General features: G+C 46.0%; 6 protein-coding genes across 6 annotated transcripts; 5 read left to right on the top strand and 1 right to left on the bottom strand.

Moving 5' to 3' along the window:
* The first annotated feature begins 6,531 nt into the window (after positions 1 to 6,531).
* LOC119393273 (acetylcholinesterase) lies at positions 6,532 to 13,999 on the top strand. Its single transcript, XM_037660206.2, has 3 exons — positions 6,532 to 8,185; positions 10,865 to 11,014; positions 13,686 to 13,999. The coding sequence occupies exons 1-3, from the start codon at positions 6,588 to 6,590 to the stop codon at positions 13,843 to 13,845; spliced, it is 1,908 nt and encodes a 635-aa protein (XP_037516134.1). The 5' UTR covers positions 6,532 to 6,587; the 3' UTR covers positions 13,846 to 13,999.
* A 6,425-nt stretch (positions 14,000 to 20,424) lies between these two features.
* On the top strand, positions 20,425 to 43,666 carry LOC119393344 (uncharacterized). Its single transcript, XM_049415869.1, has 6 exons — positions 20,425 to 22,166; positions 30,270 to 30,419; positions 33,191 to 33,355; positions 40,266 to 41,936; positions 42,331 to 42,480; positions 43,528 to 43,666. The coding sequence occupies exons 1-6, from the start codon at positions 20,542 to 20,544 to the stop codon at positions 43,553 to 43,555; spliced, it is 3,789 nt and encodes a 1,262-aa protein (XP_049271826.1). The 5' UTR covers positions 20,425 to 20,541; the 3' UTR covers positions 43,556 to 43,666.
* A 39,428-nt stretch (positions 43,667 to 83,094) lies between these two features.
* LOC119393272 (acetylcholinesterase-1) lies at positions 83,095 to 89,509 on the top strand. Its single transcript, XM_037660205.2, has 3 exons — positions 83,095 to 84,832; positions 87,922 to 88,071; positions 88,777 to 89,509. The coding sequence occupies exons 1-3, from the start codon at positions 83,208 to 83,210 to the stop codon at positions 88,973 to 88,975; spliced, it is 1,974 nt and encodes a 657-aa protein (XP_037516133.1). The 5' UTR covers positions 83,095 to 83,207; the 3' UTR covers positions 88,976 to 89,509.
* A 6,681-nt stretch (positions 89,510 to 96,190) lies between these two features.
* LOC119393342 (acetylcholinesterase-1) lies at positions 96,191 to 98,453 on the top strand. The gene is made up of 2 exons (XM_049415868.1): positions 96,191 to 97,740; positions 98,306 to 98,453. The coding sequence occupies exons 1-2, from the start codon at positions 96,191 to 96,193 to the stop codon at positions 98,451 to 98,453; spliced, it is 1,698 nt and encodes a 565-aa protein (XP_049271825.1).
* A 14,533-nt stretch (positions 98,454 to 112,986) lies between these two features.
* Positions 112,987 to 117,634, top strand: LOC125756146 (acetylcholinesterase-like). Its single transcript, XM_037660315.2, has 2 exons — positions 112,987 to 114,716; positions 116,204 to 117,634. Exons 1-2 carry the CDS (start codon positions 113,143 to 113,145, stop codon positions 116,349 to 116,351), a joined length of 1,722 nt encoding a protein of 573 aa, XP_037516243.2. The 5' UTR covers positions 112,987 to 113,142; the 3' UTR covers positions 116,352 to 117,634.
* A 9-nt stretch (positions 117,635 to 117,643) lies between these two features.
* Positions 117,644 to 121,779, bottom strand: LOC119393271 (acetylcholinesterase-1). Its single transcript, XM_037660204.2, has 2 exons — positions 120,032 to 121,779; positions 117,644 to 117,793 (listed from the first exon to the last, which is right to left on the bottom strand). The coding sequence occupies exons 1-2, from the start codon at positions 121,744 to 121,746 to the stop codon at positions 117,646 to 117,648; spliced, it is 1,863 nt and encodes a 620-aa protein (XP_037516132.1). The 5' UTR covers positions 121,747 to 121,779; the 3' UTR covers positions 117,644 to 117,645.
* Between the last annotated feature and the right edge of the window lie 16,569 nt (positions 121,780 to 138,348).

The following is a 138,348-nucleotide window of genomic DNA, read 5'->3' as shown; positions in this document are numbered from 1 at the left end:
CTCATTGGATCGGTAAGCAGAACTGTAATGCGAAAAGCGCTTGTTAGTATTGAAGTCTTTTTCCTCGCTGTTTTCATTCGCTCTGTTGTACATTGCTGCTAACACGGGTACCTGTTCCGGGAAAGTCAGCAGTAAAGACAACACGCATGTGTCCATGCCTGAAGTTCCCTCTCAGGGATTACTCTTTCAACTGCGTGAAGTGGCGTTGCTGTAACAAAGGCAGTGTGTCATCGGCTGATATTCCCGATGAAATTACCTATGCTGATCAGGAAAGCAGCGTACACTAAAGAACTTGTTGAACGGGTGTCTTTTCACCTCACTAACAGGGTTGCCAATGGTGGCTACTTTTCGCCAAATTGGCGAATTTGAGAGGCCCGTGGCGACCTAAAATTATGAATGGCGACATGGCGAATTTTTGGCGATTTTCGGGTCAGGTCTCCACTGAGTTATGCATCCTAAGCTCAGTGTCTTCACAACGAATGAGCGGCACTATTCTCTGTATTTTTCTGGGTTTTGAGGTGTCGTTCGGTATGTCCGTCCTGTAACTCGTGTGTATCTCTTCAATTGATCTAGATGCTTCTATGTCCTCAATTCATCTAAACTCATCTAGATGCTTCAGAGCTTCTCTAAAGTTTCGCTTCTGAAGGGGATAGATGACGGGTTGGTCGTGTGTTTCGGCCATTTGTTCCGCCAAAGCTCCAACTGTTCTGAGTAGCTTGGCGACTTATTGACTGCTACAGTATTCCCTAAATGAGCTCGTATAGCGAAGATTGGCGGATACGCGCGTGTTTGTGCAATAAAAAAGTATTTATTCAGGCATTTTCCACTGTTCTCGGTGAGCGTGTGCAATGAAAACAAATGCTATATAACTTTTTACACTGTCTACCCATTCAATTATAACGCATCGGATTGACGCGGGTAGATATAAGTGACTATAGGAAAGGGACAGTGGCGTCCGGTATCATATTAGTTCACACTGAGAGGTATAAGACTCACTAATGAACGGTACCTGTAAGACTTCTGTCTTACTACTTTCAATAAACCTGCTAATTCTTTTTTTTTTTCATATAAGGGGATGTAAAGTTGTCTACAAACAACGCCTTCACGGTTTTCGCCGAAGGTTTACCACACTTTTCTCTCTGAAACGAGCGGACAGGGATGGAAGGATATAACGAGCGTTTTATCCATTCATACTTGCCCCACCGCGCACATCTTGCGGCTAGTCGGAGAACCAGGTGCACCAAGCACACCCATGGTGAAGCGGGCGATGCGACTGGCCTTGAGAAATGTCAATACACTTTAAGGGCTTTGAATGGCACTGTATGCTACGGGGCTATACATAAGCGGAAATTCTTATTCCTAGGATATGCCGCAAATATCTAGAATGGTGACTTTTTTGGCGAAATCTGTAAAAAAATGGCGACTTTTGGCGACTTTGTGTTCGTCGTTTGGCGACATTTACTCGAAAGACAGTGGCAACCCTGCTCACTAAAACAGTCCTGACATCTTGCATGCCTCTCGATTGCATTATCGCCGCGCGCCCGGCACTTCCAGGTCACGAATGGCATGCACGTTATCAGCGTGAGACAGCATTCTTGATAGGAAAGTGGCGAGCGCCGAGAATTCAATGAAGGAAACGCAAGCCAGCAGCAAAGCAGCCGGTGGAAGATCTCCCCGTCGTTGCCATGGCAACGGCGCGCGGCCGCGCTTTGTCGCGTTTCCGCGTCTGCTTGCCTACCGTTTCGCCGTCTGTTCCGCGCACACCAGTCCCCGCCGCCGTCGCCGCCGGCCTGCGCCAGTCGGCGAAGGGCGAGGGGGGGGGGGGGGGGCAGTTGCTGAAGGCCTTGAGTGTCTCATAAAAATACCTATTCTCATTATTCTTGTCAGTAAAACACCCCCTCCGTCAATCTTTTGGGAGTGGAGGTGGGCCCCTGGGGCATACCGCCTAGCTACGGGCCTGGGCTCTGGACTCCTTGGTGGCCCCGGTCGGTCTATGAAACTTCTGCCGAAGTACCACGGCCCGTACCGTGTGTTCTAGCAAGCGTCGTACTTGATATACGTTGTCAAGTCGCTTGAGACTTATTGTAATCAAATAATTAGGCATGAGATTGTGCATATGGACCTGATAAAGCCTCACTGTCACTGTGCAGCTGTCCCTAATTAGCCAGGATGGCTCTTTTTCGGAGGTGTAGTAAACGTGATGCAAAAGAGCGGCACTACTTTCAGAAGCAGAGAACGCTACTCCCTTAGAAAAAAGGCGACGATTCGACAATACAAGCTTTGCGTTGGTTCTACTATTCCTGGTTACGTTTCTGCGTCTGTCTCTAATAGTAGAGTACTTCTTCAAAACGCATCATTATATTGTAAATGGCTGCCCTCATGCTTGCCTTGGTTTCGTTGCGTATTGCCTTATTATGACTGAGGCTAGCTAAAATCTGGGTTCCTTTTCATCGTTATCAAATAATGGGTTGTGTGGTAATAAATAATAAAACATGAGAAGTTTACTTGCTCCATTTACAGAAGCGAAACCGAAACTGCAGCAAATATCTTGGGTGAAATGGTCCAGCGAGAAAGCAAGCAACTAAATCTTCAGAAGCGTTTCACTTGTAATAATATTTGCTGGAGTTCTACGTGCCAAAACCATAATATGTTTATGAGGCGTGCCGTAGAGGAGGGCTGCGAAAATTTCGACCACTTCAGGTTCGTAACGTGCATCTAAAGCCAAGTACACGAGCCTCTAGCATTTTCGCCTCGTTCGAAAATGCTGGAGCCGCCGTCAAACCTGTGCCCTTTGGGTCAGCAGCCGAGCGCCGTAACCGCTGTACCACCGCGGCAAACTTAAGCAGTTCTGAGAGAGACAAAAAAGAGAACAAGAAAAAAACCGCATAGGGATTCGAACCCGCGCCCCAGCTATTACGCGCGAACAGCCAGCACGGACGATCAATCCATTCAGCCACAGCGTGCGGAGGCTGGCCCGTGATACGACAGCTATTATAAAGATCTTACGGTCAAACGCTCAATGCAAAGCTCCTTGCTAGTGTCCCTACCTTCCAAAGAGCAGGAACGGAATGCAAAGTGAAAACGGCTGCTTTCTGTTTGCAGAAATGCGCTGTAGAGCATAAGTCGATGTTTCACAGCTAAGGAGCGATGACGATATTGGAAAACACACACAGCGCTGAACTTACAACTGGCTATATTTTGACGCTTACAGCAATATCTATATATACGCTTTTCACCAGGAAAGAAAAAAGAATACAGCAAGTGAAGCATGCTAAAAATTCCAGAAATATCGTAGAAGACCAAGAAATTTTGAAACATGATAAAAAGTACATGAGTGCAGCTTCGCTTGCTCTTTCGAGCAACGAAAGTGAATTTCTCGTGATCGTAAAATATATGTGACATCGATGATGGGTTGTTGTTTCCTGTGGCTACAATTTTTTGTACACCAGGCCTGCAATTGTCGCGTGACTAAAATCGCGTAACATGGCACAACATCTCCTTACGTGACTACAATCACGTAACAACACGTAACAACTAGTCACGTGACTGAAAATCAAGTAAGATCACGTAATTAGTCAAGCGACTAAAATCACACAACGTCAGGTAACTATTGATGTGACGTGTTTCCGCCAAAAACTTCGGAACAACCGGGTGGCGTGGGGCAACCTCAGCGTCTGCACTGGACTCTAATAAACTTGTACTTTCTCTCTCACGTGACTAAAATCCCATCACGTGACTACTAGTGACGCGACATTTCTCCTTCAGAACCACGTAACAAGTGCGTAGTGTGGGGAACCGACCGAAACCTGAGGAGAATAGAATATCCAAGCCTAACGATATCCTAATACTACAAGCAAAAACGTTGTACCTCTAGCAAAAGCTTGGTATTACTAGCAAAACCTTAGAAGAAGCTACAGCGAACACTAGCTCCGTTGTCGGTTCCAGCGTTACGCAACTAGTACAAGCTGCGCACATTTTTGTTTATAGATGTTTAAAATGGCATCTTACTGCGGTACGTGGAGGTCGGCTGCGAGTGCGTGAGAAAAGAGGCTGAATCACAGGATTTTCGCTTTGTAACTGGCAGCTCCAGTCCCTGGACTTCCACAAAGATTTGATCCACACGGACCTATCCGATGCAGCGCACAGTGCTTTAAGGTGTTAAAGGAGAAGGCATGCTGGTCTTTTTTCTGTTGACGTACGACGATAGATATGCCAAGAGGTGAATAAAAATCCCAGTTTCATCGCAAGCGCGATGCAAAGAGTGCGATAGCAACAAATGAAGTAAGGCTGGCAGCTAACTCTTCTAGATCTAGTCTCGCGTAACTCTACAAAATGGCGCTTTAAGAGAACACAGCCACTCCAGGTAGTAAAGGAGATTTCGCACAGTCCCTTTGCGTTGAGAGCGCAGCATGTAGGAGGGTATACGAGCCGTCCGCTGATGCTTATCCTGCACCGCCACGGTGGTCTAGTGGTTATGGCGCTCGACTGCTGACCCGAAGGTCGCGGGATCCAATCCCGGCCGCGGCGGCTGCATTTTCGATGGAGGCGAAAATGTTTGAGGCCCGTGTACTTAGATATAGGTGCACGTTAAAGAACCCCGGGTGGTCGAAATTTCCGGAGCCCTCCACTACGGCGTCTCTCATAATCATATCGTGGTTTTGGGACGTTAAGCCCCAGATAATATTGATGCCATCAAATAATGTTTCCTATTCTATGCTTGGTTTAATTATCTGTTCGTTTCATTACTTGTGTCTAACAAGGAAAATAATCCCTCGAACAATTCCCTTTCTTTCGTTAAGATTACGACAGACACTTGCGTTGGCCCTAAAGTAAAAAGCAACTGCAAAAACGTCTAACTTTGTCATTTCATTACTATGCCTCGCTTTTCTAAGCTTACTTCGTTTGCTTTAGGTTGCTGAATTGTAGGTACCTGAGAAGATCGTTACGAAATCATGAGAACGGAGAAATGCGTTTCCACCACAATACGCGTACGAAAGTTCGAAAGAGCTTTGTTCACCATAACTTGATCGGGCGTTCTATTCCTTAGGACGTTTATAAAAGGATAAAGTAAGAATTACAAATGTACATCTGAACGATATGGTACGCGTAGAGTGTTTAAACATACACTAAAAAAGTCATAAAATAAAGAGAAAAAGGAATGGCAGCTCAAGATTCCAGTCAAAAACCGAAACCGAAACGAAAGCTTGTTTTGTTCCGGCGGCGACATCTTGAGGGAAGCTGTGGAACTAAGTCACGGGCTTAAAAAAAAATGGCTGATTCGACGCCAAGAATCGAACCTATGACGGCGCTGTGATGCCGCGTTCCGAACGTGAGCGATAAGCTCACTCGGCCACAGAAGACGGCTGGCCGCCGAAGGTAAACAAGGGTTTATCATTTTACAAGAAGCACTTGAAGGACCGCGTTTCAAAAAACGCGTTAGGGAACAATCTTATGCCAATTGCGGCAAGTTGAGAATGGCTTCCAACGAAAGTGGAGTGCCAGGACTACATGTGATTTCATGACCATTAACGTAACTTGCTTAGCTTTACCACAGTGATCGTTTCTGTCTCGAAAAACAGGCCACATTTTCCGCCGTTTCCATAGACTCCCATTGTACAATCTTTAACTGCTCTGGGAACAAAATTGAAGCTTACTGCAACATGATCGCTGCAGTCTTCTCGTGCATTAAGGTTCCCAGAAGCGCTCTGTGATCTTCATTTTTCAACATTCACCCTCTACGCTTAATATTTCGGGGAAAACTTGCTTGTTCCATTGAAAATGCGCTAGTTTCGCGCGGCGGCCGCCAGGGGCGCTGGCTGGTATGTGTCCACAAAAGCTGGATATGGTTGCGTGTGGCCCTGCCGTAAGGCATACCGCTCCAGGATTGATTACAGAGCCCCATTTTCTCTTTCTCTCCTCCCCTCTTCCACACTCTCTGAATAACCCTGCGGACCCCACACAATTTTTTTTCCATGCTGCAGGCCTCGCGATCTTGGTATAGACGCCCTAATGTAAGACATTAATGATGTCATTGGCTACCGGCCACTTATCCTGTGTACATACCGTGTTTCAGCTTACGACGCAGCAGTGTCGTCTGACGTTTGATATTGTTTGAAAGAAATGTTCGAAAGTCTGGATGGTGAGGAGAAAACATTGCGACATTGTGTCGTTTTGCAAGATCATGTATACAGGTGACGAAAAACGGAATAACATTGCTCCTCCTAATTACTCCGGTGGTCCTGAACGCTTACCCGTTACGCTTTACGGTTGCAGCCTGGTTGCACGAACGCTAAACGGTCTCGGCATTCATAACATTGTGCCGAAGGACAATCCGCAAGTGCTGCCCAGAGCGCCGATCGAAGATAACACGAGTAATAGAGGATAATGGTGGCCTTTTCGTCGTTGTAAATAGTGCTCCTTCCGCCTGAACTTCCACGAAGGCCATTAACTTTGACTTCACTCGATGATGTAGGAAGTGAGGCTACATATGGCCACGTGCCGGAGCAATAGTGGTTTTTCGCTAGAGTGCCTTAACATATATGCAAGACTATATTCAGTGAGCTGCGCCGCTCGCCGGTAGGAGCAGAATGACCGTTTCGGAAGGGTGCCTTCTGGCCGCAGTGCTGGTCGCAGCAGCTTCTCTCGTCGATGCTGAATACTTTCCCAGAGTGGGAATCGACTCCGGATTTGTGGTGGGCACGAGAGTACAAGCCGATGGAACCGAGGTGGACGCTTTCCTCGGAATACCGTACGCGGAGCCTCCAATGGGCGAGCTTCGTTTCAGGAGACCTCGGCCCGTTGCTCCGTGGGAAGGCACGTACAACGCGACAACAAAGCCACGCGCCTGCCGGCAGGTGCCATTCGACTTGCTCGGTCCTCTGGCGCTCGACTATTCAGGTGCGTCAGAGGACTGCCTGTACGCAAACGTGTGGCGGCCAGCCAGGCGCCAGAAGTGCGCAGCTGCGCGGGAAAGCAGCGCTTGCAGCAATGTGTTGCTTCCCACGGTTGTTTTCATCCACGGCGGCGCATTCCAGTGGGGTGACTCGGCGCTGTTTCTTTACGACCCGGCAAACTTTGTCGCCCTCACGGGTGACGTCGTATTTGTGACGTTCAATTATAGGGTCAGCATGTTTGGCTTCTTGGACACCGGCGATCCTAAGCGAGCGTCTGGAGGCAACTTAGGCTTATGGGACCAAAATCTCTTGCTCAAGTGGGTGCAGAGTAATATCGCCTACTTTGGAGGTGATCCCAAGAGAGTAACCTTGTGGGGGCAGAGTGCTGGCGCCATGTCAGTAGCACTGCATGCGCAATCTCCTCACAGCGCAGGTCTTTTTCAGAAGGTCATAATGCAGAGCGGCGCCCCTTTCTCCCTGGTTCTGAACAGAGTATTCAACACGCGGGAAAACTTTAAGAGCATAGTGTCGATGTTGCGCTGCTACGATGCTACTAAAGAAGGTGCAGGCGACACGCTACGCGATGTCATGTACTGTCTCCGAAGAGCTGAAGCCTCAAGCGTGTTCGATAGAATAGAGTCAACCCCGATTCTTCAAAGGTGGTTCGTTCCTATCGAAAACGACACTTTCTTTCCTGAACCATTTATGTCCCCAAGTTCGTGGAAACCATTCGGAGTTCGGGATGTTCTTATTGGCACAACGGCGAACGAGGGCACCATGTTCTACAACATGGTACTCAGTGCATTTCCAAGACTTTCAGACGCTCAACCTGATGAGTACAGAATGCTAGCAACCGTCGCACTGTCAAACATGTTTGGGATGCCGTTATCACAAGCGAGGTCGCTCGCGGACTTCTATTTCGGCAAGGACGATGCCGGTCGTACCTACGAGCAAGCCAGGGACACTACAGCTGAACTCGTAGGGGACGCATTCATCGACTGCCCCACCGAATCGTTCTCTCAGTCAGCTGCGGCGAATGGTGTTCGCGTCTACAGGTACTTATTCGCTCACGAGGCTTCCCACAGTTTCGTGCCAGCGTGGATGGGCGTGGCGCACGCTGCAGATCTGTTGTACACGTTGGGATCGCTGCCATTTATGAAGGACGAAGGTCGCTACACGGAACCCTTAGGCAAAGTAGGAAAGAGGTTTCTGCAGACGCAAGACTACACGAAGGAAGAAGAAAAGCTGATGAAAGAGATGGTCCAAGCCTTCGCCCACTTTATACGGAAGGAGTAAGTAATATACAAAATGATCTTATTACATTTAAAATACACCGTTGTTACCTAGAAATAACTCCCTATCGTATACAATACAACTACAGAAGAGAGCGCGAAACCATAATTGTGCTGAAGTTTGTCTCACTCTGCGTTAACTTTAATTTTGTTGTTTTACATGGTGATTCTTACAATGATGCCAATTTTGTATGTAAAAAATTTTCAGTAGAGCGACGAATTGGGCTAGTTGGTGGTCGTTCATGGTTTCTTTGTTGCGCTGCAGATGACGAGACGAGAGCGATAGGACGATACAGGGACACAGGACAGGTGGTGCGCACCACCTGTCCTGTGTCCCTGTATCGTCCTATCGCTCTCGTCTCGTCATCTGCAACGCAACAAAGAAAGCATGAAAAAATTTTCGCCCCTTTTTCTTGGCACGGTGCTTAATTTGTCATGACACCTTAACTAAAGGAGCTGGGAATACAGAACAGTTAAAGAATCGCTGCGATATTGTAGCATTCTGAAATACGTCTGCTAACAATACCTTCATCAAAATGGAACCTTCTGATAAAATAGTAAACAAGCAACGCATCAACTTGTAGGTGCACTTACGTTCAACTCGTTTTTTCTATAATATACGGGTGTCAATTTAATGTGCACTCTGTCTTTTTATTTCTGCTTTTCTAACACAAATGAGTAATCGTTTTTTTTTAATGCTTGCCAAGATTACACGAGTGTTTTCAGATTCAACATCGTTGGTACAGGATGTGGCCGCAGCCCATTCCATCTGCACAAATACTGGCACGCTGAACCTTCTTCCAGAGAAAACAGCTGTGCGTGTATGATTGCGTTCAGACTAACGTAGGACTCTGCAGACAACGCTGTCCCTGATTACGAAACACCGAAAAAGAGAAACTGGATCACCTCATCAGCATCAACCTTGGGTCATTGCTGAGTAACGTTTCCCCACTAACGTCTTAATCAAGCGCCACTGCAGCTTCGAATCAGGAGTGCCCTTTTTTTCTCGTAAGAAACACATATAATGAAGGCTACATAAACGTGGAGTAGAAAAGCGGCAGTGAGTGCCAACACGGCTTCTATGCCAAGAAATGAGGCAGGCGCTAATGAAGGACTATGCGTGAATACGCATACTAAGCAAGTTAAAATTACGGGTTCGGTTTTTCGGTCTCAGTGACCCCTCCGAACAAAAATATCTATTGAAGGATCTTTTTTTTTTTTAATTTTCTAATGGCAATGATCCTACTTTTGCATAATGTATATTTGAGTGTCCGAACGACTTTATAATTTGTGCAATTTGTAAGCAAAGTAAACGCACAAGAAGCTAGGCAAATAGAGTGGTCACCACGCTCCGTTAGATGTGGCCGCTTTATCTGTGCTGCCTTTAGAGGTAGATTTTATTCCGTCCTCTTTACACACTTGCGGATAAACTGCTATATGAGAATCTGCCTTAGCGACCTGCATACCTTTTATTTTGCAGTTGTCCGATAAGGATTTGAATGCATGAACTACGTTCAAGGATATCCGGGTTGAGAAGTAAAGCCCCTTACATGATATTTACCGCCGTGTAAGCGCTGAAATAGTTGATGCGCTGTTATGCAGGCTAGCTTGACATGGTTACGCTCCTTGTATACAGATCGTATACGAATAAGAGACGAAGGATGAAAACATAGTACTCGGATTAATTTGCACCATGGCTTCGATATTTGTTCAGGAGTTATTAGTGCAGGCTCCAGAAATTCATAACTATAAAAAAAGTCACAGTTTCGCCGCAAGGCCGAAGCAATGAATGCGATAGCAAGAAACTAATGCTATATGAAGTGAGGCTCGCCAATGGATACTCTCAGTTTCAACAGCGCTCCTGCTGCAAAGGCGGCCGAAGCAGCGAAGGAAACTAGCGTGCTTCAAGTGTCGAGCTGTGATACTTGATAGTTCGCGCTCATCTTCTGTTTGTTCCTTTAGCGGCGTCCCTTGAGCTCGAGTGGCTTTCGTACGCTCCGTAACATGAGCGCGGACATCACGGTGAAAGCGTGAAAGATCCCTCTTCCCCTCAGCACAAGAAAACCGCGCGAGCAGACAGCGGAAGGGCAAGGTTCTCCCTGCGCAAGTATATATATAAGAAGAAGCGAGCGAGCTCGCCGACGACTTTTAAATGCGCCTGTCGCGCTCCTAACGCCATCTCGCTGGTAATGAACAAACGCTTATAAGCGCAGCCGTCTCTGAGTCCGTCCAGCGGTAATGGGTGTGTATATAACGCTCGCCGTTACCTACGTGGAGGATCTGCGTTTCGTGGCCTAGTGGCTAGCGCCACTCGCTGCGGAGGAAGAGGTCCCTGGTTCGATTCCGCGCTTCGGAAACATTTTTCTGAATTATTTTTCTTTGGGGCTTTTATATATATATACATACTTATACATATACGGTGCATGACGGCGGCGACGGCGACGGCAAAATCCAACCGAGACTGTCCATATAATTGCTATCGCAATAATATAGTTAAATTAATGCTTCGTCCATCATTCAATGGGAATTAATAAACCAGGGCTTGTCGTGGGCACCGTATGTTGTCTGCCACATGAAAGATATAGCCAAGCACGCATCGTTTAGTCATGACCGCTGGTTTTTGTTACTGCAGCACTCCATCTGGCTACCCCATAACAAATTTCTGTGTTATCATTTCAGCAAACCAGAGCTTGCGGCAGCAGGGCTGGAGTGGCCGGCATACACGGCGGAAGATCGTCGGCTCATCGCTGTTAAGTCGCACAATTATTCCATCATTCAAATGTCGAAGACGGATGTTTGCGATTTGTGGAAGAGGGCTGTCGTAAAAAGGTAATCCGACCTATTAAAGTAGTGTTACGGGTAAAAGCAAACATCGGTGCTTTACGCAACCTCGGCGATGGCGCAACGCGGACATAGCGACAGGGCAAGGTCGACCGTGGCTCTGGCGAAAACAGTGTAGAGATAAAAGTGCTCGCTGCCAGCAAGTAAACTTCTTCATGTCCGCCTGTTTCTTGTTTATTCAAATTTTGACACGTGAAATTCACGTACCACGCGATACTAACTATTGAAATCTTGTGAATACCAGAAAGCTGTTTTCCACAGCCATTTAGGAATGCCTTTCACAGTGGAGCCGTTAAAGCCGAGTTTGAACGTAGTCGATGTTCGAAGGATATCGCAGCGGTTAACGGGCTAAAAAAATTGGGCAAGCCCCACTACTCACCTCCGGTCCACTAAACGTGAACAAGCTGTCTATAACTAGCCTAGCGGGAATGTGCCAAGCAGCTCCTAGCATAGCACAGGCATGTATAGTAGAATATGACAAGGGGATGTGAAAGGGAAGTGAGAGTGATGAGAAGAGATGTGAGGGTGAGGAGAGGGAAAGGACGAGGGGAGAGGGTAAACCATAGCACAGGCAAGCTCCGCTGTACATTGTTCGTTACGACGTTGAGTCAATTAAAACCACGCATGGTTTTTTTTATCTCTGTAAGGTCTCTTTTTCAGTCGAAACACAAGTTACTGCTCCACGTTTTGTTGCTAACCGCTAAACAGCCTAAACATAACACTACACTTCACCAAAGTTGTGAAAATTCGAGTGGCATGTTGCTCTTGCTGCAGTCATTTCAAATCACTTAGTCAATATCCGGAGCACTGCTATATATTAATCACTGTTTTTACCTGCCCTGAGCCTGGTTGACACCGACAGTTAATTACTCAGCTTTTCTCAATGTGTTATATTACACTCTGGCAAGAACGCTGCGAGTTTTCTTTATGCTGCAAGCACATTTCATAGCGTTAACAATCCACCACATCGGGTCTGTTTTTCTCTAGCCCAGTTACCAGCCTCCTAACAGGAAATATACGTCACATACGAGTAACACCCATGAGAAACAGCAATGGCTGCTGAAAAGCCGCGTGGTTTATTGAGGGAGTTCTTTATATACGAACAAAACGGATTTTATGTCGATGTGGCCATCTAGCCGTCATTAGAGCATCATTAATCATAATTATTAAAAAAACAATAAAACATTACACTGCATACCAACGTTTAATTACCCTTATAGACAGCGTTCGAGGCAACATCAAGACAACTTCTTATACAGCGTGGATTGTCCGAAAGTGAATCACATTTTTCAACGTCCTACGCAAAAAGATGTCTGCGGCGATGATGTGCATCACTGCAGTGAATTTTAAACGATCGCCACAAGTAAATCAGAAGACATGCCAAGCGGCCATCACGCTAGAACCGAATGCAAATTGTTCAAATAATATTAGTAGTACGGCTGAATTTGTGGTAAGCCCTTAAGACCAGCAATTAATTATAAAGTTCAGATAAATAATGACAGGAGGAGCCGTAGGGCCTGTTGCTACTGTCAGGTAACAAGACGTATAAAGGGTAAACTACGTAGTAAGCTGGCACGTGTTATTTTAATACGGATTATGATACTTGACGCTTGTGACATCATTACAATGTCCGCAATTTACGTATTACAAACTTATGATGAACCATTCTAAAAAGAATAGAATCTGTAGAATTTGGTACGATTCAATTTTTTTTTTAATTTTCGGCAATATCTGCGTTAACATTACTAAACTTGAGCAAGTGTTGTTAAGTTTTTAGGACCAGCGATCCCCAAAATTATAGGGCTCTTTATGTTTATTGGTGACCTTTAAATGTTTGCTTGCCTTTGACACTGGTAAAGCATTATCTCACAGACCCCGTGGACGTTTTTTGTGATGGCAATTAGAGGGGACGCACCAGGTAAATGTTTTTATTTATTGCATGCATGCATCTTATTTTGGTTCGAAACGCCTTTTAGGCACAGTACAAAAGGGTGTCAGAAATCCATGAGCATATTTGGTTCGTGCGTGTCGAGATGATGACACCTGAGTTGTTCCCAGCTGGTCCTGTTATCTTAGTTACAGGAAGATGACACCGTATGTACGTACTCAGGCTATCCTAACGGAAATAATGTTCTATTAGCGGAAATAATGATGCATAAATTCTGATAAAAGTACGCAGCGCACTTTTAAAAAAAATTAAAAGCCATCACAAGTTTAAACACGCATTCTCGTTACCCGTATTAACGAGTAGCAGGCAAGGTATTTCAGAAACTTTCAATGCCGTACGCGTGAGAATATGATGGCAAATGCATGTGAAGCATTGACGTCTTCAGACATAATGGCGTTCGAGCTGAACTGTCACAAGAGCGGTGAAGAAGGGCTATGTGGAGTATTGATGCAGTTCAATTTAATCCCATTTTATTTTTCAGGAGAGATATGAATGCGAGGAGTGCCAGAACGAAACTCTGTCGCTGTCGCCTACACATTCTCCATGATTACACGCAAATTTAGAAACGAAGTCCAGCCACGCGTTTGAGCTCAAAATGAGCAATTCATTTTTTTTACTGTACATGAAAATTTTGTCAAATGCTTTTAAAGGGTGTGCCCGTGATTTGAACATAGAGCGCCCAGCAAGAATTATTTTATGCATTTTGTGCAGTGATGGAAGCAAGAAAAGACCCGCTGTAGCACCAACAGAGCCAGAGAATTCCCTGCCTTCGAAGAAAAGGCGATCAGGAGTGACTTCTTCCGCATCAGGATCGTCTATTACAATGCCATGGGAGCTGTTCACTGTTCTCATCGCATTTTGTTTAATTTAGGCCATAAATTTCTAAGGCGTTACGCCAAAGAGTGTGCTCAATTTGTTCTGTGAATGAAACGGGAGCCATTTGTTTCAGGTAACCTTAAGTGCCTCATCAAACGCTGACCTACGGAGACACACGTGACCGCTCAAGCGTCACCTTACAAAACAAGATTTGAGCTGGAATAGAACCCAGGCCTTCTGCATGTCAGTAATCAGTGTACCGCTGAGCTACGCCAGCGCTTGAAACTATTTTTGGAAAAAGACCGTATACATTCGAACCAGGAGTCTCATTTAACAGACGTAATACTGCATGACAGAAGCGTAAAATAGCCCCAGATGTCCCACCATGTGAACTGCACTGGTGTGAAACTTATCACCCATTACTAAGGGCGCCGCCATCACTCGTCATCATCAGCCGCAGCATCACCAAAGTGTGCAGCTACGTAGGAGCACGTATTGCCCTACATGCGCGTAGTGGCTACTTCGCTAACGTCTGCAGACTGCGCGCCTTTGAAAAATACATGCAAAAACAAAAGGGCTCGCATGATGTGTTCAAAGGTTCGATGTCATGCAAAACACATGTGCTTGCTCGCTTCGGCTCACTTGTCTTACATGATGGCAGCCAGGCGTTCACCTTCTTCTATTACCCCGAATATTTTTAGCCATTTCCAGAACTTCAGCCGGTGAGTAGAGACTTCGACGTGGATCTTGGCGAAGAGTGAACCGGCCCAGACTAAGGCCCTTGTAATAAAATACAGGAGTGCCTTGTGACGTTTTAATGCGCGTAATTATTTAGCATTATTGTCTCGTAGCCCTACCTGCAATGAGGAGGCCGTTGCTCCGCGCAACAAGGTCGTTCTATCTTGGAAGCAATCTGCGGTGGTTTCGAAGGTTCATTCAGTCGAGACAGCTGATCGCTTCGTATGCGCGGTTTCTTCAGACATACCGGGATCTTAGTCCCCCTCCATCTTTTACCGCGCACGTCGTAGTTCACCGCCACGTTGACAGAAGCGAGGTCATGGCTACTGAAGCACCTGGCCACGCAACGTGCCCATGTGGTGCGCATGGCAATGAGATCACCGACAAGCTAGCGGCAAGTGCACATCTACTGCCTCCCGCCGACGTACTACCTCTGAGCGACGAAGACATGTGTCTTACTATCCCACGGCACCTACAACATCAGCACCCTGAGCCACGTGTCGCACGCGGGGAGAGGGTTGTCGCGGTCCAAGCGCGCTGCATACGACACCAACAAATGGCGGGACTGGTGCGGTTGCGTGTCGAGTGCGTGTGCACACAAGCGCAGGCTACGCCTCGGACTCGCCTCTACAGAAACTCGCCAACACTTTGGTGAACCGGAGACCCTCGAAGATTTGCTGCTTAGGTGCGCTTGCGAAGCACTGCGGGAGGAACTATTGAGCTGCTATATACCGCGTTCACGGACTGCCATCTGACAGCACCGAGACCCTGCTTTGGCCTTGCGGCCCCTCCCTCGTGCAGGACGCTGCTCATAGAACACTATGCGACTTCTTCGAGCAGTCCGGCCTCGGCTGCCGGCTGCTGCCCGTGACATAACAGAGCCGGTGTGCGGGGCCAGCTGACAAACTCCTCCGAGAAAGTCACATCACGAGCGAACTATGAGTCATTATGTCCTTCGGTGTGCATATTTAAATAACCATTGCATATTTAAATAACCATTGCACCAATCTGTGCACATATGTAAATGTTCCCCTATATCCTCTCCCTGTCCTTTACTTCTTCCTTATATACTGATAACTACCGTTCAAGTGTCAGCCAGTCGAGCTAGACAGTTACAGTCATAGGTCGGCAAACTCACTCATGAGTCAACACACTCCCACTCACTCACACTCAGATCGAGCTGTGAGTCTGAGTCTGCGTGAGTCCGGGTGAGTAATATTTTGGTGAGTCTGAGCCCTAGTGAGTCCGCTTGAAGAAAATTTGCGTGAGTCTGAGTCTGAGTGAGTCCGGTTGAGGAAAATATTACTGTGAGTCCGAGTGAACCCTAAGCGCAAAATATATTACATGAGTGAGTCTGAGTGGGTTCCATTTTAAATTGCCGACCTATGATCCTATCCCCTCATATATCGGCATTACTATCAGCCTTACATCGGCTTACGTTTATACTCAGATCTATTCCTACACACTTCAACGCACTAGTGTTCATGCACCATCTCAATGTTTATTGATCAGAGGCGTGAGTAAAGGGGGGGGGGGAGGTGCTATGACCTCCCAACTATTTCACGGGACTTTCTCAATAGAAATATGTCGTGTGAGTCGCTATTTCATAAAAACGTCCTTACTAGATTGAAACCCTTGAAATCTAGTATTTGAAGGTAAAAGACCCAAAGGCGTATCGTAGAACACCCATTATTTGAGATATTGGCATTCAAGAGCATTTACACCATGATCGGAATAGCTCACTTGATGCCAGCGGACTCATGAGTCGACTCACTCAGGCTCACTCAGGCTCAGGTCAAGCCGTGAGTCTGAGTGTGAGTGAGTCCGGTTGAGCAAAATGTTGGTGAGTTTGAGTCCGAGTGAGTCCGGTTGAGAAAAAGTTTAGTGAGTCTGAGTCCGAGTGAGTTCGGTTGAGGAAAATTTCGGTGAATCTGAGTCCGAGTGAGCTCTCAAAGGAAAATATATTTCTTGAGTGAGTCTGAGTGAATTCCAAAATTTTTGCCGACGTATGGTTACAGTGCGTCTACCAGTAAACATTTTCGTTTTCCTTCCTTCTTCGTTCCTTTTGTGTATATTGCCATAAATGAAGAGCCATTAACTACTACCACTAATATATACCAGCTCGCCTGACCTCGATGAATCGAGAGGTAAGGCGATGCATTTGCTAACTTGTGTTTGCTCTGCTCATCACGCAGCGCAGTGAAAGGCAGTGTGCGCACTCATCGAGTGAGAGGTGTTTGTGCCCTCCTGTGTACGAAGACACCATAGCAGTCAGTTTAATCAGCACGTAATCAATTGTCTATTGGAACATACAGAACCAGTTAAGATGACAACCTACGTACAGCTGTTTAATAGACCGCTGTCACTATCAGCGCTTCGCATTTCAGGCGAAACAGTGACTTTTCATTTTTTTGGTTTAGAAAATACAGATAGCCGCAATGCGAAATCAGTGTTTGGTCTGGCACTGTAGAGTATGGCTAACATGACTGTCGAAGACAACCGCGACAAAGGGGTTGGTTTATGCGGATTAACGTCCCGAAGAGACCCATGCAGGCTATGAGAGACGCCCTAGCGGAATGCTGCATATTACTTTGACCACCTGGTGCTCCTTTTTCTTTTTTCAGTTGTGTGTGAAAAAAATGGAAATATTTACTATAATGTAAATAATAACACGAAACACAAGATGTTCTACTAGAAATCTGCTGTTCCAATAAATTTTTGTGCGTATTGAGATAACAGAGTCCGGTTTGAAGACAAGCAAAATTTTCCGTGGAGAGACCGAGTGCCAAACATAGGATATAATTACAAAATAGCGTGCACCGCCTACCACCTTTATACTTAGTGACCCACAGCAGTCGTCTGCCTAAACAAAACATGTCGATAGTGAGCGAGTAAAAACTTTATTGAACATGTCCGGCGGTTTTGAGCGAGGTGGGTCTATAAGCCCCCCGGCCCTTGGTGACGGCCTCGAGCCCTTAGATACGGGCGGCTTCCTGGGCGTGTCGGACGGCCCACAGTTAATTGGCGAGGTCGTGGCTGAATAAAGCCGCCTCCCATCGCGCCTCGCGGTTCGAGACTGCTATGTGTACCCGGTTCGTATTGGTCTGCTGCTCGCTACCGGTGCACTCCTACAGCATGCGCTACAGCGTCGCTCTGGCTCCGCACGCTTTACACTCGTTGGATTTATAAATGTCCGGGTGGCAGAAGCGAAGGATCGCTGGATTCGGATACGTGTGTGTCTATAGTTGTCTCCAGGCAACCTCCTGGATCTTGTTTAGTTTGGCGTGGGGTGGTGGATACTTGCATCTGTTCAATCTGCAGTGTCGCGTGGTGTCTCTGAAAGTGGTCATGCGATCCACCCACGTCCACTCCAGCATCGCTGTCGAGGTATTCTAGACATCGGGAACACGCCGGCAGGCGTCGCAGCTCGCGGTGTAATGCGTCTAGTCCCCTAGCCGCGGCGTGGGCAGTCTCGTTGCCCGCGAGAGGAGGGTCCGTGTGGGCGGGGGTCCATGAGGAAACTGTCATTTTTGCGGCAAATGTTGCCTTCGTGAATTTGGAGGATGCGGGCCACTTCGCGGAAGATTCGACCACTGGCGTAGTTGCGTATCGCCGCCTGAGAGTCGCCTATCATCACCTAGGTGTCCGTGGTAGCTATCGCGAGGGCTGTCGCCGCTTCTTCGGCCGCCTCCGCCTCTTGCGTGCGTACCGTCGCGCTCGCGACGCAAGTTGCTCCGTGATCGCGACCGCGAAACCGCGTTGGCACACGTAACGGGCTGTCTACGTAAACCGCTTCTTTACTGTTGCCGAATTGCTTTTCGAGGTCTTGCTCGTACCTGCTGCGTCGACCGATGTGATGTGTCGGGTGCATGTTCTTGGGCAACAGCAGAACCACGATGCACTCGCGAATACGTCTGAGTTGATGCCCAGCGTCTCGAGGATGTGTCGACCGGTTCTGGCCTTCGCCAGACGTTCGCACTGGGCGATGTTGAGCATGCGCTTCGATTATCTCGTCTAGGGTATTGTGTACCCCAGCTTGAGAAATTTTTCCGTGCTAGTATTGATCGGTAATTCGATTGCGCATTTGTTCGCCTTGCGGATGAGAAGGTCTAGTTTAGTTCGTTCAGTCGCCTGCCACTTGAGGTAGGAGGCGACGTACGTCGTGTAGTTCATAACGAAAGCATGTACCAGGAGGATGGTATTGCTTTCCTTCATTCCGCTATGTCGATTCGTTATGCGTTTCAGCAAGCGGATCGTTTCAATTACCGTGCCTTCTTTTCTGTCTATGGTTTCGCCGTTGTGGCCATTGCCCGACATATAAATAAAGAAAAAAAAGCTGCACTCTACATGTCCTCCGAAGAAAACTTTCCCATGTCTCGGTGACAAAAAGTAAAAAAAAAATGTACGCGTTAGAATGCGACGTCAGGACACGTTTTATGTGTGTTTTTCAGCAAATCAGTCACTTCTGCATTAAGAACTTGACACATTTGAGAAATTAAAAAGCTCAATATTTTTCACGATACCATTGTTGCACAACGGAGAGCGTAAATATGCTTCTTTGGGCATTTAAGTGCAACACATAATGAGTAATGTAAAACGGATCGAGGAGACTGAGTAGATCTAAAATGGACAAGCAACTCACACGATCTGACACTCTTATGCTTTGTCGCATGAAGTACCCCCCCCCCCCCCCCTCTGTAGTGAGTGTTACATTGATCAAACCGGTAAGCGCATGAGACGTTGGCAGGACACCTTAGCCAATTTCAAGCTGCCTATGCCAGAGTGGGGACACGTTGCAAAGCGTCGTGAAATACGTATGTCCATGTACGCCGAAGATTTGATGTAGGCGTGTACTGGGTGCATTAAAAAATGAAAAGTGCTGATCGCCGTATAGAAAATAAATTTTGCACAGATTAGGCACGTAACTGCATTCGCACAACTTCGATATATATATGAAAGGAAAAATATTAATATTTGAACGACAGAATGTATTTGCCGGATTTCTGAACAAAGTTGCTACCACCACCACCACCAGAATGTATGGTACACGTGCATAATTCGTGAAATTCAGTTGCGAATGTCGCTTTTACGCATGTAATCATTTGTACAGAAAAGGCAGGAGTTGTCCGTAAAAGGAGTTCAGATACAGCTTTCGATAATAGAGATATCCTCAGAACCCAGTATTTTCCGGTTCACATAGATTTGGCAAATGTGTTGATGACGATTGTCTAACTGTTTTAGGAAGAGACTGGCCAGTCGATCTTAACGAAAGATCGCTCCTGTATATAAAAACCGTCATCGTAGGCAGCCCATAAGAGCAAACATTTGCTTGGCTTGCCTGTCTGCACCTACTTGGTTTCTTAAGCTAGGAATCATCAAACCGGAAAGTTGAGCTGGGCGTGACTCCAGGAAAATGTTTAGAAAGGTGTGAAAAGGAGCATTTCTCGACTGCTTCTTCCCCTGAAGCTGGATGAAAAGCACCAAAAGTCGCCTTTTGACAAATCTTGACACACGCAACTGCCTGCCACGAGATGTGGTGTCACAAAGAAGTGGTCATAAAGCGTGCTATTCAACGACCCCGTACTTTCCTTCAGTCCCATAATAGCGCGAAAACGGTACGAGTTCCCTCGAGGCGTTGTTGAATAGGTGCAAAGAAAGGGAAACCATTTATTTACACTTGCCGGAGTGACGTCATAGATTGCCTCTTATGTTGTGTCATCAAAGAGCCGGAAAGACGACATAACTTGCGAGTTTCCGCCATCAACTAGTATAACGTTGCCGAAAGACGCGCTTCTCTCTATCGACCTCGAAGTCACCGACGCCCTTGACGCAAAAACCACGACTTCCTTGTTTTGGCAAATTGTCAGCACTATGGGAGACTCACAAGAAACATTTTCGTTCCCAACGGGGCAATATACCGGGGCTTGTCACAACCGCGCAAGAAGCCCTCGGTTGGAGATTACGTTCGTCGCAACCAGTGTACGATCGATCGCGTGCAGCTGTAGCTGTCATCATGCGAACGACTGGCGTTGCGCCGTCCTTACAACGAATCCATACTCGCAGCGTGCTACACATGGCGTTCTCCGAAGTGTTGTTAATCATCTGTTTGTTCAACCTGTGCACAACGGAAACTGAAACACCACTGGCTATCACCGACAGTGGAAACGTAGTTGGGAAGCGTGTCGAAATAGACGGCCGGAAAATTGATGCGTTTCTCGGAATACCCTACGCCGAACCGCCGGTTGGGGAACTGAGATTTGAGAAACCACGTCCCGCAAAAGCATGGAACGGGACCTACCAGGCGACCCAGAAGCCAACGCCTTGCAAACAGCTACTTCTACCCATATTTGCTGGTATAACGCTGAACTACTCAAGCGCCTCGGAAGACTGCCTGTACCTCAATGTGTGGCGACCAGCGTCAGCTTGCGAGACGCCAGAATCCTGCGAAGGAAATCTGCCGGTTGTAGTGTTTGTTGATGGCAACGTGTTTCAGTGGGCCGACTCCTCGCTCTTCGTAAACGACCCTGCAAATTTTGTGGCTCTGACAGACGTGGTGTTCGTGACATTCAACTACAGAGTGAGCATATTTGGTTTCCTTTCCTTAGAAGACTCGGACATCCCTGGTAACATGGGTCTGTGGGACCAGAACCTCGTTCTCAAGTGGGTGCAGGCGAACATCAGAAACTTCGGAGGTGACCCAGGCAAAGTAACGCTGAGTGGGCAGAGTGCAGGTGCAGCGTCCGTTGGACTACATGCTATTTCATCCCATAGCAAAAATTTGTTGAAGAGGATCGTCATGCAAAGCGGAAGCCCATTGTCCCTCGTGATAGGCCTGTTCTTCAAGGGGGTCGGAAAGTTTACCACCATAACCGGAGCTCTCGGTTGTTACGACTTGAGCAAGACGTTGGACAAACAGAAGAAAGATATTCTGAGTTGTCTTCAGAAAAAAGAAGCGTCGCGTATCATTGACGATGTGCAGAGGGTCGATTTCATCAAACAAATGTTCGCTCCCATCGACGGAGATGACTTTTTGCCGACGAGGATCTTGTCCGTAGACGCCTACAACAACCTTGGCACGACCGAGATATTGTTGGGCACCGTCAAAAATGAAGGGCCTGTGTTTCTCAGCCACCTCAAGGCTGCCTTCCCGCGATTCGGGGACTTGATCTTATCCGAATATAGGTTGGTAGCCATTTTGGTCATGTCACAGATGCTGGACATTCCTGTGTGGCAAAGTCGAATAATTGCGACAGCATACTTCGGCGGTCCTGACGAAAAACGCAAGGCGCCCGAAGAAGTAGAGACAATTTTTGCCGAAATGTTTGGTGACGCCATATTCTACTGCCCTTCTCAGATCATGGCGGACATCTTAACCCAGCAGCAAGGTGTCAATGTTTATCGATACGTGTTCGTTCATCGTCCTTCGTACAGCCTTTGGCCCGAATCATTTGGCGTCGCTCACAGTGACGACCTTCCCTTCACCATGGGATCTCTACTATTTGTAAACGACACAACTCGGATCACGGCTCCATTCGGACTGAAAGGTAAAGAGGCCCTTTCTTCTGCACGCTACACTGCCGACGAAAAGAGCTTCATGGAGGAGCTCGTCACTGCCTGGGGAACCTTCTACTCGGACGGGTGAGCACATCTGACAAAAGCGTGGCCACCGTTCAGAGGGCGCTTATATACAGGATGTCCCAAATATCACGAAGCACGATTTAAGAAAAGAGGAGCGTCGTTACGCGAAGCACACCTAGTGCATATTGTTCCTGGTGAACTGTGGTAGCCACTACTAATTTTCTTGTTAATGAGGTTTAGTTAATTAGTCCAAATTATGTTTCGAACTCGACAAGTGCTCACCTAATCATTAAAATGTCAATGAGGCTTATCTAGGCATGCTCAAACGACGAGTGCGCTACTTTCAGCAACGTACTAGTGACGTGCTCTTTTTTTTTCTGGCTGATAAAAAAGGCACGCGAAATCTGAAAAATGACACGTGGCTACGCTCTCACCCGCAAACGGTGGGAGCGTACTCTTGACTTGCTACTTCACAGTGATCCTGTTTGAGGGCGCTGCTTCCTGATGCGCGCTGCAGTCTAGCCACGTGTCATTTTTTTCAGATTTCGCGGGCTTTCTTTATCAGCCGGCAAAAAATGAGCACGTAGTTAGTAAGTTGCCGAACGTAGTGCAGTTAGATGTCATTTGAGCATATGCTTCATTGACATTTTAATGATTACGTGAGTACTTGTCGAATTCGAAACATAATTGGGAATAATCAACTAAACCTCATTAACGAAAAAATTAGTAGTGGCTACCACAGTGTACTGGGAACAATATGCACTAGGCGTGCTTCGCGTAACTTCGTTCCTCCTTTTTAAAATCGTGCTGCGTGATAGCTGGGACGACCTGTACACCAGCACGGATGCCGTCACATGTGTTTTGTTTCTGCTGAGACTCGCCATTTTCAATGTCCTTCAATCAATTCTGAGGTTTAACGTCTTACATAGACTTATACGATCATTAAAAAAAACTGATGACAGCTTCGCACTGGTGGGGCCAAGCCTGAAGGGACAGCGGAGCTGGACGGCCTTCTTTGTTTATATTTATTGTTCTCTTTCTTTCGCTCGCTGGTGATTCCACGAAAGATGGAACATGCATGTAGGGTCGATATTTTTGTTTTGTCTGGGTTTTTTATATAATATGTGGGCACATTCAAAGTGCACTGAACCGCAAATTTTATTTCCTACAATCGCTCCCAGCGTGCCAAAAATATATTTGAAGGTGGCGGTCCGGCCGTTCTGTTTTTGCTCGCCGCAATGTTTTCGGATTTCACGGTCGAATTGAAAGCGAACTATAACAGTTCTGTTGAAAAATTTTCTGCTGTTTTCAGTTCGCATTACTCTGAATGACATCCATGCTTTCTTCATGCAGTCCTCGAAAGGAAAAAAAATGTAAAAAAATGCTACAAACACACCAAACTAAAAACGTTTCCTAAGTTTAGTGCACCTTGGCGCGTTTTCTATTAAATACAGAAACTTCAAAACCGTGTCAATTATAGAAAATAGCATTTGCAACATTTCTGCAGAAGATAATTTTCGTTCGAGCAGCGCAAAAGAAGAAAAATTACACCATCTCCAGCTAAAGGGGACCATGAGGCGATGCGAAGCCGGAACACTTGCACGATCGCTTTCCGTTGGCGTTCGCTGGGCATGCTACCGAGCGTCGTGGAACGCGAAGAGGAACACTACGCGCCTCGTGTCTTCCCTCTAGCCTGGCCGTTAATTCTCACAGGGCGTGCGGGGAACACGGTCGACAGGCGCGCGAGAGAGAGGCAGCGTAGGAGAGGAGAGAGAGGGGGAGGGGACGAACATGCGCTGGCCCTCATCGCGGCGCTGCGCAGGAGAGAATTTCGGCATGTCGAGCCCGCATTTCAGAGGAGCCAATCGAAGCAAGCGCTGGACTGAACGCGCGCATCGCTCTACCACCTGAAGGAGATGAGACTAGAGGAGGAGAGTAGCGTATGCGCCCTGAGAGCAGAAGCGAGAACGCAGGAGAAGCGCAAGCAGGTGCTGGTAGAGAAGTGGAGAGAGTAACGCGCAGCTATTGGAGAGAGGGAAGTAGGAGAGTCGCGCATGTGTAGTGTGAGTGCGGACTACTACGCCGCGTGCGGATTACCACGCCGCGTTACATACTCCCGAGCAAGAGATACTTCGCATCTAAAAAATAGTTAAAGAAGCGAGTTTTTTCAAGAAAGTTCATCTTCAAGAAATAAAATTAAAAAAAAAACACCAGTTTCAATATTGACGACAATTTTTTATCGAAGAGCGCTTATGTCAGTGAAAACACGGTTTTAATATCATATGTCCTCATTTGCTTTGTTCACGAGATATAACGGGCCAAAATGACCCTTGTTGTGTGTGCTCACTTCAATGTAATTGATGGTTGTTATCAGCTTGCATTGTGCGTTAATCTACAGTTTTAATTATTTTGCTGCAGCAAAACCTTGCTCTACTGGCTTGACGTCAAAAAACATGTATTCTCAGATTTTATTTGTGTCTAGCGTGTGCGGGGGTGGGATGCCTTGCCCAATTCCTGTGGCAAACACACGACCGAAATTTTGCGGACGCCACCAGACTTACCTCGAGCTTTAAACAGCTCCGCTACTAAAAATGTTGACATAGAAGGCCCGTGACACCACTAATTTTCATTCAGCCTCATAATTCCTGTTTCTGTTTTGTCAAACGAGATATCAGCTCGAAACACTGTAAACAAAGTATTTCCACGCGTAGTAGAACCTGTCGTTTTCAACTGCGCGTTTTTTCACCCACGCAGGGCGCACAGAAGGTGAAAGAAAAGTAGACAATAATACCACAAATAACGCCATAAGGGAAGGTTTCGCTTACCCATGTCGAAGCTGGCATGACTCCGTGCTCAAGATAATCAGAATAGTAACTTCATTAAACATTTCATGCTTTCAAATTAAATGTAGCTATATTTGCCACAGAGCCTACAAGGTATCAAGGCCAGATGATGTCGCAAACATCTTGAGAAAGTACGGAGACCCGTACAGCCGGCAGTAGTTTTAGCTTGAAATTAAACGGAGGCCATTTAGAAGATCAAATGGCAAGATAAAACGTGAGAAGCCTCATAAAACCACAGGTTGAGTTCCTGCACACATGCAATAAATCGTAGCCGTTCAGAGGCAACATATATTTATATATGCCGGTCGCATGCAAGAAAAAGACACAAGTGTAGATTCCTTAATAAATGAGGACACGTGTTTGCGTCCCTGGACACCGTAATGTCATTTTGCAAGTATGGCGTAGTACTAACATACTTAGGCGTCCTAAGCACGGAAATTGAACGTACGCACACTTATAAGAACAAGATACCAGTCGTTGGAAAGCAGGACCTACTGCCCGGAATAAAATCAAGTCTAAAACGTAGCCGTACGTACGCCCACACCTTCCCAGACAGGATATAAGGCCCGGTTGATACAAACAAAATGTTGCAAGGTAATGGACATTCTAGTCAACGCTTTAACAACTATCCTATTAGCTTGTCAAGGTGTTTTGTCTGCGTAAACATCTCCGCCTTCAGTGTCGTTAAGACGCTGCCAGGGATGCCGTGTAATACTGGCCTTCAATACAAGGCAGTATTGCTGAAGGAATACTTTTTTTTCTGACTTACCTGAACAGTGGCCCAAGTAACATACAAAGCTAAGGTACATTTTCACCTATTTACATTCATGCTGGCATTAAAGCATCAGCACACTCTCACAGAAATACAACTGATGCTTCACTAGAAAAACGCGAGGTCTGCGCGGAAAGCGCAGCACAGTCACAGCGAAAGCTCGAAGAGCGGCATTTCTAGTGCCCGTTATAAACTCTCTTGTGTATAATAATAATATCTGGGGTTTAACGTCCCAAAACCACTATATGATTATGAGAGGCGCCGTAGTGGAGGACTCCGGAAATTTCGACCACCTGGGGTTCTTTAACGTGCACCTAAATCTAAGTACACGGGCCTCAAACATTTTCGCCTCCATCGAAAATGCAGCCGCCGCGGCCGGGATTCGATCCCGCGACCTTCGGGTCAGCAGTCGAGCGCCATAACCACTAGACCACCGTGGCGGGGTAAACTCTCTTGTGGCTACTAATACAAGTACACTAGTACCGTACCCACCACGCCACAAATCACAATTTTTGTGAAGTTGGGAAGCACCCACCACGACATTACTCGTCATTCTGCGGAGAAGCGAGGTACCATCTGTAAGGCATTATGCGCACATTCTTTATGCGACGGCTGATGACGATGAAGAATTATGACTGAACCTTTTGTAATGGGCTGGAAGCTTTAAAAGACCCACTAGTTAAGTAATTCGCATTGTGTGACGTCCGGTCGTTATTTCACTCTCCCACCACGCTTTATAACATACGCTAACGTGAGAAAGAGATAGAGAGAGGGAATTAACTTTATCGAGAGCCTGAAGAAATGGATCATGGGAGCCTTATGGGCTTCCTTGCCAACCAATAGAAGTGCACTTGCCAGGAACCCACTACGCTATAAATCATCATAATTTTTGTGAAGTAGGGAAGCAGCCACTATGCAATTTTTCGTCATTCTGCAGAGAACCGTGGTAACTGCTAAACACCTGTAAGGCATTATGTGCACTTTGTTGATGCTGTGGCTGATGACGATGAAGAATTATGGCAGAGCCTTCTGTAATGGGTTGGAAGCATTCAACAAGCCACTCGTTGCACAATTCGCATTGTGTGACTCCTGGTTACAGAATTCGCGTTGTGTGAAGCTTGGTTGTTATTTAACTCTTCTACCACGCTACATTACATATGTTAATGTGGTTCCTTCTCGACATGAAGCCTGTATAGGATCTTCTTGCAAAGCAGTTTCAAGTACCGGCATGGCTCTGAGGTAGAATACTGGGCTCGCACTAAGAGGGCCCAGGTTCGAACCTCGTTCCATCCTAAAATTTCTTTCTTATTTCGTTTTTTTTTCTTATTTCGAGCGATAGTGGTTACGGACACCGGCGACGGCGGCGGCGGCAAAACTACGGCGCCAAAAACGGCCCTTGTTGTGATCTCATAACAGCTTTCGCTGTAAAATAACGAGACGTTTGATGTATGGTTATAAAGGCATCAAGGGCCAAGAAGTGTCGTGTTTTGTAGGAGAACATAGTATGATTATTTTTCCTCATTGGGTTTTCACGATCGGAAGCTAATGCCTGGATACAAATATTTAGTGAAACACGTGACGTCTTAATAAAACGGTAAGAGTCAAATTTAACGCACCAATTAACAATTATTAATAATCACTCAATGAACACATCTGTATATCTAGCGATCGATATATCAATAGATATTATCGTTGATAGATAGATAGATAGATAGATAGATAGATAGATAGATAGATAGATAGATAGATAGATAGATAGATAGATAGATAGATAGATAGATAGATAGATAGATAGATAGATAGATAGATAGATAGATAGATAGATAGATAGATAGATAGATCAAAATACGTGCGAGTGAAGAATATAAAACTGCGGGTAACGTAACTGCCTTGCATTGTGCAATGGCAGTAAATGAAAGCAGAGAGAGGGAGAGGCAAAACTGCTAGCCGGCCTAGTGAGAACGAATTCATCTTTTAGCCACTTGCGCAAAACAAGCAAGGACGAAGAAAAGAGCACACGCGTAAAAGCGCAATCCGTGTAAGCTTGTGCGTGTGCGCTCTTTTCTTCGTCCTTGTTTGTTTCGCGCAAGTGGCTAACAGAGAGAGAGAGAAGGTTGTGAAGGAAAAAATGAGGCATAAAAGAAGCAAGGAGAAGACAGGAGGGAGACAGAGTTCACTGCGGGTCCAATAGCCCCGCTGGTGGAAGACATAGCACGTGGTCAGATCGGTCAAGCCCCATAGGACGCGAGCCGCTGGGCAACCCCAACGATGGCATTGGGATAAGCCCTGAGGCTTCCGTGCGCGTCAGCCAAAAATTCGCTGAAAGTGGTCAGGACGACTTTCCGCGTGCATCTGATAAGGTGAAATCGGGAGCTTGCCCTTCACCTCATTCGGCTACGTGCAGCTTTACATGCGGCCTAACAACGAACGCCATAGAACAGGGTGAACGACACAGACCGTGATAAGGAACAGCTGATCTAAGATACACGTAGAGATGAAAAGTGCCAAGCACCGAAACTGGACAGACTGGGAGCAAGGGCGCACGACGAGGCACGTAGGCACACTCCAGCTTGCTCTACGGTGGTCTACGTCCCCATACAGTTTCACTGCTATATCGCTAGGATCAAAATGTGACCCTGTGATTGTGGAGATACTAGAAGGACGATGCGAGGTCCGTCGTGCACATAAGATGTTTCTGTAGCTTGTTTATTGCGCTGTGTTAGATATTGCTGACTCAAATTTCGAAGCAATTATACATTGCTAAACTCTGCTACATGCACAAACACTGCGAATTATGGAGCACACAATTTTGTGAATTATTGTGAACTTTAAAGCAATCCAGAACAGCGCAACAACATATTCAGTTTCTAAAGCAATATGTAGTTGTCCATGATAATTCTTCCACGAAGCCCCGTTTGAGGCCGTGGAAACAAGATTTACACTATCGTACTGGTATAGCGCAGCTCAGTTTGAGCATGAAGAAAAGAGGCTACAACGAAGAGGGAAGCACAGGAAAAGGTTTACACGTTTTTGTGAAGACGCTGACATTTGCTCGTGCATCGTGCATAGTGCTCGTGTGCGCCGAAAATTAGGGAATGCGTCAAACCGATCAACTTTGAAGTCATCAAATGCGAAATTATATATATTTTTTTCTTAAATTTCATTTTTATCCAAACTACCACTTGAAAATTGTCCGCCGTCGTCAAGAAATGACGATAATTCCTTCATTTATGTTAATTTCAACAAAAAACTATGGCAGCTCCGCCCTAGTGGCGCCAAGCCTGAAGGAAGAGCTCATCTGGGTGGCCTTCATTGTCTCCCATTATTTTTTCTTCTCCTTCTTTCTCTTTCTCTCTGCTTCTTGTATATCTTCTTTTGTATCTGTTTCTTTCTATTTCTTTCTTTCTTTCCCTCTCTATACCTATGTCTTTCTTTTTCTCGCTCTTTCTATGTTTATTTCACTTCCTTCCATTTCTTTCTATCTCTCTCTGCTTCTTTCTCTCTCTTTCTTTGTTTTGCTTTATTTACCTCTTTCTTTCTCTCTTGCTCTCTGTTCTTGCTATCTCTTTGTCGTGTCTTTTTCCATCTCTTTCTCTCCATGTTTTTCTCTGTCTCTCAATCTTTTTATGTATTTATTTCCTTTTATCTTCCTTTTTCTCTCTGTCCCTCTCTCTCTCTTTCTCTTTCTTTCTCTCTGCCTTTTTCACGCGTTCGTTCTCGTTCGCCACACGCCCCTGCTGTGCACGGTAGTGGTGCTTGCCCAATTCCTGTGGCGCATACCCACTTGAGTTTTCTGGTGACCCAGCACAAACTACGGCGAGCTACATTAGCTTCGTTGTTAAAACAAAAGTTTACGCAAGTTCGTGCACTGTACACCCGTCGTTCTCATGCTTGGGCCACAATGCATGCAGCTTCTGTACACCGGCGCCTGGATTTCCTCTAGTAACTTCTGTAGCAAACGCCACGGTTGCGCCACGAGACGAAGTTGGTTAAAGGCGTGACTTGAGGTGCATCAAGTAGTGTACGGTTGCATACGAGGTAAAGTACCTTATTTATTATCAAAAACATAAATAGAATGAGGCGCTTGGGCGGCCACACATACATCGAGCACACAGTACATGGGCGCCGTGAAGAGCCAGCACTGTTGATATCACGACTAAATATAACTAAGCATCGCACCGGGCTGCCCAATTAAAGATATTGATGCTTACTCCTATGAAACTACAGACGTCGCTTAAATGTACTCGTAATAGCCCTATCCCACTGAGCGGACTGAACTCCATTATGGTTTCAGCCCTGAAATGGTGCTACGAGTCTCGTGGGCGCACAAGTGGCGCAATAGGGGAAACCTTGGGCGTTTAATTGGTGTTCAGTGCGCCTAATGAAATGTCGATGTTACACGACGACATTGCGTCATCCCTACAGCTGCGACGGTGCTGTTGCAACACAACGCGAAGGAGTGTTTCGTGCAGCGCATATTTGTTCAGTACCCGAGAGAGAACGCAATGCGGCCTCGTTCGCTCTTCAAGTATTCTACCGTTTTCGCAGGAAACCTAAGGTGCCCTTGACAGGCGGAAAATGGCCACGGTACACGTTTGACGAGCCTTGGGTAATCTACCTCGAGCCGAACAACTACACGACTATTGTGGAGCCGAAGAGGAAGATATGCGAAGTGTGGAAACCAGTGCTTCTGAGGGAGTAAGTAAATGTGAAACTAACACGAAAGTAGGCAGCGATGACGTTCCATGTGCCGTCGTTTATTGCCGCAGTTTATGAGAAATGATCGGTCAACGAAATGTCACAGATATCGCTAGTATTTCGCGTCGTAAATTTGAATTAGTGATGAAGCAAGTTCAAGCACAGTACTCGTCAAGTCGCCATGTCTAACTTCTTTATTTTCCTCCCTGAGCTGATGAAGACGACGACTGAATCCATGCCAAGGGGATCGGGGGGAGACTAAGGAAAATATCGAAGGAGTTATAAATGGCGACATGACGAGTACTGTGTCTCTGCATTATGTGCGGTCTTGTTACAAGCGATATGACGTCAATGTTTATTTTTCGTTTGCGCACCACTTAGCTCATGCATTAAACAGAAAAACGGCAGAACGGGAGAATGCTGTGCCGGCAATCGGCTACTAAACAACTCTAAGCTGTCATCATGGCGTCCACATTATATCAGCGGAAATGTTCGGTCTTCGTTTCTAAGCAGAGTTACTTTCAGCATAAAAAAAAACAGAGAGATTGAATTGGAGCTCTTGAAAAAAATGGGTGGGTTTCAGCCAACTGATTGTACGGTTAGTTGGTTGGTTGGTGGGTTTAACCTTCCAAAGTGGTTGAGGCTATTAGAGACACCATAGTGGAGGGCTCCGCGTAATTTCGACCACGTGGGGTTCTTGAACGCGCACTGAAATCGAACAACACACGGGACTCTAGTATTTCGTCTCCATCGAAATGCCACCGCCGCGACCGGGATCGAGCCAACGCCTTTCGGGTCAGCAGCCTACCGCCGTAACCACTGGGCCACCGCGACAGGTACTGATAACACGCTAGTGATGAAACCTCATAAAGGTAAAATTAGCTGTCCACTTATATAAACAAAGAGCAGAGGTGGTCAGTGAGGATATTCGGTTGCGTATGGGTATTTTGAACTCCTTTAGGGAATGCCGAAGACAAAAACAGTCGTTTCGTCTGTCAAACCAAAGAACAGTTTATATGCTGACGTCACGCGAGAACAGTTGTTTCTCTGCGTGCCTTCACGGTACCAAACTAATGGCACGAGTATGTCTCTATTCCGATAACAGAGATTACCATGCTTGTAGAGGGCACCGCAAAATAAATTGTGACCGTTGCCCAGAAATATTTATGACTTTGTCACGACAGCAGCCGGGAAAAATTCACGAAAGGATACGGACAGAGTGTTTTCCTGCCATAAATAGCGCTTGCAGGAAAGTGCTTCATGGCTAAGGTTTTCTATATCCATTTTTCACTTTGCCCATAACCGTAATGCGCACTAACGATCCGCACACTTTCGTCGTCAAACCCACATACGTGCTCCGGACAGATTCTTTTCTTCACGGACACCAACCTCATGTTTCTTACATGCTGGAAACAGAAAGTTGCTTCACTATTGCACTTGCTTGCCTGGGAAGCCCTTCTCAAGAGTTAATGGCTTTTCAGCGAGTTCTTCACATGAACATTCTTCGAGTAGCGCCGTTTGCACTGTAACAGATGCTTATTTGATTTAATATATGTAAGGAGATATTGTTGCCTATGTGCGGCGCCGGCGTCTCCTCTTCCCTTACACAATAGTTGTAAGTAAAGTAGTGGACAATTTAAAAAAAAAAACTACTCAAATAGGCTTATGGACGAGCACTCACGCACCCATGATGGCCAGCGCAAACAAGACACAGGACTAGAAGAATGCACACGAAATAAGCGCTTGCATAGTGCAGTATATTCTTCTATGCCTATGTCTTGTTTCCACTGGTCATCATGAGTATATTACAACTCGCAAAATTCTAACCATATCACACTTAGAACCAGTACTTAGAACCAGTACAGTAGGTTACCAATTTCTGTGCGCTATTTTTAAATGTCATGTCAGGATCTACGAGACTGCAAAGCTGTGTACCCTTAGAATGCTCTTCTGCTCAAACTTTTGTCTTGCAAAGAGCATTGAACTGCGTTATATGTAAGCCTCACAGTAAACCACCTTTGCCCTAAGTTTGTATTGGTTCTTGCCTTGCTCGTCGTGGAACGGACCATAACAGTTATTTATCGCACGCTCAGGTGACGAAAATCTAGCTGCTCGAACACCATTTTGTGTTTTCGTGTGCTTCTGTAGCACGTCTCTCAAGAGTACTTAAGCGACGCAAGTACTGGTTATTGATGAGATACCCCCCCCCCTTAATCTCACTACTATTCTGAAGAACAAAATGCATATATAAATATATATATATATATTTTTAATGTCATGGCACTGCACAGCGTCTCTGAGCATGGCATAGTAGCTTGAGTTGTCTTTCCATACAGTGTACTCGGACACAATAGAAACTGTGCAGAGATGCACCATTTAATTCAGTGAACCTCACATTGGAAACCAAAACACAATTCTACAAGTAGTTAGGAATAATTATCCGGTGGCAGTAAATCGCGTCACTGCATGACATGACTCTAAGAAGGGCGTACTGCGCGAAGAAGGGCGTACTAGGCGTACTATTTCACGTCCGGTATGGTTCGTGTACGTTCATTAACCGTCAGGCATTCTGTCTATTACTCCACGCATCGTCGGATACAGCTGAAAGAGCGTGGCAGACCTCTCCAGCACTCATGAAAGAAACTGCCCTATACATCCGGTATATGCAGTGTGTTCTGCAGCGTCTTAACCGAAGCTCGCATGATTTATTACAGTACCGTTGCTCTCCTTCACCTTGCCGTACCATAAGAACAACCGTTGTTTAAATGCAGGTCGAAGCCGGAAGACCGTTCCTTCATTCAAGAAGAAGAATCGACCAAAGAAGAAACGAAAACTAACGAAGTCGACAACACGGGTCAAATTGCAACGAGTCCATCCACGTTCCTCTGCTCAGCTCTCATATTATTCATTTCTTTTGCCGGCCTTACGCTGTGCTAGCTTTTCAGTTCGTGTATTTGTTTTTTCTCTGTGTATGTCTGGTTGTTTGCTTCATTTCGTCCACAGGCAACAGGAACGTTCAATGCATGCAGTATCAGTGTACCGAACAATAGCATGCATTGACGAATTGCATTTTTTTAAAATAAAGGTGTGGTGCGTTGATGTTTAAGTAGTGCCGCAGAGGCCGCCGACATAGTCGGCAAAGTTGCAGTGATTTAGGCTCCAGAACGCTGCGCAGCAAATTGACTATTGAGGCAGTGCAAAACCACATTAGGCCCAGAAAGCCTCCGAAGGGTGACGGGGCAGGATCAATACATCGACCGAGAAGAAAAAGAAGATGGCTTTCGCCTTCCAGTCGTCTTAAGCGAATGCATAGGAGACCCTGCGACTATTTCCCTCATCATACTCAAATGGACTCTTCTCTAGGGCAGATAAATTATGGTAAAAATATAAAACAGCGCTTAACACACGGAACAAAGAAAGAAGTGACACACAGGATCACTTCTTCTTTTGAACAGTGATTTAAGCGCCGTCTTGTATTTTCATCATGGAAACTCACCAACTCGCCAAACCTGCCTGTCTTCTTCAGAGAATTTAACCCATATCATCAATGTTAGCTCCTGCGCCCATCCCATTTCGGTTGGTTGGTAACAACTTTATTGATAGTCCTGCAGAGCTTTCGCCGACCGAGCCTTAGGTCTCCCACGTGGGGACGACGAGGCCTTGCCTCACCGCCGCTTCGCGGACCTGCTGGACAGCCCAAAGTTGGTCGCCGAGGCTGAGGCTGGGCAAGGCAGCGGCCCACCACGGCCCATACCTCAATTCTTTTATCTCTCTCTCTCTCTCTCTGTTATAAGCGTACAAACAAATAAAACGGAAAATTTTATTTATTTATTACTTATTTGATGTGCATTTGGCGGTGCCTTCTTGGCTAAATAATCGCGTGGTGTAGGACTTAACACATTTAAAGAAAGTAAGGTCCGGTACTTATTGTACTAAGCAGAACCATTTAAATGAACATTCCATCAGAATGCGGCCGCCACGGCAGAGATTCGACCCTGCGACCTAGTGTCTAGAGAATAACAGCGGGTCATCGAAATTAGACATAAACGGTAACTACATAACATGCATAAACGTTAGCATCGAAAACAGAATTTAAAAAATAAAGTTTCGTCTGTTGTTATTTTGGTAAACATAGTACTGCAGTGGTGTTGTTACAAGGCAGCACAAGACAATATATCTGCACCACAGTAAAGCGCTCGCACTCGGCGTGGAAGGGCAGTGCACCAGATGGTACGCCGCTGATTCCTGCCGAGCGCATGGCTAGGAATTGGGGACATTGCATTGAAGTAGTTGAGGAAGCTGCCACCAGATGCCACTACAGAAGCTAAAATTGCGCGTGCTGCACGCACCAGTGGTGAGGCGGACTCATTGAGGCATTGAAGCACCCTCTTCGTCTCGCTCTCCCGCACACGCTCCTGAGCATTGTATTCAAAACTTTGTGAGCACCGCGAGCTGTTCCGACCCACCCTGATACAATGTAGGAGCAGAATTGGGCTTTAAGAACAACAATAATAAGGCCGACAAAAACAACCGAGGAAGTTACATGGCTTTAGCTAGACAATAAAGTAGTAGCATATCAATTGAAGAAGCACTTCTCAGCTATTCTGAAACCGAGAGTCATTTCTGAAACCTCTTCTCAGAACTTTGCAATGAAAGTTGAAAGATGCCAAAATGGGTCTAAATTGAGGCAGCTCTCATAGGCTGTGTGGTAAAATCTTCAAATGGCCTGGGAAGGTAGGCGTTTTGTGGCCCGTTATTAGAATTACTCCTAAAATGTCCTAGTCGTTCCCTAGTATCTGAAACCGAGAGTCGTTTTCAATATCACATTTTGTTCATGAGATTTTATTTTTTTTTTTTGGGGGGGGGGAGGGGCTTCCCTTTTAGTTCCCATTCAGAGATGGCGCGACATCTACAGTATGGTCCACTGTTAAAGGGAACACTCTAATGAACCCTCTAGCAGCTAGTGTTAGGGAAACATTGTTCATACACTGCACTAGTCTGTCAAAATAACTCATAACTGTCAACCACCAGTTATCTTACGGAAATCTAAGCCACTATGCTTTTGCAATAGAGCGAAGTCCAAACATGCCATGCCCGCAAATGTTCCCTTTAACAGTGGACCCGTCTGTACATGTCTCGAAATCCTGGGGACGAACAGCGCCTATATTTTGCTCTTCGCCAGTGTCTCTGTATGAACTCTAGTCCCCTCACAACCACAGTCGACACAAATGTTCCTGATCTAGCATCGCTATCATCGATCAATTACTTTCACATTGGCATCGCTTTCAGCTCACAAACGCGGATCATCCAAAAGGAAGTGATCCAGGAACCCGTGCGATACAAAGTGAGCTCGTCATGGTCACTATACAACGCCAATGCATTCTTAAGGCGGGAGCAAGAGTTTCACGAGTACCCGAGTGAAGTTCGCTGTCTTAACATTCGCCCCGTTTGATCTCACATCCCTGATCAATGATTATCGCAGCGTCGGCTGCGTTTTATTGTGTTCCTGCCTAATTGTTGCCGAATGACGCAGTATGGCGTAAAGATGTGCACGTGAAATAGCGTGACAGAGAAAGAAAGCGAGCCGAGGAAACGAACTGTGATCAACCAGACAAGCGTCTAGTTTTCTACCCCAATTTGGTGGCAAGGAAATATAAAGATGAAGTAGGTAGCGAGAGCGGTGCGCATACGCAGCAAGCCCCATAACGTTCGCCGAGAGCCACGGGCAGAAGCCAAGGCGACGCCTCGCAACTCGTTAGAAAACCAGCTATAACCAAGTCAAAGGCTCGGAATTTTTAATCGCGCTTTTCAGATTTGTCTCCTGTCAGATTCCACACTATCCAAACCGTATTTCAGTTGGCCATCTTCTACAAGCAGTTTTTTACAAGAGGTCTACAAGAACGAAAGCTGAGCAAGTTTGTTGGTGCAAGATTGAATATGGAAGACTTTTTCGCACTCTATAGTAAGTACTCGCAAATTTCTTAATTTGTTCACTGTTTCAAGCTAGAAAACTATATCGTTCAAAAGTGACCGCGATGTGTTGTCTTTTACGACTACGCTTCACCTCGCGTCACTGACGCTTCTGACTGGCACAAATTAAGGTAGTGAGTGCTGCAGAAAATTTCGCATGTTTTAAAGGCGGAGCGGTTTAAGGTCGAAGTTAATCGCTGCGGAGTGTAACGCAACTCCTAGCTGGTATGTGGCACAGAAATTGGGCAAGCCCAACCATTCACCTCCGGTACACTAAATGTATATTGAAATAAGAACATGATGCCATCAGCTCCGCCGTTTAACCAGTCTTCGCAACGTTACGGCAGTGGCGCTGATTCAATTTTTTTGCTAACCACCGATGTAAGGATTAGTCCTTGTCTGTTGTGGCCTATTCCTGGTCGGCACCTTATTCTGAGCGTCAACTTCCTTAATCCTAATTTTTGTCTCAAACATCGTAGCCGTAGCAACATTGATGGCGAAAAAATATAGCGATGCACATTATTACATAATTCATGTTTACATAATCGTGTCATCATTATATACACCACTAAAGCTATGAAGCGGCGCAGCCACCAAGGCAACTCTTACACGCGGATAAGCTGTAGCGTGCACACGACCGCTCGCGTCTCCTGCTAGAAATGATCTTGGTTGCTTCCTTGATGGCGCATAAATTGCGGAAAAAAGGGGGATACCCTGCTAACGCTGCCTGCCGAGCCGAAACATTGATGAAAAAGACGCTGCGGAGGAAGATCTTAGAGAAAAATCGAGGAAAGGACGAATAAAATAACAAGGCACGTTGAATCGAACTGACCCAGGAGTGTGATGAGCACCGAACTACAATAAACGCTCTATTCCGCTAAATTGGCTATAGATGAGTATTATACACCAGCGGTGCATTTTTGGCCAAGCAACAGGCCCAGTAGTTGCATACACTTCTTATCAATAGCCTCTCTACATCACCCCAGAAAACGATCTGTGCTCCTGGACGTGAGCCCTAGCACGTGCCCTTCTAGATTTTTCTCAGCGCGCAGCTGGCCGCCGCAGGCGCCGCATAATATTTGGAGGCCACGTCGTCGAGGCACGTGGGTTGTGTTTGAGTGTCTATGGCGGCGTTTTATTTATTTGTGTTTTTCACTTTTGACATCTACCACGGGCCATTATGACACTACCGCTCCTATTTCGATGAAAGGGATAAGTGACAACCGCCCGTTTGTAGCACGAAGCCGCAAGGAAATCTATACGAATTTCTCAGAAAGGAAAGCTTCTAGTTGAAGAAAAATTCGTCCCATATTTCTAACGTGAACATTTGCGCGGTTGCTATGTCTACATCATCGTCAGCTAGGGTTTGTCAGTGGCCGAAAATATTGTCATGGTTATGACAGCAGCAAGGGCCAAGAGTGGCTGACAGGCGCCACGACTATGGTTTTCATGCGAAGCTTGTTACGACTCACCCATTTGGAGGCGGTGTCGTACGCAAAAAATCCGGCGGCGGCGAGCGTACAGAAATGCGGACCTCGAAGGTACGCCGGTCACATGCGTATTTCTCTGCGCAGTTTTCCAATAACTGATGCTCTCTCGGTCGTGGGCTTGTCGGCGATCAGCCGTTTCTGATATGGCAATCTGATCTTTTATCGAGATATTGTCGTTTCGCATTGCCACAAATAATTTTCGCCTGTATTTGAACACATGAACGTAATTGTTGCCTGTAGCAATTGAAGGGTTTGTCTGCTAAGCATGTGGATGAAAGACCGATTCCCAGCACGGAGGAAGGAAACAGGAGGAATAGTTGCGCATGCGATGGAAAGAAAGAAAGAAAGAAAGAAAGAAAGAAAGAAAGAAAGAAAGAAAGAAAGAAAGAAAGAAAGAAAGAAAGAAAGAAAGAAAGAAAGAAAGAAAGAAAGAAAGAAAGAAAGAAAGAAAGAAAGAAAGAAAAGCAGTACGTCGTGCACGCAGACACAAAGCTTCGCTTGCCCCCATTTTCCCAATAGGGCAAGGGCTCCTGACGTTTTAAGTTAGCGACGGCTATAGTGATGCACAACAAAAAACCTAACATGGCTGTACAAAGGCCTGAAGTGATCGCAAAAAAATTGCGCGAAATACACAGAGAGATTAAAGGTATGGCAATCACAACTGGAGAGAACCGTGAAAAACCTAACATGGCTATATAGAGGCCTGTATAGGAAGATGTCGCTACAAATGTTCTCTAACGGAGTGGAACGGAAAGTATGTGCGGGCAAGCACACGAAAACGAAAAGAGAGAGCGAGAGAATTTTCTTTCTGGGATAACAGTATTGATTCAGTATAGATATCAACATTGATTTCTTTGTGGCTCTGTGATACGGGTGTCTGGCAATTTTTCCTTCCACATGAGAACTAAATTACCATTTCAGTGTGATTTATATTGCCTTTGCTACGAGCTCAGTTCATGTGTTAATGTGCTTCATACGAGCGGCTCCGCGAGTTATTTTTCTGCACGATGTATTTACGTTCCAGTGCTTTTTATGTCATATCTCTGGCACCTGACTTAGCCTTTTCTTACATATGTGCACGCGCGCGGCGTGCGTGTGCTTGCGTGTGTATGTAATAAACATAACGTGAATGCAAACATATACTTAGTTTACCTTTGTCGCATAAAGGTCCGAACACAACAAAACTGAAGCATGGCGAAATTGTTTTAAGTGTGAAGCAAAACGAAAAAAAAAATCAGGCTTTATACCAGAATATTATGCGTAATCATTTCATATATGCCTATGTCGCACTGGCATCGGCGAATACCTTCCGTTTGAAAAAAATAAATAGATAAGGACATCACCGATATTAGCACGACCCTTTCCTGCGGGCGACATGTAAAATGCAAATACTACTGCCACTTACTGCCGTGAATATCTGAAAGAGGAATTTTGAAATCAAGAAAAATAATATTTACGGCAGGAGGTCGACAAGCAAACGTGCGGCGCCTTAGGCCTCCTCTCATGCGTACGTGATCCCCACTTCACGCGCAACAGCTCATGAGGACACGAACTGCTTGGATTGCATAATCCTGCGTGAGACAAACAAATGCGACTACGATAGCGTTGCCCTAAAAGGACTTCTTTCTCAACTGTTTCTTTTTTGTTCATTAAGCTATGCTCCTCTACTTGCGACACGTTCTTTATGGACTTCGTTTGCGGGATGTCTCCATGGTGCATTGGTCACTGCTTACGGAGGAGCATGAAATTCCTAACAGGTTCTGCTCTAGGAAACGTCCCGGAGAAGCTGGACACGCGTCATTTGTGACAAAAAGGTACTTCACGGAACCACTGCCATTTCCGTCGTTAATATCTGGGTATTGAAATCGAAAAGTACGGCAAATGTGCGCCAAACTAATGTCCTACGTGACTGCTAGTTTCAGCATCGTCATGAATTATTCATGCCAAACTTCAGAGATACAGCCAGTCTTCGCTTTTACTTTGCCGATATACCTCCCTCACTTTCTTTAGCGTAGGCTACTTGCGACAAACCTACCCGCCTCTCCTCCCAGCATAGCAGCCAGACGAAAGGGTGGGACTGCAGAAAAATACAAACCGTGTTATTTATACGTGCGGTCACGGTCGTACACCAGCAACTCTGGGACACGTGCCACCTGGTGGGGCCACCATGCAAAACTCTCTACACGTGACTGCTTCTCATTTTATGAATGCTGCCTTCCCCCACTCCTGGCTGAACAAGAGAGAGGGAGCGTTTGATCGCAAGCACTCTCCTCAGGTCTTTATGTTCTCTTTCCGTCTGCTTGTCGCAACCTTGCCACGTGAGAATAAAAAGGATGGCTCCGTTTTCGGTCCCGCATAGCAGTTTCGCGTGAGTCTACGCTCACAGCCGACGGGTGGTGGCAATTTGGACCGGCTTCCTGTTGGCAGCAATCATTATGAAACTCGCCTTGTCCCTCTCTGTCGATCTTGGCAGGCGCTCATTACTGCAGTTGCTCTGCGCGGCGTTCGTCCTGGCATGCATCTCAAGCCGGCAGTCGCTCGCCCAGGGAGCCTGCAATGCAGTGGTTCGCACGGAAAAGGGTTTGTTACGGGGCAAGTGTCTGAGCGTCAGCGGCAACAACGTCGAAGCGTACTTAGGCATACCGTATGCTGTGCCTCCGATGGGCCCCCTGCGCTTCAGGAGGCCGGAACCGGAAATTCGATGGAGGGGAATTCTAGACGCCACGCAGATGCCAAAGCCATGCTGGCAACTACCACTGAGGTTCCTTCCGAACTTGACCATCGACTACACCCACATATCGTCCGAGGACTGCCTCTACTTGAATGTGTGGAAGCCCGCCTCACCCTGTTCGCAAAGCGGCGCGGCGTGCCCTAGCAAACGTCCGGTCGTGGTGTTCATACACGGCGGCGCATTCCAGTGGGGCGACTCTTCTTTGTATTTGTACAACCCGTCAAACTTCGTGGCTCTCGCAGATGTCGTCTTCGTCTCCTTCAATTACCGCCTCGGCATCTTCGGGTTCCTCGATTCTAAGGTGGCCGGCATCCGAGGAAACATGGGCCTGTGGGATCAGAACCTTGTGCTCAAGTGGGTCAGAAGGAATATTGACCGCTTCGGCGGTGACCCTGACGAGGTCACTCTGTTAGGCCAGAGCGCCGGAGGCATCTCGGCTGCCTTACACGCATTGTCCCCTTATAGTCGCGGCCTTTTCAAGAGACTGGTACTGCAAAGCGGCACCCCGCTATCCATGATACTGGGCATAGGTTTCGGAGGCAAAGCAAAAATCATTCTCGCCGCTTTGGCAATGAACTGCTATGACAAGCATAAAAAGCTTGAAGACCAGGCCAAGTCTATCGCAACCTGCCTGCGTAAAGTGGAGGCACCGCAGCTGTTCGAGAAACTCGATTCGCTCGACATGATACAGCAGATGTTCCCACCGTCCGAAGAGGACGACTTCATTCCGGGTAAGGTCCTTTCAGCGGATACGTGGAAGCACTTGGCAGCCAAGCAAATTCTACTCGGGTCCGTGGCCGACGAAGGAACTGTGTTTTACCGTCTGCTCAAGGATTCGGTTCCCATTTTCGGCAAGCTACTCTTCAGTGATCATCGCACTCTTATCTCTATTGTGCTGTCGGAGATGTTGCACATCGAAATTGAAGACGGCCAGGAGCTCGTGAAAGGCTACTTCGGCGACACGGATGACAAACCTTCCGAGGAACAAGTGGCTTCCACCATATGCACTATGATCGGTGACGCAGTGTTTTCTTGCCCAACAGTCTTCTTCGGTGAAATCGCTGCCGAACAGGGCATCAGCACCTACCGATACCTGTTCAACTACCGGCCGACCCATAGCCTCTGGCCCAAATGGATGGGAGTAGCTCATGCGGACGACATTGCTTACACCTTAGGATCACTGCCCTTCTTCAAAGACGGAAAGCTGCTTGCACAGCATCTGGGACCGAAAGCTGCCAAATTCGCCGAACGTCTCACTTACACACCAGAGGAAGATGTCTTCATGAAGCACATCGTAAAGATCTGGTCGTCGTTCGTGAAAACAGGGTAGGTGCTCATTGGGAACTCGAGGATGAAACGCGGCTGTCATTACAAACTCTTGTGAGAGTGATTGGCTTGGTTAGAATGCTGTGTCACTTCTCGAAACAAGAGTGAGAGCTCGTTTTTAAGCTATATTAGGAGACTGCGGCATAGGCTTATACTAATGAGAATATTATTAGACAATTTTACGACATCGCAGTAATGTATGCTCAGCAGTCTTGTTGTAGTTGCGCATAAGAGCTCCACCGCGTGGTTCATAAATAAAGCTTAAAAACAGCTCCCGAGGTCTGAGTGTTACAATGTTGCTTTGACCACAAACACAGCCCCTTTTGGTTGCATATTAGGAGGCTAACTTTACGCTATGTTAATAATTCTGCCTTAAACGGCATGTTTATTACAGGAAACCTGTGCTTCCACCACCTGATGTCGAATGGCCCAAGTACACCGTCCAGAATCCCAACGTAATCCATATAGAATTGAACAAATTCACCAAGAAACGAGATAATCTTCGAAAGAGATGCGAACTGTGGAAGCCTTTCTTGCTGGGAAGGTAAGTACTCTTGCGTTGGCAGTAATTATGAATAGGTGTGTAGTATTTCACATTGTACATTTACCTGCACAAAGAAAAGTCCCCAAGGATACTAACCTCTTGTTTCTCTTGTTTCATACGAGACCCCGAGGTTTATTCGAAAATATATTTGGGGGACTGAAGACAGCTCACATTTCAGTCAATGTAGTATGCTTAAATGCGTAATCTGTATCTTAGATAGAAAAAAGCAAGGAAAAAAAACATACTTCAGCGTTGAGCTGTGCTGTAGAAATTGTGTGCAATATTCTTAGAAAACGTTCTAAAGACTGCTCTGACTTTCTTGTGAGTGACAACATTAGTCTCGATAAACGGCAGAATACAAAGTAACGGTGATGCGAAAGTTATTCTCCAGAATCATAAAAAGTAAGCTATTAGAAATCAATTCACGATTTTTCATCTGGATGAAATTATGACTTAATGTGTCAAAGTTTACATGCAGTTGCTAATATAAATAGCGCCTATGAGATTAAGTATGTGTGAGTCTGGTTTATCTGCTGAGTCACGCTTCTGACGTCAAAGGCTGCACTTATGGTCACTCTCTCAATAAAAAAGACACGTGCTTTTTTTCTATGATGACATGTAGGCTGGGTCGTCCTTTGTCTAACGACGCTAATGTTGCGTAATTTTGAGCCTGGTTATTTTAGTGTTCCACTAGACACCTATCAAAAGGTTATGTTTATAATGATATTTCACAAATGCGCTTTCGTATGATTCGTGTTTTGGTGGAAAAAAAATAAAAATGCAATTCTTAATGATGACAAAGACAGAAATTGTTGAATGCATGAATACTCGTTGGCATTATTGCTATAGTTCCACAAACAATGTCTGGCATGATCGTCATTTGTATTGGTAGAGACATTTTCCACAAATGAAACCGAACAAAAGAACAGAGACAGCAGGTCTGATGTTTGCAGTTTGAATTATCAACACCCAACTAGCCGAAGCTTTCCTCTTGTTTTCTGCATTATAAACAGCGTCTGTCGTTTTTTTTTTTTTTTCATTTTCCAGGAATGCGACGTTACCTGACGCCGCGTAAGCGGGAATCCGGTCATGAACACTGCACAATTCTCTACTCAGTCAACTCTAGTCAACGTGTGTGTCTTTATGTTGTACATATTGTGAAATAAATACATGCTTTCGTGCTCCACGACTGTGTTTTGTCTTGCAATGCTCAATATTACCGCCCACGAAGCCTTACAAATTATACGTTAACACATGGTGCGCGAGGGATTTATGGGGCTGTTAAGAAATACACAAAAGAAAGCATGCGAGCCCGCATAAACACGTCGTCTGCACTCATAAAAGTGGTAGTGGAATCAACTCTTATTTCTATTGATCTTTTTCTTCTCACATGGAAAACTTTCTGCAACACAAGCACACGAACCACAAGTTCGTGGCATGCGGTCGGCAAGTTAAGAAGTTTACGGTCGCTCTCTGGCTGCAGCGGCGTTCTGTAGAAACTCTACAGAAAGATAAAGTCACAATATAGAAAGTTTCGCAATGTCTAGGTTTTATGCATTTGCAGTGTGTTGCAGAATTTTGAAGGACTAATTAAACCATATGGATTGATTAGCACGCTTCGCTGGGCTAAATTACGACATTAGCGTCAAAAATAATATAACAAAAGTTCATTGATAGTTTCACCCACCTGGGATTCTGTAGCGAGCACTGAGATCACACACTACACGGGCCATTTCGCCTCCATCGAAGCGAGACAGCCGTGGTCAGGATCGAACCCACGTCTTTCGAGACAGCAGGCGAACACCGTAACCCCTGGGCCGCCACAGCCACGGTGTTAGAAGTATTATAGGTGGACCGACGGCGCCTCCGGAAGCGGCGAACTTTTGTCCGCGGTTTGTGGCGTCTTGTTCACAGGGCCCTAGATGGCGCTACACTACTGGTGGCTCAAGAGCGGTATCAGGCGTGGTCGCTTCGGAGCCGCGACCGCCCCTCGAAATGAATAAAAAAACTGTGCGTTCGCGCTATAACGAGCGCAAAAATAAATAAATAAATAATTGCTTCGAATAAATCGAAATTTGGACGATACAGCCGCTACCTGTTGAATATGTTGAATTTGCCACCGCGAAGGTTGGCGGTGGCAAATTCAACATATGCTTTCCTCATTCGGACAATTAAAGATATGACAGTGACGTCACGCTGAAATATGACAAAAATTAGTTCTATTTGTAGAAGTATAGTTTAGATAGTTAGAAAAAATACCGCATTAGCCGTAGTATTACAACAGAAAATGCACAGTGTCTTTGCTGTCGCGAACATTCGAAGTAATTTGCGGTCGTTGATCGCGGATAAAAAAATGTGTCACGAATACGACTGTTTAGCTGGTCGTGCATAAAATACTGAATTTTAGCGAATGCCAGCAGCTAAGTTTGAGGCACCGACGAAGGATATGAAAAAGCATCCTGGTTTGGCACTGCGAGAAGGGGAGACATTATGAATGGTGGATATATGTTTCCGATTCTTCTCTGTTGCCAACTGAGGAATATATTTCACTGTTTATGTCTCGCATAGTCACCCGAAGACAGCGTTACTACTTCGACTTTCAAGGAGCACGTCGATCGCGGTGTGCGGAGTCTTTACGAGCGTAGCCAGTCAACCGCGATGGTACACCGGTTACGGTACTCGGCTGCTGACCGAAGTTCCCTAGTTCGATCCCAGCCGCGGCTGTCGCATTTTGATGGAGGCGGCGTGCTAGAGACCCGTGTACTCTACGATGTCAGTGCATGTTAAATAACACCACATTGCCGAAATTTGTGGAGCTCTGCTACGGCGTCCCTCATAATCATAACGTGGTTTCAGCACGTAAAACCCCATATATTCTCATTGTTAACAAGCGTAGCTTTCGCACAGAGAGAGAAAGACTGCAAACGCACGTAGGTGTTAAAAAAAAACGGGCCAACTCACGGCGTGGATGAACTCAAGACGATGAACTCAAAACGAACTCAATACTTCGTCGGCACGGCGTCATTAGCCAGAGCCGCCTTTCGTGATGTGCTCAAAAGAACGTGCCCTTTGTACACTGCTTCCCACGTCTTCGTTATGTACCTCGGCTCGAAGTGCTTCTCGCACACGTAATCAGTCGACTGCAGCACGCGGTCCTTGCGCGGAATCGCATGGCGCCAAACATTCAGGCGTTCCGCATCTCAGGGTGCAGAAAAATCGACTTTTCAGTGCAGGTCTTGTACACAGAGTTGCACCGCGGCACAAAACACTTTTTGCCCATTTCACGGCTTTCTCACTCGAATAGCATGACCTGCCATCGCACAAAAAGAATTAAATGAGGAAGCAATGTGGCGACAACTGCTTCGTCACCGTGGCTTGGTCGGAAGAGAGGCCGGCGCGCGCCGCTGTGAGCCTCTTGACTGCTCCTGCCATCTCGCGGCGTGACGGCGCGGAGGAACCGAAGTTCGACGCAGCGAGCGCACGGCGCCGGTGCTGCGTCGTTCCACCTGTACTTCTAACACCGTGGCCACAGCTGTAAAGTAAAAGGGTAACGCTTCACACTTAAAAACTAAAGCATTTGGAAGTTGTCATGAAACATTTCTACTTTATGTAGTGGTGTTATTGGAAACGGAGTGCCTTCTATACGATGGGAACAACACACACACAGCACCGCCTGCTGATATCTTGCAAAGTCAACCATGAACGATCTAAAATGATCAAGCGCCTCCGACTACTGCTTTCGGCGAAGCTTCGACGTAAACTACGCACATTACGGAAGTAATTTTTATTGAGCCTCGACTCATCGCAGGTTAACCGCGGTTAATATTTGTTCCAAACTGGGGCCGCAACTGTAAGCCGGAGCTCGTCCGTGCATTCGCGTCTCCTGTTTTCGTCTAAGTTGTGCTGCATTCCTCCGCAGAACAGAGCGGTTTTATTAAAGTTTCTTGCCGAGAGCCTTGGCGCGGAAAAATGCTTCAACTAAGAGCCGCTTATGAAGGCTGGCTTGCATCATTGCAGTGGTCTCCGTTAGCGCGCAACCGCATGCGGAAGCTCTGTCAAGGTTTCATTCTCTTAGCTTTTACTCTACAAACATTTACATTGTAAAAGAAAAAAAGAACAACTCGACGCTTTCTTACTATGCGTCGCGAGCCTAATCTCGCACAATTATGCATCCGGTCATGCAAATTAGGCTTAACAGTCGTCGCTTAGAAGGTAACAGAGAAGGTAAGTGGCTCGAGTGTAACAACTTACACTTGTGGCGTATATATAGCGCACTTACTTATCAAGAAGCGAGTGCCGCTATATTCATGATAGAAGAGACTCGCTTGAGCGACGACCTAAGTGTTCAGGAGGGCAGTGTTATCGCTGTCTTTCCGGCAATACGCGTTTGCTTGAAAGTTTCTTAAACGCGACAGTTTTCTTGAAGACTTCTTTACCGCCTTGGCTTCACGTTTTGGCAAAGACGAAGCGAACGAAGAGACGAAGTGAGCGTACCGCACGCGCGCCTTGAGCCACAATTATATTACTTTTTTTTCTGCCGTTGGTGTTGACGCCAGCTAGGCCGGATTTTTCGACTCGTGAGACATAAGGCTTTCACTTTAATAATGCTTCTGACAGCGTTAGCGCGGGCTTTCTCTTTTCCCATGCGGTAAGCATGCTTCTCGTAGCTTCTTTTCTCTGGTTTATCTTGCAGTGGCTGCCCTGGTCTTACCATCACTAAGAGCAAGCACACAATGATGTTGAGTAGTGAGCATGTAACAACAGTTGGGAGAACACGAAGACGCGAGACCGTCCTTTCAATTTCAGCGCACGTTATGGGGAAGAAAGGAGGCAAGCGCGGATTACAGAAGCCTCGTGAGACATTTTTCCTGGTCCGGTCACCTTATTGTAATTTATAACAAGCTGACATGCAATACGCAACCCTTACGAAATCGATACCTGCTCTAAGCAGCTCCTTTGCCCAGGGAGGTATTGATTTAATCAGGGTTGCTAACTGAGTCTCTATCTTTAAAGTCTGAAGACAGCTCCACCACCTTTTTTTTTCTACTTCGCAATGTGAACGCAGTGCCCTTCTCTCGATTTTCCGATGTGGAAACGTTTGTGTGCAGAAGCATGTGGTATAGCTAGGAGACGGTTCATGGTGCTGGAGAGGAAGTTTTTAAGAGTTCGTTGAGTCGCCATTTCCCCGAGGCATGGCACTCACAATATGCCATTCCTTCCTCGTTGGAAGGCCGGCCTCGCTTACAAGCTCGCCACGGCACACTGCTTTATGCCGGTACGCGGATAGGAGTGTTCGATTACACTCTAAGAAAAGATCGAGTAAAAAGGGCGTCTTTTTGTCCCACAACAATAATCGTCATTTATTTTGCCTTCCTTTCCTTGCACTATCGCCGCGCGCCCGGCACTTTCCGGTCACGAACGACATGCGCGCTATCAGCGTGACATAGCATTCTTGGCAGGAAAGTGGCCAGCGCCGAGTTTTCAAGAAAGGAAACGCAAGCAAGCCAGATGACGATTATTGTTGTGGGACAAAAAGACGCCCTTTTTACTCGATCTTTTCTTAGAGTGTATACCAAAGTCGGAAAGGTGCTCTTTAAGGTCACGCGTGTTATGAAAGAAAAATGGGCAGTTTCGCCGAAGGACAAAGCATTGGCAACTATAGAAAAGGCTTAGTACCGCGCATGCGCTCCTCGGACGATGTTCTCACTCTACGCGAGTGAGGCATGTTGGCTGGAGACAGCATGCGAGCGGGAGACTTGTTTTTTTCGATACAATTCAATCCAGTTATTCCCTTATCTTTCAATGAAAGAAATGAGCAGTCACAAAAAGCTGCTGCAATGAGTAGCTTGACGGTTTGTCAGCACCCTTAGAATGAATTTGCACCTCGAGAGCTCGTGGTCGCCTGAGCAGAAATGTCCCGTATGACGTCATAGTACCGCCGCACAATTTGAATGCCAGGCAAGGTTCTGCCCGGCGTTTCATAGGTATCGCTATTTCGCAAGTGGCAGTGGTTGGCCCGTGTCACTGAAATGACAGCTACTTGGTGCCGCTTCGCGGTTCCCACTATTTTTTCAGCACCACCAGGGGGCAGGCGCCCCCCTCCCTCCTCCCCTCGCCTGACCCTCTAAGTGGGGCGCCAGGCCGGCCCCACACCTTTTCTCAATCACATCTGTCCCGTCATTGTTTAGGGTGCAAGGCTATGACCACGCAGGTTTTGGAGAATAATGGCAGCCGAGGATCCCTGTTCCTGCATTTCAGTAACATTTACTTCTCACCTTAACCCCAGGAAAGGTGGGGACTGAAGACAGGCCGCATTGAGAAGCATGCCATTGTTTCACTTTCATTTTTACACACATGGAAAACCTTGTGTTATTTAAGACATAACCAATGGAAGCGTAGGGAAGGGAGGGGGGGTGCGCTGATAGCTTGCCTCCCTTAAGGGTGATGATACCCTGCGGTGATATCCTGCGCACACCTATAAGCATCACCACTTCCAGAGCCAGGGTCGACAGCGACGTGCTCTACCGATGACCTCATACATGACGTTTCTGCTCAGGTCTCATGACTCCGAGCCATTGAGGTGCAAACAGAAGGATTGATTGTTGGGCGAGTTGGTAATTCATGATGAAAGCAAATAGCGCGAAAAAACGTAAGACTAGACGAAGAAGGCTACAGCACAAGCGCATGCGCTTGTGCTGTAGCCTTCTTCGTCTAGTCTTACGTTTTTTCGCGCTATTTGCTTTCATCGTGCAAACAGACTCTCTCATATAGCACTAGCCTTCTCATAATAAAATGCATCCGCAGAAGCTTAGCAAAAAAGTTCGGTCTAATTGTCCGCATGAGATTTGCGTTTTAGCCATCAGCGCCGCGGTTGCAGGTAACTGCATGAATATGTCTCCTAAAAGAGTTCAATTGGCTAACCTCGTCATGCCTATTCAGAGAAGCTTAGTTTGATGCTAACAGTTAGTAGTACTAAACTTCTGGCACTCGTATAGTGGGTAGCTTCTGTGAATGTTTCATCCATGTGCAGGTACTAGTTTCTCTCGAAAGTTACTCAGACGCACCCATAGGTCGGCAAAAGAATTGGAGCTCACTCAAAAAAAAAATCACAGCATATCCACGGGGTGAATGATGATGAGTGGGGCGAAGCTACGGAGGGAATCATCTGTAAACCGTGAAACTCTTCCGTGAAATGCACCCAGTACATAATATGAAGAGTGTGAAACATCGTGTATATATTAAACATCAAACTTTTATTGTACTGTTGGTTTACGTGGTCCCTTCATTATCACTTGTGATCGGTGAAATGCAAGGAAGAAGTCCGCTCCCGAGCGAAAGAGCGCCAAGAGCGACCGCATTCCCCGCTCGCCCTGTGCGAATTAAAGGCAAGGCTAGAGGGAAGACAGGACGCGCGTTCCACGACGCGAGGTCGGTAGCATGCCCAACGAAAGCCAACGGAACGCGATCGTGCAAGTGCTCCGGCTTCGCATCGCCTCATGGTTCCATTTAGCGTCCCAAAACCAAATATATTGCTCAAGGTGTGCCTTGCGTTTTTCGTAGAAATAATTTCTTTATCATGTACATTAAGACGAAAAGTTGAAAGCTCACTAGAGTGTATCGCCCGCAAAGTATGTCTTTTAGTGTGATTTAACTCTCGTACGGCAGGGTCCTCGCGCCGTTGCCGGTCCACCTCGCCCGTTGACGATCGGGCGAGGTGGCTACATACAACTACTACTACTACACTTTAAGAAAAACATCTGGCGTTCTTTCGTTCTGCTTTTACAAAACATCTGGCGTCTTTCGTTGGTTTATTTCATCAATCAACGGCGTTTTGAACAAAATTTTTATTGTTTAATCACGCACAGGAGAAATCTCACCAGGCACTACCTTGGAGGTAAACAATGGCTGCTAATGGGAATGAGAGACAGAAGAAGTCGGCTTTTAGCTAACACTTACACTTCTACTTCTACTAACGTTTCCTACTGGAACATGCCAATGGCTGCTAATGGGGAATGAGAGACAGAAGAATTCGGCTTTTAGTTAACGCGCACGCTGCGAATTTTTTATTGTTCAACAACGCACAGGAGAAATCTCCCACCGGCACCACCTTGGAGGTCAAAGCGTAAGACTTGTTACGGACTACTACGACGATGACGATTACGAGGGACGAACGGGTGCCGCCTTAAGGAGCTTCGCCCCTAAAATATATTTTGCTCTGAGGGCTCACTCGGACTCGCTCACCAACGTATTGCACAGCCGGACTCACTCAGATTAAGACTCACGGCTTGACCTGAGTCTGAGTGAGCCTGAGTGAGTCGAGTCATGAGTCCATTAGCGCAAAATTAGCGTTTTTGATCATGGTGTCCATGCTCTATAACGCCAATATCTCACATAATCGGTGCTCAACGATAAGCCTTTTGATCTTGTGCTTTCATATACGAGTTATCGGTGGTTTCAATCGTCAGGACATTTTTATGAAATACGCGACTCACACGAGATATTTTTACCAATAACGAGTTCGCGGATGAAGGTCATGGCACCCGGCCCTTTACTCACGCCTTTTATCAATAAATACCGAGGTGGTGCATGAACGCTAGTGCGTTGCGATATGTATGAATGGACTTGAGTATAAACGTAAGCCGATATAACGTTGATAGTGATGCTGAAGATGATTAGATAGTACCATAGGTCAGAAATAAAAAGTGGAGCTCACTCTGACTCACTCAAGAAATATATTTTGCGCTTAGGGCTCACTCAGACTCACACTCACTAAAATTTCTTAAACTGGACTCACTCGGACTGAACCTCACCAAAATATTAATCACCCGGACTCACTCCGACTCAGACTCACGGCCCGATCTGAGTTTGAGTGAGCCTGAGTGAGACGACTCATAAGCGAGTTTGCCGACCTATGGGCGTACCAGAGTGTCATGCCATATTCCGCAATGCTTCCCCGAGCAGTAAAGTATGCTGCTAAGTTCGAAGACGCAGGTTCGATTCCCCACCTCGGCTGCCGCATTTTCCGAGGGGCGCCGGGCAAACAAAAAGTAATTTTTTATTACGGCGCACGTAAAAACATCATGTGGCCAGTGTTCATCTGAACACCTACCTAACGACGTGCCTCATGATCATATTGTGGCATTGGCACGTGATACCTAGGAGCTTAATTCTAACTTAAAGTTTTAGTCGAAACAAGAGCACTAGACGCCAAAATCAAATTCGTTGACACTGACAGTATAGATTAGGTTGAAACGAAGCGTCCACGTTATTGGCTTAAAGGGATACTAAAGTGAAAAATGATTTTTCTCGTATTAGTAAATTACTCTTTCACAATTCCAAAATCACCACGCTTTCCGCGAGAAGACTCTTGGGAAGCGAGAAAACGCGCAAAAAGAAAATGCGGATGGTGAAGCCACCTCGAAGTTTCCGCACCACACGCCGTGACGTCATAGATTTTAACGGCATCTACTAGATCCCACATAGTTCCTAACCAGTAAAAATTAACTACATTGTCCTCTGAGGAGGCCATAGACGTATAAGAAGTTTCAGGCAATTTCGTTGAGCCAATGGCGCCAAAATACGAAAAATGTCCTTTGGAATGCGGGACATCACGTGCGGCGATTTCGGCGTGAAATTTAAAAATAAAAGTTTGACCTTGACTTTCTCCTCCATTAATAAACCTATGATGGTCAAATTGGAGACATTAAAGTTCTCAGAGTACAAATTATCAATCTAAAGCAATTCACTGCTTCGCTTTAGTGTCCCTTTAATTGGAAGCGGTGCACATCGTATTCATGAAGTTGCGATCCCCCTGCCTTTCCAAATCCCGGCGGCTTACCTCAGAGGAGGTTGCGCTAAGAAAGATCCGCGTGCGCGGCTTCTTGACTCCTGCCTTCCGGACTCTTGGAGGTCCCGTGTAGAGCATCCCTCATTGTCATGCCCCTTCTACGTTACCCAAAACAAGGAAACAATGCTGGATCACCTTCTGTCCAAGCCTCCGCGAAGGCCGCATCCGCCACCTGCGCGGTCTTGGCTGCTACCCAGGTCGACCACCTGATCTAACGCGCTGGACTCACGGTCATTTGTACCGACCGCTCCTGGACTTCATCCAGAAAACATAGTGGTTGTATCTTTTTATTTAATTTATGCCGCAGGGCACCAATAAAAAAAGCAAATGCATATTAAATTCTCTCTATTTTCCTATGTACATGCGCAATATAAGCAATGTTCGTAGTTAGTTTTGGTGATGTTCTCGGTAATGTAAAACAATGCACGTTGTTCGTATTTAGCGACCATACATGACATGAGCAATGTGGAGGCAAACTGCGAAGTGTATGGCTTAATTTGGGTCCTTGCAAGACCTTGTGTATGTAAGAAAGAAAGAAGAGAAATTGTTCGGAGGGCTTGTTTCTTTGCTAGAAACAACCCAAGCACTCTGTTGCATGCTGAGTGTGCAACACTGATCGTTGTGCCACCTTGCTTTGCATGATCACAGAACATTAGGCATAGAAATTACCCTCTAAGCTTGCACTAAGCCGCGCAATGCTCGATACACAGCGAAGCTGAATGGTCTCGTGCTTATTTTATTGCTGTATCTACACAGAACTTTTGCTTGAACTTGGCTGCATTCGCGTTCTGTATTCAAGGTCTTCGTGCCACCGGAGTCTCTTCCGTTCCGTTTCCTGGGCATGATATTCCGGACCCAGTCGACGCTGCCATTGCCATTCTCGCGCAGCGGCAAGCCTTGCTTCTCGTACTTCCTCGGGAGGGCGATTTATCTTCGGGTGACCCATCTCTGCGTATGGTTAGGCGCGAGCTGTACACTAGCTTTTATAACCCCAAAGTATCACGTGGCATTGATGTGGCTGTGGTAACGCGCACGCCATTTGTTGGGCTAGCTGTTTCCTTCTTCCTTTTAAATGCGAAGCATTTCTTAGCGAACTTCTGCGACTTTGAGCGTATCTATCTATCTATCTATCTATCTATCTATCTATCTATCTATCTATCTATCTATCTATCTATCTATCTATCTATCTATCTATCTATCTATCTATCTATCTATCTATCTATCTATCTATCTATCTATCTATCTATCTATCTATCTATCTATCTATCTATCTATCTATCTATCTATCTATCTATCTATCTATCTATCTATCTATCTATCTAGCCGCCTACGACTTTGTGCTCTCCTGGTCGCTTGGTTAACCGAATGTACACCAAAGTTGGTACGGCGTAACATGACTGTATGACGAACATAAATGACAAGTCATAACATGAAAGTCATGAGACGCTTGTCATGTACAGCATGACTTACGTGCCACGCTCATGGTGCGCTGGCGGCCGTTTCGTTAGCTTGATCTACCCCGAAATTGGTATTGCGCGACGTGACTGTGTGACGAACATAAATAACAAGAGTTAACGCGAAAATCATGACACGCATGTCATGTACAGCATGACTTACGTGCCACGCTCATGGGGCGCTGGCGGCCGTTTCGCTAGCTTGATCTACCCCGAAATTGGTATTGCGCGTCATGACTGTGTGACGAACATAAAAACACGAGTTAACATGAAAATCATGACACGTATGTCATGTACAGCATGACTTACGTGCCACGCTCATGGGGCACTGGCGGTCGTTTCGCTAGCTTGATCTACTCCGAAATTGGTATTGCGCGACGTGACTGTGTGACGAACATAAATAACACGAGTTAACACGAAAATCATTACACGCATGTCATGTACAGCATGACACGTGCCACGCTCATGGTGCGCTGGCGGCCTTTTCGCTAACTCGATATACACCGAAATTGGTATCTTGCGACGTGACTGTGTGACGAACATAAATAACACGAGTTAACATGAAAGTCATGACACACATGTCATGTACAGCATGACTTACGTGCCAGGCTCATGGTGCGCTGGCGGCCGTTTCGCTAGCTTGATCTACCCCGAAATTGGTATTGCGCGACGTGACTGTGTGGCGAACATAAAAACACGAGTTAACATGAAAATCATGACACGCATGTCATGTACAGCATGACTTACGTGCCACGCTCATGGTGCGCTGGCGGCCTTTTCGCTAACTCGATATACACCGAAATTGGTATCTTGCGACGTGACTGTGTGGCGAACATAAATAACACGAGTTAACATGAAAGTCATGACACACATGTCATGTACAGCATGACTTACGTGCCAGGATCATGGTGCGCTGGCGGCCGTTTCGCTAGCTTGATCTACCCCGAAGTTGGTATTGCGCGACGTTACTGTGTGACGAACATAAATAATAGGAGTTAACATGAAAACCATGACACGCATTTTGCTAAACGACATACAAGACGATGTATGCAGCTCTTTGCTGGCTGCTTCGCATTACATCGATTCCCACAATGCGTGGGATCAGCCGGCTTTTTTTAGTAGAAGTTGTGTATAGTGAGATTTACCCAATTTCTCTGGCATATGCGCGTTTATGATGACGATAGTTTTCTGATACGCCGCACAAATTTCTCTGGCACATAACCGTTTGTTGGGCTAACTGTTGCCTTCTTCATCTTTAGTGGACCAGTGATGAGTAGTGGGATTTATCCAATTTATTCCTTTATTATGATGATATCCCTTTATAATGATGATAGTTTTTTGGTACGGGGTGAACAAGGAACGATTTGCTAAACAGCTTCACTGTTAAAATGGACAAACACGCGAGAACAAAGTATACAACAGGCTGGCGCGTTTAAAGCATAGGTCCGTTCTCTACGCCGCCGTAGTTTATTTGTCTGTTTTTGCGCTTCAATTCGTTTCGTGATGATGCTGTGTCGGGTTTACAGAATGCAAAAAATTGAGTTCCCGTCTACCCGCTGTGGTAGCTTAGAACGTAAGCTGTCGCGCATCTAACCTCGAGGGCGCGGGTTCGATTCCTGGCCACGGCGGCCGTGCTTAGATTTAGGAGCACGTCAAAAAACCCCAGGTTATTATTAAGGCGAAAGCCTTAGATGCGTCACGAAACGCGAAATTGACCGGCGGCGTCGGCGGCGTCCCGCGTCGGCGCCGTCGAAACGACTGATGAAAAAGATTATGATCGCGTGATGACGTCATCATGGCGTCACAGATTGTAAAAATTTGTGACGTAATCATTGCGTCACTATGACGTCATATCGTGTGGCGTCGCGTGATGACCCCATCAAATAACACCGTCGTTTGGTAAAATGTGAACCGATCACGGAGGCAGTGCGAAACCAGGTGACGTACAGAAAGCTTGCAATGCCTCCGGTCCTGGAGGCAGTGCGAAACCACGTTAGATGAAGAAAGCCTTTGGAGGGGGCTTGGGGAAGATCAATACATCGACTGAGAAGAAAAAGAAGGTGGCTTTCGCCATCGAGTCGTCTTAGGCGAATGAATAAGAGACCCTGTTAGTTTTTCTTAGTTCCCTACCCTGGCATAGGCACAGATGGCCCCACTATCTTATGTAGCGAACTTTGCGCTAACGTAATTACAAGCTTGTGTGCAAAGGTAAATGCACGAGAATCTAATGAAACCTTCATGAGACGTTCCTTAGGCGGCGTTCGACAGCCATTTAAAGTGCGATTGTTCGCTGTGCTTCCCAGTGTAACGAAAAAGCCTACGTTCAACAATACTTGCATTTATAAAAGTGGTAATGTTAAAAATTGTGCGTAGCTGAATTTCGTAGTATTTTGGTTACCTATGGCCTGTGCAATAAATTGTGTATTGAAGCGCTGCTAAGCGCATATGATTCAATTTTGCCAGCGGCGCATCTGCGTGCAAATACGGCACATCTGGCAATGGAATATCCGTGTGTGAGTTAAATGCGCAATGGAGAAATACAGCTTCCGGAAAACATACTGAGTATCTGCTTGCGAGTGTTCTATTTACGACACTATCTTTCGTGGAAAGCGGCGTTGGCGATTGCCGATTCAACGACTTCCTAAACTTGTTACGCCGGACACAGAGCTCCTTAATACAAATCTAGGCGATCGCAAGACGATAGTAAAGCACCACCTTGTCAGCGCTTCGCATTTTATCACGAGTGAAATCGACAACAGACGTACCAGGAGCCAAGCAACGTCGAGAGGCCGTGAAGCTCTTTGTACGCTGTTCGCGCCAAACGTACTGACGCCCGATTTCTCAGCAATGCCAGCTGATATTCTGTAGAAGGTTTTGTCGTGAGAGATCGTCTTTACGCATGAACCACAAAAGCGGAGCAAGGCTTTACGACGTGCATCTCTGGTATCGATCAAAACACCTCGAAACCAGCTGGGAGTTTGGAAGCCTAGTTCAGTGAATTGGTCACGTTCCTGAGCATTGAGGCGGGAAGTCGAGAACCGTGCAGCCCATAGCCACAACAATCTCACAGCGACTATGCTGAGGGGACCCGAGTACTACACAATACGTCATGCTGATGGGGTGAATGTTTTTTCCTGATGCTCAAAGAAGCACGGCATGCGAGCCTGTGACACCGAACTGCCTCTTATTTCTAAGGGGACGCTGTCTAAAGATAGTCGCGGCTGCCACTATATCGTCATTTGCGGTGAGGCTGGGACCAGCATAATACGTCTAACAACTTCATTATTAGCATATGAAAGAAAAATAGGTGACCCGCACTGTGAAAGCGTGGCACAAATTCCAAATTTATGCCTCAAAAAAAGTGTAAGCTTTATTGCATATTCAGTGTTGCTCAAAGTTGTCACGTTTGTGTACCATAAAGATTGCAACAGCAAAGCTTTCGTGTTCGCTTATACAGGCCTAGTTTACGTTCCTTACTCTGAGCGCCACCCGACATTTTTTCAATGATTCCAATAAAAAGTTTCCCTCTCTCTCTATCTACCATAACGTCTATTGCACTGCCTAATAAAAGCTGCATGCGCGTTACTGCCCAAATGCAAACAAAGGCAGACTGGGAGGCTGCAACTGTATTAATGCTCTAATTCACCAAAGTAATACACTTGTCACACGGGTAAGCTTAACCGCTGTTATACCCAACTGCAGTTAGCGGACGTAACCACGGTTACCGTAAACCAGACAGAGGCGCTGTCACAGGTTTGCAGTATGCGCTGTGTGTTGTTTCGGTAACTTCAATGGAAATCGGTGTCCCAGCTAACTAGACCCAAAATTAAAAAAGAAAAACATGTTGTATATTAGTGGAAGACGTGTGTGTATTAACTTGTATTTTTTTTCGTGACTAAATGTTAATTAATTAACTTTAATTTTCGAACCTTTTTATTCTTGCTCGAATCGGTCAAATGTTAATCGGAAAAATGTTCCTCGCCTCAAATAACCCCCGAACCAATAATTTATTTTTGCTGAAACCTGTCAGGTTGTTTTTTCCGAGAAAAAACAAAAGGGCGCGACACACGCCAAATAATAAATAGACGCGCGCTTATGCGCCTCTACTCTAGCGCTTCCAAGCTTTCGACACATGGCTGCGTTCGTGCAACACCTATAACACCGCCTTGTACAGGGCTTCACGCTCCATTATGGACGCGTCAGCTGCTCGCGTCCGACATGGGGGCCGCCATGTTGTCAGTTTACGGCGCTAACAGGGGTTGCCTACCTCCATTTACGAAAACGGTAGGGCAGCGCCTCAGGAGGCGCTGGTTAGGGTTGTCGTGTGACAAGGTACAACAGCCGTTAGACTTAACGGCCATCGTACTTAACTGTGGTTCAGGGGCGTACCGTAAAATACCGAGCAAGCACCCCCCCCCTACGGTGTGGGATAATCGGACCAGATTTGGAGGGGGGACGCTTGCTCGGTCCCGGACCGAAATTCAAGATGGCGGCGGGAGAGCAGCTAAAAATAAAAAAATGCCCATTCATGTTACTAATGAAATGCTTTATTTATTTACTGTTTTTATTCCCCCTCGTCATTGTCGAACCATTGAAGCAGCGACCAGTTTGACCAATATACGACCGGCCACATGACAACGGAATTTCATAAACATCATTAGATACGCACTCAGTGTACTCATTCTTGTGGTTCTTTTTACACAAGCAATGATCGTCTTGAAAAAAAAAAAAGAAGTGGCCGCAGGGGAGGAGGGGGAGGGGGGAGGGCGCTTGCTCGGTCACTGGCGCTTATTTCAGATCTCCCGAAAAAGGGAGCGGGGCGCTTGCTCAGCATTTTACGGTAGCCAGAAATTTTTTTCGGGGGTGGGGGGGGGGCACCTCCTCGATCTGAAGTGGGAGTCGGGCAGGCAGATGTGATTGAGTGTCATTTTGTGCTCTGTATGCCATGGCAAAAAAAATTTCGGGGAGGGGAGCATGGGCCCGGTGTGCCCCCCCCCCCCTCTCCCCTGGCTACGCCACTGCTGTGGTTAGACTACCCGTGTGACGAGGGTATTAGGGAAACTAAAAGGTAAACATTGTTGGGTCGGATTGCGAAATAAATTAAGTGGCACTGTGTGTCGAAATGCTATGAATTTTCTTATGCTTCATTGCTAAGGCTGCAAAATTTTCTGCACATCTGTAGCATATGGTTTCAGTCGCGTTGTATACATGTCACTTGAAGCGTGTAGTCACGCAAGTTGTAGGCCATCTGGCTGACTTGGGACTAGCTTGAGTTAGTATATAAATAACCGTTGCTTGTTAACTTGCATTAAAACATCAAGCTTTTGCTGATGACACCAGCTTCGGGGACTAGGCTGATAAAAAAAAAGAGAAAAGGAAAACAGACGCGTGGTTTTAAAAAAAATTCGGCAGATCCCACGTACCGTGGGAGTCGATGTTTGCGAAGCATGCGGCGGGTAGGTGACTGGCGTAACGCTTTTTACTGAGCGACACGTTACAAAATGACGCTAAAGATTTGTATAAATTTTATACGCACACATATCTATGTTGAAGAGCCGCATATGTGTTATATAACCAGTTGTTCACGGTTCGGTAACGCTGCCAATGGCAAGGTCGGTATTACCAACACCAGAAGCGGAAAGCTGATATGTAGTGCTTATACGTGTCCCGAGAACGCACGCACGTTTCACGATCCCGTGTGCATGTTTGCAAGAAGTTCTAGACAGTTCTTGAACAAGGGCATCATCACCGTGATCAGTGAGCACCGGCAGCTGGAAATGACTTGTTATAGGATCCGGTCGTGATCGTGGTGACGAGGGGTCCATGTCTAGTGAAGTATGTGGTATAGTAGAGCTGTTGGAATTCGTGGATGCCTCGGTCATTTCGTCAAAAAATTGTCTGTCGACAGAGCCGGCGACATGTCGGAACCTGAAGCCACTCTTCGCGTTGGTGAGGTATAGGCCGTCGAGGCTGGTAGACCAACATCAGCGGATGGTGTTTGTCCTATTCCTAGACTACCTCGGCGTATGTGACCTACGTAGCCTAGTCTACAGAGCGGCTGTCAATTAATCTGTCATCATCCTCGGTCAGCATGAGGCCATCGCCCAGCCTCGTAAGAAATGAAGAGGACACTGCGTCGTTCTGGTGGACGAAGTGCACTTTACGGTGCGGTAATGTGGATATCATTTGTAACTTTCGTTAATGTATTCCTCCGGGGTCGAGCAATGCTTCAGTATACCTTGCTGAATCGTAGGAATAAAACGTAATGTTTATTAGACTGCTATAAAAGCGGAGCCAACACTGGAACTACAGGCGTTAATCTGATATGACGCCTGTATCGTAGGAGTACACATCGTAGGAGTATCATGTAGTGTTTATTGCTTTCTTGTAAAATTAGATAGCCAGCACCACAACCACAGTTGACGTTGCATCGACATTACGCCTGCGTAGGCTGTTTTTCCAAACCAGTTTATAGACCTGGCGTGGCTCAGTAGTAGAATACCTGATTGCCACGCAGAATACTTGGGTGCGATTCCTGCTGGGATCCTAATTTTGATTCTTTCAATTCGTTGAGTCAACGCTGCGTATGTGGCTTTCCTTAACGCTCTAGCATTTAAGTTACCAATGTCTGTTCTCGCCGTTCCTGGGTAGTTATAAACTGACAATCACCTGTGGCGCATACCCGTACACAGTGGCCCATGGTAAACGGGTATGTGCCACACGTGTCTAGTGGAAAGGGTTTGACGACGTACGCGACAGGATTTTAACGTTATTCATGTCATGACCCGGCAATCATATTCGTCAGAACCTCTCACCCTTCCATGCAAATTTTGGTCTACACAAAGTTAAGGAGGCGATCATGAGAGCACCTAGACGTAGGCGGCTAGATAGATAGATAGATAGATAGATAGATACGTAGATAGAAACGCTCAAAGTGCGAGAGGTTCGCTAAGAAATGCTTCGCATTTAATAATCATTCCTTGTCAACACCGTAGAAAACGATTACATATTGTAATCTACAATAAATAGCACGTGTAATCTTTGTTAAATAGTGCGCGAGCAAAAATGCGATGCAAGTCAATGCCTGATAATCTACTACTTGCAGTAACCATTCCGATTACTGAAAATATATAGCTTTAGATAGATATCAATGGATACGCGTGATGGAGAGCTGCGCTTTTCTGTACTGAAAAAAAAGCAAAGAGGAATTCATTCATTAAAATTCGGCAGATCCCACGTACCGCGGGAGTCGATGTTATGCGAAGCATGCGGCGTAACATTTTTACTGAGCGTAACAGCGTGACTGTGGCGTAACATTTTTTACTGAGCGACACGTTACAAAATGACGCTAAATATATGTTTAAATTTTATACGCACACATATATATGTTGAAGAGCCGCATATGTGTCCCGAGAACGCACGCCCGTTTCACGAACCCGTGTGCATGTGTGCAAGAAGTTCTTGACAGTTCTTGAACAAGGGCATCATCACCGTGACCAGTGAGCACCAGCAGCTGGTCATGACTTGTTATAGGATCCGGTCGTGATCGTGGTGATTAGGGGTCCATGTGTAGTGAAATATGTGGTATAGTAGAGCTGTTGGAATTCTAGGATGCCTCGGTTCCTACACCTACACCCGTTCATTACGTCACATTTTAGCATAAAAAAGCGACACATGGCTCTTGCCTGCTTAGTGTGAACAAGGAACCCGTATGGGTCCCGAAACGTCTCTGTGTTTTTCACCTTGACTTGGTCAGTGACCGCATCTACATCCTCATGCCTCGGTCATTTCGTCGACAAATCGGCTGTCGACAGAGCCGGCGACAAGTAGGAACCTGAAGCCACCCTCCGCGTTGGTGAGGTATAGGTCGTCGAGGCTGGTAGGCCTGGATAGTGCTACGTGGACCAACATCAGTGGATGGTGTTTGTCGTATTCGTAGGCTACCTGGGCGTATGTGGCCTACGTAGCTTAGTCTACAAAGCGGCTGTCAATCAATCTGGCATCATCCTCGGTCAGCATGAGGCCATCGCCCAGCCTCGTAAGAAATGTAGTGTACACTGCGTCGTTCTTGCGGACTAAGTGCAATTTACGGTGCGGTGATGTGGATATCATATGTAACTTTCGTTAATGTATTCCTCCGGGGTCGAGCAATGCTTCAATATAGCTTGCTGTATCATATGAACACAAACGTAATGTTTATTAGACTGCTATAAAAGCGGAGCCAACACTGGAACTACAGACGTTAATCTGATATGACGCCTGTATCGTAGGAGTACACTTCGTAGGAGTATCATGTAGTGTTTATTGCTTTCTTTTAATATTAGATAGCAAGCACCACAACCACAATTGACGTTGCACCGATATTACGCCTGCGTAGGCTGTTTTTCCAAACCAGTTTATAGACCTGGCATGGCTCAGTGGTAGAATACCTGATTGCCACGCAGAATGCTTGGGTTCGATTCCTGCTGGGATCTTAATTTTCATTCATTCCATTCGTTGAGTCAACGCTGCCGTTGTTGGTTTTCCTTAACGCTCTAGCATTTAAGTTACCAATGTCCGTTCTCGTCATTCCTGGGTAGATATAAACTGTCAATCACCTGTGACGCATACCCGTACACCGCGGCCCGTGGTAAACGGGTATGTGCCACACGTGTCTAGTGGAAAGTGTTTGACGACGTACGCGACAGGTGTTTAACGTTATTCATGCCATGACCCGGCAATCATATTCGTCAAATTCTCTTACCCTTCCATGCAAATTTTGGTATTCACCAAGTTAAGGAGGCGATCATGAGAGCACCCAGACGTAGGCGGCTAGATAGATAGATAGATACGTAGATAGAAACGCTCAAAGTGCCAGAGGTTCGCTAAGAAATGCTTCGCATTTAAAAAGCGCATTTGTGGAACTTCCGGTCGCCGTCACATGCGGGCGAGTCACGTGACCTGTGCAATAACGTCACGAATGACGTCATTGGTGGAGCGGCACGTCACTGTCGATTCTGCTTGTGACAGCAGCCCGGGCAAAATTTGGGGGACTCATAAGCTTCGCCTTTAAGAGTTGAACGCGGTAGCGAAATCCGGCCCCTAGTGCGCACTTGAACCACTAAGTACATGCTTATTAATGTGTATTGTCACACACACGCACACAGACACAAACCCGCGCTCGCGTGCGATGTATCTATAGTAATGTTACAGGTTTTCGATCTAAAGCACTTCCCTGTGCAAGAGTCGAGACATATTTCTCACAATGCCTCACAGATGGCAGCACATTATCTAGCGTTTGCTGTTTGCTTAATCATCGCCTCCTCTAGAAAGCACGCGTTGGTTTTATATGTTTTCCGCTAGATGGACATAGTTGCCGATTTTTAGAGCTCTTTGAAAGTTCGTGTGTGTTTTTAGCGGCGATGGCTGCACTATCCCGGCTTTTTTCGAAGCATGGCGTCGCGCAAAAAACGTAGTTTGATGGCCTCGCCAATGCACCCACAAATCGCCAAATGGGCTCATTTTCTTTGTGACACCTGCCGAACAAAATGCGTTAAAGGAGCACTGACACAAAAATTTTGCACCTTGTTTTTTTTTGTTGCAATAGATACCTTATGACCCACTTATCACGGCTGCAAACCTCGTTTGCGCGAGTGCGCGACGGTTATTTATTTAGAGACGTTTTTAGAGCGCCCAGTCGCAGTTTCGGTTTCAAAGAGCACCGAGCTAGGCAGCTACTTCCGGAGGACGGGTAGCCACAGCTGGCCACGTGAGCACGCAAAATTGTGACGTAGGCGGCACGCGAGCGTGAGTGCGGTGGGCCCCGAACCCATGGAGGAAGGAAAAACTAAGGAGAGGCCCTGACGTCACATTCGTGAAGCCTCCACATCGCAAACACCCGCATTGCCTCCTTGCGAAGGCGCAGCGAAACATTTCGCGACTTCCGTCTCGATGTTTGCAAGCGCATGCGCGCATCGCGAAACTTTGCAGCCTTTTTGTTTGTTTGTTTGTTTTTTGCCGTGCGAGCGGTGTAGTCGATTCACGCATGCTGCTCTTTGTGTGTGTTCTTTAGGAAAGCTACGCAATGCCCAGCTGTTGCGTATACCCGGTGCAAATCGCGTGCACGCGGACAGTACCGGGTGTCACTTTTCATGTGTACGTATACGTTCGCTTCATTGCTGATCACTAAGGCATGGTATTTGCGTGCGAAGCTCTCGGGTGTGCGCTTTGTTGCTTGTTACTCATTCTGTCAAATCAGAACTCATCTGAACTTTTGTTTTTGGCGTCTGACGCGCCGTACATAACATGCGCTGAAGGCATCGTACGTTTTAGAGGCAGTGTCGTTCAACGAAAGGGCAATAAACTTTTGTTGTTATTATCGGACCACGTGATGTCTGTATTGTTCGGTGTGCGCTCGCCGCGTGCTTGTGTTGTGTGCGCACTGGAATTACAAACTTTACGTGCACGATCGCCTATACAATTCAGCGGTGTCCTCTTTTCGACGTGAAGTTACGTCAACTATAGGTTGGCGTTGCGCCGCAACCGCTAATCGGGCAATCGGGCTACGAGAACGGAAAAGAGAGATCTAACGCCCAGTAGAACGCGTAAGTCACTGCTAGGTGAGTTCGAATACAATGACGCAGGGGCTGAATGTTTTTGATTACGGCACGTACCGGTACTTTCTGTAGCACAAAAACGCTCGCTCGGGCCTGCCACGCACGAACAGCCTGGTAAACGTCTGCTTGCAACGTTTTACTACGTGCAAACCGCACAATACGCGCTAAGTTTACGCCGGGACTACAAATCTGAGCAGAAGCGAACCACCGCGGAGAGCACGCCGCGGGGCGTCTGCTGTTTTGTTTGCCCCATACCGGTTTGTTTGCCCCACAAATCTGACGTCACTTCCGCCACACTTTTCGCAATGCATTGGGATACGATAGGGCCTCTCCTGAGTTTTCCTTCCTCCATGCCCGAACCAGGTCAAGTGGCGCCAGCTATGGAGGATTAGAAACAACTAACAAACGCGTAATCTATGTCCTCCGAGCATTCGGAAGCGCCCATCTCGACTCGCTAAGCTTACAGCATCGATTATTTGACTATGGCTCTCAAAAACGGCGCCGAATCGGGACGAATACATTGCTGTCGAAGCTTAAGGACATGAATCTAAAGCAAATGGAAGCATCAGTTCGGAACTTACACGTTACAGAGCGCACGGCGGCCACTTGATAGATTCGAAGTGGACGACAACCGCTTTTGGCAGTGCTGCCATTTTTTTCGGAGGCGCGAATGCCTCGCCGGCGAAGCTTGCCGTGCAAGTTGGACAGCTCTCGCGCGCGCGGCGACGGCCGACGTTCTCGCGGCACCGCGCCGTTGCGGCAGGCTTGCCGCTAGCGTGAGCGGGCCATAACATCTGCCAACGGGCACGACGAGCGAACAGCGGAAGAGAACACAACTAGCACACGCAAAGCCGCAGGCACGGAGGAAGAAATGGCAGGTAGCACGGCACAAGCGCAAGGGCACAACCAGCCACCAGCCACCACAAACTCGTGACGTAGGTTTGTTTACACATACTCCGCGTTGATGTCGGCGTCGCGAAGCGCTCGCATCTCGCTCAGTCGCGCGGCATGCACTTTAAAATTGATTTTAAATATGTTCTAGGCTATATTGGCCTTTGATATTTCGTAGACGTTGTGTACAGCTCCACATACGTCTATTTCACTCATTATCTCGCCTTCGAAATTTTGTGTCAGTGCTCCTTTTAAGGAGTCTTCTTCCACTACATGGCATTTAAGTGGTGTTTTTTTTTTTTTTTTCGAAGCAGCCGCAAGTAATATCGTGGCTTTGTGGTAGGACATCTGCTTGCCACGCAAACGGCCCGGGTTCGATCCTCAATGGGACAGAAATTTTTTTATTGTTTATTTTATTTGCATCATTTTCGATTTCTCGCTCACGGACGGTTTTTCGCTCACAAGCGTCGGTAGCGACGCCGACACCAGAATTTCTACGAAACGAGCTCTCTAACGCTATCGCGTTAAAATAGCGGGAACCGCGAAGCGGTACGGCCTAAACGTTACGCCCTACCCCCTCCCCCCTCCCCTCCATGATACGGGCCAACCACTTACTTGCTCTGGCAAAGTAGCAGTACTTATTCAAACCAGGCAGAACATTTCCCTTGCATTCAAATATTGGCGGTGGTATGACGTCATATGTGACGTTCCTGCTCTGGTTACGTGGCTCTCCCGCATAGCACGGCGACCGGAACTTCCCGCTACTGCACTTTTCTGGGTGCCGGCGCAGAGTTCCTTACTATATTTACTCTGGCACTTCGATCATTCAGCCACCATGGCAATGATGAACAGTACATGGATTTGTCTATTCTTCGTGCTTGCGGCTTCGAACGCACTTGTGGTTTGGTTTATTGTTGTGTTTTGGCTTTTGTTTCGAATAGTATAAGAATGGCGCGTTGTGAGCCTCGGGAGCTTATTTGACGTGGTGAGCCTAAAACGCTCAAGGTGGTGAAACGGGACTGCTAAACTTTTGCTGAACTTTGTCTCGGCGACAAAGCGGCTTCAGGCCACACGGAGTCGAAAGAACGATGCTTAGGTACCTATCACTCTCATGCTGGCTGAAGCGCCATGCGTTGTAGCTCCCATAGACACTAGCGTCAGATTTCCCTCTAGTGTACAATTACGAAACTCTATGCTTACAGGAACACGCTGTAGAGCTATAAGTGCCACATTCGATCTCAATATCCACCTGAGCTCACCGCGTTATTTAGTGTTTAACGCTATGGCGCTGTCAGGTGAGGAACCGAGCCGAACACACTTTCTGCTGCGTAATTCATAAACAAAGGTGGATGATGTTTCCCCGATGAGAATAACGCAGTCCCTATTCCTGTAGACACATCCAAGTGTACGGGCATTTTAGGGGGAAGCTCCTCAGGGTGTGGGCCTGTCCCTCCTTTGTAGTATGTAGTAGGAGGTAGCCACGCATAGTGGGATGTGTCCACTCCATGTGATAAAGATGACGATGACGACTGATGACCATGAATAATAAGCGCGTTCCAGTATAGTGGAATGTACCCACTACAAGTGATAACGATGACGATGACGCTGATGACCATGAAGTATAAGCACGTTCCAGACCACACATTCTCTTTCTGCCATGGATGGAAACGATCGTGAACGCGCTCTCGCCCTCGAAAGGCAAAACGGCAACGCCGACAACAAACGTTCGCCTGAACTTAACGTCATATATGAGGACCCCCGCGTTTGTGTGTCAGTTTTTTGTATGATGATCGAGTGGGCAAAATTTACGGGGATTGACGGTTTACCAGATTACCTCCGGAGCTTCGCCCACTCATCATCATTCACTTCGCAGATATGGCGTGATTTTTTTGTCAAGGACGACGCCACGTGCCCAAAATGTACAACCCTGGCAGACGAAACATGATGTGCACCACCTGATGAGGACTTTCCTAGGTTACGGGACATGTGAGTGTGGTATATTGCTCGGACGTTGAGGACTCCGCACTGACCGGCATAATGACTTGGGAAAGCAGTAAATATAGAACGAAGATTACCATGATTTAAGAACACTACCGAGTTACCAGCATGCTGCAGGGCTGCGTTCCTATTTATAAGTGTTTTGTTGCTCTTGATTACACAAGTGCAGTAGCCCTCACAAAAAAAAAAAGAAAGCCAAAAGCAAGAACAAAGCGCGAAATGCCGGCGCTGGTGCCACCCAACGTCTTCTATAACGTTGGATGCCACCCACGTCAGACAGAGCCATCTCTCGATCTCCTCCAAAGCTACAGCGGCTGCAGGTAGCCGAGGTTTCCGCAAGGTGTCACTTAGTTACTCCGCGCTATGTCATTTTTGTAGCTCGGCAAATATTTCTGCTTTGTGGGCGAAATAACTGCACTGAAACGCTCACCGTACATTAGGCTCCTTGATAAATTAGCTAACATTGTGTAATTAGGTTCTGTGATGTATTTATTGGCAGGGCTCCGTGTTTTCGGTGTTTATTTTTCTTGAAAATCGGCGGGTGTTTATCGGAGTTTATATTTTTGCCGGAAATTCGGTGTTTATCGGAGTTTATTTCTCGTAAATCCACAATTCTCCGATATTCGGAGTTTTGAATTATTCTCGAAACCCCAAAGTCTTATATTAACCCATATCTGAATACTAAAACATAACCAACACGATGCACATATTTTTTAGGTTTGAATGCACAAAAACATACGCACAAGCGAAATACTTGAACGCATAACACCTATATTTGTGCGTATAACAACCTCATGCTTAAAGCTTATTGTAAAACACGCAAGCAGACTTTCCGAAATTGCTGTCAGTGATCGAAGCGCGGTCCTTTCGACTGACGACTCTCAGCTTTGAAAATGCCCTTTCAACGTTAGCGCTAGAAACAGGAAGCGCCAGAAGACGCTGCGCGCAGCGAGAAAGCACTGGCCACTGGACATTGTGATGTCTCCAAAACGACAGGGGTTCATAGATGTTACAGATTTCATAGCACTGAGAGTTCGCAAAATCACTCAGGAGCTGGCTCATGTCGTCAGTTTCAAGAAGCACTAATTGAAAAATAGGCGCATGGGTTTCGAACGTGCAGGGCAATTCATGCTTCACATTTGGATTCACAATTTGAACACAGTACCAAAACGATTCTTTGGTGTACTGGAGTTGATCGCACAGGTTCTTCTCAGATGTCTGTCTACACTTTTCGGCGACAGCAGCGTAGTATCCGTGAAAGTCTGCGACAGTCGTTAAGCGGTCAGTCTGGTCAAAGAGGTCCAACAGACTTGTGACATCTGATGCGAGGACCTCGGTTGGATCACGCCACTGACTGATGGGTGCGTGCAAACGAACCCCCAGTATGGGACAAACTTGGTGTACCGGGGTACTCTCTGCCTCAAGTTCCTCAATGATTGAGAGCACGGCACACAAATGGGTCTTCAGGCGATGAAATAAGCTTCAGGCGATGAAATAAGACTCTTGAGCTTCTCACACTTCGATCCCTTGGCTTCGTCGCTTCCCAAGAAAGACAAAATGACGCGCCAGTAGTCCAAGATATCTTTTAGAGCGTCATAAAAAGACAGCCACCTCGACCGACATACGGTTTTTAGCGACTTGGTGAACATGCCCATGGCCAAGCACACAAGACCAAACTTACGGCGCAGCTCCGCGACGACTTCAACAGGGCGGGAACGTGCACAACCAAATCGTGAACTACGTTAAACGAGCTCGTCCTGATACCGTCCTCCAGAGCGTTGTTGAGTAGGTAGCACGGAGCTTTGAAGTGAAGAGCCTTCAATTCGGGGTTGGAGAGTTGCAATTCCTTGTGAAGCTTCTGCATGTAAGAAGCTGAGTCGGAGCACAATACAGCTACGTCGCCTAATACAGCTACGCGCGGTAAACTTTAAATCGGTCAAACCAGAAGATGTATCAATGAGAGCTTAGAACTTGTCCTTTCGATAAAGAGCGGAACCAGGTCATATTAGCCCTTGAAATCGGCGTTTATCAGATAAATCCGAATTGTCAAAAATTTTACCGGCGAATGTTTATCGGATTTTTTCGGATAAAACTGAAAACACGGAGCCTTATGTATTGGTAACATTGTAATATCTGAGCTTTATTTGTGTGAATTAGCTGTACTGACAGCTTATTGTTCAGTTATTTTTCTGTAACAACCTACTCCTTTCTGTGATACCTTTTGGTAATGAGGGTAAAATAAATGAATTACAAACAATACATGGTCGCTATCTTACAATTTCCGAGTAGAAAGCTTCTGGCATTTTTTTTTTTGAACAGGTAAAATAGAAAAAAGGCCGCGCGCATTATATTTCCTTGCTTTATAGTCAATATTTATCGAGGTAATGCTGAAAATTTAACTAGTATAAATTATTGAAGTGTTATTGATTGTTGCCAGAAAGAACCCTGTCGCTACTACCAGGGACGTAGCCAGAATTTTTTTTTTTTTTTCGGGCGGGAAGGGGAGGGGGGGAATGGGGGCGTCAGGCACCCATGATGTATGCTCGTGTGTGCGCTTCTGCGTATGCGCGCATATATACATATGCAAACTTCGGGAAAGTTTTTTTCGGGATAGGAGGGTCAAACCCCCCTCCCTGGCTATTATTTACAGGTTAAAGACATGGTTTCCAAGTTTTTCCGTGGAGTTTGCCAATGCGCGTGCATGTCCTCCCCATGTCAGGCTGATGTCCATCGAGGCACCTGGTAACGCGAGGTGCCTGCAAGGTCGAAATGACGAAATCGCGTGTATGTTGGCAAACAGCGTGGTACTCACGCTGGCCGGCATGTAAGCTAACGCTGCAAGTCAGTTTTTAATGATGATGCGCAGAGCCTGTTCTCGCGTGAACTTCACAAAAACAGAGATACGCAACAAAATGAGACTGATCTGTTTATCACATTTCACTAATCGAAGCTGGTCAGGTGTTATGGTAACTCCGCCACTCAATTTCGCTCTACGGCTTCAAGGAAAAGCTGCTTCAACATTTGATGTTCCTACATACTTGTTGGCTGAAATGTTCCAAGATTACACTGCCTCCGGCAAGAACTCTATTCTCTATTCTGAACGTATTATAATTTATTCATTTCTTTTCAACTTACCTGAGGCTTGAAGACAAAGCAAGAGGGAAAAAGACGTGATCTTATTTCTATGTATCTTTGGGCAGGATGATATTTACTGTTCAATGATAAACGCTTCTGTTCTATTTGGCTGCAGGTTTCCCGACAAAATTAAATAGCATGGCTACTTTGGCTACTTTTAGCTTGAGCTCTCGCTGCTTTTCAAACCTACCCAACGGCAACCCTGAGGTATGGGAACGCGCTGTATCGCCGGTTTTTGCGGCTCCAAATCGTTGTTTTTGCGGCTTATCGTCCGTTTTTGCGCGACCTTGCGCGTGACATGCCGCGAGGGGCAGCAAGTGAAAAACCCGAAACGGAAAACAAAAGCGAAACTAACTTTCATTCTAGAGGTTAAAGGGACACTAGATGAAACAATGGATCGGTTTGGATTGATAAGTTGTACTCTTAGAACTCTATGCCATTAATTTCACCATAACAGGTTTATAAATAGAAGTGAAATTCAAGGTCAAAGGTTCATTTTCAAGTATCGCGCCGAAATCTCCGCGCGTGACATTATGATTTTCAGTGTATTTTTCATATTTTGGCGACATTGGCTCAACTAAATTTTCTGAAACTTCGTATGTCAAGTCTATGGCACCACAAGAGGTCCATGTATTTCATTTTTGCTGGTTAGGAACTACCTAGGACTCAGTAGATGCCGTCAAAATCTATGACGTCACGACATTTAGTGCGTGAATTTCAAGGGGGCGTCGTCACCCGCATTTTATTTTTGCACGTTTTCTAGCGTACCAAGCGTCGTTTCGCGGCAAGCGGTGGTGGTTTTGGTCTTTTAAAATAGTATTTTAGTAATACGAAAAAAATCGTTTTTCTCCGTAGTGTCCCTTTAACTCTTGGTGTAATATGCGGAGCGCGAGCAAAATGCTCAATTTTACTGTTCTGCTCACCGAGTGGATTGCCCAATTACGGAGAGGCAAAGTTACAACACCGCCGAGGGCTCTCGACGAGCCTCGCTTGCGTTATAGTGGTAAACTTCGTTTGAAGATGCCACACCACATTTAAAAGAAGAATCCGCTGCAGCGCGCTGGCATCGCGCCGGCATGCAGTTGGCTTTGCTGCGACTCCCCCCTTTCGTTGCTTAGTGCTGCGCTCTTTTGACCTTGTGCAGCCAATGGAGGGAGGAAATAAAACGCGGGAGCTACGCCGACTACGTGTTTGCAAATGACGCGTCCAGAAGGATCTCGCGTGCTGCAGCGCTTGGGTGAGAAAACGTGAAGCGGGGAGTGACTTGCAGCCCGAAAGCAAACGCGACCGCTTCGGCAATGTGCCGACAACCTGAACGTGTTTGTACGCCAGGGTAGTGACCTCCCGCATTCTCCATTTCTCTTCTCGCTTTTTTAAATCCGAAGCATTTCTTAGCGTACCCTACGTACATTGAGCGTTTCTTTCTTTCTTTCTTTCTTTCTTTCTTTCTTTCTTTCTTTCTTTCTTTCTTTCTTTCTTTCTTTCTTTCTTTCTTTCTTTCTTTCTTTCTTTCTTTCTTTCTTTCTTTCTTTCTTTCTTTCTTTCTTTCTAGCCGCCTACGTCTGGATGCTCCTTACCTTGGTATAGACCAAAATTGGCATGGGAGGGTAAGAGATTTGACGAATATGACTATCTGGTCATGACATGAATAACGTTAAAATCCTGTCACGTACGTCATCAAACCCTTTCCTCCAGACATGTGTGGCCCATACCCGTTTACCACGGGCCGCGGTGTACGGGTATGCGCCACAGGTGATTGACAGTTTATATCTACCCAGGAACGGTGAGAGCAGACATTGGTAATTTAAATGCGAAAGCGTTAAGAAAAACCGGCATCGGCAGCTTTCACCCGACGAATGCAATGAATAAAAATTGGTATCCCAGCAGGAATCGAATCCAAGCATTCTGCGCGACAGTCAGGTATTCTACAACAGAGCCACGCCAGGTCTAGAAACTGCCTTGGAAAACCATCCTATCATATGCAGGCGTAATGTCGGTGCAACGTCAGTTGTGGTTGTGGTGCTGGCTATCTAATTTTATAACAAAGCAATAAACAATACATATGTACTCCTATGATTCAGGCGTCATGTCAGGTTAACGTCTGTGGTTCCAGCGTTGGCTCTTCTCTTATAGCAGTGTAAAAACATTACGTTTGTATTCCTGTGTGTGTATATATATATATATATATATATATATATATATATATATATATATATATATATATATATATATATATATATATATATATATATATATATATATATATATATATGATTCAGCAAGCTATATTGAAGCATTGCTCGACCCCGGAGGAACACATTAACGAAAGTTGCGTATGATATTCACATAACTGCACCATGCACTTAGTTTCGATAATACTGACGTATGTACTCTAACGTAAGTGCTGACATTACGTCACACCATAAGTTGCCCTTTGCACGTCAGTGTTATCGACGTGCCTGGTGAGACCACGATGTTTACGCAACTACTGCACTTACAAAAAACACGTCGATCCACCTCGTAACGCTTGGCTCAAAGCCAAAAAATGCAGCATAGAACTACACGCTGGCTGCTTCGCATGAAACCGATTCTCACAAGGCGTGGGATCCGCCGAATTTTTTACCTTCCTTTCTTTAAGCGCTGTCAAACTACGCCCAAGCTCGCTTGAGGTGAAGTACCAGGTGAGTGTAACAGTCCACATTTCAGTTGCCTTTAGACTTATGAAGTTTAATGTTTGACGGAAGCCCATCTGGTCGGGATGATACATGGTGTTTTAATTTTCACTTTGGTCGGCGCAGTGCGTCGAGGTTCTTTTACCTTCACCATGCCTTTAGACTTCGTCATAAAGTAATGCTGACGGCGTACCATTGCAAGAGAACGCACAATTGCTAAGTACGCTCGCTCAGTGGTTGATTAAGGCCAAAGTCTAACATGCCTCATGATAAGGATCATGTAAGGAAATGCCGGCGTCTGGTAGAAAAAAAATCACCGCATCTCCACTAAATGAATGATGATGAGTGGGCGAAGCACGTGGGGATCGTTCAGTGTTACCGTAAATCACCCGTGACTCTCGCGTATTTTTCACTGCAGCGTGCATTGTGCTGTCGCATGCTTGAATGATGGGCGCTTAATGTCGGTGTTTTTACAGCTTTGTCGTCTTATATTTGTGCTTGTTCAACACTTGTCAACGTTTTTTCACAAATGTTTTCGGTTTCGATTGTACGCGGTGCTGTCGGTTTCGGTTTCGTGTACCTTGATGGCCGGAGGCGGATGGATGGACAAGACTCGGCCAACAGGAGGAAGACGACTTCTCCTTCTCCTCGCACGTAAATTCACCAAACGTTTACGCATCTGGACTCACTCGGACTCGGAATTAGCAGTGGTGAGCTCAGCCTGGCTCACTCAGACTCAGACTCGTAAAACCTTTCCTCAATCGCACTCACTCGGACTAAGACTCACCATTTTTTTTTCTCAGCCAGACTCATTCGGCATCACGCTCATGGCTCGATCTGAGTCTGAGTGACTGAGTCCACTCATGAGTTTGCTGACTTATGACACTTATTAAGTTCAATTTGTGAGATTCATACATTAAATATATATTTCGCCAATGTCCACAATATCATGACATAAACACAGCTTATCTGTTTTCTAATAAGCGCCTTTTTATTGCTGTTTTTCGTCATTGTGCAAATATTTAAAGTTAGTGTTTTAAAGTGTGCGCTACTAGTGTGAGCTTTGCGCAGCCTAAGGACAACATTTGTGTGAAATTCGTTCACATATTACAATTTTGAAAACATGCAGGTGAGGGAGCGGTGGCGAGAGCTATTTTTTCTCTTTCACGAACGACATCTTTATAGGAATATTACATCCTACGTCTTGACGTTATCGCGGAAATATAACGCGCTCGAGGTGCATTAGTCACCGCTCTTTCATTTATGATCTAATTTATATTGTTTAATTCTTGATGCCGCTGTCAGTTTAGTAGACAAAGAGAACAGAAGCCGTGCATTCGTGTTATTCAGATTACGCGCAGTGATTGTGCATGTTTTCCTACTTATGCTTCTGTTTCCACTATCTGATGGTTTCTTGTCATGACAAAAGTTTAAGTGCATAGCTGAGCGTTCCAGCTTATGCGGTCCTTGAAGGCATCTCGACGCAAGCAGATAAATGTGTGCGTTATCGCCACGCCCAGGGAACGGACAGCGCATATCAGAAGCTGCGCACCAGCACAAGGAAAGTATGCGACAACTTTCCTGTTTGATATCTGCGCGCGTGGCTACTACATCTGCAGCCTACCGTTGTCATTACGTGACCCATCTTCCTCTGAAGGAGGCACCAGGCTGACATGACTTTTAGGTATACTTCGCTCATAATAGCGCGATCGCATTCAGGAAAGATTCGCGCCACTCCCACCAGAATGCCTAAGGCTCCGCAGTGAAGCTCAACATGCAGCATTATTTATAGTGGCAAAGCTGCGTACAGGAGGACAGTCGATCCTTGATGTCTATGGTACCAGAGGAAAAGAAACGCCAGCATCGCAAAGACCACTCGTAGTGTCTTGCAGTAGACAAGATCTGCTTCAAGGGTCGTTCCAGCAATGAATATTTTCTCATGAATTCATCATCACCGTCATCTTCATGAGCCTGACTACGTCCAAAGTGGAGTTGGGAGAAAAATTTATGAAATTTAAATTTATAAAAATATCTATGCCCTGCCTGCAGAACCTAAGTATCGCAGGCCAAAATAGATAAATTAGATAAAAGAACAAAATGCACTAAAATTTCGATTAAAAAAGAGAAAATAAAAAAATTAAGAAATTAAGAAATTGATCCCACCACCTAGCGAAACCACCTCCAAGGGAAATATTCTCTATATTACATACTACGGTTTCACTTCATCTTGACTTACAATTGTTTTTATACAATGGATCTCCGATGAGCTCGTCTTGACTAACAAGTATTCCATTCTTTTCTTTTCCTCGTGTCTCTCTTGTGTAGGCTTTCCATTCATCTCTTTGTTGGCTCCCACTGTTGGGGAGACGGGTCCGTGTTGGGCTTGTCCCCCACTCTGTCCTTTTCAGGCTTACTGTAAAACTCATCAAACTGATTAGTGACTGAACAGAATTTGATTCAATACAGGCTAGTTGTTATAGTTTCCTTCTTTTTTATGACTTTTATTTACTACCCCGGCTCCTCATTAACTCCACCGGCTCTTACAAAGGTGTTGAGGGATTATAATAATATCAGAACGATATAAAGATGCACTGTATCGGCTTCAAATGGCAAAGGGCTCTCCAACGTTTTACCAATTAATCCAGCCATTTGCTTGCTGCGGCCACGTTACCTCCGCAAACTTCTTAATCTCATCTGCCCACCTAACTTTCTGCCTCCCCCTCGCTCCCGTGCGTTCAGTTGGAATCCATGATGACCCGCGGTTGCCTTGGCTTCTCGCCACATGTCTTGCCCATGCCCATTTCTCCTACTTGATTTCGGCTAAGATATAAGATGTCCTTAACACGCTTAACCGAACGGATCTGCTTATAGACAGTTTTTTTCTCGCGTTTTTACTTATTCTTGTCTAATTCTTCGTCATTTTTCCCATTTGCTTTCCTATTTATTCCCCTTTTTCTATTCCATTTCCCTTTACTTTATACCTTCCCTCCTCGCGTCAGAGAAGCAGGCGTTGTGACTCTCCAGGTGGCAGTTGTGAGGCGGCTCTTTCGCTACTTCCTCTATGTCCTTCTGTATTTGCGTACGCATATCAAATCAAATACTAACACGCGTTTGCTCCCTGTCCCTCTGTGCCCCTTCTTGTCCTTTAAAGGATTACTTACACGATTTCGCGGCACCCCAATAGGGACATTTTCCGTTTCCATTGTGTGCACTATCAACGCTCTCCACACTTTGATTTTAAAGTTTTCGTTACCAAGCATCTGTAAGCCAGCCCACCGCAATGAACACTCTCACGACAACTCAACACAGTCCATTGGGTTTGCAAAGTCTGCGTCCTGCATACAGCCTGAATCGCAGAAAATAGACGACTATTCAGTCGTCATTGTTTACGTGAATTGCGTGCGACTGATAGCAAACTGAAAGCTGTTGCTAGTATGTCGCAAGTTGCAGTCTTCCCGTGACGTCAGACTTGCGTTGACACGTCACTGAGAAGCCGCCCCCTCGACATCGAGACCGAAATCGCTGTTTTAAGGTAGCGGTATTAAAATATATTTGATGCATTCCCAAGCACTACGACACTGTTTTTTAGGGTTCCCAATACCCATGTTTTTATTTACAGCAACGACCAGAAAAAATTTAAAATTCGTGCCAGCACTCATTCAAAGGGACACTAAAGAGCAAAACGACTTTTTCTCGTATTAGTAAACTACTCTTTCACGATACCAAAAACACCACGCTTGCTGCGAGAAGACGCTTAGTAAGTGAGAAATCGCGCAAAAAGAAAATGTGGGTGGCGACGCCACCTTGAAGTTTCCGCACCATTCGCCGTGACGTCACATATTTGACGGCGCCTACTAGTTTCAAGTTCAAGTTTCAAGTTTATTCAACAACGACGTCAGTTACAGGAAAGTGTGTACAAGATTGGTAATACACAAGGAGTCCCAAAGTTAGAAACTGTCAGGGGGGCTCCCATACATGATGTTAACGGGAGAAGAAACAAAATATACATCATTCAGTGGTTACGGTATCTTCGGTGAGAAAAAAAAAATGCACAGTGCGAAAAAACGAAAGTGAAAAATACATATATGTTTAGCAATGCAAAAAAAGGAAACTCTAAAGAACAAACAATCGCAAGTTCCAATACAAAACATAAGGACAATATAAAATGTAGCAATTGTTATCGCTACATTAAAAAGCAGTTGCTAAGATGAAGACAATTGTTGCAAAAAATATTTCTTTACTTGGTTTTTGAATGCATGTTCCGTGGTTGATGATCTTATTACGTAAGGAAGGGAATTCCACAGCTTGATTCCCGCAAATGTGGTAGTGAACTTACCGTAGTTTGTGCGAACTTTAGGCAGAAGACGGTTATCAAGCTCAGAAAACCTAGTGGTATTATTATTTACAAGGCTTTCCACGACAATGCCATCTGTATGCACATTCCTGCGAAAAAACCTATACATCACAACTGATAACTTCAGCTGAAAGAGGTGATAAAGAGGATGTATATTTAAATTCTGATAAAGTGGCATTGCATTGGTTAAGAAATGGCTGAAAGTCATGAGTCGAAGTGCTTGATTTTGTAGGCGTTGTAGTTGATTGAGATGGGCGAAATATGTGTTACCCCAGGCTGATATGCAATAAGATAGATGGCTGTGAATATGCGCGTGATAAAGGGAGTGGATTATGTGTGGCTGAAAATATAAACGAGTTTTGATTATGGCGCGTATTCCAAAGGTTATCTTGCAAATGAGTGATTGCGCATGAAGATTGAATTTCATATGTCGGTCAAGAATTACACCGAGAAACTTTGTACTGTCAGACATTGGAATTAAATTATCGTCCAGACGCACAGATATAGATTTTGAAAGTACAGTCGTTTGAAGTTTGAAGAACACCCTAATACAGTATTCCGGCCATCGACTGAGAAAACATTCTTGTCAAATTCTAACCATACATATTCACAGAACATATTAGAAAACGAAAGGTCACTAGGGCCTGCGTAGTTCCTTAACGGTAAAAATGAAGTACACTATCCACGGAGAGGGCCATAGAGTTAACATAACAAGTTTGAGGAAATTTTGTTGAGCCAATGGCGCCAAAATACGATAAATGCACTTTGAAATCCGTGACGTCACGCGTGGAGATTTTGGCGTAAAATTTAAAAATGAAACTTTGAACTTCATTTTTTCCGTTATTAATATATACCTATGATGGCGAAATTAACGATATTATAGTTCTCAAAGTACAATTTATCAATTTAAACCAATTCAATGTTTCTCTTAGTGTCCCTTTAAGGCTACACCTATCATTTTTCTTTTCATGGCTCGCTGCGTCTTCCTTAATTCAAGTTGAACCATTTCCGTAAGCCTCCAAGTTTCAATCCCGTAGGTAAGTACTGGTAAGGAGCCGCGGTAAGGTGCAACTGCCATTCATGATCTCAGAGTTCCTACTAAATGCGCTCCACCCCATTTTTACTTCTCTAGTTACTTCAATCTCATGGTTCGAATCTGCGGGCACTACCTGCACTAAGTAGACGCATTTCTTTACCACTTCCGGCGCCCATCACCTGTCCAAAAGCGCTGTTCTCCCCCGGGATAGTTGAAGGTTACACAAGTTTTCTGCATATTAGTTTTCAGACCTACCGTTGAGCAAGGACAATCGCAATCATTGAGACCGTGTAAGGCTCTGATAAAGTGCAGGTGTAATAAATTCAGCAAGGCGCACTGAGCCTCAAAAAGTTGCTCCTTCACATGCATGAAAAGGCATTAGCTGCCCCGATGCAGCGTGTTGCCAGTACCTCGAACGAGGCTCTTGCCACTTATTGCTGTATTAAGGCGAAATTCTTGCTTAGATGCCTCATCAAACGCGAAAATTGACCGTCGGCGTCGGTGCCGTAATCGTCAACGCGAGTGATGCAAGGTCATCAACACGTGATGAGGTCACCATACGACGCCACAGATCACCAAACTGTGGCATCACCATGACCTCACATTATGGGACGTCATGGTGATGACGTCATCGCATGATATCGCCAGGCAGTGCAAAACAAGGTTAGATACAGAAAGCTTGCAATGGCGCCGATCCTGAAGGCAGTGCTACACCACGTTAGACACAGAAAGCTTTCGGAGGGGGGCAAGGGAGGATCAATACATCGATGAGAAGAAAAAGAAGAAGATTGCTTTCGGCGTCGAGCCGTCTTGGGAGAATGCATAAGGGACCCTGTGAGTTTATTTATATTTATTTGCCCAAGGGTATTTTTGCGTCGCTTGTATTTTCCGTAAACGCGTTTTCCCATTTTGCCTTAATGACTCATGTAAAAACTTGGAGAGAGTAGAATATTCGTCACATAAGCTATCACTCTGGCGCTATCCCAGGAATTCTGGCAGCAGCTTACAAGCTAGCACGTTTCACGCAAACTGTCGACTTCGATACACATCTTAATAATAGGCTCTGAGTTACTCCATGACGCTATATCGCTCGTAAAATTTCATTTCACGCATGAGGCGTTCGCAACCGTGTCTTCGGCTGCCATAGCATCGAATGGCCTCGCGAGTCGGGGACAGCCGTACACGCACGCTGACTCATCCGGGATATTCCCAGCAGTCATTAAATGCCAAGTCTCTGCAGCCATCGACTGTGGCTTCTCAAGGACAGCTGGATTTGATAAACCTTCAAAGGCTTGTCCACGAGCCTTGGTTGTCCTGTTGCCTCCTACTGAAACACTGCGATGTCACCTAAAAGATATCTAACAGTCTCATCAGTGTTTTTGTAGCGTGAAAGCGTCGTTTAGCGTTGCGCTAATTATGCTGATTATAGCCTTCACATTACCCATCGTATTAGATTCACATACCTCTGGGGAAAACGTACCCAATGACCATTGGCTAATGTACGCTTACTTTGAGGATCCGGTCCTATAGCGTTAATGTTTATGTGAGTTGGAAAACGGCAACAACATGTGTTTCAAGTCATGCGCAATTTATCTTGAGAGGGTTATTGCACCACATTTTTTCTTTCAGCGCGAGTCTTCTGTTAAGATATCACGCTATATCCTGAAGCAAATTAAAACCAAGATATCAATGCACTTTTCTCCAATAGCTTATATATTTTTCAGCACCATACTGAAAAAAAAGAAAGAAAAGAGAAAAAAAGCCTAGTGCCTAGCTTCCCTTGCTGACAAATCAAGTTTCCGGCGCACATGGCAGAACGTGATTTTACGTTCCATCAGAACAATGCGGGGAATAACTTCAGGGCCCGCCTTTATCATACAAGATCAATCATTGACAAAACGTAGCTGCATGGAAGTTCTGCTTGGAAGGCCTAAAATTTGAGGGAGCGAAATATCAGTCACTCTTAGCAAGAGCATGTTTGACGTATTTCGACAAAAAATTTATCATAATCTTGGCATAGATGTCAACTTCAACTGAGAAAATATTCATGAAATTTATTCATACTATATACGACCAGGGCAACACTTCGCTTCACTCAGTTAAGAGAACAGGCTGGCTTCAGGCAGGGGTATGGCGAAATGAATCACATTCATTTCACTAATCAAGAGACTTCGAGAGGTAAAACCACCTTTCTGTGCAGGTTTGAGATTCAGTAGGGACAGCATCAGTTATGGAGTCACTGCGTTATCAACGAATACAGGAAGCACACTGGAATGTCCCACCACACTTGTATGAGGATTCAACAAATACCATAATTCTTCACGCGAAAATAGGTAAATTGATGGAGATAGATGTTAACCAAGGAGACGAGAGAGACATAAGGGAAGGACATGGAGGTTAACCAGCGCCAAGGAGACAATTAAGCTGCCCTGTGTTAATCACCGCCTGCTTAGAACTATTAAAACGGTTAGATTAGGCAACATTAGTTGGTAATCCAGTCGCTTTGTCTTTTTCACCGTTTTCCGTGAGTGTTTGTTTTTGGCTGGATATATTTCCTTAAAGGAAAAGGCCTAAGCGTTAACGGTGAGCGTCTCGGCAAGCTACAAGGTTTACAGAGGGCATTGTCCTGTTTGAAATCGCTGGGATTGAAGCGCAATGCGCGCACTCCTCGCCGGAATGACAACACTATAAGCTCCAAGAGTACTGCAAGTTCTGGATACCTAGGAGCCAGTATTTGCAATCCTTCGTTAACATCATGGATTGCAGTCTACTTCATCGTAGACAGTCGAATTAGAACCGTACTTTGTGACATTTCGAGATTTGAAACCTGCTGGGTATGCGCGGTGAACGCTGCTACACATGCAAGCGTATTAGTTGTCATCTGTCCTTCCTTTCTCTATTCTCTTCCCCTCCTTTCTACTCCCACGCGTAGGGTAGCAAACCGGATGCAACTTGGTTAACCTCCCTGCATTTCTTTTGCCTTTCTCTCTCTCTGGAAATTGACTAAGAACTGTTATTCTGTTGTATAAACCGAGAGAGATAGCAGCTGAAATTCCAGTGTATCGTTTCTTTAATGTAACCAGCAGCAGGAAATAAGCACATGTGATGCGCGGTAGCAAAATGGCGCAGCGTTTGCCGCACTACTTGCCTTTGTGCAGGAGAATCGTTGCCATTATAGGCAACGATAATCTTAATGATTTATGAAGCTTACGCAATCCGGTGCCGTGGAAGGCCAGATACATGCTGGAAAGGTCTGGAAAAACAACACGAAGGCGGTGCGGAGGGAAACACTGTGGACTTTCCTCAATAAAATGCGACATTAGATGTTTCACTCAGCTATCCAATGGATACGTGACACATAGATATGGCTCACATAACAAAAAGATAGAAAAATGCAGCGGACTTCTGCGACGTTGTCAATCCGTGCCCAAAAAGCTGTATGAACAATTTTTATGGCTCTAATTGTGGGCTTCAAAGGAAAAGAGAGAGAAAAGTAGAGCAAAGACAGGGAGGTTAACCAGGAAGAACGTTGCTTTGCGTATATTTCGTTCCCCATATTTTTATTTTTATGAAATATTTCATGGATCTGGGATTCACTTGAGGCTATGGATATGGTCAGTTGTGTGAAAATACGACTAAACACCGGTGAAAACATTGAAGGACGCCGACCAAGGTGAAAATGACGTTTTGGCCTTTTTTCTCCTTTGTCGGCGTCGTTCAATGTTTTCACCGATGTTTTATCCCGAGCAGACGAGATTTCGTCAGACCTTCGACTTGAACAATTAAACACTGATGTATGTATGTATGTATGTATGTATGTATGTATGTATGTATGTATGTATGTATGTATGTATGTATGTATGTATGTATGTATGTATGTATGTATGTATGTATGTATGTATGTATGTATGTATGTATGTATGTATGTATGTATGTATGTATGTATGTATGTATGTATGTCTTGCAACACTGATTTTTCAACGCACACGTAGTGAGTCATATTCCGATAGTTTAGTACGCGAACGCCTTTACAACGAACCCGAAACACGAATTGTTTATGTGTACACACGCACAAAAAAGAGAAAGCCCACAACATAGTTTATCAGGACAGAGGCATATATCGTCGACATTCCGATTGTTTAAGTCACGCAGTAGACAGATACTGTGTTTCCCCGATCCGCTCAAGCGTTTATCCATGCATGCTCTTCCGGACAGTGGGCTCATCGTCACACGTGTTTCTTCGCTCTCTCTTTGATTTTATTTGAACTTCGGATAAACCCACTGGACACGTTCGACCAGATGCGTTATTCATGCACACAACGTACATCGCACTATTGCTCCCGACGGCGTAGACCGAAGTCGCAAAAATGGAATAAAACAAATGTTCGCTGACGTCAACAGGTATATCTTTCCCCCTTTATGCACCTGCGTCAACGTTCCCCGATGAGTCAACTCAGTAGCGCGCGCCTGTGCAAATCCACTTCTCTGATGCTGTTCTTATACTTTCGACGCCTATAATCGAGTTCTAGCTTTTCCTTTCCTTCTCGATTGCGACGGAATAATTGAGGAAAAATAGGATTACGGCGCCGCGCGGTGGCATCGCCGGGTATCGTCGCGGGGGGGAAGGTTGCTGGCGTGCGTACTCCAACCTTGGCGATCGTCACATGCCAGTTGCCTTGCACACATGAAGAGCCCGAGAAGCGATTCGGCTTAGAGTGCGTGTGTGTTCTTTCCTGTTGCCGGCGATGGAGTCGTGGAAGCCACTTCGTAGACACTGCGGACGGCAGCGATGCCTAGACCCCCTGTTAATGTGGTGCGTTGCCGTGCTGTGCCTTTCGTGTTTAAGTAGTGGCCGTGCCGACGAGTCCCAGGTTCCACTGGTGCGGATCGAAAACGGACTTCTCGCTGGAAAGCGAATCTCAGTGCTGGGCAAAGATGTCGACGCGTTCCTCGGCATACCGTACGCTTTGGCTCCAATAGGCAACCTGCGCTTTGAGAAGCCGCAGCCCGCCGACGCTTGGGAAGGCACGTTTCAAGCTGTCAACAAGCCGCCGCCATGCCGTCAGCTGGACATGCCGTTCTTGGCAGGTACGCGCCTACACTATTCCAACACTACCACGGAGGACTGTCTGTACGCAAACGTGTGGAGGCCTTCGTCAAGTTGTCCCCAATCCGAGTCGTGCGGAGCCAAGCTACCCGTTATTGTGTTCATACATGGCGGAGCGTTGCAATGGGGAGATTCGAGTTTGTTCCTGCACGACCCGTCAGTGTTCGTCGCCGAATCGGACGTCGTGTTCGTCACGTTCAACTACCGCGTTAGCATGTTCGGGTTCCTCTCGGCGAAGAACCCGGACCTTCCAGGTAACACGGGGATGTGGGATCAGGTCCACCTCTTGAAATGGGTTCAGAAAAATATCGAGAAATTCGGCGGCGACCCTACAATGGTGACGATCAAAGGTCAAAGCGCCGGCGCAGTTACAGCCGGCCTTCACGCTACATCGCCGCAAAGTAAGGGTCTCTTCAACAGAATCATCATGGAGAGCAGCACACCGTTATCGCTGTTTCTCACCATGAGTTTCAATGTGGTTGGTCAATTCGTAAACGTCGCCAACGCGCACGGTTGCATCGACAACTCGAAGGACTGGAGGGAAGAGACCCCAGCCATCGTCAACTGTCTCAGGAAAGTTGAAGCTGATGCCATCATCGCCAAATTAAAGGAGGAGACTACCTTCAAGCAGATGTTCCCGATGGTCTTCGGCGACCAGTTCTTTCCCAACGACCCCTTGGATCCAGAAACGTATGCGGATCTACACGTAAAAGAGATTCTGCTCGGAACGACGACGGACGAAGGCACAGTCTTCCTCAACAATATACGTAACGTTGCACCACAGTTTGAAGACTACATATCGGGTAACTACCGCCTTGCCGTGACACTGGCACTGAAGACAATGTTCAACATTCCGTTGTCTCACGCACGAGATATCACAGTTGCCTATTTTGGAGATCAGAGCGTTGAACACAACAGGAAATCCGTTATCGACATTGTCTGCGAGCTATTTGCTGATGCCACGATTTACTGCCCGACACTTATGTTCGCGGATGTTGCGACTCAGCGAGGAGTGAAGGCATATCGTTACATATTCGCCCACAGAGCTTCAGACAGCTACTGGCCAGAGTGGATGGGCGTCACACACGCGGACGATCTGCCTTACACAATGGGCTCATTACTGTTGCCCAAAGACGAGAACTTGTTTACTCCGCCGGTGGGACAAGACCTTCGTGACTTGGTCCTCAAAAAGACCCATACTCAAGCCGAAGAAGACTTCGTCAAGCAGATAATCGCAAGTTGGACGGCGTTTGCCAAACACGGGTGCGTACGTGACTTGGTAGAACTGCCTCTACCGAGAGCCTTTCTGTGGCTTAATCGCCACACTTTAGGCATTTACATAAAGCTAATGCCATTATTGCGGTTGCCAATTTGCATGTTCAACCAAGAAATTTAGGGTAAAAGCTACGACGCAGCAAATCGAGGTCAGTTTATTTATTTATTTATTTATTTATTTATTTATTTATTTATTTATTTATTTATTTATTTATTCATTTATTTATTTATTTATTCATTCATTTTTCTTTGCAAGCTCAAGGCCAACGGCATTATTCCTGGATTTTTTATGGTTTTTCTGTCAGGCGCACCTACATGACAGAGATATAATGATGCGATGAAAGGAGTTCGCCATTAGCACGGAGATTTAGTTTGTTTTTCAGACTCATGTGGACTCGTACAAACGAAAAATGTACGATCGCAAAGTGGATGCAGAAGCAAGAGAAAAGGAATATAGATAGTAGAACTATCGCAGTTGACAAAGCGGTGATCTTATTGAAAAATATCGTTAATGTGGAAGTGAACGTTCCTAACACAGAGAAGAGTCACTTCCTTTATGCGGTGAAATAGAATAGGTTCGGCCAGTCACTTCCCATTTAAGCGTAGGGCCGCAGTTTTGAATAACTTTCAGTCGCTTTCTATGTATTTCATACCTTTTTCTGTTGAAACGTTCTTCCCGCTGTTCGTGTCCATTTTGTCAGACAGCACGTTTCCTAATGGCTCTAGAGTTATTTTCACCACATTCGATCCTTCAAGGCTGCTTTCATTAATGTGGTTCGCGTTCATTTTAGGGATTAAACTGAAAAGTAATTACACCAATTTCTAATAACACCACACCTTTTAATTGTAAGTTTACCTATCAAACAACCGCCACGCGGACGCAGTGATTACGGTGCCCGTCTGCTGACCCGAAAGATGCGGGTTCGATGCCGACCAGCCGCGGCGGTCGCATTTTGATGGAGGCAAAATGTTAGCCGTCCGTGTAATGTGCGATGTCAGTGAACGTTAAAGAACCCCAAGTGGTCGAAAATTTCCCCAGCCCTCACTGACGTGCCCCATAATCCTATGGTCGTTCTGCCCCGTGAAACTCTATAAATAGTTACTAACTTCTGAAACAAAGAAGCGTCCTAACAAAATGACATTTGCCATGCCTCTTGAAGAGTATATGAACATTTTTAAATATTATTTCCACACAGTTTGCTGGGAAATACAATGTATTGCAATTATACGTACTTTCGTTCAAGAATTATCAAAAAGTTTTTAATTGGGGGTCCATATTGAGGCAATAACTTTTGTGCTGCGGCATTCTGCAATTCTAGCGGTTAAGCAGTTCAAATGAGGAAAATAAATAAAATGAGTAGAGCACCAAGAGCTGATCTAGCATGTAGCCATTTTATATTCTGTATGTATTCCTGGCAGTAGTTGGCAATTATCCAGACAGGCATTACCGCTAGTAGCTAGATGTTAACGTGTTCAGATAACGCAGCCCGCCGAAGTTATTGGCAAGGATACAAGACATAGCAGCTGGCAGGTGGGGATCAATGACTTCGCATAGAACAGACAGAAAAAAAGCAAGAATCGCATATCGCTGCTATAAAAAGACATGCAGCAGTGAGATTATTATTATTATTATTATTATTATTATTATTATTATTATTATTATTATTATTATTATTATTATTATTATTATTATATAGACGATCGTTATTGTATTGTTATTTTCGCGTGCGCCAGCTCGGAGCTTACGGTTGTTCTTGGCCACTTTAAATGATTGATTGATTGATTGATTGATTGATTGATTGATTGATTGATTGATTGATTGATTGATTGATTGATTGATTGATTTCTCATCTGTGTTTTGCTCGTATTTATCTAGATGTTGAGAATAATCTTACGCTGTCTTTTATTGAAGTAAAATCAACGCAAGGTGCTGTTTGTACAACACTAGATGTTGCCAACAACAGCTACCCGTCTTCCCTTGGTTACCACTATTCCACAGTAACACAATACCAAAATTAATACAATACTATCATAGTACTGTATGAATTCAACAAATACTTGCTCTTCGCACCTTCCGCACCTTCTGTACTCGTCATGTACTTGGATACCAGATTAAAATTAAGTTGTAGTTTATAGACATTCTGTGCAACAATTGCCCATTTTATTATTGTTATTTTTCTTGCACTCGTAAATGTGTTTAGATTTATGCTGGTACTTCGCGCGAGACAGCTGACGCACAATCAAACAAAAGATTACAAAGATGCAGCGCTTCATTTGTCGGTTGTTTTGAGACTGCATTATGTACTATTATGACTAAATGGTTTTAACTAGCCCGAATCATCCACCTCATTTTGGTGGAGGTATTGACCTTTACATATGTGATTTACGAGCGCGAAGCATGTCGCAGTACTCATGGTCACACCCCCTGTACATTTTTAAGATAATTTTCTTTTACTGGTGAGCGGCTCTTGTTTACACGACAACGGTTTCGCGCAAATGGCTTTCTCACGAGGACCTAAAAGAAAGAAGTTGCGCGCGATGTTTCTTGCAAGGATTTGTATTTCGTTCTCTCCATTCCTGCGCCACATTGTATTTATTTTGGACACGAAGGCTCTTCTGCCTCTGTGCTTTTCTGCCCCTGTGCTTCTGCCCCTGTGTAATTTGCATTATTGAAATGACTTTTTTTTTAAACCTGTATTTTATTGTTCAAAATCCAGCCTACTGTCTAAACCCTATGGCAGGAACCTATAGCTGTTTCATATAACACTGAACGCTGGCGGGTTGCTTGCACACGACAAAGAAGACCAGATCGGGAATTTGGAACAATATCTTAAGCAGCGCTTCAGGAAATAACATTGATAGGCAAATTGAATGCAGGAAATGACCACAGATTTTGAAATGGAGCGAAAGTGAATCCGCCAGTGCAAAGCTTAAGACGTTTTGCTACTGTAAATGAGAGTTATTAGCAGAAATTTCTGTTCAGCACGTTAAGTTCGACTGGTAACAATGCATACTACATCCGTGTAACCCTCTTTCCATTTGTTTTGACGTTTTCGTTCTCTCTTCTTCTCCTCTAGGACGCCTGCAATGGTAACACCTGGAGACAAGTGGCCAGCGCACTCGACTAGCAGTACGCTGCTCGTAAGCCTCAAACCTGGCAGCTTCAACGTGACAGCAGAACAGCGCAGGTCACGTTGCAACCTTTGGAAGCCATTGCTGTTGCGCAAGTAAGTCAAAATGCTGTACTATTGGCATTTCATTTATTTCCACACTTTTCCACACTTCCTTACTAATGATTGTCACCGACATAAAGGTGTGCATAAAAACGCGTGTACATACATATAAACACATAGACATAAGTAAAGAGCTCTAGATTTGACGGTAATGCGAAACTCGATTTCGTGTACATTTCTCGAATGAAACTTTATATTCTTTTAGGTGATATCGACAATTTACAACGCAAATAAATTGTCGCACATGTATTGATTCTGCCTAAACAAAGCCGAGTTATCGCCCCATATGCTGCGAATTTTAATAATAGTCGGAAAAATTTGCAGTAGTAAGCGGTTTAAAATAGAAAAAGCACGCTAAAATATATGTGTTTATATTATTTAGCCATGAGAAAGAGTGAGAACAACTGCTTTCATATTATAAGCATATTAGAAATCAATATCTTCATATTCAAAAAGTAAGGTGTGAGCGGGGCCGGCCGCTTGCGGCGTAAGTTTCCTGGTGCGTCAAGAATAGTAACGTCACATGGCATTCAAATTGTTCGATTACTCTCCCTTATCAAATGACGTGCGATTACTGCCGCAAGGGCACGGCGAGCGTTAGTGAAGCTTGTTTCTTAAATCAAACAATACGCACACAAACACACGTTTGCTAGCAGAATCGTTTCACATTGTTGTTTTATTATTTTCTCTTTAACTTAGGTCCTCATCGCACAGTTCATCGCACCAAGCAACCCAGAAACCCACCACCGCGAAACCCAGTTCCCAGACACCAAAGGCAAAGATCTCGCCCGACAAGGCGAACTCAGTCTTCAAGAAACGACCATCGTCGAGTACCATCAATCTCCCGTCAAGTCTGGTTACAGTTGCCCTCGCCTTACTTACAACTTCCCGGTGGTGATAAAAGACAGTTGTACAAATGTCTCTTCCTACTTACACTGCCTCTTATGCAGCGCAGCGAGTGACGCAACGAGAGCCATATAGGACAATACCATAGTACTCAGAACAACGTCATAAACGCCACAAACGATAGGCCGGCATGTTACGTAATCAAAGCGCTATTCAAAGAATGAACCTTACCACTTTTCGCGCTCATGCTTTGTCTAATCGCTGTTGGCATTCGCAAACATCGACCTCCAAAAGTGATGTCGCTGCTGTAGGTATTGGAATCTTGCCTTGTGTAGGCAGCTTTGGTGAAGTCGTGCGAGCCTGAAACCGATTCACTAAGTGAGTGTGTTGTGCTGCAAAAGGTTGATCGAGTTCTTCATGATATCGTCCCATTTGACAACCTCTTGCTAGACGTGTAACGGCTGCATGCGTCAAGTCCAGTTTCATCTAAAAGGAGTATAAATGCTCTCAGGAAGAGGAAGTACTAGTTCCTAATCCTATCCTTACAAAGTCTCTTCAAATGTATACTGTTTGCCTGTGAGTATGACGGTGAGTATATATGAAGTTAATAAACGATTTCAAACAACCAATTGTAATCTCTTCAGGCGAACGCGTGGATTCCTTAAGCCTTAGGTTTGATCACTGCGAGCCTGAAGTACCTACTTGACAATTTCGTTGACTCTTTTCAACTATAGAATGTTTTCACCTTAGAATAGAATCTTTTCAACTTTTCAACGGTGACACTGAAGAGTGGCTAATGCGCAAATATTTTTCTTTACACATGTGCTATGTCTCGATGATTTCTCTTAAGGCCCAACCGCATGCACGCGATTTTCGAGCGACGGCGACGAGCGACAGCGACAAACGGGCTCTGTCGCGCTGTCGCGTCGCGACCGGAGCACCCACATGTTTGCGACAAAGTGTCATGGTTGCTCGATTGCAAACTATTGCGTGTACGCAGGTAAATTGCAAAAAAAGAATTACAAAGTAGATGAATGACAACATGACAAATTTATTATTGTCTTGTGTGAGATAAGGAAGACATAAAAGCGTTTCGTGACTCTCTTTTTTCGCAATGTCATGTTTAACCGCGACAGTAGTATCTGCTGTGATCTCGAGGGGGCGCCCGGAAGCGTACGCTACCTATCCTAATACGATTATGAGTGCAAAACAGCGCAGCCGACAGGAGGGGACTGAAGAGTACACATGTACCAACACACATGTACCAACACGCCCAATCCTACAGTCTTCTATCCTAATACGTCGCACCTTGCAAACTGCGTTACATTTGGTTTAGTCCACGAGGCGCATCTCTACAACGTTTCCTCTTGCTGTCGTGCAAGGTTAAGGAAAGCAGCAGCGCCTCACATCGCTGCCTCGCAAGAAGGGCCACCTCACACGACGACGTTGACATTGCAGCAAGCTACCACCGAAACATCAAAACGAACCGTCGATCAAAATTAACGACAAAATACGGCCGCTGCCTTGATCTCCGCGTGAGATGGGGCTGTAAATAAGGTAGTCTGTAACTTGCATTCCTTGAAGTACACGCCGATTAGAAGCATCAAGAGCAAATTGCAACTGAAGCGAGGGTCAGAGATGCTGCCATGTTGCCGGATATTGTCATGCTCACTTCCGGCGACAAGCGATTTTTTCTGGTTTTCCAGAAACCTGCGACGCGACAAGCGACAGCGATGGATGGCTCTCCGCGACAGCGTATCATGTCGCTCGTCGCCGTCGCTCGAAAATCGCATGCATGCGGTTGGGCCTTTATGAGTTGATTCTTATGGCGGTGAATGATAGTGCAATCCTCAAAGCAAGGTTCACAACCACATGCACCCCAACCATGTGCATGACATTGTTGTCCCTTCTTCCGATGTCGAAATTGTCGATTACTGATGTTGTCCCTGAATGTCTGCCTACTTTTCAAGAGGCATATGTTATCAAAAAAATTATTCCCATGCACCGTTATCCACAATTAGGCTTAGCGAAGCGCGTGGAAATTTCGCAAAGGATTCCGTTTCTATGCATTTATCAGTCAAGTTACTGCACAAGTCTGCAAAAGCACGTGATGACTGGGAGCTAAAATCGCCTCTCTAGAAAACCAGCAAAAGAAAAAATTACCTGGCACTTTGAACGACATGTCTTTTTTTATATTAACTACAGGAAAATTCAGAAGCTTCCGTAAAAAATGCAACAAATTTCAACGGCATTGTGGCACTGCTATCACCTTCGAAAACTGCGGTAAAGCAATTTTTCTCGAGCTTACATAGAGTTACGTAAGATAGCAGCCACTTAGCGTTGCGCTAATTGCGACAGGTGATGTGGGGGGAATTTTTTTCTGCAGAAGGAAATGCGGGACGTATGTGCCCCGCACACACACAAAGGGTTAACTGCTTTAACCGCCGGCAGGGACCGAACCTGCAACCTTCAGCTAACGCGCCCGATGCTCTACCAATTGAGCTACGGCGGCGGTTCCTTGTTCACCCCAATCGTTCCTTGTTCACCCCGTACCAAAAAACTATCATCATCATCAACGAGTATGCGCCACAGAAATTGGGTAAATCCCACTATATACTCACCCCTGTTCCACTAAATATTAAGAAGGCAACAGTTAGCCCAACAAACGGGTATGTGCCAGAGAAATTTGTGCGGCGTATCAGAAAACTATCGTCATCATAAACGCGCATATGCCAGAGAAATTGGGTAAATCTCACTATACACAACTTCTACTAAAAAGGAAGAAGGAAACAGTTAGCCCAACAAATGGCGTGCGCGTTACCATAGTCACATTACTGTCACGTGATACTTTGTGGTTATAAAAGCTAGTGTACAGCTCGCGCCTAAATATAGACAGACATGGGTCGCCCGAAGGTAAATCGCCCTCCCGAGGAAGAAGCCGTGATACGAGAAGCAAGGCTTGCCGCTGCGCGATAACTGCAAGGGCAGCGTCGATAGGATCCGGAATATCATGCCCAAGAAACGGAACGGAAGAGACTGCGGTGGTACGAAGATCTCGAATACGGAACGCGTAAACGCGGGTCCGATACTGCTCGTATGCGTGCTCTGCGGCAAGATCCAGCCTTCCGGGAAGCGGAGCGAGCCCGTGCTTTACCGGTGGCACCGACGCAAGGTTTCAGCGTGAGTTCCTTTCGTTGGAAGTCTGACATTTTTGAAGCAAAGTTTGAGCATGGGCTAGTTGGTATTCCATTTCAAATGTGATTACAGCGCAAGGTAATACAAGGGACAAAGAGACCAACGAAGACGAGCGGGTCGTGGACGAAAAGGTCGTGGACATTTTCGTCAGGCATGCGATCGCCTTTGGTTCAACAGAAACTTGTCGACTCTTAGCACTGTGCGGTCAACGAAGAAGCGCGGCCATGGCTTGCATGTGCTGCAGGAGCTCTTCCCCGACGGTATAGGACCGAGCTGTTCAAGAAAAAATTCAACATCGCTACAGCCAAGTTCAAGCAAAAGTTCAAGCAAAATTTCAACATCGCTACAGCCAAGTTCAAGCCGGGTTAAAGCAAAAGTTCAAGCAGAAGTTTTGCTTAGATACAGCAGTAAATAAGCATAAGGCCGATGTGCTTCCCTGTGTATCGAGCATTGCGCGGCTTAGTGCAAGCTTTGAGACATTTTTTTTTTTTCATTTTCCAGGTTCCTGCCCAATATGTCAGAACTGCCAAGATACTTTGGTACACTAAGCTGACGAGACACAATGAAATATAACATTCGCGCTTTAGTGACAGTGGTAAGTTACGGGTCGTGAATTGAGAATGTCTACCATATGCGCGCCTCTTTTTTTATTGATATGATGTAGAAGGAGATGTTGACGCACAAATAAGCCAATGGCTACTCCTTAGCTCTTGACTGGATCGAGCATATAGCAAGAAATAAATGTACAAGCAGTAGTACATGGAAAATAAACACACGAGCACACATATCAAACAACACCATCGTAATGTAAAGGACAACGTCCGAAAGGCACTTAATGTCTCTGATAATGTATCTGGTCATCACTTAATTGAATCCGCACATATACATACATATAATAATATAATACATAGCTTTTAAAGTTTAACTTTTGCAAAGTGGCTGGAGAGTTTATTATTTGTCGTATGAATATGCATACATATAATACATAAAATAAGTTATGAAAAAATCCGTAAACAGGGGGTGGGTGCTCGAGCCCAACGTTTCGACAAGTGGACTTGTCTACGGATTTTGTCTACGGTTTACGGATTTTTTCATCGCAGCTTCCATCTTCCACTTCCTGCCGTTTTTTGGATAAACTAAGTTAGACATATGACAAGTGATTTATGAACCAAAGTGAAGTGATGTGAACATAAATTCTTTAATAATTGCCAGCAATACCGCTGTCTTCTAAAAAGCGTGCTGACGCTTTGAAAGCGCATGTCTGTAAAGCTCTGGTTGTCCACGGGCCCAGAAGTTTCTTCATACTGAACGGTCTGCGGTATAATGTCGTCAGTTTCGATTTAATACGGCGTCTCGGCGTACCATGATGTGGGCAGTCCAGAAGAAGGTGACATGCATCTTCATCTACAAAGCCACATTAGCACTTTGCACTTTCAGTTCTGTAAATTCCATGTAAAAGATGTTTTGTGTATGCGGTGCCTAGCATTGGTGAAAAAGTGTCTCCATAGTTCTATCTAAGGCTAGCGTAATTTTCAATTGCGTGCCATCCCATCCTTATTCTTCGGTGGATTTCCTTTACGTGTGTAGGTTACTCTGAATTCATGCTTGTGATGCGCTGCAGGTAGACAAGGAGGAATAAAAACCAGGAAACAACACAGGGTGATGCGCAAACTCACAACTACGAACATTTTGTCTAGATCTACACACACTTCACCAATATAAGGGTTCGGTTGTCTACCATGAAATCTCGCTCTTTCGCCGGATCACCTAGCATTATCTTTGTCTTCATTTTCAACGCTCGTTTGGCGCGTTTATTTCTTCAATAATTTTTGCAGTTCCCCACCGTCATTATTATGTCGTCTGTAGACCGTAAATTGCCAAGATATCCTCTATTCATAATGCATGCGAGGGGTTATTGGTCAGCTGCCAGCTCGTAAAAAAATCAGGTTCACTCTAAGAAGAAAAGGAGTATGTGTGACTCCTTTCGGGTAGTCCGGACTTGCCAATGTATGTGACTCTCTTTAAAAAGGCGAGTTACCTCTCTTATGGGTCACACGACTCTCAGTATAATGACCCCCAAAGAGAGTTGACGGGCCTCTTTAAAGAGAGTCATATACGTGGAAAGTCAGGACTACCCGAAAGGAGTCAAAGGACTCTTTTCTTAGTGTGTGTTACGTGACGCCAGCTGGCGAAAAAGAGCGTTCCCCACTTGCTGTCATGGCTACAGGCGGCGCTGACTAACATTACCAGGCCCAAAGGCACAGAAATACGTGGTAAAGTGGACAGGAGAGCGTCTGCCGCCGTACCTCAGTTGGTAAAGCATCGGACGCGTTATCCGAAGGTTGTAGGTTTGGTCCATACCGGTGGAAATGTTGCTTTACCAGCCGCTTTAATTCATTTCCATTTGTCGTAACTACTGCACTGCACTTAAAGACTACAAATAATCTCCCATGCACTTTCCTCAGTTTCATTGTCTGCTGGCTTCATTAGGTTACAATCAGCTATAAATATTCGTCAAATGTATTAGCATAAATGCTTGTCATAAGTTATTCGCCTGAAATAAAGAAAAAAAGAATAAACCTACACAGCAAACAAAAATACGCCAGCCAGTTCCACGGAAAGCGAAGCGGTAAGCGTGAGGGTAGTGCGGGTAGAATAAGGCAACCTGGTCCTATTTTGAGCACCATCATAATAATTTCAAGCGTCGTCATTCGTCATTTCGTTTTGTTTCTTTTGTCACGCCCACCTCTGGTCACGTGACCTGAGTGACGCCAACTACTGCTACTGCTACTACTTCTACTACTACTACTGCTACTACTACTACTACGACGACGACGACGGCACAGGGTAGACTAAGACAGATTAGCTGTAAAAAATCTAGATTTTGAATTACAAACAAGTGAACGACTCCTAAGATACAGCCCTGTAATTTTTATGGTACTTTTGATGTTCCCGTCCGTTTAGGGAGCGACAACCTGCTTTTGCTATTCTTTCTTCATTTCGATATCATTTGTTCTTGAGTCAAAGTGAAGGTGACCTCGTCTAATCCGCCTTACAAGTCACTCGGGAACGAAACCTCCATGACACACGTGTTAAGCGCCACGTGCTTTTTTAGAGCAGGGTTGGCCGTCATGCACCCTTGCAAAGTCAACGGTTCACATGTATAAATCCCATCAATTCTACTTTCACCCACCCTAAGCTCACTTTTTTTTGTAACTTTGTTTAATAACAGGCGAGAAAAAAGTGAACGGTATAACGCAAAAAAAGAAAGAATCAGAAGAGACGACATAGCCCCGCAATCAGGTTCACAGATCGGACGCACGTCTCTTAGGCAGCACGAACGATTATGGAGCGAAAAAAAAAATAAAACGAACAAAATCCCAATGATAATTCGTTCGTGCTTGTCCGGCCGAAAACGAAATCGAGAACGGCCTCTTCGCCGAGTGGAGTTCTCCGGCCGTCATGTTAGACGGGCGACTGCAGGGATTAGGCGATACGAAAAGATTTGCAGCCAAGTCTAAGATAAAGTTGCGGTTCAAGTTTTCTGTTTTCGTTTTGCGCTTTAAATGCCTCAATACATCGAACCTTCTGAACAGGAGTCGCGAACAGCCGCCAGCCTATCAAACGTTATCTTCAAGAACATTCTTGGCCAAGGTATTTCTTTAAAAAGTTCTTCGCCACGGACAACTTCCTTAATAATAACTGAGGTGCGTTCCATCGGCTGTTGGCCTTTAAGAAAAACCGCATTGTAATTTGGCCATTACTAGCCGCAATAATGGCGATGGTCCGCTCACACAGCCGTGGTCGTTTCGGCAAACTTCAACACCCAATCTGACGTCACGGTTTCGTGTGTAGACTTTATAAACATTAAGCGTCCTATGACAGAACACGATACGAAGTAAGGGAAAGCTGCGGTAACTCGCACAACTACGTTCAGCTAAAGTACCAACACACATAAAGAGGAAATTCACTCATAAATGCCAGCGGCGTCTCGCTATAAGAAGAGGCGATGCACCGGCCCTCTCCCAAGCATTTCTCTTTTACCCGCTGCCGTTCAGCGAACAGAGAAGAAATGCTGCTCCTCTGTGTGTTGTGTACTGCATTCACATACTGCGCTGGTGCTAGCGTCCCAGTGGCGCAAACAAGTGCGGGACTCGTTTCTGGAAAGCGAATCCTCGTGAACAAGAAGTTGATCGATGCTTTCTATGGCATTCCGTACGCCGAGCCACCCGTAGGTGAACTCCGCTTTCAGAAACCACGGCCCGCAAGGCCATGGAAAGGAGTGTACAACGCCACGACGAAGCCGGTGCCATGCTTGCAGCTAGACCTGAGGTTCCAAGAAGACGTCTCGTTGCGCTACGACAAGGCCTCGGAAGACTGCCTTTATCTGAACGTATGGAGACCCGCCCTTCGTGGGTGCCAGAACCTACGCTGCCGCGCCAAGCTACCCGTGATTATATTTGTCTATGGAGGAGGCTTCCAATGGGGAGATTCCAGTCTTGTCATCTACGACATGGAAGAGTTCGTCTCCAAGACAGACGTGATTTTCGTCACTTTCAACTATCGCATCGGCATCTTCGGTTTCCTGACGAGCAACACCGAGCAAGCCCCCGCGAACAACGGCTTGTGGGACCAGAATCTTGCCTTGAAATGGGTGAAGAGAAACATCGCGAACTTTGGCGGCGACCGCAATGACGTCACCTTTGCAGGACAAAGTGCTGGAGGAATCTCCGTCGGCTTCCACGCCATCTCGCCACAGAGCCGAGGGTTGTTCAACAAGATGGTCATGCATAGCGGAACAGCTCTGAGCGCCATTCTTTGGAAGACCCAGAGCTCCGTTGCCAAAATGCGTAACATGGCAGGAGAGCTGGGTTGCTACAACGTTACGAGGTCCGAGAATGAACAGACAGCCGACACAGTAGCGTGTCTGAAGAAACTAGACGCCAATGTGATTATGGACGCCGTGAGGAGGCAGGACACTGCTAACCAGATGTTCTTTCCCGTCTTCGGCGACTCCTTCATGCCTGACGACCCTCAAGTGGCGGCTACTTGGGCGTCAGTGAACGTGCAAAGCGTTCTGCTGGGAACAACTCAGGACGAAGGCACATTTTTTGTAGACAACCTGGCTTACCTGAGCCCGCAACTCGAACTCGTCCTCAAACAAGACTACAGGCTCGCCGTCATGGCGTTCATGGCGACGACGTTTGGAATACCATTCAAGCACGCCAGGGGCATAGTGGCGGAGTACTTCGGAGATTACGACGTCGAGCATGACAGCGACTCCGTGTTCGCCATTTTCTCGAAGATCATAAGCGACTCTCTGTTCGATTGTCCCACGCACTTCGCCGCCGATCTGATATCCAGAAAAGGCATTCCGACATACCGGTACCTCTTCGCTCATCGACCGTCATTCAGCCTGTGGCCAGAACGCTTCGGTGTGGCGCACTCTGACGACATCTATTTCTTCTACGGAACTAATTCCCAATTAGCTGACCAAACGAAATACACAGATGCCTTAGATTCGGCAGGACGGAAAGTGCTTTCAGCCGTCGTCGTTCCAAAAGAAGAGCAGAGTTTCACGGATGAGCTGATGAAGCTGTTATACAAGTTTGCAAAATCTGGGTGAGTGCGCTTTTACTGTAATGTAGGCAATTTACCTAAACTCCCATGAAGAGATTGCACGCTTAACAACTGCGCTACGTACATCTTGTAAAAATGTGACGTGCTTAGAACAAAACGCAAATATGTACATTTTCATTTTCGTAGCATTTTACCAAAGTGTTGTTCACCTAAGGCACCTTCAGTAGGGCACGTAAGGCGTAAATTTGTCGAATATGAGGCATTGTTTGCTGCTTAATTAAATGGCTTGAAGTTTCAAGCATTACCCAGCTGAATGTCTTTCGTGCAATATCATAATATAAATAATCGGGATAAATTGCATAAAGGTTGCTTACTATATTACGTCTTGTAGCTTACAGGTTATATAATACGGTTCAGTTGAAGTCACGGTTATAGTATGAAGATCATTAAATCTCGTACTCGGAGAGCGAGACGATTTAGGTGTGACGACGTAAATAAATCACTTGCTGAGGCGTGCTTTTTATGTCCGTGCTTGACGACATAAAACTTGTCGCGATCTTTGGGACTTGATTTTCTGACCATGTATATTCATTTTGTGTTTACGCAGGAAACCAAGTTCACCACAACGAGTCACTTCCTGGCCGCCCTACGTAGCGCCCACGTACCAAAGTTTGATTCTTCGTCCAAACAACTTTACCACTGCGAGAAGTAAAGAGCGCTGCGAACTCTGGAAGCCGTACCTCTACCACGAATAAAATTATATTTAAAGTATATTCATTGCGTACATGCCTCTTATTCTCAACCTCTTGTAGCCTGATTGCTCACCGGCACAATGTTCTAGTGGTCATGGTGCTCGACTGCTGATCCTGAGGTCGCGGGATCGAATCCCGGCCGTGGCGGCCGCATTTTTGATGGAGGCGAAAATGCTTCAAGCCCGTGTACTTAGATTTAGGTGCACCCTAAAAAACCCCAATTGTTCGAAACTTCCGCAGCCCTCCACTACGGCGCCCCTCATAGTTATAACGTGCTTTTGGAACGTTAAACCCCAACAATCAATTAACTGATTGCTCAGAAAGCCGCATTTTGGCCTGGAGGAGGAGGATACAACTTTATTCAAAAGAAATTTCATGGGTTTGGAGCTGGCCGCTTGTCTGCGGCGACCTCTTCTGCCCATTCAATGACTGCTTTCTGCAGTTTTTCGTCGGGGGACCGTATTAAGGTCTCGAGCATTCGAGCTTCCAACCAGAAAGCGACGAAGGCGCCGCTGAAGTTACTGCCGTCAACCGGCCTCGCTGAGCGGCTATGACAATCCGGTGCTTTAGTGTATGTGTTTTTTTTTTATTAATTTTTACTCTTCCTCTCATTCTTTTCTTTCTTACCGTTCTGTCCCCCTTTCCCTTCCCCAGTGCATGGTAGCGAATCGGATAATTTTCTGGTTCCGCACTTTTCACTTAACGTTCTTCATTATCTCTGTATTTTGCTGCAATTAGTACTTCAATTATAAATGCTTCTTTGTGAGCTAAGAACATCCAAAATCACATCACTTCACTGCATCAAGTGATTTATGGATTAGACTAAGAAAACTTAAAAAAGGCTTCTAGCACAAAACAGTCACTGTATCTGCATCTTTTTGCACTAGACACACTCAGCCTGGGTAGGTGAACCAACCTGTCGCTAGCTTTATACCGGTCTTCAAAGTGTTAAATATTGCAGAGATGGAAAATTCAAGACATGCGCCTAAGTGGATAAGGCCGCATATGTTTTTTTAATCGTAAAACCTCCTCGGGAGCACAATGTTCAAGGCGTTTTTACCACGTAATAAATGGTGACAGGTTTTTGCCACACATAAACTTTGAAATCAACATTTTGTAAGCGTCCCGCTCGGACTCATAAGTTCGCATTCAGTGCGTTGCGAAATCGCGACAACCGGCTCGACAGGTTCAGCTAGTCGACACTCCCACATTGTGACTCACACCAACTGCACCATCGTATATCCACTTGTTCCACGTGTGTGTGTGTGTGTGTGTGTGTGTGTGTGTGTGTGTGTGTGTGTGTGTGTGTGTGTGTGTGTGTGTGTGTGTGTGTGTGTGTGTGTGTGTGTGTGTGTGTGTGTGTGTGTGTGTGTGTGTGTGTGTGTGTGTGTGTGTGTGTGTGTGTGTGTGTGTGTGTGTGTGTTTTCACTGTAGAACAAATCGCCAATCACTTGAAATGAAAGGAACAGCACAGAGGTGTCGTTGCCTCTGCTCCTCTGTGCATGCCTCTTTGTTGAGCACTTTCTGTAGATGCATCCGAGTGTTCAAACTGCTCATGCCGTCAGAAAAGGGCGTGCCCTTCCCGCCCCTCTGTTACGATTCCGCGTGTCTATTTAAGCACTTACACCCTCGTGCTCGTCTGTGCAACGCACACGGAACATCATTTACACAAACGTGCAATGTAAATGGTGCGCAACGCAGACCATTTACACAAAGAGTGCAGCGCAGTGAGAGCAGGACATCTCGATCCGGCACTGGAATGCCCCATTCCACGCGCAAGGAATAAAGTGGCATGCAACAACACTATTGACATACCAGCATTCTCTGTTGCAGAGAGGCAAAGCCGGGCATAACATACGTGGCAGTGGTCCGTACTTTGCTCGCATCACGCAAAGTTGGCGCCTTAACCCCGACACGGCGCTAGTGGTAGCGGTCCAGCTACACGATGATTCTCATCGTTACAAAGCCGCACAATCCCGCAATGAAACTTGCGCTTTACTGCTACAAATCAAGCCCGTGCAACAACAGCGACTCACCGAGTGTCGCCACGATAGGAACATCCCAATGACTCGTCCTAGACGAACAATACACCATCGACTCATCTGTACTATTCGCACGAACGCGTCCGTCCGCCTCGTAACGTTTGGCTCAATGTAAAAAATCCTGCATAGCCAACTTTACGCCACATGTCTTGCGTTGGGTTTTCTTCATTATTATTTCTTGTAGATTTTTTGCAAACTGCTGAGAATAAAGCCATGTTCAGACTACGTACGCAACGGACGGATTGTCGGTAAGGATCGTGACCGTAAACGCGATGAACGTAATAACTTGTTCAGGCGTTGTTGTATTTAGCGTAAAGTACGAAACGTTTGAGGTGTAAATGTTGGTGGACCCGCGACTTTTACAACTACTGACGCGACCGTTACGTACGACCAATGGGCAAAGCAGTTTCGGTTTTCATTTTCCGTTCACGGGGCTTCCGTCCTCCCCAGATTCCGCATCTTGCAAGTCATGCAGTAGCGTGTCTGTGCAGTTGGTTTGCCGGTGTTTATTGCGTTGCGTGCCCGTGGCCTGTAACCATGACCCGTAGCCCGGCCAACCCAGCCATGGTCAAACACGCGAACCTTGCTAGGCTGCAACAATTGTAGCGAGGACGCAACGCATTTTCAGAACGGTGATTGGCTCGTCGTAAAAAACGTATCCTACCGAAAAGCTCAATGTGAAAACACTAGGTCGTTAGGAACGCAAACGGACGATGCAGCTGTTACACGATACGACATTTGTGACAGATGCGACTGTAGTCTGAACCCGGCTCAAGTGCAGTACTCACTGTTCGCCGTGAAACCACCGATTTGGTTGCTGGGCGCAGGGACAGGTGAAACACCCGCCGTCATGGGCTCCGGTGGTGGTCAGCACAGGCTCGTCACACTGCCATGAGCGCGACTGCACGACGAAATGAAATGTCATCTTAAAGCTACTTTCAGTGCACCACGAATGGGATGATTTTACTCGCAGATGATATCAATGCTGTCAGACTGCTGGAAAGAGAACAGCGGAACGCGTGCCGCAAGCATAACGGCAGATGAGTTGTCATGGTTGTCTTTTCACCACTCGTCACTGCAGAGACGGGTACGTACAGTCTCAACGGAAAAAGATTAGCACAAGTGACCGGTGGCCAGAGCCGCAAAATCGCGACACACGGCACTGTTGTTCACGAGCACGCCGATAGCGAGATTGCCAAGCACTTCCCATTTTCCAAAGCAGAGGTGGCCGGGGGATCGGCAGAAAGCAGCCCATCTTGCTGTCGAAAGCCTATATCTTAAAGAAACGCTTGTTCATTGCTTATCAGCAAATGTGGCTACGCGCATGATTTCTTTTTTTTTTTCGCTGGAGTTGCGAGCAATCGCATATTTTTGCCGCAGTTGCCCAGTAAATGCTGGGCAACTGACATTAGAGTGCTTGGAGCTGGGAACTGCGAGTTGGAGTTCATCCTGCCGGCCACCCCCGCTTTGGAAAATGGAATGTGCTTGGCACTCTCAATATCGGCATGCTCGGGAAAAACAGCACCGCGTATCGCAATCTTGCCGCTCTGGCAACCAGTCACTTGTGCCAATCTTCTTCCGCTGAGACTGCACCCGGCCAATTCGAAAGGTGGCTATCGTCTTATTAAACGCATGTTTTACAAAAGACACGACCGGGTGTAATTGTGCGCATCAGTTGACAACGGAGAACGACGTGACCCACACGTGCATCGCTGTTGGCCCAAACCATGCAAGGTGTGGGCGGAAGTTATCACCCATCCGAGAAGCTAGGCGACGAAGTCAAAGCATATTGAACACTTCGCAAGGCAGCACCAAAAGACGCTGACAAAAGGTGGCACAGCGGACGGGCGCAAATCTATTTTTTCAATATCCAGACCTTTTACGGGTGCGGCATTGCATCCTTAAAAATAAAAAAGGGAGAGAAAACATGAAAATCTGACAAGTCACTGATATGCACCCAAAACGCAACGCGACAGAGGCGCCATTTTTTTTTTTTTTCTGTGTTCTGGCAGTAGCTGATGCTCTCGCATGCCAGACAATTATAATACCTAAGGTTTTACGTCCCAAAACCATGATATGCTTATGAAGCACTGTGTAGTGGAGGGCTCCGCAAATTTCGGCCATGTGGTGTTCTTTAACGTGCACTGACATCACATACGGCATGGGCCTCAAGCATTTCGCCTCCGTCGAAATGCAACCGCCGCGGCCGGGATCGAACCCTTGACTTTTGGGTCAGCAGCCACCCGTCGTAGCCACTCTGTACCACCAAAATGGGCACGCATGCCAGAACAAGAGAAGTTTGAATAACTTTTTTGTCTTGTTTATGTTCCGAAAAGTTACAGCTTGACATTTTTGGTGCGAAATAGAAAGAAAGTCCGATTGTGAGGCACCCGCGCTACAGCATAATTTGGACTACGCGTTGTTCTTTAGCGTGCACGTAAAGCTAAGTACAAAACTGCATAGGGCAGACATTGTTCCGGCAACCTTGATTTCCACAGCGCAACGCTATTATCTCCCTGTTACAGCGGCGGGTTAGAGCACATAGCAAATCAGAGCTGAGTAAGCGCGTAAATTCATTTATTTTTTAATTGTCATGGTTTAGCGTCCCACAACCGCGATATGATTATGAGAGACGCTGAAGTGGAGGGCTACGGAAATTTCGACCACTTGGGGTTCTTTAGCGTGCACCTAAATCTAAGTACACGGGCCTCAAGCATTCTTGCTCCATCGAAAATGAGGCCGCCGCGGCCGGGATTCGATCCCGCGACCTGCGAGTGAGCATTCGAGCACCTTAACCACTGGACTAGCGCGTAATCGTTGGGTTAGCGCACAAGTTCGACCAATAATGATAAAAATAGAAATTCGTTCATCTACGCAACACAGATCGACGCTTCAACGAACAAACGAAAAAAGCTATGCGGGTTTGTCAAAAAACAGCGTTTCGCCGTTTAAAAAAATAATTGCTGGGGCTTTAGGTGCCAAAACCACGATACTATTATGAGACACGCCGTAATGGAGGGTTCCGGATAATATCGACCACCTGGACTTCTTTAACACTTTCCATACTGAGTTTATTGGCAGGGTTGCCAATGGTGGCTACTTTTCGCCAAATTGGCGAATTGGAGAGGCCCGTGGCGACCTAAAATTATGAATGGCGACATGGCGAATTTTTGGCGATTTTCGGCTTAGGTCTCCACCGAGTTTTGAATCCTAAGCTCAGTGTCTTCCAAACGAATGAGCGGCAACATTCTCATATTTTTCTTGGTTTTAGACCGACGAGTAGAATGTGCACATTACGCGTCATTCGGTATGTCCGTCCTGTGCCTCGTGTGTAGCTCCTCAATTCATCTAGAGAGATAATAAAACGTGTATTTGATGTTCTGTGAAAATAAGATCAGTGAGTGGGATCCTTAGTTCGGGATGCCATCTAGATGCAGGAGGTACTGGAACGTCCCCCAGCGACATTCTAGCAAAATGTAAGTCAGCGGACTACCTTGCAAGCCGCGAGGGGGCAGTGATTGACTATAGGTTTATGGCTTTAGGTGCTTTAAGCTTGTCTGAAGTTTCGCATCTGAAGGGGCAAGACGACGGGTTGGCCGCGTGTTCCGACCATTTGTTCCGCCAAAACTCCAACTGCTCTGAATAGCTTGGCGGCTTATTCACTGTTGCAGTACCCCCAGTTCAGCTCGCAAAGACTGTTTTGGAATAGCGAAGAGAGGCGGATACGCGGCTATTTCTGCAATAAAAATTATTTATTGAGGCATTTTTCACTGTTCTCGGTGAGCGTGCGCAATAAAAACAATTGCTATATAACATTTTACATTGTTATACAGCAATAACGCATCGGATTGACGCGTGTAGATATAAGTAACTATAAGAAAGGATCGGTGATGTCCGGTATCATATTAGTTCACACTGAAAAGGTCTAAGACTCACTAATAATGGGTTCCTGTAAGAATTCTGTCGTGTTACCTTCAATAGACCTTTTAATCCTTTTAATTCATATAAGGGTACGTAAAGCTGTCTACAAATAATGCTTTCACGCTTTTCGCCCAAGGTTTATACCACACTTTTACCTTTCAAACGAGTGGACAGGGATGGAAGGATATCATGAGCGTTTCGTTCATTCACCCTTGCGCCACGACGCACATCTTGCGGCTAGTCGGAGAAGCAGCAACTCACATGGTGAAGCGGGCGATACGACTGGCATCGAGAAAAGTCAATATAATTTAAGGCTCTTGGATGGTACTGTATTCTACGGGGCTATACGTGAGTGGAAATTTTTATTACTAGGTATGCCGCACAATCTAGAATGGCTACTTTTTTGGCGAAATTTGTAAGAAAAATGGCGACTTTTGGCGACTTTTTGCTCGTCGTTTGGCGACATTTGCTCGAAAGTCAGTGGCAACCCTGTTTATTGGCTGAAAATGATACAAAAATGCAGATTTTTTTATTTGCTTGTTTGATTCTACGTGTCCTGAAACAACTACTAACATTATTCAAAGGCGCTTTATACAGGAGATGCATGCGAAATATATATATATATATATATATATATATATATATATATATATATATATATATATATATATATATATATATATATATATATATATATATATATATTTGAAAATGTGCAGAGGATTGCTTTTACTGCACTGCACCGCGGAAAGTGGCCCAACCTCACCATTCTTCGGTGCAGAAAATGTTTCTTTGAAATTTAAAAAATAAAGTGCTGAGAAGAGAGTTCGTGAAAACAAACTTTGAACGCGCCGGTCCGGGTTTGCTTGTCTCAGGACGTCCATTGCCGATACGCGGTCGTTGTCCGAATCCGGTGATTTAGAGAAACTATGCTGCTATGTGTAGTCGCTGGCACACCCGCAGGAGAGCTGAAATTCTTCATTTACCGAAGCTTTGGCAAACAATTTGTTTTCCTTGAAAGGAGCAGTTACAACACGCGCGCACCGCTCGCACACAGAGGAAGACGCCATTCTCGAATCCGGTTACGTGAATAAAGTTCTTTCTCGACCAAAATGCATGCTTTGAGCTATCTTTAGACTTTTTTAGTGTGTTAACTGTTGAAGCCAGAAAGAACATAGCAAAATGAATCAGAGTAGCTTAACTGCGGCGCCCCGAAATGCTTGTTTCATGGTGGACGAGCTCAGCTCGTCTTCGGTGGGGAAAGGGCTAGCGTGCACTGAAATGGTACAGTACACAGGCCTCTTGTATTTTGCCTCCATCTAAATGCGACCTCCACGGCCGAGATCGACCCCGCGACTTTCGGGTCAGCAGCCGCAACACCATGACTATTGCTCCACTAATAATAATAATAATACCTGGGGTTTTACGTCCCAAAACCACGCTATGATTATGAGAGACGCCGTAGTGGAGGGCTCCGGAAATTTCGACCATCTGGTGTTCTTTAACGTGCACCTAAATCTAAGTACACGGGCCTCTACCATTTCGCCTCCATCGAAATGCGACCGCCGCGGCCGGGATCGAACCCGCGACCTTCGGGTCAGCAGCCGAGCACCGTAACCGCTGTACCACCGCGGCGGACTATGACTATTGCTCCACAGCGGCGGCCTCAGTTTAAGAAAAGTGTCGCGTTGACTGCTCTTAAGTAGGTGGCAAATTTTGCCTTTCGTAATCTTCAAAAACTTTCACTATCCGTAAGAAAAAAAACTTAGAGGACACTTGAACTTCGCCTTCAAGAGCAGAACGCAATAGCGTAATCGGTCCCCGTGCGCATCGCCTTCTCAACTGCTAGCCTTGCCTCGGTTCTCGGTGCATGCCTCAACCGTGCCGCAAGGAAACGAACGTCTGTGCGCGTAAAATTGGCCATTTCAAACTATAATAGAATGCCTACTCCAAGTACAGTTGTTAAATGCCTACTACGCCATAATTCCTTTTGCGAATCAGCAAAGGGCCCACTACGCGTCCGTAAGGCAACACGTGAACCTACGCAGCTGCTCACTTTCATAATGCTTTTGCTGGTGATCATGATTAAATATGTCTGAACGCGTTGTAATCGGTGGGCCTTTAAAACACCCACTCGATGCGCAATTCACATGTTTTGACGCCTGGCTCGATTCTAAGCTTCTGCCGCGCGATATTGCATGCATTAAGGAGACGCATCCCACTATATGACTTTCATAAAGTTTTTTTTTTTCGGGAGCAGTTTCGAGCAATGACGTGGCTCTGTGGTAGAACGCCGGCTTGCCACGCACAAGGCGTGGGTTCGATACTCAGTCGAACCGCAGTTTGTTATTATTTATTTTATTTGCGTCTTTTCTTTATTTTTCCGTCAGGGACAACGCTGATTGTTCGCTCACAACCGATGATGCTGACATCAGCATTTCTGCGTAACGAACTCTTTAACGCTGTCGCGTTAAAATCGGCGCAGCTACGCACTAGTGGTGCGAAGACTAATGGTACATTCGACTGGTCGTTTTCGAGTGCTCCGAAGGCGCTGGAAAAAGTGTGTAAAATAGCAACTAACCATTGCTAACATTATCGGGTCAAAACATAATCAGGAAGGAGAAAGATGACTTGCATACCTGCTTGTTCTCGTTGAAAAGGTTTGAAGCTGTTGAATTCAACAGTTTCAAACTCAAGTCAGAGCGCTCTCAAACGACCAGTCGAATGTGCCATAAGGAAGCTGCGGAGCTTGTGGCGTTGGCCTCCTCCTCACCCTCACCACCCTTTCCCACCTCCTGCTCTGCTGTACAAGGATACGCTCTCACCTCCTCATTTTCCTCCTCGTCATCCCCACTTCCCTTTCCCACCCCTTACAATACTAAACTATACATCGCTATGCTTACTGTCTCTCTCTCTCTCTCTTTGTATACCCAAGAAACGGCAGGAAGTGGAAGATGGAAGCTGCGATGAAAAAAATCCGTAAACAGGGGGTGGGTGCTCGAGCCACCCCCTGTTTATATATCTGTGGGTACTTAGCCACCCCCTTTTTGTATATGTTTCGTTGTATCTATGTCTATGTGCATTTCTTTCTCTGTCTTCTTATCCTTTTCTGTCTTTTTTTTTTTGCACTTTCTTTCTCTCCATTTCTCTGTACCTCTTTCTCTCTCTGTCTATAATCGTTCTTTCGCCTTCTGTCTTTTTCTCTCTTCATTCCCTTTCTTTCTCTCACTCTTTTCTATCTCCTTCTTTCACTGTCGTTCTTTCGCCCACTGGAGTTATTGCATTCCCCGCCGAACAAATCGGCGCACGTGTTGTGGAAGCGAAGCAGAAGATGAAGAAGAGGACTAAGAGAGCGCGTGCCAGTTCATGATGATGATAATATTCGGATTCAGCAGGCACATTACACACGGCTTAAAGTGCTCCACCGTTAAAGGGCCCCTCACCAGGCCACATAGCAAATTTTAGTTAGACGTAAGTAGTTGTGTGCCGAATGAAGAGCAGTATGCCACAAGAATTTTTCAAATCGGTTCGTTACGAGCTGAGAAAAACAATAATTTGTAGCGGCGCGAAACCATGATGCGAGGAGGCGAGTTTCAAACCCTTGCCACTCGCCCCGTGTAGCCTTCGCAAGCCAAATCCCTTCCCTGCCCTCCTCACTTGACACATACGCATGAACACGTCATGCGCATGCATGGTCACGTGCGCATGACGTGCCCGCGCCAGCCCGAGCACGCGAGCGGCGTTGCACGGCCGCTACATTTTTTTTTTTTTATGTAGCCGCCGTGGGCGTTGTGTCGGCGTTCTCTGTGGTGTACTGCCTGTTTCTGCCGGACGGGCATGAAAGTTGCGACATTTGTACGGGCACGAGAGTGGCGGTATCATGAGCCAATGCCGCATTAACGTTTACTTGGACGCGGTAGAATAAACGAGCATAATGAATGCTCGAACGCGCCAGAACATTACTTTCGTTTCCAGGGCTGGCATCTGCTCGATGCGCTAACCGCGGGTGCACGAACGCATGGGAAACGGAGGCACGTTAGCCCCGCATCTCGCTGCAATTCACGAAAAAAAATGAAAAAGACGCACACATTTCCTTTGTGTGTCTCATTATTTCTCTCAAGTTTTAATAATCTATTCAAGCAACAAATTGCACACACTACACATGTCGTGTCAAATAATTATTGCAGTGTCACGTGCTACTGTTGGCGACGTCAGAGCACAGTCGTCTACGTAGAGGAGCGACGTCACAGCACTACCATCTACGTAGGGCCAATTTCTCATGTACGTCATCCCCTCATTCTCTAAAGCGCGTGCCCGCGAGAGGAAGGGAAAGCAGCGTTCACCTTGAAATTTGACCCATTTCCGCGGCGCGTAGCGTTGCAAATTTTGGCAGACGTGATTGTGAACGCCCAGTGTATGCATTGCACCCGTTAGCTCAAAACTGTCAAACCTGGTGAGGGGCCCTTTAAAATTGGCAATTTGGTTAATTTTAAAATAACACCGCGTCCCACATTATGACGAGAGTTGTGTTACAGCTTCACTACGTCCCTGTTTCATTAATGGAGGAAATTTCGAAGCATTGGCTTAAGAGTCAAGAGGGCGGAGGAGGCCGCTAATGGTGCTGTGGCGAAACTGAGGAAAAACTGCGGAATGTCCACGTGTGTGAAGGCGTTCTTGCAAAGATAAGATGTGACACCCTAGTGCTGAAGATGCTCAATTTATCACTGCATGAACGTACGCAAGGACGAAAAATAACGACGAACTAAGAAATCACACAAAAAAATACTTTCGTACGCGTCTGCAATTTTGTATTTTCCCCTTCCGCCATCTATCAAATTTTACGACATTGTGTACGAACTCAGCAAGTGCATTAACAACACTCCGCCGCATGCTATTGCAGCGGCGTTTTCATTCTGAACAAATGCTGCCGTATCGCAGCAGGAAAGCTATATGGGAAAGTGTTGTGACTGGCTTTGTTAATACAAATCAGTACATACCGTCGTGACACTGCTAACTGCATGTTGTTGAAATTCGGTGCTTTTTTTTTTTTTGCAATCTAGAGGGGCGATGGAAAGAAACTCGAACTGCGCTTATCGCATTTCTTTTCATCGCGCTCTTAGCTTGGTGGCAGTAAAGAGATGCGAGACTCGTCCTTGAATGTATCATGGATGACTCTCGTGTTTCTGATTACCAGCTAGGCTACAAGTGCTTGAAAATAAATTCGGACAACGGAGCGGACAGATGACCCACTCTTAGCATTTCTTTCCACCTCGCAGTGGCTTAGCCGGGGGATGGCACACCGGGCCTGTGCTCCCCACCCCCCTTTCCGATTTTTTTTTTTTTTTGCCATGACATGTAGAGCACGAAGTGACACGACCACATCTGCCTGCCTGTCCCACACTTCAGATCAAGGAGGTGCGCCCCTCCTAACCGCCGAAAAAAATTTCTGCCTACGCCCCGGACACCGCGATAGCGTGTTTTAACGCAACATTCTTAAACAGCTCGTTTCGCAGAAATTCCGGTGCCGACGTCGCTGTCGGTGATGGCGTCGTTGGTTTTGAGCGAAAAATAATCTTGTCCGTGACCGAAAAATCGAGAAAGATGCAAATGAAATGATAAAAATCTTCGAGGTTGATTTAGAATCGAACCCAGGCCGTCTGCGTGGCAAAGAGGTGTTATATACCACAGAGCCACGCTGTTTCTTGAAACTGCTCCGGAAAAAAAAAAGCACTATATGAATGTCATGTAGTGGAAGGAGTCCCCTTAAAGCATGTAATATTCTATTGCGGAAGCGTGGAATCGTGCTAGGCATCAAAACATATGAATTGCGCAACGAGTGGGTGTATTAAAGGTCCACCCGTTACAAAGTGCTCAGACATTTTTAATTATCATCATCAGCAAAATGATCAACAAAGTGGACAGCGGCGTAGGATAGCGTGATGCCTTACGGATTCGTAGTGGGCCCTTCGCTGATTCGCAAAAGGAATGGTTATGGAGTGAGTATTTAACAACTGTACTTGCAGTAGGCATTCTGGGTACTTTGAAACTGTCAATGTTACGCGCATAGTCATCGTTTACTTACCGCACGGTTGCAGCATGCACCGAGAACCGAAGTCAGCGCTAGCAATTGAGAAGGTGTTGTACACAAGGCCCGATTACGCTGTCGCGTTCTACTCTTGAAGGCGAAGCTCAAGCGTCCTCCAAGTTTGTTAAACACGCTGTCCATTGAGTTGAACTGACATGTTGAAGTGTAGCTTAGCAAACGGCCGAAAGGATCATCTCCGAAATTACTGGACAAGTATCCTTAGGCGATGCTTGTAACGATGTGGTCAACAACACCTCAAACACTAGGCGGACCAAGACATTTAGGTTACGCCTATTATCTTGGTGCGTTTGTATGTCTGCTGTCTAGTTTGTCTGTTCGTTTCTTTGCTTGACTGCTCTAGCCCTTAATACTGCACAGGCAGCCCTTTAGGAACTGTACCTGCGGAATGTAAAGAAGTAACAATCCCATTTTCTTGGTGTATAGAAAAAAAAAAGCATACTTGCCGGGACCCTTATGCCTTCGCCTAAGAGGACTCGAAGGCGAACGCCGTGTTCTTCTTTTTCTTCTCAGTCGTTGTATTGATCCTCCCCCGTCCCCCTCCGAAAGCTTTCTGCACCTAATGTGGTTTTGCACTGCCTCCGTGATCTGCCGACATTTGACCAAGCAACCATGTCATGTGATGACGTGATCAGGTGAGGTCACGTTATGTGACGTCATAGTGACGTCTTGACGTCACAAATTCTGGCGATCTCTGACGTCAAGATGACGTCACATGGTGACGTCATCCCGTGATGGTATTTTTTAACAGCGAAGCGGTTTCGCAAATCGTTCCTTATTCACCCCGTACCAAAAAGCTATCATCATCATAAGCGGGTATGCGTCACAGAAATTGGGTGAATCCCACTACTCACCCCTGGTCAACTAACGATGAAGAAGGCAGCAGTTAGCCCAACCAATGGTTGGGCTAACTGTTGAAGCGACGGCGGCGAGCCGAAGACCCCGAGTACGTACAACGAAAGAATGCTAGGGAACAGGAAAGAGAACGGCGGCTGCGAGAAGACCCCGAAGCGATGGAAGGTCTACGCCAACGACGAGGTGCCCGTAGAGCTATGAGAGATAAGAACGCTTGGTTTCAGCGCGAGGTTCTGTCTCTGCAGTTTCTACATCTGTGTCGTGTCACTGACTGCTGGTGGTTTAATTCGAATCTCTCTGCGCGGAAAGCCAACGTAGAAACAGCCGGGCATCACCTAGCTAAAGCCTAGCAACGACCTAGAAGCAACCTAGAAAGAACCCTCATCACCAGCTAAGGCCTAGAAACAACCTAGAAGCAACCAGATTAGATTCGCTGTTTCAAAGCGTGTGAGGCTTACTTTTTCATCTTTTTTTTCACTCCTGCTGACGCCGACACCGCGGGACGCCAACGGTCAATTTCCGTGTTTGATCAGGCATTTAATGCTTTCGCCTTATTAAACTACAACTAACAGACTATAGGCTAAGAGTAGCTATAAGAGCCCTCAGTTTTACGTAATATCAGCCGCTGCTGCCCCATCAAATGCATGGCACCGTCCGCTTTAAGTCCGGCTTTGCGCACATTTCGACCGGCCATGCGTCGTACGCATCATACCTAGGTGGGGCCAGGTACGTGCTTTCACGTCTGTCATAGCTCCTCTACAGAATTACATAGCGCAAAAGCACGTATCCGGTTCTGTGTGCTCGATCAGCCTATACACCATAAATCACTACCACGGCTCTCGCTTTATTGCGGCAACACGGCTTCTTCTTCGTTTCTCGTTTGCATGAAAATTGCTGCGGTTCTAGGCGCGCCTTAAGTGCTTTCTATTGTTACTTTGTTGCAGGAACTGCAATAGATAAGTAGCGTTTGCAATACTGACAGGATGTTTATTGCATTCATTCATAGCCGTACGCCAATACAACCACACCATGCTTTCATAATAATAATTGTTGGGGTTTTACTTCCCAAAACCGAGATTTGGTTATGAAGGACGCCGTAGTGGCGTGCTTCGCAAATTTTGATTATGTGGGGTTCCTTAACTTGAACATAAATATAAGTACACGGGCCTCTAGCATTTCGCCTCCATCGAAATAGGGCCGCCGCGGCCGGGATTTGATCTCGCTACCTTCGCGTCAGCAGTCTATAATACCATAGCCCCTAGAGCACCGCGGCGGGTGATCACGTGCTTCAAGAAATGCGCAGCGCGACATGGAAGCACTATTTCTAACAGCACCATGGCTCTCCGAAGCACAGCAAATAAAAAAGAAGAAATAACTACACGAAAGGAGGAGTGAACGGTGCGCGACGTACCTGCGAGCCGTGGCACAGGAAAGAAAATAAATTGTCCTTGGAACCTGAAAGGAAAAGCCTTGAGTGCGGTGATGAGTTGCTTTAATGTACGGCGCGAAGCCCTCAGGAGGTTTTCTGCCCGTATGGTGGCGAATAGGTCCGTGAAACTGCGCTGCTACAGAAAAGGGTGCGCCACGCGTACTTTGGTGCTGCATTTTTTTGTTCGCGCTGTATGCGGCATCGGGATTTAAACGGCAGTCAGTCGCCCGCGCTTCATATTGCTACTGCCGTTTGCCACATTACTTATGCTGACCGCGGAGCTACATTGAGAAACATCGCCTACGAGAACCAGAACCGTCAAAAAGCATCGACATTAAGGAAATGAAGTCCATTGCCCAGCTTCTTGCGTCTCTCTTCACCCTAAGTTCACTGCACGGAATTTCGTCACTCGACACGCCGATCGTTCACATAACTTTAGGATCGGTGGCCGGGCGACGCTTGCACCTCGAGCACGGAGACGTCGATGCCTTTTTGGGAATACCATATGCGACGCCACCGATTGGACAATTGAGGTTCCGGAAACCGCTGCCGGTGAAACCCTGGAATGACGTTTTGAATGCCACAACAAAGACCACGGCGTGTTGGCAGACGGACTTTACTCCGCTTCGAAACGTGAGTTTAGTTTACCCAGTAGCCACAGAAGACTGCCTTCACATCAATGTGTGGAGGCCATCGCATATCTGTGACGAAGGAGTCAGCTGCTGTGGGAGAAACCTTTCCGTGGTCGTATTCGTATACGGCGGCGCGTTTCAGTGGGGTGACGCTGGGCTCTTCATATACGACCCAGCCAATTTCGTCGCGCTGTCAAATGTCGTGTATGTCACATTCAATCACCGACTAGGCATCATGGGCTTCTACCCATCATCGGCAGAGAGCTTACCGGGGAACGTCGGCTTCTACGACCAGCTGTCAGCGCTGCGATGGGTCAAGGATAACATCGCGAGCTTCGGAGGAAATCCTGGTGACGTCACTCTTGTAGGGCACAGCGCGGGAGCCATGAGTGTGGGACTGCACTGCACGTCGGCCATGAGCCGTGGTCTCTTCAAGAGGGCCATCCTTCAAAGCGGCACGCCAATCACGTTAATCATCGGCGTGGCCTTTTCGGGTTCTGTACTCTTTCGAGAGCATGCCGAAAAGTTGGGCTGTTATGCCTCCGAAGCCGAAACTCGAAAGAAGATACCCGAAATCTTGCAGTGTCTACGTCAGCTCGATGCTAAAAAAATCTACAGTACAATCGGTTCCAAGTCTATACAAAGCCAATTATTCGTACCGGACTCGGGAGATGACTTCCTTCCAACAAACATTCTATCTGTGGAAAACTGGAAAAAAATACACGTTGACGAGATGCTCATCGGCACTACGTCTGAGGAAGGGGCGCTGTTCATTGACATCATCCGTAACGCTGCGCCGGACTTGGACTCCGTCCTGACTGAAGATTACAGAAGGGGAGTCGCCCTCGCCCTTTACCTTGTGTTTGAGATTCCCGTAGACAAAGCTAACGTCATTGTGGAGCATTACTTTGGTGCTCCTGAAGTACAACATGAGCAAGAAAGCGTGATAAAGATACTCGGCACACTACTCGCGGACGTTTTATTCAACTGCCCTGCGCATTTCTTCGCATCAACAGCGGCGAAAGAAGGCGTTGCCACATACGTGTACAAGTTCGACCACCGGCCATCGTACAGTATGTGGCCCAAGCACTACGGCCCAACGCACGTCGAGGAACTTCCATTCACATTTGGTACTCTGCCATTTTTCTCAGATGAGAGCCGGTTAACGTCGCCGCCTTTGACAGAAGAAACAAAGCAGTTCCTGAAGTCGATTCGATTCACGCCCGAAGAACAGTCGCTCATGCTACAAACTGTTGGCGTTTGGTCTTCTTTCATCAAGAAAGGGTGAGTGCGCATGTTTGCACTTAATCGCCGCCATTATTCATTTAAATTCACCACTTATGCTTTTTAATTAGTGCTTTTTCGCTTCAGCTTCCTGAAAGCGGCTGTGTTACTTTCTCAGAAAGTCGGGGTACTATTGTGTCCCTAGAACAGCGGTTTCTTATCGCGTTAAATTTTCCTTGCTCTAATAAGACAGTCGATTACGTTGCTTACGGTCGCTATATACATGCTGTAAGCATATGCTTGTTAAGGATGCACTGCAACCTTCGCTGTTATTTGCAAAGTTCAAAATACTTTAGATTGTCGTTATGAATGAATAATAGAAGGGGAATTTTAAGGGCTCGTTTTTCTTTATTTGACACAATATTAATTAGAACTAACAGACAAGAAAGCTAAGGAAAGTGAGACTAAAGCATATATTGTTTATCTTAGCAATGATTTCGTGCAGGGCGAAGAAGTTTCTTGCGGTGTTGCAGAAATGCACTCCTTCACGCGTCTTGCGTGATTTTTCTTAAAAGTACTAGAAGTACCAGCGACAATAGAAATGAGTACTGCATGAGTACCACTCAAAATCCCAGTTGGTAATAATTATAATTGTTGCTCACAGCTGCTGGGATTGAAGCATAAACTGCAGTCACTTTCGCAATCGTTTTCTAGCGTAACGACCAAGTACAAGCAGTAAATATACCCTAGTCGCAGTCCGTGACTAGTCGTAATAAACGACGCGAGCAGTTTGTCAGATATATCCGATTTCAATGTCGATTAGTGCAGATCGTCCTGGATACGGAGCGCTTTCGGTTGTCCTGTTCACTTCCAATTACAGTTTAAAGTCGCGTTCAGCAATACATGATCTGCAAATTAGGTGCCATACAAGCTTTCCCTCGAGTCCCAGCCACGTCTCCAAAGGTATTTTCTTTTGTGTGATGCAAGCACCAAATTAAATTCACTTTTGTGGGCTGGAAACGCGCCTTGGTCGCCATGTTTTCACACTGCAACCTCGAGCGCCACCGGCTGTGATGTCACAAGATAGTGGTAATTTGGTTCAAATTGAGGGAACAAGAAATTAGCCAAAAAGGTAGCCAAGTAGCTAAGACGTTCCTTCTGCCGCCACTGGCCTAAAATACAGCCAAATTGGCGCAAAGTAGCCAAACTTGGCAACCATGTGTAACTACATCGGACGGCCAACTAATACTTTAGTCATTATGTAACAGCACGAAAAGGACGAGAAAAACTTTCTAAGGCACGCATAGGACAGGACACAGGCAGAGGTGTCCTGTCTTATGTGTGCCTTTGAAAGTTTTCCTCGAACTTTTCGCTCTGTTACATAATGAATGAATACCAACTAGCCCGGTTTACTGTACTCGTAATAATTTAGCCTCCGAGTTCTATTTACGACAAGTCAATATCTCCGTCTTACCTTTTCTTCTAGCGCTTGATAGACAAAACTGAAGTATGTTGCCTTTTAATCTGTGTTTTGCTTTTTCCTGCAGAAAAATGCTGCTCCCGGGCTCAAATGAAACCTGGCCCAAGTACTCAGCTGAACACCCTGAGTATGTCACTATGAAACCTAACTGTTTCAAGCGAACGAAGCTCAGCGAACCCTGCCACCTCTTCAAGCCTTTCCTAGTAAAGGAGTGAACGGCCGAGTCCTCATCATCTAGTCAACGCGTGTTATATTTCTGTTGAAGAGTGCCAATTTGCGATTTTGTTCTATAGAACTTCATAAAGTGGTGATGCTTTGTCCTACAAATGAAGGAATTTTGACGCTAGGCTCAGTGCCTAATAAAATAGTGATTCTATAACACTCTGTTTATATTATCCACAGAAAAAGCAGCCAAGAGCGGCTCTGTACGACTCCAAAGCGCGGAATTAGCTCAAAGGCCGGTGGTTTGTGCATGCTGTTACACCGCCCTAAGCGTTTCGTCTTTTCCATCCGCCTGGACTTCGCATATAAACAACGCCTAGCTTTCCTAAAGCTTCCCCAAAGGAGGCTCCTTGGCGGGGTGATTGCCTTCATATCTACAAATTCCAATTAGTTTCAACTTGCCACAACATTCCAGTCACTTTTTCTTGTCGTATTTAACCATAAATATCATGAAATGATAAAATGATTTCTGTTCAGTGAAAAGGCACCGTTCTGAGGATGCTTTTTCAGCGCTTATGATTGGCTCGCACTTTAATTCGTTTAGTTTCCTGGTGTTTGTACAACCCAAATGATAACTCAATGTAGAAGCACTGGTCGTAGGAAGGAGACTTCGTTTCTTTACCTTTTTTTTTAGTGTTCTGTTCCTAAACTATACATTCTCGAGCACATCTGCACACCCCCCGAACACTAAGCTCCTACTCACGCGCAGGCCATTTGACCACACGGAGTAGTGTCAGTAGAATGACAGGGCTAAAAAATAATCTTAACGACCCGCTATGTTGGGAGAGTTGATGCACAGCTACTTGAAATGAAACTCCAAAGGGCCTTCTTTCTGTCCCTTATTTCTCTTCTCGTTCGTAAGCTTGCGCCGCATCTTTCAAGTAAAAAATAAGGTACCTGTAAATTCGGTGTGACTGCTGAGTTAGTGACATTGTTCAAGTACAGAATATAGAGGCAAAGAAGGATGTAAACATTTTCTTTTCTCTAGATTCATACATAGTATGATCTCAACTACAGAGGTGATAGCGTTCAAATCTCTCTTATCAGCACTAGACAACGAGGCAGTGCTATCATGAGCATGTTTCGTTGAAAACGTATGCAGCTATATACAAAGGCGTTGAAACGAAAATCAGGTCGACGGCGGCCCATCCTTAAGTCTTAAGTTACGTACTTTACGACAACCTTGTCAGGCAGCCGAAACAGTGGAACGATAAAACGCACAAGACGAAGCAGAAGCAGTCAATTTCTGTCGCACGCGTAACACTGAACAACGGTGAATGCTCCATCTCAGGGTTTCAGGTAGCTTTTCCAGAAATTGCAGCTCTTCTCGTTGGGTCCTCGACCGTACGTATATCTCTTGGGGTTGAGTTCCATGTAGACTTGGTTCTTCGCTGTGAACTCTGGCCATGGCTTGCTGGCTACGTCGGGAACTTTCCTGCATACAAATGAAGGTGTGTAAACGGGGAACGGCAGGACAGTAGATAACGCAGTAGTTTCATTCCACTGGTTATGCACTAATACACGGACGACAAAGGAGGGTGCACAAAACACGAGCGTTCGTGTCGCATGGGCTCGTGTCCTCTGTTTGTTCGATGCTCGGTCCCTTGTGTTTAGTGCGCAACCAAAAGCACAGTTCAGTATAAACTACTTGTCCAGCTTTCAGTGCTTTTCGAGCTCGATGTCAAAGTCCGGCCAAATTGCGTCTTCGTATCTTCCTTCTCCAACCCTTCCCTTCTTGTTTCGAATACTTATGGCTAGACTGATATGTTATCAAATGATACGACGAATGGGCTATCCATCGCACTGCGAGATCTTGTAATGCACTCGGTTATAAACTAACGTACTGCGCGAATTGTAGCCCGGATAGCCAAACGTAGAGTTAGGGAACAACTTTGTTAGTCGCCTGTAAAGCGTGTCAGTGTTTTTTATGTGTGAAGGTGGAAATAAATGAATTTGTTTCCTGGTTAACGTCGATCCTGTTCTTCTTAACTATAACTCTATTTTCATGACAGTCGTATCGGTGTTGTGCGGAACAGCTACTCACGGAAGTTACAGTCTATGTTCCAATCACGGATGACTGTATATTGAACTGCACCTACAGAGGTGTCTTGAGCCTCTATAGCACCTACATGCCTCGAAATGAATGTTTTAAATGAAGTAATTAATCCCTTTCTTTTTTTTAGGAATTTCTAACATTACCCTCTTAGGAATGTCAGTCTTCACGAGTCTAAATAAAACTATGCTGATCAATTAGCATCAAATACAATTTGAAAAGAATTCCCGGAGAACATAGTGAGTAAATATATCGCGATTATGTTGATCTCCTTTCATGAAAACTGTCACAAAGAATACTTAGTAGGGAAACCAAATTTGCTGAATCTGCGGACCTACTGAACCTATGTCACAACATATAGTGGTCAATTGATAAATATATAAAAAAATGTTAGTCATGCACATAATATTGCCATGAAGACGAGCAGCAAGTTGATTACAAGTGGAGCAAATTACATCCCACTCGGCAAGGGTGGTATCAGCTGGATGTGAAGTGTTATGTATACATTTCTAAAGGAGGACAAGGAGGATAGAGCTGGCTGCGTGCGGTTCTATAACCTATAGGTGCATTGTGTGGCTTATGTACTCCAAATAGAACTGCCTTGTTCTTTGACTCCTGTATGCAAATGCGTACCACGCGACACATCGTAGGACGATACATTTGTTTTGTTTCTGTAGAGAGACAACGCGGGAAATCTAAATGTTTCACCGTTACTATATAAGGGCGCTAACGTTTCCTCACTTCGAGCCAGAAAAGGCGCGCCAGCATTTACCCGGTATACGCTTAGAATAGAATGACTTTCGGCGTACGGAAGCAACGTGCGCATTACGGAAAAACGGCACTGCTTCGTCTCTGCTAAGGCTCGACGCTCGCTTTCCTGTTGCTTTCCTTAATGCTGATAAAGAAACGGGGTGTTTCGTCAGAATACTTTTTTTTTCTTGCGGTGGCTAAGTTGTACTCCTTGCCCTGCAAGGCAAGCTAGCCAAAAAGCGCTCAATAAAGGGCGCGATATTCTGTTTGGATGGTTGCCGTGCCATTGCGGAATTGTCGGCAACTGCTGCACTGATGAGGCTGCACGCTCGCATATGCACTTACGGGATAAAGTGTATTCTACAATATGAACTAATCAATAAGAAGCTCTTCCTCCAAAACGAACCCGTTCAAGCAAAAGCCCGTTGCAAGGGCATGAATGCGTTAATCAATAAAGAGACGTCACAAGCCTTATGTTTTAAGGAACCTCTTACTGATACTTATCAATGAATATTTGATTATTATAATGTACCAATTGACAAATATACTTCGTCCCGGTCTTGACTTACATTGTTCTTATTGAAATTGATTATAAACTAGTGTATATGAGGTGTGCAAAGTTACATGTGCACTTCTTTCCTTGATTATAATAGTTCACATTTCATGTTTTAGGAAAATATAATGTTTTCAGGTTGGTCAAGGTGCCCTCACGTCATTGGGTAACTGCTTTTCTGTGTGATCTTCTATTAGAACATTATCGTATAGCAATGAATGAAGAAGGAGGAATGAATGTTGTTACCCTGTACCTTGCCAGCTGCAAATCAATACACCCTGAATGTCGAATGCCCTCGATGCGGAGCGAGTACTTACCCAGTTTTTGCGAAGGTAGTCCAAGCTTCAATCATGAGCTTCGACAACTCTCTCTCCTGGTCGGTGGCAATCGTAGGGCTGCTGAAGGGAAGTCCCATTACGAAGAACACTTCGTCTCCGTGTGTGGGCCCGACCCAACCGGGCCACGAACTGAACGATGGTCGGTGCGTGAAGTAATAGTAATGGACTTTGTTGTTCATGGACGCGAAGCTCTCGGCGAAATACTTGGTAGGACAAATGATGGCGAAGTCGCCTACCGCCTCAGCAGCCTTCTGAAGTGCCTTGATGTTCTCGCGTTCACCGATGTGGCTGAGGTAGTAGTGGCGGATGGGGGAGACGTTCTTTCGCAGTAGCATTTGTAAGCAGTAGGAGACGTAGAGGTCCACCTCGTATTTGGTGATCTTGTGGGCCTGCTCGAGATCTAAAGCTCTGCCGAAAAGGTAGAAGACGAAGTAGCTGCCTTCGTCAAGATTGTTCCCGATAAGCAGATCTGCCTTGTGAAACTTCTTCTGCTCCATCATCAAGTACGGATCGTCCGGAATGATGTCGTCACCGAAAACGGGGAAAAACGTCAAGGCGTGCACTCCGAATATCGTGTTGGACATGATAAGAAGTTCCTTGCCATCTATCTTGCGCAAGCACTCGACCATTTCGGCCATGTGAGACTCGATGGTCATGTCGTTTCTCGCGCACTGCAGCGCTCGGGCCAGCTTCTCCACTTTGTGAGGGCCTTCTCTCGTGTTGTCTGCAATGCGGAAGTATGGACTGCCGCTCTCCATGATGATCCTCTTGAACAGTCCTTTGCTGAGGGGAGAAACAAGGTGCAAGCCGATAGAAATGGCGCCCGCGCTCTGGCCCACCAGCGTCACGTCGTCGGGATCGCCGCCGAAGTTGCGAATGTTTTGCTTGACCCACTTCATGGCCAAGAGCTGGTCGTGAAGACCGGCGTTGCCGGAGGAATGCGCCGTGCCGCTGTGAAAGAAGCCCATGGGACCGACACGATAGTTCATGCTGACCATGACGACGTCTCCGCGTGCGACGAACTCCTTGCCGTCGTACCAGTCCCAGCCGCTGCTTCCGAAGCTGAAGGTTCCTCCGTAAATGTATACAATCACCGTCTTTGGAACGCAGCTGAACTTTCCGAGGACGCATTCCCGCGAAGGCGTCCACACGTTGAGATATAGGCAGTCCTCTGTCGAGTTAGCTGTAGGTATCGTCACGTTGCTGTTGATATAAAAGTCCGTCTGCAAACAAGGAAACGGCTTCTTCGTTGCCTGGTAAACGCTGGACCACGGCTTGACAGGAACGGGGTTGCGAAACCTGAGCGGGCCTACAGGTGGCTCGGCAAAAGGTATGCCAACGAACTGGTAGAGAGTCTTATTGGCCGCGTATACCCTTTGGCCCTGCACTGGGCCGGAATTGGTTTCGACGATGGGACTTTCCTCAGTCGATATAGGTTGGGAAGTGGTCGTCGACACGGGCTGCATATCGTCGGGAGGCACGACCAGCGAAAGCTGATCTTTACCTGTGGAGGCCGGCTGGGCTGTGGTAGGTGCGCCGGCTTCAAGAGGACTAGTCACGTTGAATGGTTGCGGGAGATATATCTTCTCGTCGGTGTCCTGTATGGGGTCACCTGGCTGGAATATGTAGCATCTCGCATGAGCAGATCGAAGCGCGTACCCGTATAAGAGCAGAACTATGATCCGGGAATACATTATTCCTCCTTTATTTAGCGCAGCTTCTGAAAGAGAAAAAAACAAATGCGCATTTATGTTAAGCATCTCTCTAACGAAGCAGGAACGAGATGAACCGCGGCAACACTGAGCTTTCGTTCACTTTATTAGATCACTGCGAACCATTAAGAAGCAAGCAACAACCGAGTGGCTTCGAAGGTGAATAATTAACCGAATCAGCAAACATTTTGTTCAGTGATATCACTATATCCACCACCCTTTATAACAGGCATTATTTCAATATATATTTTTCTCAATGCCTTACTGTCCATCTTGGCAAGCTGACCAAGCGATTCACTTCGTACTTATTTAGAGGACTTGATAAATTGAAAAGTAGCCTACCTTATTTATATCATAATAAAACCACGGACACGCCAAGATTGACGTCTTATCCTTGATGGCGATGTTAATAAGAGTGGTGTAGCTTTACAACGTCGCACTTAATCATTAAGTTTTAGAATATGAATCGAATTCAGCATGCGTTTAATGTTGGTGTGCATTAGAACACATTCACTAAACCCAGTCATACGTTCTGCAGAATTGCAGACGTCTAAAAACAAGTCCCATATAAACGACGTTCGGTATGCTGTAATGGTCGCAGGGTGAACGAGGGCAGTCGTGACTGCCGCGGCAGAACTGAGAAAGCCGATGCGGATATCACGTTATACGAGCACGAAAAAAAAATCACTAGCTGCGGTATTCCTGCCGTTCTCTGCGAGTTATCCTTTTCCTACTACAGGAAAACTAGGAAAAAAACACAGCATTGCATACACGAAGATTACATATAATTCCGCGTAGCATGGTAATTGTGGCACCGTATTTCACATTTTACGCTGTGGGTGCTGGCGCCGTTAGTAGCTATTACCTTAGCTACAAGATTCCGTTCATGCTTGAATTATATCACAAGTACGTAGCATGCGGTATGACTATCTTTGGCATCATTACAGCGTCAGTCTCGTCATGTTATTGCAAAAAAAAAAAAAAAACGGCGGATGAAGCGGCCGACTGGGCTCTATACATCAACATTATTTAAGCATGGTAAACAAGGCAAGTGTCTTACTGAAAGGTACGAGAGAGCAGAGTGTTCCAGGTTTACATGACATCGCGTTCGACCTATAAGTATTCAGTAGGCGCTGTACTAACCCAGTAATGAATCAACTAATAAGGTTTGATTTTCACAGATTTTCCAATTTTGTAAGTACGTCTGCTGCTATACACGTAAACAGAATATATCATTGAATGATAAGTCAGCAGACACGGACGTTGTGGCAGGACGCTTACTACCGCTCTACAGATATGTTGAAGATACATGAAACGTTCTATATCGCGTACCGTGTTTTGAGCTTTGACGGTGTTCCTGTTTTCCACAGAATCTTCACTGACATCGATTACTCCATAACAGGAAGGCACGTGCTCACTGTATCCTAAAATATTTAAGAATTCCCGTACATTATGTCTTGTGTAATCAGATTACGATAAATGTAATCAGATTACGATGTTAAATGCTCGAATGCAAGCATGTTCGAGCGCATCTCCTAGATCATTCAGAGATTGATGTATGAAAATAGCCCAATAGCGCGTTAAATTCGTGACTCTTTCTTTTTTCAGAATGGTCATATGATTCACTGACACCACAATGTCACGTTATAATACTAAGGAACCTTATTTTAAAACAAAGCACTGAAATGTTTTAAAGTCGGAGCAGGCAGGCTTTATTGCTGCTTACCTGTCAACAAGTTACTCTTGCGCAGTCTACATTCTCAATATGTCTGTGCAATGTGCAGTGCGCAATCTACATGCACGTGCTTACCTGCAGAGAAATCCTCATACGAAGCGCTACTATATAGTCACGGGTTGTCTTTCAGTAATAAATTATACGTGTTCCCATTGAGCAGCGTTTCGAACTCGTCCGTGTGAGCAAACTTCCTCATTAATATGTTCGAGTACTCAAAATGTACTACACAAGTATGGAGCAGAGAACACCCGCAGCACGGGGGTACCGTCCTCATCGGCACATCGCCATCCTTACCTTCGATGCAACCGACTTGTGCTCGCGTTATGCGCAGTATCGTGCTCCCCGTGTAGCCACCAGTTCTTGTCAATCCCGGCGTGCAGCTGCTCAGACGCTGTTGGTGGGACGACGATGTTGTGTCGCACTGTGGTCACCGGACTCGAAGGACTCCGCGCCGACGACGACTGGCGAATTGACTTTCGCCCGGGCGTCGACGATTTAGGTCGCGCACTATTTAGAGTCCATCGGCGCTCGCCCACCGGCCCAGCGGCGGTCTTCCTGGTGGGAGGAGGTGAAGAGGCTGTGCTCAGCCGGGCAATGATCCCTCGCCACTCCGTCGTCGTCTGGTCCATGCAATGCGAGCAGCCGCCGCCTTTTTTTGACTTAGACACACTGCGAGGAAGGCTAGCCTTTTCCCAGCTCAATACACAAACCTCTTCGACCTTCTGTTGCGGCCCTCGAGCGTACTCGAAGTGCCAGAACTGCAGCAGCAGATGACCCCCGGTGGGGGAGAAACGAGGCGGCGCTACCTCCCTGACATTCGAGTTCGCTGTTTGTTCTGTGCGTGTGTGCGAACTTGTGTTCGTATCTATGTGTGCTCTTTTGCGCGGAACGTACGTACGTGTGTACTTGTCCGAGAATCACCACGGTAAAAAGGAAAACGTAACCCAGACCCTTCCTGGGTTACCTTCTAAACGCAGCGCATGACTGCAACCGAATCCTGGCGGTGGTCTACAACGAATGACGTATGGCGTGCGGCACGTTTCGCAGTCCTGCATTTCGTTGCTCGTGCCCTCCTCACGATCCTCTGGCACGCGTCGTCGTCGCACTTTGGCCTGTTACGGTACATGGTTTTATGCACTCAGAGATTCAGTGCAGCCCGTTCCCACCGCATGCCTAGTCAAACGCCCAGCATACATAAATGTCAATACCGTAGGAAAGCAAACATGTGCTTATCCAGTTGCGTCGAGCACATTCGCATTTTTGAAATGCCACCTAATATCTCGCCCACTGCAATAACACGATCATTGAATGACGAAAAATTTATAACCGTTGGCGTTTAACGGCGCCACGTGCCTTTCCGAGATTACGTGTTTGTACAGGGGACTGATGTAGTAATAGTTTTTATAATCATACGTACAGGGGCCGTCAAAAGCTCCCAGGCCACTATCCCTCTATTCCTATCGCAGCATGGCCTGGAGACTTCGGACCACCCCTGTACATAATATTTTAGTCGCGTGCGTTTTTACTTGTGCAGAGACAACCGGTTTGAGGTCCTCAACACAAGAAAATGTGGCTCATGCCTTCCGGTTCTTCCTCTTGTTTAAAAAGTTGAAATATATTTGCGTTGCAATATATTTGCCTTTGTAGACAGAGAGGGAGAAGGAATACAGGAAAAGCAGGGAGGCTAAGGAGGTTAAGTAGACTACGTCCAGTTTGCTACCCTACACATGGGCAGAGTAATAAGGGAGAAAAAGAGATAAACAAATCACAACTCGCACACAGTGCAGTGTATCACAGGCGGTCGCTCAATTCTGTTGCCTTCAGCTATTGTAGGGCGGCTCGTCTGGATCTCTGGGCTGATGTGCTGTGAGGCCAGGCTCCCAAGATCTTTCCTTCAGTAAAACGTCGATCATCAAGTCTCCTCAAGGCACATTGGAGAGTCCGGTGATGTTGTTGAAATTGGGGACAGCGGCGCAAGAGATTATCGATAGTCTCTACACAGTTGCGTTTATGGCACACATATGACTCTGCCATGCCAATGCGATGGCTGAATGAGTTGGTAAACGCTACATCGACCCACAACCGACACAGCATTGTAGCGTCACGTCGAGAAATCTTTGATGGCAGTTGTAGCTGTAGCGATGAATCAAGCTTCTGTGGGCGACGATTGGAGTGCAGCGGATGATTTCAGTGTGTTAGCGTGACATTACGCGCTATTGGCGGAGCTCTCTTGCAGCGTCCTGACAAGGGTATGCACAGTGTGGGTGCTCCATCGTGGACACATCGGGCAGCGTCGTCGGCGAGGTGATACCAAAGTGTCCCGGCAGCCATCGTAAAATTATTTCATATCCTTGACTAGCGACGCGATGACAAATTTTGTTGATATGAGACTCCAACTGAGGGCTGTTATCACGTCGTAAGCTTCCCACACTTTGAAGGGCTGCCTTAGAGTAGCCCTTAGAGTAATCGGGTGAAGTGCCAAGAGGCTGCAATTAGCGCCGAAGGGGCAGGTTAAACGTGTGCAAAGAAAATGCTAAACATAACTTTTATGCAATTTATACAGCGTGACAGGAAGACAACGGACAGATGTGCAGTGAACACAAATATCACTGTATTTCCTTCTTCATTTCGTATCAGTTCGTTCTTTTTCTGCAGCGCCGCTGCTTAATAAATCAACAACTATCCGGACTTCCAGTTTTTCTGTGACAACGTTATGGTGGGTCTTTTGTTGCGAGACACCCACTTCGTTGTCACTTTATGTGATATTTTTCTGGTGTTATTTAATGAAGATGAAGAAAATATTGGTATCGCACAACATGGAAGGAGGACAAAAGCAGTACAAAAAAATTAGGTGTAGAAAGCTGCAGCTTCTCAATTACGCCAGTACTTCTGAATCTGCTGTTGGCCATGCTCACGGCACTTCATCCTCGCACTTAAGGCTGGTTCACACCGGCGACTTGCAACGGTCGCGCGACTAAGTTAGTCGCAAAGCGACTGGTCGCAAACGGTCGCAAATGGCCGTTTTGGTCGCAAAGCGACTGCTTTGGCTCAGTCGCTCGCTGCTCGATTTTTCAGTCGCGCGACTGCAGTCGCAAACCTCTGAACCAATCAGATGCGCAGGAACAGGACGTCAGCCTACTTTACGGGGCAACGGCAATGCAAGCTGCATACGAGCAGACGTGAATTCTATATGGCGACGGTTATAAGTCGCACGCAGGTGTGAACATCGGTCGCTTTGAGTCGCTTTTTGACTTCCAGTCGCAAACGGTCGCGCGACCATTGCTAGTCGCCGGTGTGAATGAGCCTTTAGGCATACCATCAATTTATTAAGGCCTCATAATTACTTCTCACTTCATCAGGCAAGAAATCCGGCGTTATCCCGAAACGGTACAAAAATAGCACAAACCAAGAAATACCATGGCTTGAAGTGCCCGAGCTGTGCGTTCGCTTCATCTTTGCGATGTTATAGCTAAATGCGCTTTCGCCTTGAAGTCGCCTTAAGTGCTTAATGGACCCCAGAGGTTTTCATGCCTCCGAATTTGTGTGTGCAGAGGCAAGTAGCTTAACCTTAGTGAATGATGCTTAGGATGACGCTTAGGTGTGTGTGTGGGGGGGGATGGAATACAGGAAAGACATGTGGAGCTCAACCAGACTGTATAGTTTGCCGCTTTACACGTGGAGAGGGGAATAAAAGGAGTAAAAGGGAGAAAACATTAGTGCGGCGTGTCTGCAGGCGAGCACTTTATCCCGTAGCCTGCAAGAGATGCAAGATGGCTCATATAGCTTTCTGGGCTGATTATCTACAAGGTCAGGCTCCCAAGAACTTTTCTTCAGTAAAATGCTGATGTAATTGAACATTGTTTCGTCTACATATATAGCACAATCCTCTGGAAATAAAACGGTTCGAACAGGAAAGTGTCTACAGGTCATTTGCATCTTCTCAGCTGCTGTTTCACTCAGCCTCCGACACCCAATATTTTCTCCTCATTCACTCGCGCTTCCGTATGGCAGTTACGACCTCCGCTTCTTCTTCCTCAAGAGTGGTCTTGACACTCGGCCAAGCGACACGTGCCTGCCGAGGTAGTTTAGAGCGTGCCCGTTGTGTTTGACCCCATCTCACGCGGAAAGCGGTGTGCATGGCTGATGGCGATCGCCTGGGCACGAGCCAGCCAGCCATCGCTAGGGAACCGCAACCGAGGAAGCCCGTCATGTGCCGCCGCGTCGCTCCGGCGGAGACGGAACGAAGTCCGCTCAACTGCACCAACCGCGTCCGATGGCTAACCGACGTTTTCACGGTTCGTGGCGTGTTCTCGCATTTCCTTCTGCGTCCCTATAAAATACTTTTTGCTGTTGTTGTTGCTTTCCGTCGAGAGTAGGGCACGTCCACGGCATCTTCTTGACTGACCCAAAAGGAGTTCCTTGCGAGACGCGGTGGGTATGGGACGGCACCGGCCTTGCAGGCACAGCATCGTTGCGGCCATAGGTCACAATCCAAACTGATGGTCGTTAGGGGCGCACCGTGCCTGCTCTTTCACCAAACCACAGAAAAATGTGGAAAGTGTGCGGCGCACACGCAGTGAAGACGCCGGTTCCTCCAGACGTCCGTGCCAACGTCACTTTTCCCAGGGCCGTGCTGTCGATGAAGAACAGCTGAAATGTCCTCCTACTAACTGTGTTCGCCTACATCACGCGGCGTTCCTATTTTGGTTTTGTCGTACGCCCTGGTGGCCGCATTTCGGTGGGCGCGAAATGCAAAGACCACCCGTGTGCTTAGATTTAGGCGCACATTAGAGAACCCCAGGTGGTCGAAATTGATAATGTGGTTTTGGCACATAAAACCCCAGCTATTGTTGTTAGTTGGCTCGCGCACTTATGCGATTGTCTACTCACGGCTCACTGGAGAGCCTGGCGTTGTTAATCAAAGCGAGAACAGTGCAACAAAAGATCATCGGAGGTCTCTTCACATTTGCATTTGCCACGCACTGGTGAACCGAACCAGCCATGAAATCATGGCGTGCCACTGTAGTCCTTTTGTCGATGATGCCACAATGTTTCCTTCTGAGCATCAGCTTGATTTTGTGTTTGCGTTTAAGTACAGTTTACTAACTGCAAACTCATAAACATTGCGTGAAAATAATGTCGTGACCTGTGGCGGTATTATGTAGGAGCCCACAAAGTGAACTGCCCAATTCAGCGTCATGAGCTGCTCTGCTTGCATAGCGCAGCTTTTTTTCTCTGGTCCCCCATTCTCGCAGTGACAACGCACTGTACTGCCTGAGGCGAAAATAAAATTTGTATTGATTGTAATTGTAATTTATTTATTTATTTATTTATTTATTTATTTATTTATTTATTTATTTATTTATTTATTTATTTATATAGCGCTCTGGTGCCAACCTTTGTCGCCCGCTATTGTTGCCTATCCAACCACGTGCGCTGACGTGCTCCGACAACCTAACGGACTTTACAAAATACCACCCGTGTGCTCCACAACTTAGTCGCCATGGAAAGCGCAATTTAGACGTCGTGTCATCGTTGCCACAGCCGTTGTCACTTTGATTGTTGTGGTCTAGTCATCGTCGCGTCCTACACACGATTATTCAGCTTACACGAACATGTGCGCCCGTTGAATAATCCATTACAGAACCCTAAACAATGCCGCGTAGCTAAATATTTCCAAACGACTTCATATAACATCGATTCACATAGTGCACGTGATGTGCCGAATTTTTTTCAGCATTTTTGTGTCTTAATATGCTGCAATGTGCGGTGTTGCCTCAGTATATGATGTGTCACTAACGTACAGCCATGCGAACCAAACCTTAATTTCAGGCTCTCACATCCTAATGGAGATTTCGACCTGACCGATGCGTTTTGACCTTACCGAAATGCCCTCAGCTTTCCCAGGAGTTATTCAGTTCGACTTGTATCTTCAGTGATGTTTTCAATCGATCGATCGATCGATCGATCGATCGATCGATCAATCAATCAATCAATCAATCAATCAATCAATCAATCAATCAATCAATCAATCAATCAATCAATCAATCAATCAATATTTATTTTCACAAAATAACATACAGGAAAGAGGAAGATACAACAAAAAGAGGTCCCTAAGTAACAGCTGTCGGGGGGGGGGGGGCTTCTTAGTTTTCTTTATTTTGTTTTCATAGGCACGGCACTGTTTCAGCGTTTTCTTGGATTCCGGGGTTGCCGCATTCCGTATAAATCTGCCACGAAGTGGTCATGTGTGGCTTCGAGCTTTTGCTTAATACGCGGACACCTTAAAGAAAGAGTTCAAGATTGTTAGCCAACGCAGACTGTTAATTTTGTGCTTTCATTAAATTGTTCTAAAAAAGAAAGCTCGCTTCACTTAATGAGGGACTGCAGTACATGCTTAGTACGGCCTGTTTTCCGCTTACGCGGGTAAAATTAATCGCAGCACCATTCTTTCGGACTGCGGACGGGGACTCGTTGCAATGGAACAAACCGCGTGGGGAACTTCTACATCGGCAGGGGAACAAAAAAACATGGCAAGCTGTTTACGTGTTGCGAAAGTCAATTTATTTACCAAACATGCCAGATCCATGTGCGCAGTTGTCCCTGAACGCATCGCTGCCGATTAACGTAGCAATAATGCTTTAACGATGCACCAGACCTTTATTGGTGAGTCGATAGCTCTTATGATGCGGCGCATGGCTGCTGTACAGGCATCAGTCTAAGCACCGACAAACTTTTATTTTTCTCGGGAGAAATAGAAAGCTTGGCAGACAAGCAGATGGAGTAAAGGGTTTATGTGAGGGGAGGAAAACTCTAGCGAGTGTATGTGCAGGAAATACAGCTTTCGCCTCTATTCGAGCGCTCAGAGCTGTAGAAAAAACATTAGCGCCAGCTGAAACTGCCCGTTTATAGCGTAGATACGATGCTGCGCATTTTTCGCACGACAACACACTGAAGACCTTTTGAAGGTCACATGGTCGACACCGTGGTTAGCAAACTTTATTCACTTCTATTACAAGGACATTCGCTATTATGGCGATATATTTAGACCCATATTAGCAATCGCTATCATGTACTATTTATACAAGGTATTAATTTTTCGTGTAACTGAAAAAAACAAACATAAACGGAATAGTGAATAACTCTCGAAAAAAGAAACGCACAGCTTAGTGAAAGTACCTTGTTCTTGAGTTGCTCAGATAACAACGCTTACAACACTTTCCTCCACTGCTTCGTCGTTTCTTATCTATTTTCCTTACTCGTCGTAATATTTGACTTCTAGTTAGCTTCGTCTCTTGCGACACAATCGCATTTTACAGCAGAGCTGTTATAGTCGAGGTTTGCCGTGTGTTGTACATGGGAAAATATAATCATCATGTAATGGCACGCGCTCAATCATCGCCCAATAATTCTGTACGGATGGTCAACAAGAGAAGCTGAAACGTTCCCACCAGCTCTGCTGTCACCCAGCCTTGCGCGACTTAGTGCAAGCTGCGCTAACCTTTATTCTAAGCATCTCGGTGGGAAACGAATGCAACCTTAGTCAATCCGTCGCAGTGGCGTAGTTGTTACAGTGCTCGGCTGCTGACAAGAAAGACGCGGGTTCGATCCCTGCCGCGGCGATCGCATTTCTATGGAGGCGAAATGCCTGGCCTCATATAGCGTCATGAGTCGTAAATGAAAAGCAAACAGGAGGGGTTGAATTTATTTTAGAAAACGCATGTAACGTTGTAAATCTTATTTCCTTCTCTCTGCTTGGTTTCATTCTAACATCTGTGTGCCTCCCACACAGCCGCAAGAGGTCTCGGTTTCCAAAGCCAAGGTCGGTCGCGTTCTCGAAGGCCTCGAACAGATATTGACATGGAAAGGCTTGCTCGCCACGGCGCAGTTATTTTTTTCTTCACGCTTCCTGCTTGTCCGGCGTTATATCAGATGCTCTGATCGTGGCTGATTTTCCGCGTGGAGTCGTGAAAGGAAAGTTCGACGGCGCGTCGGGCGAGGAGGTATTAAGGCCGGCGCTTGTTTGACGGCACGATCAATGGTCTAGAAAGGCAGCTATACAGTATCGTTAGCACGCTGCCACGACGCACGCCAGCCTAGACAGAAACCTCGCGCGAAGGAAAGAAACACGTGCGTTGAATGGCGGCTATGCTACGCCGAGGTCAGCGCACTGCAATCTTTTTTGAAAAGAAGTTGGCACACCTCATCCAACACCCTGTCCTCCTTTCACTATTTACACGTGCTCGTCGAAATGCCACTTAAAAAAACCTGTTTATAAAATTAAGCAATACAACGCCACATTGAACAATTAAGAGAGGTTGCGCAAACTATCTTTGCAGTCGAATGTACTATCGCAATACGGCTATGTGAAGCGTTCTTTAACACCCACTAAAGAGAAAAAGAATGTTTTTCATTTTTTTAATAACGGCGTTATTATTGTTGCCTTGACATCTGCACGCAAAGTTTTTCACGGAAAGATCTTCTTAAAAATATCTCGTGTGAGTCATCTCTTTCACTACAAGTGTCCTTACTGGATTGAAACCACTGGTAACTCGTATATGAAGGTACGAGATAAAAAATGCCAAGTAGAACACCGATTATGCGAGATATTGGTGTCAAAGAGCTTTGACACCATTGCTGAAAAAGTTAATTTACGCTATCGGACTCATGAGTGAACTCACTCAGACTCAGAACGAACCGTGAGTCTGGGTCAGTAATATTTTGGTGAGTTTGAGACCTAGTGAGTCCGGATGAAAAAAAATATTTAGTGAGTCTGAGTGAGTCCGACTGAGAAAAATTTTGGTGAGTCTGAGTCCGAGTGAGCTCGAAGAGCAAAATATATTTCATGGGTGAGTCTGAGTGAGCTCCAAATTTTTTGCCGACCTATGGCTGTGGATGATGAGGACGAAGAATTATGGCTGAGCCCTTTGATAGTGGGTGGGAAGTTTGTTGTGCAATTCACATTGTGTGACACCAGGTTGTTATTTTACGCTTCTAGTATGCTATATTACATTTGTTAACGCGATTCCTTGCCCGGCATGATACCTGTATAGAGCCTCTTTGCAACGGAGTTTCAATCACCGGCGCAGCTCTGTGGTAGTATACTCGACTGCCACACAGAGGGCTTAGGTTTCAATTTCATCCCATCCTGGATATTTTTTTTCCTCATTTCGTTTTTTTTTTTTTTTCATTTAGCGCGATAGCGGTTACGGACACCGGCGACGGCGGCAGCGGCGGCGGCGGCGGCGGCGGACAACTACGGCACCAGAAACGGCTGTTGTTGCGATATCGTAACAGTTTCGCTGTAAAACGCTACTGCACCTGTCTTAGGGTGCATGTTTAAAGGGACCGACAACTGCCCAGAATATGAAATGAGTTGACTCCACTGATATAAAGATTGTCCGTTGCACTCACTCAAACCAACCCAGTTTTTTTCGTAAGAGATGGATTTATATTTTTATTTCTTAATTGAAAGTCGCGAAAAATGATCTGTGGCGCCTCTGGCGGCAAAAACATGATTGATCCGATGAAGACGGCCACGTGACCGTTGTTTGCTGTATGCGGTCAACGATTTTTTTGTTAGTATTGAAATATTGTCCGTTTCTTTATATTAAAAGGTATTACTCCATAATAATGTACATATAAGCCTGCGTTAGTAGTTCGCATTAAAGTGGCGCTGCCTTCGCGTGACGTAATGATCCCATGCTCGTCAGCGCGTCTTGAGCAACTTTTCAGCGTGCTCATGCAACCGTGCACGCAGTTTCCAGGTCACTAAGATTTTGGAGCGACATAGTTTTGCTACCTACACTTCGTCTCAGAAATGACGCGCGCTGCTACTCGGTGCGGCCGTGCATATGCACAGTTTCGTTTTCGATTACTTGGCTTGGCTCGTGTATCGAAAGAGTAACGACGCCGGGACAAGCCATTCATGACACAGGCGCAAGCAACCTTGGGCGCAGGCGCACACAACGCTGTACAAATACCGGGAAGGTGTATAAAGCCACACATCTCATTGTAACAGCTTGCTTTCAAAACTGGTTGGAAAGCTCAAAATAAAGGTGGTTAAGCATAGTTACAGTAACTCCTGCGAAAGGAGAACAACGACAGCTTTCACAAGGGCTAGCAGCATCGCTATCAATACTCAGTGTTGCTTGAGCAAGCCTCCATGCGTGTTTGGAGCCTTTCAGATCGAAAAATACTGCTTATAAAATAACTATGTGCCTTTCGGATAAACCACTGCAGCTATAAACGCTACGAAGGGTGAGCTTCCTGTCGCGCCGTAAAAAACTGGGTCGAGAAAAATCAGTTGTCGGTCCCTTTAAGAAAACATGGATGGTTTAAACGATTTCGTAGCACTGTACTCCTGCCCCGGCTGCGCCCATTACACTATGTACAATGGCATGTCAAGACTCGAGGTCTAAGTTAATCACTTTATGGTACGTTCAGCATTGACGAAGCTGATTCTCTTAAATACTCTAAAAATAAGGGGCAATTATGATTGTTATATGTTAAATAAACCACAAAGCTGCGGGTGACAAGAGTAATGAGTTATATCATTCATTAATTCGTTAATATTACTCTGCAGGCCCCAAAGGAGCATTGAGTAGAAGGGAAAGGGGGGGGGGGGTTACTTCCAAATAACGACAAGTAATTCATAAAAGGAAATACGTAGGAGGCGAAACAAACAAATGAGTATATTGGAGGAGAAAAGAAACGTTGGATGCAATGGCAGTAATAGACAAAATAAAACAGTAAAACCTCTAGCAGAGCTCGTTGTTGGCCTAGAGTGTTAAACATACTTGAAAGTGAAAGGTTGCGCGAAAGAAGGACACGTTCACATGAAAGGATACGGGGACAAGCGCCCTTACATCAGAACGTGTTCTTTTTATGCGCAACCTTTTACTCCGTTGTGCAGACCTCGTTGTACAGAGTCTTAGTTCTGTGCGAAGTTGCAGATGTTCACGAAATTTGGCACGATTTTTTAACCAAACATTATCACCTAGAAGGTCGTTCCATAATGCGATGGCGCGTGCTATCATCGAACGACTGTGTGCGGCCAGAAAATGCAGCTGAAACTAAGAAGATTATGAGGTCTACTGCATGTGCGCCAAGGAATTTCAAGCGAGAGACGTCTGGACCGCGAGTTACAGGAGTATTTATTAAAATGCATAGAAGGGCAACATAACAGCTATAATTCAAGCTAGTACGCGAACTATCGCGTATAATTTGGACAATACTAGATTCACGATTGTAATTAAAGTTATAAAGCGGGCAGCGCTATGTTGGATGGAGTCTGGCTTATCCATAGGTTCTTCTGATGAGAACACCAGATCGATGAAGCATACTCCAGTCGTGGGTAGACAAACGTTTTGTGTACCTTGGTTGTGCCTTGGAATTCGTAGCGGCAATCTTTTCTTATGGATGCTGTTTTCTCATCTCTGTAACTCCCAAGAGCTCATATTGCAAAAATGAAGCGCAATGGACTCACGGCCATGGGCACATTGCGCTTCGCGTTGCAACATGGTCTACACACATTGCCGTATACCACGACGCCGGTCGCCGCAATAACCAGAACACCTTCGTGACACGTCGCCATTTCCCTGTCTTGTTGCCCTCGCTGAGCACTTGGTGACGTTACGTACCTCAGAAGATATTGTTGATGACATTTACGAAGCGCCGACCTTGGCCGTATGCGTCGGGTGTCCTGCGCGACTTACGAGAGGTCACTGCTCCAGCGGGCTGTCAGCGATGCGAGACCTTTCACTTACGCAAAAAAAAAAAAAAAAAACTCAGTTGGAACAGACGCTGACATGAAGAAACTTTATGTCGACCATGGGAATCCCGTCGTGCATGAACGCGCGTGCACATACTTGGTGCAGGTCTTGTTTTCGTTTCCGTAAGCATACAAACGGGAATCGTGTCCCCAGCAAACTCACACGGCATTGCTGACACTGACTCTTTCAAGTTCGCTAACACTCAAGGACGGTAAGAGAATTGATGGTACAGCACGGAAATAATGGGATGCTGTCGCGTCGTTTTTACAATAAACACGTGAATCATAGAAGTTTACAACAAGTAACACTGGAAGCGACAACAGGGTAGTCAGCAGAATAAGCAGTTCTGCTTCTGGAACAGCGAGCCGCACAAGTTACTTCTCTCCTTCTCGGTTTGAAGTTATTCGCTGTATTTGAAACGTTTAGTCAACACTGTGCTATCCAGAGGAGGGGACGGGTTTCTGTGTAATCTTGCGTTCTGCGTAATGTTCTTATTTATGAAAGCGGCGTCGAAACGTGAATGCTTGTTGGACACTCGTGCAACAGAGCTCACGTTAGGTTACACCGAGCTTCTGTGGTGCCATGACAGTACTTCTTCCAGTTGCCACTTGAAACAAAAGCTCTGAGTGGCATTCAGTGGAAAACCCTGCCGTGCTCACTGTACTTCCGGGTCGACAGTCCTCGCATTGACGAAAGCTGAGAGAGAGCCAGAGAAGTGGGTTGTGCCGATGGGCGTTAAACTTTGCGTGCGAGGTTCGGAAGGCGTGATAACTGCACGCAACAAAAGGACACGGAAGAAACGTGAGCGTTCCGTCCGATCGGCAATATTATGCGCGACTGACACCAATATGTAACTTCACGAGTCACGCAGTGTGCAAGTTTGCCGTCGCGTTCCTCAGTCGGCTTAATGGCTGTCACGAAGAGTGCAACAGCGTGCGCCTTCCTCCTGTGCCTAATCGGCGTAATCACGGCGATCATGATGCCACCGTGCGCGCGCACATGCGCGATCGATTCTTTCTCCTGCGTCGACTTCTCGCAGCATTTTTTCCCTCTTCGAGTGTGGCTCTCGTGTTGTCCGCGTCACGCAGCTCGCTGCTTCGTCGCACGAGTTTTATGCGGCTGCTTTTTTTTCCTGCTTTCGTCGTCACTCTCTCTCCCTCTCCGCCCTTGTAACCTGTTCGGCGAGACCCGCCCCATCTCGCGGGTGTAGTCATTCAGTGATGCTCACAGCCTTAGTAGAGTGTACTAGAAGCTTTTGAGTGGCGCGAGTGGCTGCTTGGGAGCGGGCGTTTCAGCGTGGAATGATGCGGTGGCGCTGGCGTCGACCAATCTTCCCGGGCGGATGGCTGGCAGGCGTTCCGCGTACGTGTTGGTGCCTCTCCGTCGCGCCTATATTGTGCCGGCCAAGATGATCTCCCGCTTTTTTCTTATTCTTATACTTCCTCTCTTTCATAAATATTAATGCAAATAAAGATTATTTGACATTATTGTTATTGAAGTTGCTGCTGACCGCACTGAAGCAGCATAGCACATTATACAGTATAAGGAGCGCGTTTTTTTTTTGCCATGTTTTACAGTGCACAATTAAATGAGAAAGCAGCTGGCTGGTACACAACGGAAGCCCCCCCCCCCTTCCCCTCCCCCATCTCCCCGAAAAAAAAATGAGTATGCTGCCCACAAAACGAAGAACTCTTGGCCCGTTCCATGTAAAACACTAAAGCTGGGATCAAAGGGCGCGTTGCTTGTGGCTGCGTGCACACAGGACAGAAAAGCAGGCTTTATTGGCATTGTTTGAAGAACAGCAGAGTTTTTCCAAACCTCCCTTTGATTTTGAAATATGGGATAAGATTCATTGTTGTAGGACCCACAAAAATTCAAATACGTAATACTGCAGAAGAAGGCTTTCAGTGAAACATAGTCATGCAAGACTTTGAGAGTTTAAAAAACGCAGCACCACTGCAAAGCACAGTCGTAACTGTAATGATAATAATCATTGATAACACAAAAATACAAGGTTTGCATATTTATGAAACAATACATTTGCGAATTAGCAAATTGTAAAAAACAAAATTATAGAGCCAGGATACAAAAATAACATAAAACAAAGAAAACACAAAGACAGTGTTTAGGTTGTTTTTCCAAAATACATTTAAATTAAAAAAATATGTTATGGTTGCATAGTCGTTTGAAGGGACACTAAAGTGGAACCATGAATCGGCTTAGATCGATTAATTGTGCTCCGACACCCATAATGCTGCTAAATTTACCATCACAGGCTTATTAATACAAAAAGATTCAATATCAAAGTTTTATTTTGAGATATCGCGTCAGAATTTGCACGTTCTCTCACTTACAAGCCTCTTCTCGCAAAAATTGTTTTTCTTCTTGGTGTACCTTAAAAAAATTAGGAGTGCAATAAAATATGCACGAAAAATGACATCCTTTTTACGCCACTGTAGCAATTTATAACCTACTCAATTTCAGGTACTGCTGTGCGCTTTGTTTCTCGTCCCGCGACGTGTTAAACCCTTCACATAAACATGCATACGTGTGACCACATAAAAACGGATCAGCTGAGCAGTCAATGGCTTGCAATGTTCGTTGCAGCCAACACCCCCAAAATGCTTCTCCTGTTGATTACTGCCAAGACATCCAAGATGCTGTCTTTGTGTAAGTCACTCGTAACAACCAGTGAAAATTTCTTCAAGTTCACTAATAAAAACAAAAGCTTTCTGTGAAGGGTACAGAAGAACACCGAAATCACAAGATTTTGTGAAAACAGCACCATTTAGGGACTGGCCATCTCATGAAGGCAGCAGAAGCTCATTCATGCATGCACTGCACTTTGGAGCACACATGTTCTAGCAACATAGCCTGCCACATAGTACGTACGCCTGGAGTCGCTATGCTGATTGACGTATGGGTGGTCTGGTGCAGTAAAAGAGCTTCTATGAAGCGAACCTTCAGCACCTTCCAAGTATCCTTCATCAAGCAACAAGTCAATCAGTTGCTGCTGCTTATACAAGTTAGCAGGCTTGTCTGCGACAGTGAAAAGCGAGCTTACAACCCCCTCTG

Source organism: Rhipicephalus sanguineus, chromosome 5 (genome assembly GCF_013339695.2).
Source record: "Rhipicephalus sanguineus isolate Rsan-2018 chromosome 5, BIME_Rsan_1.4, whole genome shotgun sequence".
NCBI lineage: Eukaryota > Metazoa > Arthropoda > Arachnida > Ixodida > Ixodidae > Rhipicephalus > Rhipicephalus sanguineus.
Note: the sequence above shows the minus strand (reverse complement) of the source record. Positions and strands in the feature narration are given on the sequence as shown.

Bases quoted from the DNA above. Each gene is read 5' to 3' on its own strand.
- LOC119393273 (XM_037660206.2), top strand. From the start codon at position 6,588: ATGACCGTTTCGGAAGGGTGCCTTCTGGCCGCAGTGCTGGTCGCAGCA. The intron at 8,186-10,864 runs GTAAGTAATATA...TTATCATTTCAG, and splicing joins GCCCACTTTATACGGAAGGA to CAAACCAGAGCTTGCGGCAG. The intron at 11,015-13,685 runs GTAATCCGACCT...CATTTTGTGCAG, and splicing joins AAGAGGGCTGTCGTAAAAAG to TGATGGAAGCAAGAAAAGAC.
- LOC119393344 (XM_049415869.1), top strand. From the start codon at position 20,542: ATGCGAACGACTGGCGTTGCGCCGTCCTTACAACGAATCCATACTCGC. The intron at 30,420-33,190 runs GTAAGTAAATGT...GTTTAAATGCAG, and splicing joins AAACCAGTGCTTCTGAGGGA to GTCGAAGCCGGAAGACCGTT. The intron at 42,481-43,527 runs GTAAGTACTCTT...TTCATTTTCCAG, and splicing joins AAGCCTTTCTTGCTGGGAAG to GAATGCGACGTTACCTGACG.
- LOC119393272 (XM_037660205.2), top strand. From the start codon at position 83,208: ATGGAGTCGTGGAAGCCACTTCGTAGACACTGCGGACGGCAGCGATGC. The intron at 84,833-87,921 runs GTGCGTACGTGA...CTTCTCCTCTAG, and splicing joins ACGGCGTTTGCCAAACACGG to GACGCCTGCAATGGTAACAC. The intron at 88,072-88,776 runs GTAAGTCAAAAT...TCTTTAACTTAG, and splicing joins AAGCCATTGCTGTTGCGCAA to GTCCTCATCGCACAGTTCAT.
- LOC119393342 (XM_049415868.1), top strand. From the start codon at position 96,191: ATGCTGCTCCTCTGTGTGTTGTGTACTGCATTCACATACTGCGCTGGT. The intron at 97,741-98,305 runs GTGAGTGCGCTT...GTGTTTACGCAG, and splicing joins TACAAGTTTGCAAAATCTGG to GAAACCAAGTTCACCACAAC.
- LOC125756146 (XM_037660315.2), top strand. From the start codon at position 113,143: ATGAAGTCCATTGCCCAGCTTCTTGCGTCTCTCTTCACCCTAAGTTCA. The intron at 114,717-116,203 runs GTGAGTGCGCAT...TTTTTCCTGCAG, and splicing joins TCTTCTTTCATCAAGAAAGG to AAAAATGCTGCTCCCGGGCT.
- LOC119393271 (XM_037660204.2), bottom strand. From the start codon at position 121,746: ATGTATTCCCGGATCATAGTTCTGCTCTTATACGGGTACGCGCTTCGA. The intron at 117,794-120,031 runs GTAAGTACTCGC...ATTTGTATGCAG, and splicing joins ACTACCTTCGCAAAAACTGG to GAAAGTTCCCGACGTAGCCA.